This window comes from Vitis vinifera, chromosome 19, assembly GCF_030704535.1.
Source record: "Vitis vinifera cultivar Pinot Noir 40024 chromosome 19, ASM3070453v1".
Lineage (NCBI taxonomy): Eukaryota > Viridiplantae > Streptophyta > Magnoliopsida > Vitales > Vitaceae > Vitis > Vitis vinifera.
In genome coordinates this window covers 10,406,045-10,544,615 of record NC_081823.1, presented here as the reverse complement: position 1 = coordinate 10,544,615, position 138,571 = coordinate 10,406,045, and the positions used below count along the sequence as shown (strand labels likewise).

The following is a 138,571-nucleotide window of genomic DNA, read 5'->3' as shown; positions in this document are numbered from 1 at the left end:
TTAATGTTGTTCGTTGGGCATTTTCATTACAAGTTTAAGAGGAATTCTCCACAACATACGATGGTGATATGTAGTGTTGAAACCTGTCCTTGGAAAATTACAGCTCGCGTTATAGGTACTACATGAGTGATCCAAGTTCATACCTTTAGGAACATACATAACCACTCTGTAGAAAATGCGTCATTTGGTCAGCCTGTAGTCAAGGATAAAAATATCAGTAATGATAGATATATTGATACTTCGATTTTACGGATATATCATATATATCGATGGATATTTTGACACAAAATATCTGTAGACCAAAAAGTGATCAACAGTCACGAAAAAAAAAAACTCATATATATATCTTTAGAAGTATAATAAATATTTTAAAGTTGTTTTGTTGAAGAAATTGATATACATACATATATATATATATATATATATATATGATTTTCGATATTAAATGTAATTATTTTGCGTCGATCGATAAAAAATGTAAATTTTGTAAGTGTACACTCATTATGAAGCTAGATGAAAGATTTGATTTCATTAAATATCAATAATTTGTACATATTACATTATAATGAACCTTTAGTACCAAAATGATGATCGATGTGGTTCAATGGAATTGATAGATGAAGGAATCTCATCTTGTTGTTAGAGACAATATTGGTACAAAGTCAATGAGCCTCGATAGTATTAATTAAAAATTCGAAGATGTCATGCATAGATTTCTTGAGTCCTACCCATTGTCTCCACATGGATGGGATACTCCGGGTTTGCCCATGTGCTTATGTCAAATCCTCCTTGCATTTGATATGGAATGTGATATGAGTTGTATGACATTTTTGTAGAAGGAGAATGACTAGGCATATCGTACTCTTCATCTGTTGAACTTGAAGGTTGACCATAACTTATCACATAAGGAGGATAAATGTTAGTCTCATTTGATGAGTCATTAAATTGAGTCCCTATACTCATAGACTCAAAACTAATTGAAAATAATTGCTCATTAAATTGTGGTGTCATCGTTCGTTCTCTTCCTCTATACGACTTTACAATAGCTCCTATGCATGGACCACCTCTTCTAAAGTCATGGTCTTCATCTTGGGTGCAGCGTGTTAAATCATCTTCACAGGTGAATGGGCTCATTGGATATTGACTTTGTTGTTGTTGCCCAACATCTCCTCCCACATTATCACATCCATCATCAGTTCCATCTCTTGAACCATCGTAACCAAAAGCAGAAGTACCAATAACACTAGGTCTACTACTTTGCCCAACACTTATGGAGTCAATCGAATGATGTGAATTCAATGCTGTCTCAAATGAATCATCAGTGTCTTTGCTAAAACTCTCACTATAAACTTTTTCAGACAACGCTCGATCAACATCAACACCAAATTCTCAAGCATGAGCAGCAATTTGTGGATCAGGATTTCCGATTTCATCATCCAAGTGTAGAAGCCTAACCCATTGGAACAGTTGATTATCCTCTTCTTCACCCACCTCGACTAAAATGTCAAGAAGATCAAGGTAATCTTTCTTATCAACTCTACATTTTTTGTCTCCATATCACGCAGCTTTAGCTTCATATTGTAACAACAAAAAACTAATTGTTGCAATCGAGGGTAAGCCAGACGATTTCATTGCTTCATGTGAATAAGAATGAATGTGCTCCAATTTCTTTCACAGGTAGAAGATGATGCAGTTTGTGAAAGAACTTTGATGGTCAACTTCCTCAATGTCGGTATATGGTTTCCATACATGAACCACCATTTAGCTGCAACCAAATTCATAATTATATAAATACTTATGTTGTGAATTTACAATAATGATAATAAATTTAGTTTTTTATTAAGAAATAATACACACAAGGAACCATGGTTAACCTTGTGGCAACCCCCGCTCGGTCACCAAATCCTTTTTTCACGTCTCGAAAAAGTACAAGCTATGTATTCAATATTCAATATGTGAATATAATATTTTTGGTAAATTCTCAAATAAATTGATAAATAAAATATTTTTAGTTTACCTCATTTCCAAATTGACTAAGCGATTCAGCAGTTGAGTCTCTAATTTTGTAAAAACGTCATGGATTGCTTGGAGCAGTTCGGGATCACTACCAACTCCACGTTTGTATAGAAGCATTGGATTCAAGAAATATGTTATAATAAAATTAAATAAAGTTAGTATTTTATAGGAGAAAAATTTAGGGAGAATTATGTTTTGGGGGTAGATGGGCCCCCAAATTAACAAAAGGTCCATGTAACTCTTCAAATTGAGCCCAAGACCCAATGAAAGTATGGAAATTGAGTTGAAGGATATCATCCTTCAGTATTTTCTAAAATGCCCTTTGTTAATTTTGAGAAAAAAATTAATATTTTTGAAAAATACTTTTATTTAATTTAATATTTTTTATTTAATTTAATATTTTAAAAAATACTTTTATGTAATTTAATATTTTTTAAAAATAAATTTATTTAATTTAATATTTTTTAAAAATAAATTTATTTAATTTAATATTTTTTTAAAATAAATTTATTTAATTTAATATTTTTTTAAAATAAATTTATTTAATTTAATATTTAAAAAAAATTAATTTAATATTTTTTTAAATACTTTAATTTAATTTAATATTTTTGAAAAAAAATTTTAATTTAATATTTTTGAAAACTACTTTTATTTAATTTAGTATTTTTGAAAAAAAATTATTGAAAAAAAAATATTTAACTTAATTTTATAAAATATTTTATATGTGTTCTTAAAGGGTATATTTGTCCGTTACTATTTCATATCCTTCAACTCAATTTGAAGAGTTATATGGACCTTTTGTTAATTTGGGGGCCCATCTACCCCCAAAAGATAATTCTCCCAAAAATTTATATAACATCAAGACTAAGAACTTATGAAGATGGATAGTGGTTAATTACCTGCTGCATGAAGTGGATGTTTCAGTATTTTCTCCCAACGATATTTTATTATTTCAAACATCCATTTTCTAGCTTGTTGACGAATGAGGTTTTCTTTCAGTACTTGCATAAACTCGCACACAAAGGGCATTATGGGAACAACTTCTAAATCTACGAGATGAAGCACCACATATAGTGGCTCTTATAATGAAACTACTTTTGTCATTTTGTCCCAATACGGATGGCCAAACATTAATTTCTCCACTTCTTGACCGATATTTGTTCGACTGAGCTTCTGTTGTGCCCATTGATCACTCATAACAATTTCTTCAAATCAACTATTTTTTTAAGAAGGGTATCAAGAGCAATATAGTTGGTAGCAAACCTCGTAGCTCTAGGTCGAACAATGTCTTCATCACAAAAATTTCTCATTTCTGTAAATAACCAACCATGGTTGTAAATGAAGTTGGTTATCTTTCAGGCATTGCTTATCACTTATGCAATACTTGGTCTTTTGCCAATGTCTTCAAACATTAAGTCGATGTAATGTGCTGCACAAAGAGTCCAATATAAGTTAAACTTTTTCATCAACAGTTTGCCTGCTTTCACAAACACCGACCCATTATCTGTGACAATTTGGACCACATTTTCTTCCCTAACATCTTTGATAACACTCTTCAATAGCTTGTATATATATTTGTGGTCTTTAATATTGTTAGATGCATCGATTGACTTAAGGAACACCATGGTCCCTTTTGAATAGGCCATGAAATTAATTATACTTAATTTCATAGGCCTTGTCCATCCATCAGACATTATTGTGCACCTATATGTCATCCATTTTTCTCTTTGTTGGTTCACATAAGCTTCCATTTTAGCATATTCCATTTCCAAGTACTTGTTCTTTATTTCATATGGAGATGGAGGTTCGATTCCCGTTCCTGAAATTCATGTGAACGAAATATTTAAAACATGTCATAAAATACTACACTTACTCAAACAATCTAAAAATAGAGCAATTGATAATTGTCTACTTGTTGTGCATTGATGATCATATTCTTAAAATGGTGAGAGTTTTCTTTATGGGGCACAACACTCTCATAAATAAAGAATTTGCTTATTAAGAGTCTCATTGTTTCTTTAATGGAACCACCTGTGAATAAATCTTTGATATTTCTTTGTTTTGCTGCAAAAGACTTGTACAATGAAGGGACAATAAATGGTGATGGTTCTGAATATCAAACGTTTTGTGATTTCTGCATCGGCCTTGGTGCATCACTAGGACGTGACGACTCACCTGTTTTATGCTTGCTTCCCACAAATATTTACATGTTGTTGTTGATCCCATTCTATAGCTTTGGGGACTTGAACTGCAACTTTATAAGCATCTTGCTCATTAGGGAGCATATCTGTCAGATACATGTACACATCATTGTCATCATCATCATCATCATTATCATCATTATCCTCGTCTATGACATATCTTTGGTTGTCTCCCATTGTGCCACATAATTCAACACGAATCTCTTCGATATCTATAGTTTTCTTTGCTTTTGCTTTGGTTTTTTTATGCAAAATCTCTTGTATTTCTTCTTTTATATCAGGAGGCACTCTATGACACTTTTTGGTGTTTGAGTGCGGGTCTGTATGCAATAAATGAAACTTGAATCGAGTGATGCATTCACTCTTAATCAACAGACCACAATAGTTACAAATTGTGTCATTTTTGTTTCTTTCCACCGGTGTACAATTTTTCAAAGCTGGATCTTGTCCCGTTGCGCTACTTCCACTTGCAGTTCCACTTCCACTTGCAGTTCCACTTCCACTTCCACTTCTACTAGTCATTCTCTTCAATTTGAAGCATTAAACCATTAATTTAATTAACTTAAATGAACTAATTATGTGATTTAAAATAATTGAAATTAGGTGTATAATAGACTATAATTTAACTTAACGGATCTATGTCATTTGTAGTTGAAGAGCTAGTCGTGATTGCATTCGGATGGCTGCCAATCAATCATTTAGGGGTTAGATCAAGAATTGGAACTTCAGGAATGTATGGATCCAGATTGAACGTTGCACCAACACCATTTTTAGCGTCCAAAACATCACTAGGGTTAGGTCAATCATGGTTTACAGTGGAAGGGCTTGCTTGGAACCTTGTTCGAGATTTGATGTCATCGTGATGGAGGAAGATTAGTGACTTCATGTACAGTTGTGTAGCTTCTATTTTTTGTTGCCTCACCTCCATGTGAGCAATCAGTTGTTGCAATAAGGAAAAATTATACTACCTTACATATTTTTTTTGTAATAGAACATAACCACATTAATGGAAAGTGGAATACATTTAGTAACTTAATCTCGATCTCTCATAGGTACTTGTAGGGTGGTAAGAGCATTGTTAAGGTAGAGGGGTACTATTATTCTGAGGTGTCGGTTCTTCAATTGGTGCAACCATGAACTATAGGGTAGTACCAAAAAAATTAGTCAGCTGGTTGAATTGACAATTAGTTGATCAACAATAATGTAAATAATATGCAATGAGGACATTTATAGAGTATGGGTACCACTTATACGAGACCCAACTGTCCCAACATCGCCACTTTCATTTTCAATGGTTTCTTGATCAAATTTTCATTCCAGTGAGCACAATGAGGAGCTGCACTACCAATATGCATTGGTGGGAAGTTTGAGAAACAAACGTAGAACAACTATTAATGAAATAAAGTATTAGCGAATTGTATGGTGACATGAAAATGACAAGTAAAGTTGGTAAAAGATGTGATTTTTTTTTAATTTTTTTTAAGAACAAACTTATAGGAACAACAAGCAACCACTAATGTAAGTGCCCCCATTATGTTGATAGTCATGTACCTCGTGCATAGGTTCATCAAGGAGAAACTATCCCCAGTTAACATCTCATATTATTTCTATGAGAGGGATATGCCATAATGCATGGTGAACCTCCAAGTGCATGGTTGGGGCCAAAACTATAGCACACGTGAAAATAATAAAAAGTTGATGAAATTCTTCGGCATGCTCTGTCTCCACCATCAAACGTTCAATCTTTTGAATGGATGGAACATGAACATCATAATAACGGTGAGTGTCTAAGACCGATTTCCTTCCACCAAGGGGGATTTCAAAGACTTGTTCTACATGTGTGCAAGTGATGGGAATGTCGGCACCTCCCTCGATTTGTAGGTGGTAGTAAGCCACATTTATATTCTATATAAGCCACATACGGAGTGACATAGTCAGTTGCTTACAACCAAATGTTAGCAGCCTACCGACCCAATCTCGCGAATCATGTTACGTGTACAATAAAGGGCTAGGTATGTTGTTAATCTCAAACGTAAACAGGACATAGATGCATGACAGATAATAGATGATTAACTTATACTATACATGAAATTGGTGTATAAGTGGATGTTAGGAATGAAGAGAATTTATATCGGCGTTGAATTTGATCAAGGCAATATATGTAATCAAATTTGTATGGAGTTTAAATCACAAACACTCATGAAAACCAGGTTAACAATACATCATTTCACCACATGGTACATCTTTTGACTAGAGGTGGGACTCTAGGCCATAAACACTATTACATTTACATTGTCATGCTGGTACTCTAAAATTTGGCTACGGTCTACTCAAGGCTGCTATGTAAGGATGACATAGATGCATAACGGACAGTAGAGGATTAACTTATAATATACATGAAATTGGTGTATAGGTGGATGTGAAAAGTGAAAAGAATTTATATCGACGTTGAATTTGATCAAGATAATATATGCAATCAAATTTGCATGAAGTTTAAATCACAAACACTCACGAAAACCGGCTTAACAATACATTTGTGGACCGCATTTTTCACGTGCGTCCCCACTCGATCGGTGAGACTCGCTTTTTATTATTTGTGAAAAATTAATTTTAGAAAAGTTGGAGTCGCCACCTATTTTATTTTTATTTTAAAGTGAAAATAAAACAAGAAAGAAAAACCCTAAAAAATGACTCCATAATTTTGGAAAAAGCATCTCTTTGGGAAACCTGAGTTTAGGTCCGGGGATCAGGTTACTTATTGGGAAGGTACCTCTAAAAGGTAGCACCCCTCTAAGCCCTATAAAGGTCTCTACTGACTAAGTTGAGGGAGATGTGGCAATTAATTGATTAATTGAGGATACCTAGGTAGACTAAGGTGATTACAAAAAATGGCATGCCTAACAAGAAAATCTGATTATAGGAGAGAGTCAAAGTGCATACCTGAACAACTTCTCAAGCGCCATCATAAAACATAAGAGATTAGTTTGGGAATCTATCACACAGCATGTGTCTTATCCGAGCAAATCAAGTATGTATTTAAACACCCAAGAATCACATCATGCATGGATATGGTCACTAATCACATACGTGTCCATAGAATTCTTGAAAAAAAAGATGAGAAGAAGCGTACCTGGATAGCAAGCTAAAGCGCCTTTATGGGAAACAAGGTTAGCCCAATAACAAATATGAAACAAATTCATGTATATCATCAAGATGAATAAAAAAAATAAAAAATCAATCAGATATCAAACAAACAACATGGAAGAGGGTATCAAGAATGTCGGGCCCCCACCAAAGCCCTAATTAATTTTGCATGAGTTGATTCTATGAATTCCATTATTTGGAATCATGGAGTTTATTCATGCTTATTGAAAAAATCGAGAAAACCATGAAAATTAGTTGAAAGTGATGAAAATGCATGTCGGAAAGGAAAATGGCAGCAAATGATTATTGAAATCTAAATTTTATGCCTGGAAATCCTCAATGATGGAATTTGCAGAAAAGAAGAGTTATTTAATGAAAAAAAGGTTTTGAAATCCATATTTAAGATGTATAAGATCACGCAAAGAAGAAAATGAAGCATTAGGAGGAGTAGAAGATTGCGAGCGGAAATGGATTTGGCGAATCGTGAGTGTCTGACGAGCCAAGCTGTCCGAGGAATCTGAATTGTTGGCTGCGGATGCTCTCCGGGTAAGCGCTATCAGAGGATCCGGACATGTCTGACCGGGGAAGTTGAAACGTCCTCCTCTCCCATTCAGCGTCAGGCGTCGAATGTGAAATATCTGGAGAAGGTGAAACATCGGCCGGACAGAATTCCGGATGTGAGATATTCGGAGAAGGTGAAACGTCGGCGGACAGAATTCCGGACGTGAGATATCTAGAGAAGGTGGAATGTCGGCGGACAGAATTCCGGATGTGAGATATCCGGAGAAGGTGGAATGTCGGCGGACAGAATTCCGGATGTGAGATATCCGAGAAGGTGGAACGTCGGTCGAACAGAATCCCGGATGTGAGATATCCGGAGAAGGTGGAACGTTGGCCGGACAGAATTCTTCCCATTCCAAGAGTTCCAGAAATTGCTGCCTAATGGAGACAGGGTACCCCAAAAAAAGAGACTAGAAAAAGAAAAAAAAAGAAGAAACGAACACAAAGAGAAAGAGCTCCAAAAAACAGAGTAGAGATAAGAAAAAAAAATAATAATAACCAAGCCAAGCCACATTCCATTGCTTTGTCAATGGGCTTAGAATGGTGAGAGAGGTACGAGCAGATTCTAGCAAACAAGTATAGCCATAGTTCTCATGTAATGCACAGGAAATTAAAAAAATAGAACCTTTCAACTCTAAATCAAAATTAGAGAACTCCAAAGAGACAAATCAACAACATCTATAGAATCAATCAAGTACCAATGTAGACAAACATATGACCTCTGTCATTCTACCCCCTAGCATCCAAACGAGACTCAAAATCCAACGAAAATTCATACATCAAAACGATAATCGGAATTAAGAAGGGGTCTACAGTAAACATACCTGGAAACACTTCCTTCCGGTGAGAAAATCTCCACTGGTTTTTGTATTCTCAGATTTTTTTTCCACTGGTCTTTTTTCGTGCCCCTTTCCTCTTCCCTTCTCACGTATATCTATCAGCCTTCCCCAAAAGAGACCTTCCAAATCTGTTGAAGGAAAATCCCCTCCTTCCTTCCTTTTTGTGTCTCTTTACAAAGATAATAAAAAATCTCCCTCCAAAAAAGAACTTCTCTGGTCCAAAAAAAAAAAAAATCTACTTTCCTTTATTATTTCCTTCCCTTTTGTAACTAATTCCCCCATGGAAAAAAAAATATATGTGCTATCTTTTTAAAAACAAAATCTCTTCTTTCTCAAAATTCTATTGATTTTCCTTCCAAATAGATGGCGGCCCGTTGCCTCATGCCCAAAAGCTAAGAAATATGATTTAGAAGACTTGTAATAAAGTAAAATAAAAAAAAAAGATCCCGAAATCCATACAAGCCACACAAGTCATATAGGCCATGCAATCATGCAAGTCATATAAAAAGTGGGTTTAAAAGTGCTTAAGTGGGCCTAAGTGAACTAAGCCCAATGAGATGTCTAAGTGGGCCTAAGGTGAGTGTGTAGGCTAAAAGGTGCCTTGGTGGGTCTAAGCGGGTCGAAGGGAATCTAAGTATCCTAAAGTGATCGGGATATTGTCTAAGTGGCCTAAACATGCCTAAGAACTATCCTCAAAAAAGAAAGAAAAAGCTTAAGTCTAAATCAAAACTGCCAAGGGTCACAATAAAGGGGTTAGGCGATCCCTTAACCAGAGTCTCCAAGGTGGCTCAAGAAAGGTAAGTAGTGTGAGTAGATATAGGCCACCAAGGAGCTAACTGTAAAGTATCGAACAAGTATCTAATAGGACATGTGCTAGGAGGACAAAATTGAGGGTCTACAACATTATTTCACCACATAGTACATCATTTGACCAGTGGTAAGACTCTAGGTCATAAACACTATTACATTTACATTGCCATGCTGGTACTCTAAAATTTGGCTATGGTTTACTCAAGGCTGCTATGTAAGTAGGAGATAGATGCATGATGAATAGTAGATTATTAACTTGTAATATACATGAAATTGGTGTATAGGTGGATGTCAAGAGTGAATAGAATTTATATCATAGTTGAATTTGATTAAGGCAATATGTGCAATCAAATTTGCATGGATTTTAAATCACATACACTCATGAAAACCAGGTTAACAATACATCATTTCACCACATGGTACATCATTTGACCAGAGGTAGGACTGTAAGCCATAAACACTGTTACATTTACATTTCCATGTTAGTACTCTAAAATCTGGTTATGCTCTACTCAGGGCTGCTATGTAAGTAGCACAAAGATGCATGACGGATAGTAGATGATTAACTTATAATATACATGAAATTTGTGTATAGGTGGATGTCAAGAGTGAAGAAAATTTATATCGCAGTCCAATTTGATTAAGATAATATGTGCAATCAAATTTGCATGAATTTTAAATCATAATAAGAGTGAGATTGAATGAACAATCCCAAGAATGAAGGTCACACAATAACATACAAACAGTCACCAAAACCAGGTGAACAATACACTAGGCATGGAAACTGAAAACAATGTTACATGTATAATAAAGAGTTGGATGTGCATGAGATCCCAAACATGGTTGACAACTGCAAGGTATGTCGTTTAACCAGAGTGAGACTTTAGGTCATAAACAATGTTACATTTAAATTACCATGGAGGTACTCTAAAATTTGGTAATACTCTGAAAATGCATGCTATGTAAGAAAGAGATAGATGCATTATAGACAATACATAATTAAATTATAATATACATGTATCTAGTCTACAGCTGAATGACTGGAATTATGTGCAATATGTGTAATACAAATAACATGGATTTTAAATTACAACACAATTACATCTCAGTAATACGTATAAAATAAATAAACAGTAATCAAGTATGTTCTTAACCATGTAAATGAAAAACCACTAACATAAAATGAACTAAAAAATTATTAACTTTCCCAAACAAATCCAAGAAAATAAGTTCCCAATACAAATTTTTCTCTACCCCTCATTTAAAATCTTAACCAAAAAAACCTCACTCAAACATGAACACTGTAATCCATTACAAAGTTCCCAAATGCATAGTTTTTTTTTTTTTTTTTTTTTTTTTTTTTTTTTATGTTATAAAAACCCTAAAAAATAACCAAAAAAACAAAATACATTTTAGATGGCCACTATGGTGTGCCAATTCTAAACAAACTCATGGATGTCCCATGATTGAAGCCAAAATATGTGCTCTAATGGCACATATTTGATATGATTTGTGCACCAAATGACATTAAAATCACCCAACTTGACCTAAATCAATCCTAAGGCCCTAGCCATGAGTTTAAATTGTAATTTGGAGACTTATCTCAGGTTTAGGGGAAGAAAATGGTGGAAATTGAATCACTTTAAATTTTGAAAGATCAAGAAATTGCTAAATGAGGAAATAAGTGAGTCAAGACTCATAGACCATGAGAAAAGGCAAAACGAGGATATCATGAATTTGGAATATGAGAAATGACCATTATAGAGTAAGAAAGAAGGTAAGAAAACATGGGAAATGAGGCATGAAGCAAGATTCAACTGCATGGAAATTTGGAACTCAAAATCTGGTGGCAATATGTACTTTGGCTTTGAGGGAAAATTTGGAGTACTTCCTGAAGTCCATTTTAGGCATACTTCATTTTGAACTTCGGGAATTCAGGAGTCCAACACTTTAAACGGTGTACAAATCAGAGCTGAAATGAATAAGTTATGACCATCTGAATACAATTAAGCAAAGTTAAAGGGCCATTTCAAAATGATTTCGAAATTCAACTTATGAATTCAAAATCCAATTCGAAATGACCCCAATTTTGAATTCACCCACTGCCACTTTGATGTTTCATCTCTTCTACCTTGGGAATTGCATCTAGATCACTTTATCCACCCTAAGTGGACCCCACATGACTAGAAATCACCATTTGATTATTTTTTTTAATCATTATTTTTGTAATAAGTGGCCAATGAGAGTGTGCCACATGTTAGGTAATTGATGATATTAAATAAACTCTCTTAGTTCTGGGTTTGAGAGATCTTGGAATTTTTTCTAAAGAGTTTGACATTGGAGGTGGAAGAAGACGAGAACTTTGGATTGTTTTCTTTTATTTTTTTTATTAAATATATTGTTTTTAGTTTCTTTTGATTCAAATTATGGATTGTGAATGTGACATCACCCCCATGAGAGGCTAAGAAGCCAACTTGGGCCTTGAAGCATGAAAACCTAAGGGCTATGAAACCTATAAAGACAATGGGTAAATTATTATAACAATGAGATTAATTATTGGTTGGGTGACAATTTATCAATTTTTTATTTTATTTTATCTTATCCTTGTGAGTTGGTTTAGGGAATGATATAGTAGGTTATTACCCAATACTAGTGATTTTTGGTAATTCTTTATCATTAGTTATCCTCATTTCACTATCGTTATTTGCCCCAAAACAAAGCTATAAGGAGTAGGAAGGGTTAAAAAGTCAAATCTTAAACTGGTAATCAATATCATTCATTTGATGGTTTTAGGAATCTATTTTAAAAATGAAAAATTAGGTTTCGAATGCAATTTTGAGTTGTAAAACTCAACTTGATCGCAAGCGGCTAAGGATCCTAAAACCCTAAGGTCATATTACTTAAAAGACCTTTGTTTTCTCTAATTTCTATACCCTAGGTTGGATTGTGGAAAGCCCCAAACTTGAATCAGTCGGATTTAAAATCAATATTCATTTTGTTATTAATTTAATTTCTTTCACTTTGTTTCACATTATTCACATATTGTTTTTCACTTTAGGATTTAAACAAAAGCAATTCATTTATTCTAATATTGACAATTTCCATAAGCCAGTTCTTGAGGACAATACCCAAAGTACTACAAAAGTTGTAGTGACTCTTTCTCTAGTTTTTCTTTATCAAAGTTGCTACGTAAAAATGCTAAGTATTTTGGTACAATAGAGAAGTTTAATCATCCCACCACTTAACCATGGCTATGTACAAATGACGGAAAAATGTCAAAACAATTTCTTTTTCATCCCAACTAACAACTCAAAATAACCAACAAAGCGTCCAAAACCATCGATTCAATATCGAACAAAGATACGAACAGGGAGCACAAAGACAAATGGATGATACCTTCTACAAAGATGTGGTGTACAACAACGACTTCTCGCATAAGAAACTGCACAAATTTGAAGAATGAGAGGTTTGTCACCGCTATCTCCACATCACTACTAGGTCTCCACCATTGACAACTTCTCCTTGCCTTAGGGCTCCACTAGATTCGTCCGGTTGCTTCGGGTTTCAAGGAATATTTACTTCTTTTAATTTATCATGTTTTAAAGAAACGGTGTGTTTATGTGGGTTGGGTTTTTTCAAGAAGGATGTTTAGGTTTTGTAATCTCATATCATTAGGTTTCATTCAACACTTAACTTTGTGCTTATGGAGATGGTGACATGGTTTCCACATCAGAGCAATGGTTGTTGTGAGTGGAAGCCAAACAGTCTACCGAAGGGCATTTTCGAACATTAAGGGGAGTGCACTATTACAATGCATGAAATGGGCATTATTTAGGGTCAAAGCAGACTTTACCTGAAAAATACCTTTTTGGGTTTTAATTTCTTTGATTATTCCTCAGTGTTGCATATTTACATAATTCTCATATATATATATATATATATGAAGCCAATGAAAAGGCTTAATGTAGGATTGGAGCCAATGGGGGAATCTCAAAGGTGGGTTAGGCAACTCTCCACTAATGAGAACAAAGATCGTTGGTGAGACTTGAGAGTAAGCTTTGAGTAAATGACAATAGCACATCACCATCTCCAAGTATTTTTTTAGCTCATGAACCTTGGCACCGAGGCACATGGGATGCTCATGAAACATGCTTTTTTTTTTCTTTTTCTTTTTTTCTTTTGTTGATAAATTTACGTTAATTTTTTTAAAAGTATTAATAAAAAGAGGTATTTTTAAACTATTGAGAAAAATATGACACTTTGTCTCATGTAAGCTTCAACTAATAGACATGATTTTAGAACAAATATATTATCATAAATTTATGTATTCAAGACAAAATTTCAATTATTTTCTTTTTCTTTTATTTACTTTTTTCCCTAATATAATTTTTATGTAAAGTAAGTTATTTTTATTTCTTTTTCATGTTTTTCTATTTTTAATTTTTTTCTATCTCTTCTATGTAAACTAATTATTATTATTATTATTATTATTATTATTATCTAAAGTATAAAAAGTATTATGAATGTTGCTTATTTTGAGAGAATGTGACAAACAAAATAAAAAATAAAAAGACAATTGAAAATAGGTAATATAAAAATAGTTTAAAATTTGAAAATAAATAAACTTATTTATTTACATAAAGTCATTTTCTTGATCCATTTATAATTTTAAAAAAATTTGGAGAATTTGAATAAAGATTTGAAAAAAAAAATGTAAAAAAAAATGAAAATAAATAAATTTCATCTATTTAGTGTGTCATGTTTTTTTTTTTTTAATATATATAGAAATGAGTTTTCTTGTTGATTAGGAAATATATTAGGATGTCTACACGTATTATTATGTAATTAGGGAAAAAGTAATGAGATGGAGAGGTTGTGCCATTAGAGATCGAAATTGTCAATCTATATTACGAGTTTAATTGTTATTATTGTCTTATCATCTATCGACTTAATATATTGTGGTATTGATATAAAAGAATTTCAAATTAATTACTTCCAAAAGAAAATTTAAAGTTAGTATGTCATGTTAAATTATATTTATTACTTTATTTTATTTTCAAGTTAAAAGTCACCCTTAACTTGTTTTATGTTAAGGATAGAGAGATATCATACTACTATTAATTGTGAAGGGAAAATGATCACGATGACTTCTATGAAAAAACTATCAACTATTTCGATGTTCCAACTATTTTTTTTTTTAATAATTTTAGTAGTTAACTTATTATTATTATTTACTAAAAGTCATATATTTTACTAAAGGTGTATTATCATCATCATCACCATCATCATCATCATCATTTATTTTAATGTATTTTATTGAATTCGTGTCTTGAAGATAAGAATGAAAATATCGATGTAATCACAAATATATTAGTACTTTGATTTCATGGATATATCAGAGATATATTGGGGAATATTTTCATATAAAATATTGATGATGTAAAAATTAATGAAAATTTTAAAAATATTAAGAAAAACTGTAAAAAATTATGTGATAATAATATCCTCTATGTCTATAAAAAATATAAATTTTATAAATGTATATTTATTATTAAGTTGTATTATATATTATTTTACAATAATATTATTACAACATGTTTAATTTTAAAATATATTTAATATTAAAATTATGATTCATTTTAATTTAAATGTATTTAATGATATTGAATAAATAATAATATATGTACAATTTTTTTAATATTTATATTTAATAAATATATAGATTATATAAAAAAAAAAAAAGACATCAAGAAAATTATGTTTTTATATTTTTGGCTATAAATTAAATTACATGTAAAAATAAAATAATTAGAGTTAATTTATTTAATAAAACAGTCTTTAATATTCTTTTATACATGTTTTGATGCATGGTTTATTTTATTTTATTTTATTTTATTATCAAGGAGCAACTTGCTCCAATGGTTGCTATAGAATTCACTTGAAAATCGGAAAAATCTTGATATTTTGGTGAAATATCGGTTGAAAAAATCAAGCAAATCCCCATATTTTGGTGAAGTATAGATTGAAACGTAAAAAATATTGAAAAATTGGTAAAATATGGTAAAATATTAAAAAATATCGACTGATGATATATCTTCTCAAATTTTGTATCAGGATCCATAGATATTGGATATATCAAGGATATTTCGATGAGATATCCAGATGTTTTAAACCTTACTCGAAGATATGACTTCAAAAAAGCACATTAAAGTCATATCTTCAAGTCTCGATTTCAACCAATGCACTAAAATCATGCCTGAATACTAAAATTGTATTTTCACAACACAACTTAAACAAAGAATAGTAAGATGCCTTATTGATAAAAAGTGACATAAATCTAGAAATATCATGGAAAGTTCCATTTTTAAAATAATATTTATTAATTTATTGTATTTAAAAAAAATGCTCATGAAACATGCCAAATGTTTGCTAGGCACAAGGAATTCTAATTGCATGTTTCCAAGTTGAAAGGAATTTGGTTGGAAAAGAATTTAAGAACATTTAGCCCATGTCAATAAAAAACTAATTTAACAAACCATGTCTTTTAGTCCCTTAATTAAAGGCAAAGCACAATCATTACAATAGTCAACATGATTTTGTAGTAGGCACGCTTGTGGCAATCATAAAATTAAGAGAATTAGGAGATGGAGACATCCCTATTACTACCTTCAATGAGTCAAATTGATAGCTGATGATCATTTAACATTGTATCAATGGCTTCTCATCTATTGAGCTATGAGGTGTTAGGATTTTAACTCAAATTAACTTTATATTCACCATTAACCTATCATCCAAAAACTCTAATATCATTTGGATCTCATTTTGACAAAAGTTATTAGTAGGCAGAAAAAGCAAGAAATTTTTGTTTCATTTTGTTTTCTTCAATTATATTTGAATTTTTTTCTTTCACACGATATATTAACATTCCATCCAATCAAGCCTTAAACTTTTGAGTGAATTCACTAAATTTAACTTAAAATCAATGTTTTCAAACTTGAATCAGCCATTAAATTAAAAAAAATTAATGATTTATGATTTAATAATCAGATCGGTGGTTGAATAATGGTCAAATCAATGACTTCATAAGTATGTAATTTACATATATTATATAAAGTTAAAAATAATTATAAAAAATTAAGAATATATAATTAAAATTTTTATTATTATTTTATTATTTATATTTGATATTCTCAAATTAAATGATAAAAATAAAAATAAATATATTAATATTTTAAATTTAATTAAATAAAAAATATATAATATTTAAATGTGAAGATATATATAAGATTAAAGGAAAGTCATAATATTTATATATATCTACATATATCTTATTATTTCATAATTTTGAAAATTATAATATTATTTTCACAATTATCATCGTACAATCATTATTAAAATAAATGTGGAGGTAAATATTTATGTTTATTTAATAGTTTTAAATAAAGAAAATTTGATAACATCAATATTGGATATAAACTATTTTACATCAATATATAATAAATTGTCTAATAGTTAAGAGGTCCACATATACCTTTTATAAGTTGGAGATCCTTGGCTTTAGTCCTCTTGGCCTATATAAATAAGTTGCGAGTTGCAGGTTGGTAAATCAATAGGTTATAATTTATATTGGGCCAGAGGATGGACAACCCATTCTATTTTTTGGGTCAAATTAGAGTTGATTCATTCTTAGAAAAGGGGTTGGTCCATCCAATTTGATGGTTTAACCATTGATTCGAATAGCTCAAACAAGCCAATCGGACCAAAGAGGCCACTAGTCGGCAGCTTGATTTGTTGATCCGATTTGATCCACTTTTTGAAACCTTGCTTAAAATTAGCCAAAAAAATGTCTTGTTGATAACTCAAGGTCACTTCTTGTTAGAGATGTTTAGGTAAGTACAATTGTTAGCACATGTAGCAATATGTGACAAGTTAGAATAATCACTCATGTATTCAAGAAGCTTTACAAAAGTCAATTTTAACTTGAATAAAAACCTTTTTTCTAGAGAATTATTCCCTCTTCTCCTGTCTTCTTTTCTTATATTATGATATCAAAGCTTGAATAGAGATATCCTTGTCATCGATCCTAAAGTTTTTTCTTTCTTTACGAAGTTTACTCCATTCTCATTAACAATTCTCTTTCAATCAACATTGACAATGACAATTATCTTCTTTGGTGACAATGAGTTTCAACAATTGTTCATGGTTACGAATTTCGGCATTTCATCGATGGTTTGAGTTGTGTACTTGAAAAGTTTCTTTCTCCTCAAGATGTAACATTGAGCAACATCAACAAGGCTTTTCTTGATTAGAAAAGACAAGATCAACTACCAGTCTCATGGCTTATTTCATCCATGCTTAAAAGTATGTTGACATGAATGGTTGGTTGTAAAACATCTTATCATATCTAGACCAAGCTTAAGTATTATTTTGCTTCTTAAACAAGAGCAAAGATCTCACATGTCATAACACGACTCCAAGGTGCAAAGAAGGTGATCTTTTTATCAACGAGTCTTTTGAAAAACAAGCATAGTATTGATATTCTAACATCTCTTAGACACTTTGTCTTCATTGATGATCACATAAAAGTGATCTTTAATGGATTGACTTTTGAATATGATGCTTTTGTAATTTTTGTAAGTTCAAGATTTGAGTCTTATTCTCTTAAAGACATTGAAGCCTTGTTACTAGCTCATCAGGAAGCTAGAATAGAAAACAACAACAAATCTTTAGATTTTCCAACACTTAGGTGGTGTTTGTTTTTTTGGCTTTTTGCTTAAAACCATTTAGTTTTAGAATTTAGGTTGTTTGTTTTTTTACTTTTTTATGACTTATTATAAATTTTTTATTAAATAGAAAAAGCCAAAATATGTGGCTTTTTCTAAATAGAAAAAATAACACAATGATTTTTTTTACTTTTTAATACTTAATAGAAATAAAATACTACAAAAACAAACAACCTAATATTTAATACTATTAAGTATTAAGGTTCTATTTAGAATTAAGTAAAAAAACAAACACCACCTTAGTGTTAATCTTTCAACTTAATCTAAACAAGGAAATAAAAAAGCAACCATGGTGGCTTCAACGGTCAATTTCATTGTATTAAAAATCCTGGTATCTCTGATCAAAACAAAGGGAATTTTTAATCTTTTAGCATAATCATGGTAGATTCAATAGGTTAAATGGTCTTTGTGCCTTTGATTCCAACATATTCGAGCTTGTCTTATTGCCCTCACTCATGCTACTTAGCCTTTTGAATTTACTTGAAAAGATTCATTTGTCTACACTAGCTATTACAGATTTCTCTTCTAAATCTTCTTCTTTATATGATTTGTGGCATAGCCAATTGGGTCATCTATTATAAAATCGATTCTTGCAAAATGTAAAGTTCCTAATATCAATAAAACAACTATTAATTTTTGTATAGTCTGTTGGTTCAAAATTTCATTAAATATGTCCCTTACTTTTTCATTATTTATTTTCACTCACCTTCCCTCTAACTTAAAATAAGGAAGATATTTGATAAAATTTCAAACCAATAAGTGTAAGATGTATTTAGTCAAAATCTCACGGGAGATAAATGAAATTAACCTTGCATTTCAAGAGCCTACTACAGTGACAATGGCCTTCCAACTGAAGCAGTCATGACAGATGAGCTTTTTGCAATCATAAGAAATGGCAATCAGCCTTAGTGTCACTCCTTGCTAGTAGGAAGGCCATAGGCTGCAAATGGGCGTTCAAGGTGAAGGATGATCCTCATAGGACCGTTCACAAATACAAGGCCCATTTCGTAACCAAAGGGTTTCATCAAATGGTGGGCTTTGATTTCAATGAGACTTTTAGTCTACTAGAGAAGCCCTCAAGATTTAAGAGTTGTACTCACAATGGCAGTCACGAAAGGATAAGGGATCATACAGCTGGATGTGAATAACGCATTCCTTTATGGGATTAGAGGAGGTTTTTATGGTGGAAACCGAGTTGATTGCATAAAGAATGTATGATTCAAAGCAAGCACCATGTGCTAGGCTTGAGAAACTTCATATCACCCTGATTTATCTTGGATTTGTTTTAGGCTTTTAGCTATGTCATATCAATCATTGTTTCGTTAGAATCATATCAAGTCACTCTACTTTTATTCTAGTTGACGTTGATGACAGAGTAGTCACAAACAAGAATCCTGCAATTGTGCTAGCTGCCAGTCTAAACAGTGAATTTCCTCTAAAAGCTTTAGAGGAGGTTAACTATTTCATTGGCATACAAGTGACTCAAACGAGTGAAGGACTTCACTTGTCGCAAGCCAAGTATATCGAGCCAAAAAGAAATATGCAAAGGCCAACAACACTCCTATGACAATAGAAACCATTTGCGTATTTAAGAAGCTCTGCGCAACTAAGTTTAGATGGAGTAAAACAACCCATTTCAGTGAATTCCTCCCTCTTCCTCCTTTTGTATGGTTAATTTCTGAGCTTAAGTTATATATGTAGGCAAATTAAGTTGCTATATGTATATATTCTGGATGCCCCTTGTATATATGGAGCTGTGAAATTCTTGGAAGGCAAGCACATAGAAGATGCTGATATTAAAACACATGAATTTCCCCAACGACAAGAGCAACCAACAAAAAAAAAGAAACGGAAGAAGAAGAAGGAGCTCCATTTCCCAACAACTAATCAATCATGTATACACAGTTTACAGAGCAACAGGGGGTACTGAAATCAGCCGAAGAACTTGGGGTCATAGCCGTTGCTGGAGGTGGCAAGGATGTAATAAGCCACGATGTGGCCGATGGAGCCCCAAGCCAGGACATCAACGATGTTGAAACCAACAGGGTCGTTGGATTTGAGGAGGCTTACGTACTCCTTGGCCCTTGAGTCGCCAGCCTCGAAGTGGGTCAAGCCGTTCTGCTGAGGGACTTGCTTGGCCACGTTCTCCCTCTGGAAGTTGAAGAAGACGAACCTCCCAAGGAAGAGGGATAGCCCAGTGCTCAAGCTGATCACCAGAGAGGTGTTCAGCTCGGCTCTCACCACGCCGGCGCTCCTCTTGGGGATGGGTCTGGTGGACATTCTGGGGATGGTGAGGGAGAGGTCAGTGGGCTTGCTGAGGGGTCTGAGACCTTGGAAGGATTGGTGGGGAAGGTGCTTCTGGAGGGTGGTGGCGGCGGATGAGAAGGTCGGTGCCGAGAAGAAGGCGGAGGATGCCATTGCGAGGTGTAGGTGGGAGAGAAAGAAATGATCAGATTGAATTACAGGGAGAAAGAGGGAGAGGGATGAGGATATACATAAGATATGAATAAAGATCATGAGGAGGAGGTTAGATTAAGATATTGTGAGGAGGGGAATGGCGGAAGAAAGATTTTGGGAGGTGAGTTGGCCTTATTTTATTGGTCCTCTTTTGGATCACAGATTCCTACACCAGACACTGCATCTTTAAAATTGTAAGACGGGAGTGGGTATATATAATATAGAAATAGAAGAGAAGAATTCTCACCAAGGATCCGTGGCGCAATGGTAGCGCGTCTGACTCCAGATCAGAAGGTTGCGTGTTCGATTCACGTCGGGTTCAATTCCCCCTTGCATTGGATTTTTTATTTTTATTTTTCTTCTTTCTCATTTCTTTATCGTAGTAAGTACTCAAATTCAATTCCTCAAATAAAATAAAATATAATTTATTTTTAACATGAAATTATTTTCCTAAAATGTCCCTTTTACTTGTCCTATCATCAACCATGTTTGATAATGTTTCCCTACCTTTTAGATATATTTATTATTATTATTATTTAGGATTTTTTTTCTCCATAAACAAACACCCTATAAAAAAAAGTTAAGAGATTTTCTTTCTTTAAAAACAAACACCCCATAAGAAAAGTTGAGAGACTTTTTCTCTGATAATAAGCATTTTCATAGCAAAAGTAAAGTAATTTGAAAAGTATAGACATTATAAGTGGTAAAACCTTAATGTATTGTAAATGAGTTTGCGTTTTAATGAGAATAAGATTTATAACTTTTCCTATAATCTCTTTAAGATTTTTTTTCATTAATTTCAAGGATTCAGGTTTTTTGGGACATTTTCTTTTGGTTTTTAACTTTAATTCAAGGCATAAAGATAGAGGTAACATATTGTTATTTTTAAAAGGTAGATGAGTTTAGATTACGTATTAAATATTTGTTGATGGAGAGAAGAAAAAAAAAGTTCGGGTTGTTTGTTTTTAGAGAAAATAATAATAATAACAATAACAATAACAATAACAATAATAATAATAAAAAGAGGGAAAACATTTAAATTCTAGTTGTTCATTTAAAAAATTCAGGATTTTTTTTTTATATATTTTCATATTAATAAGTCAAAACCCGCTTTTCCTAAATTTAGATTTATTTATTTTTCATTAATTGTTAATAAAAAAAATAAAACCAACAATATAAAAACACTTAAAATTTGGATAAAAAATTGATTTAAAATAAATATGCAAATTTTCAAAAACAAAACCGAAATTTTTAATGAAATCAAATTCTATAAATTTTGTAAATTCCTCATTTAAAATTGAAAATAAAATATTAAAACCTAAAATTTGGATTATAAATAAATCTATTGCAATTTTTTGAAAATTCAATATTTTTATCGAACAATAAAATCAAAATAAACTAATTATCATTCATTCTATTTAAATTTATTTAATTTAAATTCTAAAACATAATTTATGCTTATTTAAATATCCACTATAATCAACTATTCCAATTAATTTTGAAGAATAAAAGTGAGTTTGATATTATGTCCCAAATTAAAATTTTGAAAACTAATGAATTAATTTTAATAATAATTAAATATTTCTATTACAAATCCTTAAATTCAAAGATAAAAAATTTCAACAATATATTTCAATCACAAATAGTCTTAACTTCAAAAAATTTGACAATAAACATAAATTTCAATCACAAAGTCCATAAAATCTGAATATATACTACATAAAAGCAAGTATTATCTTAAAAAAATTCTAATATTTTCTTATTAACCAAATATAATTAAAAGCCCTAATTATTATCAGACTAGCAATTTCATAACTAATTATTATTTTGGAATATTTAGAAATGTATTAAGCTACCATTTTTCTCTAAATTATAATTTTTTAAACTAAAATAAAAAAATATAATATTTAATTTTCAAATTATATTATATTATATATTTTTATTTTTTTAAGAAAAATATATAAATTTATGAGTTTTTTTTTTCTTACTATCTTAAAATTTTTTCCTATTTACAATTTAAATTTTCATATAAATATATAGAAAAAAGCTTTTTTAAAATATATTATAAATAGATTTTGAATTATAAGTGTAACTCAAACTTAGAAAAATGAGATTGGATTGGACTTAGGTTGAATAACTCAGATTAGAGGTCGGGTTGGGTTGATTGTTTTTTAATTCAGATTAAGTTTGGGTTAGTCATCAACCCGACCAACCTGCCCAGATTGCAACCAAAAGAAGAAAAAATCATTCCATATTCAAAAGTTTACCATATATATATATATACAGTCAAAGCACCTGAGATCTAAAATCTGGCAGCACCCTGACAACTTCTAGTTCTGTTCCCATGAGAAATCCTTCCCACCCTTGCATACATCCACCCCTACACACACTGAGATAACCACCAATATAACCTACAACTACACATCACAGTCACATTTACACCTGGACCCTCTTCCCCCTCATCCTCCATGTTCGATTGTTGCTGCATTTCTTTGCATCCTAGAGCTCTCAACCACACTCATTCACTTGTACACTCTACATTTGAATCAAATCAGGGAATCAAGGTACGCGTAATTCCTACATCTGTTGTACTCCATTAGGCTACCATATGTACGATCCCACACTCCAATGAAAAGCGATTCTGTATCTGGGCTGAAACATATGCCTGAAACCTCACCAAAGAAATCGATTTCCTGCTTCTTCTCATATCCATTTTTCACATCATACACATGCACAAAGTCTGCAGGCTCTGCCATTGCCATGAACCGACCATCTGAGGTGTAGCGGATTGAGCGTATGGCTCCAAGGTTGCCCTTCAGAACAGCAACCGACTTGGATAGATATCGGGCATCCCAAATTCGGCAGGTTTTGTCCTGGTTCCCAGTGGCAAAAGTTACACCATCAGGGTTCCATGCCGATGCAAATGAATAATCCAAGTGCCCACACAATGGCATGACTGTCTGCAAGGATCAGAGATTCAAAATCAGCACATGCTTCCACTTTCAGCCTTCAGAGAGATGCATAAATTTGATTATAGTAGGTCATTGCCACAGAAACAGAGCAGATGAATACCTTTCCAGTTTTGGAGTCCACTAACATTCCATTCGGATTGTCCCCAACAATTATAAGAAGCTTACCATCAGGGCTCAGGGAAGTATGCTGCAAAAATAGCAGAGAAAAAACATGTAATTATAATTCAGGAAATCATCCTTTTGGAGGTTATGCAACTAACTGTGGTTGGCATTGTAGTTAAAGCGGCCCACACGTTATGGTCATCTGAGGCAAAGTACAGCCAAAGAAGGCCAAGGCAACAAAACATATTTTTACTCCTGAGCATAAACCGTTACATATTCAGAAACTATAGATGTATGCAAACAGGAATTATTGAAAATCTAGGCAAATCTTATGCATGCAATCCTCTAAGTTAAACCTTCTAGATGGCCTATCATCTTGTCATGTGGCTTCTCTTGGTATGCCCCCATCCTCACCCCCTGAAGAAAAAGAAACGGAAAAACCTCCCATCCTTCCCCATCTATAGGAAAAGCCAAAAGGAAAGAATGGTAACTCTGGCAGGGGCGGCTAGTATGGGCTAGAGAAATCTGTCAATGATCAGGCCCAGCAAGGCAACACCTAGGTGACAGTTTGACTACACTATAGAAGGGGGTGGTTCACATAGAAAATGACAAAACTTGACCAATCACAATGATTTCCAACTCATCCAAGATACATTTTTTTTTTTATATAGGTAAATTTTTTGTTCCCATTGGGACTCAAACATGGAACCTCCCATAAACCCTCCCCATCCCTTTACCACTTGAGCCAGGCCTCAAGGGCAACTCATCAAAGATACTCATGTGAACAAAAACCTAACCAGCTTGATCTAGGCTTTCCTTTTCTAGTCTATGAGCCCAATCAATTAAATTTCTCTCATATATGTTCTTTCCTTTTCTAAATCATTGGTTGCAATGCTGGTTCAGAAACAGTTAAATGGTTTTTGCTGGGGGTCTTCAGGTGTTTATGCCCTGTCTTGGCTTCTGAAAGAAGGGTTTTCCTGGTAGAGTTGGGAGCTATTATAGGCCAGCGGAATGAGACTTGGAGAGGAATTTTTTTACTACAGTACATTCTCCTCGTGAATGGAATAATGGCAGTGCCTTGTCTTCAGAAATAATAAGTTTCAAGGGCTTCATTGAGGATTGCAATCTGATTTATCTGCTGATGGCTGGTGGCAATTTCACCTGGAGTGGTGGCGAGATGGCAAACTTCTGTCTTGACTTGATTGTTTCCTTATTTCTTTAGATTGGGAAGATCATTTCTCTAATGTGACTCAAAGTATTTTACTTAGGCCAGCTTCTAACCGTTACCCTATCCTTCTCAATAGGAAAGGTATAAGTAAAGGAAATGTTCTTTAAGATTCAAGAAAATGCAGCTTAAGGAGGAAGGTTTCAGGGAATTAGTTTCTGGTGGGGGTGTAGCTAAGAGCATGGGGGGCCAGCTAGTCCCAAGCTTGCATGTAAACTGACAGCTCTTAAAGAGGATATGAAGCAATGGAACAGGGAGGTGTTTGACAATATTGCTACCTGCAAAGCTTGTGCTTTGGACTCAATAAGAAGATGGGATGTGAAAAAAAGGGTGGCTTATCTCCTCATGAGCAGGACACAAGAAATTCAGCTATTCAAAAAATGCAGCAAGCTGGCTGTGATGGAAGAATCGTCATCAAGACAAAAATCTCACAACCTTTGGCTGAAGGGGGCAAAAACAACAATTTTGTTTTTTTAATAGGGTGGAATTCAACTTCCCAGGAAGAATGAGGATTAAGGGCTCTTGATGTTCTAATGAGGCTGAGTTGAAGAGGGGACTAGTTTAAGCACCTTTTTCTGAGCTTTGGAGGAGGATTGGCATTGACAATGACATTCTCAAGTAGAAAGGGGAAGAGGCAGCAAAGGATTGGAAAGGCCTTCCAGTGAGGTGAAGTTCACAAGGCACTTGATGAATTGGGTGGGAGCAAAACTATAGGCCTAGATGGATTTTCCCTGGATTTGTGACAAAATTGTGGGAATGTGATTCTGTCAAATTTCCTAGATTTTTTGGCATGAGTTCTACCCTTACAATACCTCCAAAAGGAGTTTGAACACCATGTTTCCAATGCTCATCCCTAAGAAAGGTGGAGTTGAGAATATTAAAGATTTTAGACCCAAGAGTTTGATTGACAGTTTATACAAGCTGTAGGTGAAGATTTTGGTAAATAAACTTCAAAAAGTTATAGGCAAGGTGATTTTCAAGTTCCTGAATGCTTTTGTTAAGGTTAGACAGATTTTTACCCTCCTTGCTAATGAGGCCATTGATTTAAGAGCTAAAAGTCTAAGGTCAGGGTGTGATTTGTATGTTGGACATTAAGAAGACCTATGATCCTATTTTCAGCATTAGAGTTGATGGGTGTTGATCAGAAATGGATGAGTTGGATTAGATTCTGCATTTTCACAATTCTGTTCTTTATGCTAGTCAACAGCACACCCATAGATTTTTTCCAAAGCTCAAGAGGCTTAAGGTAAGAAGATCCTCTCTCTCCATAATTATTTATCTTGGTGATGGAAGTCTTAAGTTGTTTCCTGCAAAGTGTGACAAAAGGTCTCATTAAGGGTTTTAAGGTGGCGTTGAGGGAAGGAGTTGAAATTTCACACCTTCTGTTTGTCAATGATACTTTGCTATTTAGTGAGGCAGATAAAGAGCGACTATCTTACATTAAGTAGGTTCTTTTATGTTTTGGGGTTGTTTCCAGATTGAAACCCAATTTGGAAATAAAGTTACTTCCCATTGGAAGGGTGGAGGACTTGGAGGGGTTAGCCAATGAGTTGGGATGTAGGAGGGTAGCCTTCCCATTAAGTAATTGAGTTTGCTGCTGGAAGCCAATTTTATGTCATCAACAATAAGAATCAATTGAGGAAAGATCAAGAGAAGATTGGCTTCTTGGAAATGCCAGTACCCTCCAAGGGAGAAGGCTAACATTGTCAAAAAGCAATCTATCTAGCTTTTGATTTATTTCTTACCAACACTCGCAGAAGGCTGAAAAAAATTTCAGACAGATTTTTTGTAAGACAGTCTTCTAGAAAAGAAAATTCATCTATGCAAGCGACTGGCTGGTCGTTCTAAAAATGCTTTTGAGGGTTTGGGGCTGTTTTGTCCTCAATGAATTTTGTAGGTAGTATGGGGATTGGTTAGTGTAGGTGTGATGTAAGTCCATCTTTTGTACATTGCTTGCATATGTTGTGTGCACATTATTTCAAATGGAAGGCTTCATCGTAAAACTACCATGATGCATGCAATTTGTTTGCACTTATGAAGCATGCATCTTTTTTAGTCTTACCACTAAACTTATAGCAAAGAATTTTTAGGTCTAAATCTGAAAAGTAGCAAGTTTCTAATTAGATCTAAACAAATGAAAATTCTGATATATGCAACTTACATTCACTGGCCAAGGAAAATGAAAGTGCTTAGAAAGTTGAAAATCTTCCATATCAAAGTCTCTAACTCCACAGTCATTACTTGAGGCAATGAAGTGAACTGCACCACTGAAAATTAAAAAATGCAATGGGAGTTAGGTTCATATGCAGAATTGACAAGTTCCATTGCTAGTATAAGCAAACACCAAGTACCTGGAACTGGCATAAATCTCAATAGCATTGGTGATTGCATTATCGTCATAAGTTATCCTGGAACAGAAACTAACTCCAGGTCGATCTAGATACTGCATTCCAATAAAAGGGGTGAATGCCTCAGTCTCAGTGTAATTAATTTTCAGGACCTGATTTAATAACTACAAGGTTATGAAAAATGACAGAAGTAACTGAGAGCTTAGCTAGAAAACTCTGCAAAACTATATAATTTTGTTCTTCCATAGTTCCTTAAACTGGTGGAAACTCCAAGGAATGAAAAAAAGAAACCAAGAATGTGAATCAATTGTGGTTAACTAAGTGAACATAAAGATGACCAAGATATCAGATTATAAAATTCATAAATCAGAAGACCTCACAGGACAATTTCCCAGTCTTATGTTGAACAACTAGCTTAGACTCTTTTTGACCTATATTTCAGGTGTACATCACAACACCATGTAATTAAGGCCAACATGTTAGTGGGCATGCAACTGCTGTGCCAAAGTTTAATCATCCCCAGATCTCTCGTTTTTCTTTTAGGATCACTTCCAGTCAAAGTTGTTTAAATTACCTTGCAAATAAGTTCTCCCTGAAACCCTCCAGCAACTAGCAACTTATCTTTTACTGCAAGCGTACTAACTTGCGTCTGTGTAAATCCTTCCAACAGACTCCCAGGGTGTTTCTATATATGAAAAGTAGAAAGATTACTTTTTATAGAAAAAATAAAATGGGTCATTCCATAGAAGAACATAATTCAAACTGAAAATAAAAAAGAAATTGCACTAAAGACAAAAAAAAAAAAATTGAAGGTAGTCTGTCATACCCAAACATATGGTGAGAGACTTTTACCTCACATGGTGCCACATGCCCTGAAACATTGAGAACTTCAGACATGTTGCAAGTCAATGAAGACCAATGAATGACAGAGAAATGCGACATAAGATATACATCATGTTTTGATGTAGCCCAGACTAAGTTCCTCAACTGCCTCAACAAACAGCGTATGTCTATATCAGCTCAAAAACCAAATTATCCAAATAGTCAGATTGAAAAAAATTAACAATAAACTGCATTTAGTATCAATTCTAGTTATGATTTGGAATACTCATTCAATAACTACCCCTGCCACCAGCAACCAAACAACTTCCACCCTACCCCCCAAAATTATAAGTTATTGGCCAATTTTGTAAGTCATTTAATTGTTTTTCTCTATGATGTGATCTATGACTGGATCCGTAGAGATTAATTGGTTTCAAAGGTAACCAAAGGTAACAAGAAGTTGATTCTGAATATCCTTTTAAATAGTCTATAAATTAAACCCCTGATTTGTTCCAAACAGCCTATAAACCTTGGTGGTTTCATTAAATTAAATTTGAAAACATATGAGACAGTGAGAGTATGGTCCAAATTTGTCATATCAAGAGAAACAAACAGAAATCTATGGCAGAAGGAAAAGAATATTGCACAAAGAAAAGGTAATTGACCACTTCAAGGACTGATCCAACTATATCAATTTTAAGGATGATCAACCACGTCAATTGACTTCTTGGAAATCAACTCCAAAGTTGAAATAAGTGTAGGTTTAAAATTTGATATTGAAACATTTAAGGTTAAACATAAGATATATGCCAATATTTACAAGAGTATCCAATTATACTTGCATATGCTCAATAGTAAATTAGAGAAACAATAAGGAGCAGCACAACAGTTTCATGGGAGCAACAAAGGAAGTTTATCGGTCAATTCAAAGAGCAAAAGGAAGAAAAAATGTTTTTAAAAAAATAGAAAAAAAAAAAAGTTAGCAAACAGGTAGTATGATGCAAACTTGGAGATCAACCTGGAAATGAAGAATTGTTGATTTCACAGATCTTGCATTGTGTTTGAACTCATAAAACAATCCCCCTTTCTTGGTAACTTTGCATTCCTATTTACCATTGAAAAATGGGTGAGATTAAGGTTTTGATAATACCAGCATGGGAAAAGGGGAAATCAAAAGGAAAGATGAAGAGACTTTACCTTTGCTGAACCATCTCCAGATCGAGGAATGTTTTCATAGTTTTTGTATTGTTCTACCCTAGTTTGCCTGTACTTCTCTCTAGTGATGGTAAGCCTTTCCCAAGGAATTCCTTGTATGTCTTTTCCTCTCCTGGCTTGAGCAGAGCATGTATCTGCCGTTTTACTATTCTGCATCAAATCCAAATAATCATTCTCAGATATACGTCAGTCCAGATAAAAATAAGTTTGAAGTTTGCTCGAAAACCTGCAATGGCCACATAAAGAACTAAAGGAATCAAACAAATAAAGGCCAAGTTTTGTATTAGTCAAAATTATAAAAAACCATAAGAACTGTTGAAATTTGCATGTGCAAGTCTCATATGTTAAAGCACAAACCAGGTAGTCATATACATCAACCTCAGACTCTGGGCCGCCCATCTCTCTGTCATGGAACTCTTCATCCAAATCATCTACATCTTCCATTTTGTATTCATCTGCCATGTAATCTCCTTGGTGATGGGACATGTTCTGCCAGAGAACTGCAAGCCTTAGCAAATATTAATCCAAATATATAACTTGAATATTAACTGAAGGAATAAGATTGCCAGGCAACCCAGCCTCTGAAATGCCAGGAAGACAATTCAATTACTATTATATATACTTAGTACGGGTTTTGGTATCATTCTCAGACATAGTTGCATTGATAAAAAACCATAATTCATAATATTGACGCTGGCAAGCTTTGCAAGAGCCGCCAATATAGCCAAACCAATTTGCCTGAAACAGGTAGCTAGAGGAAATAATAATAATTTAATTCTTCAAAGTTGAAACACCAGGCATCTTTACGATATACGCATCAGAACCCATTCCTCCCATCCCTAAATCCCAGATACTAACACTAAGCTTACACCTTACAAAACCAGGACTTCTTCAAAAGCCAATTTCCATATCTATATGCCACCCTTGCAGGAGTTTAAACTGCAACATAACATGTAGCTCCAAATTTCTGAGGCAACATTGTCAACCCAAACATGCTACTGTCCTTTGGTATAAGCACAAAATGAGGCCGGGTTCAACCTCTACTCATAGAACAGCATGACATGAAAAAGGGGCTACCTAGGCATGCACCAAACCAGCCCAGGACAGTGTTGCATGTAATAATTCCATCGGTTCCCTTCATTAATTTTCCAGGAAGGAAAGATGCACAAAAATTGAACAAACCCAAGGCCTAACTTCATAGAAACACACCAAAACAAACAAAAACCTAAGACTTACAATAATAAATCAAAGAAGGGGAAGGTCATACCGGGCCACAAGAAACTGCAGCAGATAGGGATCTATACAATATTGGCGTATAAATTCAAATGGGTTAACCCAATGAAGAAGAAAATCAGCCATAAACACACAATACATAGAGATGAACATGAAATTGCAGGCACTGAACTACCTGTTTGATAAAGAGCTTCTTGGGTCTGCAATTCTTAACATCTCATACCAATTTTCATCTTAATAATATATGTAGAAATAAAATTTAAAAAAAAAATGGGGCAGAAGAAAAAGGGAGAAAAAAGGAAAAAAAAAAAAAAGGCAGGGGTTGAGCTTTTGGGAAGAAAGGTGATGTTTATCCACTGATTTTGTTAAGAAATGTGACGAATGGGGACAGCCTTTCCTTTATTATTCATGAGAAACCATCAAATTGGTTCTCCTTGGCCCAGCCGTGGGCGTTGTGCCTCAAGTTTTGTGGTATGGTATTTCAAAATCTCCATCCTATCTTGACTATCGTGATGGAACCTTCTATGCTTCTAGCCGCCTCCATTCGACTAAGATGGTTGATTGATTCAATTACACATCATCCTATCTTTACGTAATACTTTTGCGTTAAAAAATAGTTCTTAAAGCAAACATAGAAACTATCACTGTCACCACAAAAAATCATTGCACAAATAGTGGGGATTGATGAATCATGACATAAAATAAATAAATAAAATATATGGATATAATTTTTTTTTTAAATAGTATCTCCAATACCATATATTATATTATAATAATGTTTAATTTGTTGAATGAAAATGCATTATTGGAAAAAAGAAGAAGGAAAAAGTAGGTTTTGATTCTCTAATTTAAAAAAGAAAATAAAAAAAACCTCAACTTTTATAAATCATATACCCACTTAAAAATATTTTAAAATATACATACACTTTTTCATAATTCAAATATTTATTTCCTGAAATACCCTTTTACTTAATAATATTAAATAAAAATTTTTAAAATTAATTTATCATTTTAGTTTGATACAAGTGTTTTAAAAATAAATATATTACAAATTTTTTATTATATAATATAATATGCAAATTATTATGAAAATTTTTTCCATGATTCTCAAGTCATAAATAAAATCTTTTTAATCTCCTAATTAATAATAATTTTATATCGTATATTCTGTAAATTGAGTAACATGAAAAATAGATTGGAAAAATAAAAATGATGATTATAATAGACGAGATGTACATATTTTATCTCCCTTAAGGAATTTTATTAAACGTCATATATAAAGGATATAAAAAAAATGAAAGATAACTTATCTTCTCATTTATTCTATCTTATTATTATTACTGTTATACCAACTTTGAACGAGGGAATGAGCCAAAATGTTCCCAAAGTAAGATAGAGGAACTAAGAAAAAAATAGATAAAGGGCCCAAAATCTAAAATAATCCAACTTCTTCATCATGAATAAACGAACTTTTGACCCTGAGGAGGAGACTTTAGGAGATACACACAAGAACTTTAGAGAGGCCAAGGATAAACTAATCTTAGTAATTCTTCTCGTTCTTCCTATATAGACCAAACCTTAAGCCCTTTACCTAGAGGCCTTTTGTTGAACCTCACTAATTGATGAAATCCTACTAATAGGAGGCCTTCATAAACTGTACCAATGCTCCCTCCTCCCCATTCAATTGAAGTGGGTTTAGTGTTTACACAATGCTTATCTCACCACAACGGGCCCTTAATTCCATTTACAAAATCAAAATCCTTCGATACCTCTATGGAACTTGATTGAAGGAAGAGAAGGTGTATCAAGTCCGTATAGCACCCTCCAAGCTTTTCTCTTGATTTGGGTAAATACAATAACATCTATATGCCACATCTTAAGTGGGAACTTGCAGAAAGTGTTTTTTATTGAATAAAGGGGTGTAGACCCCAAAATTTGTCCTGAGTGAGTCCTTAAAAAAAGTGTTTCTCATTAAATTGAGGAGTGTGGACCTCAAAATTTGTCCTAAGTTCATTCTCACCCTAATTTATTTATTAGCTTTTTTTTTGGGGTTGAATTTGAACTATTCATTTTTAGTTTCATCCCCACCGTCTATTAGAAAAACCCTTAGGATTGGGTTTGGTTGGTTAATGAGATATGATAAGATAGGATATCTATATCATAAGATATATACATGATTTTAAAAAGGGTAAATCAGACGGTCCTCTCTTTTGGACCATTTGATAAATGACGGTCGAATCGGAAAACCAGACAATCCAATGACCCTTATATTTTTTCACTCACAAGCCCACCAAACTAGGGATGGCAACGGGACGGGTTTTTTCAAATACCCGCCCCGCCCCTAATGAGACGGAGTTTAAATTTAATAAACGGGTTTGAGACGGGTATGAGATTTTTTTTTTAAACCCAAGGCGGGTTCGGATATTGTCCTATTCCACCCCATTTACATATAAAATTAATTTTATAATTAAATTTAATTTAAATTTTAAAATTAATTTAATTTAAAATTTTATTTTACTATTTTTAATATGTAGATAATAATAATAAATTTTAATAAAATAAGTTATAAAAAATATAATAATTTTATTATTTATAAAATATATATATTTTAATGTAATTAAAAATTTTAAAAGTAATTTAAAAAAATTATAAAAAAAAAAATGCTAAATGGTGCAGCCGCCGGGAACCCCGCCCCGTTTAATTTTTTAAATGGATGGGGATGAGAATTGTTTTTAATAAACGGGATGGGGTTCGGATGGGAGCGACCCATCCTGAACCCGCCCCGTTGTCATTCCTATGCCAAACCCATTCAAGCCTTTTACCCCCCTCTTTTAAAGGGCCCAATTCAAAAGCCCAATCCGCCCACTAAAACCCTGATTTAGGCGTTTTAGCCCCTCTTTTAAAGGGCTCAATTCAAAAGCCCATTCCTTTATGCATTTGCAGGTCGTTCTTGAATCCATGTGCCTTCTCATCATTCTTATTCCAACTCGATGTGAGATTGATTTCAAGGAATCAATAAAATAAAATCCACCCATAAGACTCAAACCCAAGACATGAATCTCAAGTAAGGCCGCAGAGAACCACCAGGCTGCATGCACTTTCATGTTGAGTATGACAAATTGAAAATTTTATAATATTAAATAAAATAATATGATATTTTTTAAAAATTATAAAATTAGTTAAAACTAATCAATTTAATTTTACTTCAATTTCAATATATTTACATTTAAATATTGTATTTACTAATATTTAAAATATTGGTATATTTATACTCATACATTATTTAATTTGATAATATAAAAGATAAAACATAAATATTATTGATTTTTGATTATATATATATACATTTCTTTTGAAACCATTCCACCTTTATTTCAAACCAATGGATCAATAGTGTCAACTTATTAGCATGTTTATATAAAACATAATAAAAAACCACTCATTCCTCAATAAGAACTAAAATGAGAAATGACCCGTTCAAATGAATTTTCAAAATTTTTTACACTGATACCAACTTTTCTCATCAACTATTCACATTCAAGGCAAATGGCAGAAACTTTGAAATTTCTCCTTCAAAATTAAGGTGTAAACAATGAGAATCAAAGTTTAAAACCAAAACTAGTGTGAACGCATTTATGATATAATTATATTAAAATAAAACTTTCAATATACAACGTGAGAGAATTTATTACATTGTATTATATTATATTTAAAGTAAAACCTTTCAATTTACAATGTGAAAGCATTTATTACATATTAATACACTTTTTGAAAACTGGATATCTAAAAAATTCAGTCAATAAACTTAAGATTTTAAAACATTACTTCGTGTCAAGGTAATACCCCATTTCTGACCAAACAAAGTCTCCCTAACACACCAATTTTTCTAAAAAACAGGTTATAAGTCAAGAGTTAAGACTAAAAATTTTAGTTTTAAAACTTGATTTTATAGCAAAAACTTTTTCAATCACCCGTTTTTTTAATAAAAAAATAAAATAAAATTGACTAAAACATATATATATATATATATATATATATATATATATATATATATATATATATTATCTATGTATATTGCAGTTATTAACTAGTAAAAAGAGAACTATGATTCAAATAATTCTCATTTCCCTACTTTATTTGTTTACCCCTTTTACTCCGTAAGGGTGAAAAAAAATACATAAATAAATTAAATTACAAATAAAATGAGAACAAAAATTTAACAGAAATTTCTTACTTTTTATTGCTGAATACTGAAATTTACAAGCTGAAGATACAATGGACTATATTTCTCTTGATTGCTCTCTGATTGTTAGCTTGTTTTCTCTCTCAGTTTACAACTCATTTATAGACAAAAATTTTACAATACAACAAACTAAATTTAATTGGGGTTGTTGGCAGTTGGTAGATGGTAGACAAAAATATTTACAAAGTCTTCAAAGGTTTGGTTAACAATAAATGTAAAAATGGTAAGATTTGTTATATTTGATTTTTCTTTCTTCTTTACCATCCGTCTAGTGGCTTCTTCCTTGTCTCTTTGTTTTTTTTATCACATGCAGTATACGTGGCTTTATTGATTTTGGACTTCTACTGCTACATTAAATTCTTGTAGTTTGAGACGCATTTACTGCTTCAATGTCGTCATTGTTGAAATCAATGTTTCATTGGATTTTGCATATTATAATAACTTTTGTCATCAAGGTTTTCCCAAAATGATGTGTCATCACTGAGGTAAGATGGTTCTGGTAACTCTACACTAAATTCGGTTATAAAATCTTGTTCTTCAGGAGTAATGAAAGGTTTTGGAACAATAATGTGTTCTAAATGTTTGTTTCTTCATATAGACATGGTTTTTGTTTCTCCAACGAAATGAAACAGTTTATTTTGGGTTGGTCTAAGATTATAAATTTGAAAGGCTCTAAAACGAGTTAAAAATTCTGAAAATTCATTTAAATGGGTCATTTCCCATTCTGGTTCTTATCGAGGAATAAGTGGTTTTTTATTATGTTTTATATAAACATGGTGATAGGCTGACACTATTGATCTATTGGTTTGAAATAAAGGTGGAATGGTTTCAAAAGAAATGTCGATTTGTTTTTTGGTTTTGAAAAGATAGGTTAAAATATCTTTTAATTTTTTCGAAAAAAATTCAGGGATTTGAGATACATGGTTCATGAAAACATTTTTTAAAATTCCCTAATCCATAAACTATGGTACTAAATAAAAAACTTCTTTATTTACAATAGACATATTCACATAAGCTAAATATATAACAAAGAAAAATTTAGGGTCATGATATGTCATATACCTTGTTTTTATCTCAACATTTTTTGTTCTAAAATGCTTGTACAAAAGTTCTTGATTGTTAAACACTTTGTTATATTAGGTTTGCAGGAAAAAGGTTTTGACTAAAGAGTAGTTATCAGCTCTAATTAGGTTTTTAACAAGAAGTTTTTCATATTGTTCATATAGAAAAGATGATTTCCTTATTAAACTAAGCATTTCAAGTTGAATATTAAAACAATTGGTTTGATTGGTTGACATTGTACTGGTTTTTAAATCTTTTATCAGTCTTTTTTAATTTTCTTGGATTTTGAGATTTTGAAATTTTTGGGTTTCTAAAGCAATTAGTTGGTTTTGAAGGTTTTATAAATGTTGGGCTAAAGTTGACACGATTTTTCCATAAGCATATTCTAAATTTTGGTTTGGAAAATTTTGTGATTTTAGAGACCAAAGATTATCTACAATAACCTTATGCTCTTCAAAAAGGTTTTGAGAATATAAAGAGTTAAACCTCAAATTTGGATTTAACACTTTGTTCAGACATATGGTTTCAAATTGAAAGGTTCTAGCTTTAGTGGGATTTCTTTGAGCCATGTTCCTATAGAATAAAATCAATCATTAGAATTATCAACATTATTAATTATTTGTCTACTTAACCAATCTACTAATATATTATCTTTTCCTTTAATATGTTCAAATTTAGGTTTGAAACCAATTAAAGAGTTTTGAAACTTTATCCATCTTTTGCTGGACAATTTTGAAGAATTTTATTTTCAAAATAATTTTTTAATATTCTCACAATCGGTTCTTAAAGTAAATTATTCTTGGTTTAAAAATAATTGAAATTTTTCTAAGACTAAGATTATTGTTTCAATTTCTAAGTCTATAGAACTAAGGTTCTTTTGATAATCATTAAAAGTTCCACTACAGTATCTACAAAGTTATTCTTCTCCAATGTTAGCGACTACTAAAAGTATATCCTCCATCCTGTTTGGCTAGTATTAGTTTAAATTATTTTTTATTCACTTTCTAAGGGTAAATGTAAAGTTGAGAGATGTTTTACAAGTTCCTTTATTTTTTGTACAAGTTTAATATCTTTTTGGTTAAAATATTTATGTCTTGTGTTTTTTGTTTTACCATAAAGGGGTCCAGCTAATCCACTAAAGTTTTTAATATATGGTCTAGTATAGTTTAATAATCTTTAAAAACTTTGAAGGGTTTTTAAGTTTTTGACTTTATCTGGAAATTTATTTATTTATTTTTTACTATATGATCTTGCAGTTTTATTTGTCTATCCTCCAATTCTAATCCTAAAAATTCTATTTGGGTTTTAAATAATTTCACTTTCTTTTTACTTACTATTAATCCATGATTAATTAGTTTTTCAAAAATGAATTCTAAATGCTTTATATGTTCTTGAAAAGTATGCAAAAAAACAAGAATATCATCAATATATACAAGAAAAAAAATAATATTTACCAAAAAATATTATCCATCATTTGTTGAAATATCTAAGGAGCATTCTTTTTAATCCAAATGGCATTACATTCCATTCATATAATCCATAGGGACATGAAAATGTTGTTCATGGTTTGCTATCTTCTTCTAATCTAATTCGCCAAAATCCACTTTTACAATATACCTAAGAAAAGTATTTACATCCTTGAATAGAATTGATTAACGAATCTTTATTTGGAATTTTATAAGCATTATCATATGTATTATCATTTAATCTTTTATAATTAATAATCATCCTAGTTTTTCCTCTCTTTTTTTCTTCACTATGGTTTCTTACTAAAAAGGCTGAAAATCTATGGGAACTAAAGCTTGGTCTAATGAGATTATTATGTAATAGTTCTTCTATTTAAATTTTGAATTCCTTTATATCTATAAGGTTACATGCTATATCTGTCGTTTTTATTGTTAAATTTGGGTTTTTAATTGGTATTTTACAAGTTGTTTTATTTCTATTCCAATATTTTTGTGGGTTTTCTCTTATAATTCCTATTTTTTCTGCTTCTAATATAAGGTTTTTTTTTAAACTTATTTTCATTCCTTAATTATTCTGAATAATCATTAATTATAATATCATTTTGTGCTTCTACTTTGTTAACATGATGAAAGGTTACATTATGATTTTTATTTGATGCGTTTTTGTAAAAATAATTGTTGTGGTCTTAGGATGAAAACTAACTTGGTTATTTTGTATTGTTATATCTCCTTGTAAAGAATGTATAAAATTTAACCTAAAATGAAATGATATAAACTTATATAAGGTACAAGATAAGTTTGAGATAACACTAAGGTTATATTGTTAATTATGACTAATATATTTAAAATATACTTGGTTAATACTAGTTTTTATTGATTATATTGGTCTAATTCTACTGGTTGAACTAGTTTTTGCTGGTCTTCCTAAGGTAATAAAGTTTCAAATAAAAGGTTTTTATTGGCTCTAATATCTAACATTGCATCTACTTTTATTTCTATGATTTTTAATTTAATTATTATTGGAAAAATGATGGATTTAACTTTATTTGCAGTATTTACTTGTTCTATTTTTTGTATATATATATATATTTACAAGACTTACTAGTTCTTTTATTTCTTTAGAGTTTGAATTGTCTTCCTCTTCTTTCGAGATTTTTCATTGAATTATTATTTGTAAATCTTTCCACAGATTATAAGGTTTTATTTTACTTTCTAAAGGTTGTACAAGTTTTTCTAAATTTAAAGAAGTTTTCTTAGGTTGATTTTCCTTTTTTTCAATAATCATACAAATTTCTTCTCTTTCGGTTTCACTATACTATATACACTTAAATTTTAACTTTCAAAATCTAATTTGCTAATGAGTTCTTCTTCTTGACTATCGACCTGATACTCATTAATTAGGTTAATTTTTGCTTGGGTTTTTCTACTTCATTCATTTAATAGTTTTTTAAGTTCAGGACATTCAGGTCTTATATGGCATTCCTGATCACACAAATAGCATTTACATTGTCTTTTTCTTTTCTTAGTTCTTTTTTTTTTTTATCCAAAACTTTCTAGATTTTTTATGTCTTGTTTAATAAGGTTGTTTTTTAGAAAAGGTTTTTGACTTTCTTCTTAAAAATTTATTATAGTTCTTTGGTTTTCTGAACTTATATTCTTTACATCCTATGTTTAGATTTTCTCCTATATATAATTTTTTACAAAGTTGTTGATTTATATCTTATTTCTTTATTTGGCTTCTTTCTCATGTACTTACACATTCTTTTTCTAACTAATTTTTTTACAAATTCTATTCTAGCACTTATATAAGGAGAGTTTTTATATTCGGAGGTTGAAAATTCATTCCATAATCTAAGTTCTACATGTCCTTGTATTTTTAATATATATTGTTTAAATATTCAAGGGTTTTATCTACTTTAGCAAGAATTGCGTATTTCCTAAATTTTTATTCATATTCTTTTATATACGAAATGTTACATAATTTCAATTGTTCTAACTTATGGAGATATATTGTGGATTCCTTTATATCTTCTTGAGTTGTTCCTATAAAATATAGTTTTATTAAATTTATAAATATAGATATGGGAACATTATATATAAACCAAATATTAAATAAGATATGATATCTTCTTTTTTATCTTATCCCATAATATATTGGACTAAGCAAACATGACCCAAAAGTTTTGGATTATGTAGAGGCAATAATGACTTAAGGCTTAAAAGGTGAGTTCTAAAACTAACTGTTCCAAAATGCACATTTATATTAGGGTTTGGACTCCATCTAGACATAATATTTTATTAAAAAGAAAAGGGGAAAAAAAAAACAATCAAGGAAACTCATAGAATTTTAAAAAGATTTGATTTTTTTTTTAAATTAAAAAAAGATTTTGAAATATTTTTGTTTTTATTTTATTTTTCAATTCTCAATTTATGGCTCCTTTCCATACAGTTGAGTCATCAATGCAGACATAACCACAATGAGGGGCCACAACTACGTTGTATCATCTATGTTAGCCCAAGGGTTCTCATAATCGGGTTTTGATGATAACAAATCATAATTAAGTGACTAATTTGTTTAATGGTTAAGAATCTTAGGCATAAACTTGAAAATTCATCAAATGACCAAATGGATACAAGATCGAGACGTTTGGAAGATTTGTGATAATAGGAAATTAATGTAAGATGAATGCATGAGTGCACTTAGGATTTTCACACCTTTCATGCAACTTAGAAAACTCGGTTTATTCTTTAAAACTTCGATTTCATTAAAACCCGAATTTTTAACTAATGTACCTTAGGCAAAATGTTTTATAATTGGCTTAATAATTCACCTAAAGACTTTGCCTAAGCGTTAGAAAAGAAAGGAATTAAAAAATAGGTTTTCGGGGCCAAAAAGGCTCAATCGGTCGAGGTTATGGCCAACCGACTCAACTGGTCGACCGGTTGTGCTTGTCCAATCGAGGACTGGTTGAGGGAGGCCAAAAAGTTTCTCTCTCACCCAATCGCCTTCTCTTCCCGGTCGAGGGGATTCTCTTCCCGGTCGAGGGGATTCTCTTCCCGGTCTAGGTCTGGTCGAGGCAACGGTAACCTATCGTGCATTAAATGCTCTAACAGTTAGTGAACCGGTCGACCCCTAGCTCAACCGGACGAGGTTACCTTTTGCTGTTTTTGACTCCTGAGCTTAGAAACCTATAAATTGAGAGCTTCACTTCATTTATTGACAAGAGAACACTTGCATTCAATAGTCTACCTACCTGTTCTTGATCAAAAAGCTCTCACTTATTTCATAGTGCATTAAATCACCACTTGCATATCCTTTAGTGCACTCTTGTGTGTCATCCTAGCTTTGTCTTGTATTTGAGCTATCCTTAAGCTAGGTTGAAGGATCATTTCTTGTAAAAATCTGAGTGTTAAAACCTTCAAAAGGTTTGAATCTTGAAGAGATTGTGTAAGAGCCCATTGGAGTCGGAATTCAAGTGTAAGAAGATTGGAAGCTCGGTAGAAAATTGAAAGCTCGGTTGAAGCTTCAAGTTAGTGGAACCCTCACTCGGTTAGGAGATTGAGGAGAGTGGACGTAGGCAAGGAAGTGTCAAACCACTATAAACCCGAGTTTGAATTCTCTAACTCTATCTCTTTATTTTGCTTATATTGTGTTTGAATTTGTTGTGATTGAAAAAATTTTAAAAACTCAATTCACTCCTCCTTTTGGGTGTTTTTCTTAATTAAACATAGCTTTGTTTTCTCAATCTACAATATACCCTACTTTTTTTTCTTTTCTTTTTTTTCGTTTAGGCTTTTATGTCTAAGTTATTTATCTTTTAAAATGATAAAAATAAATAAATTAAACCCAGCAAAATCTTGATTTGAAAAGTTTATTTCAATATATAACTTTAAATTATTTTTTTAAAAAAATACAATTTAAAATGAAAATATTAAAATTATTTTATTAAATGATTTCAACATGATTTTTTTTATTTCATATGATAACAATATATGTTGTATGAAAATGCTAAAATATATGCAAAAAAAATCAATTATTACTCTCTTTCAAATATATGAAAATTATATTTTAAAAATGTTGTGATTAATATTAAATTTTAATGCAAGATTTATTAATTACTTTCAACAACGTTACTAGAATATCATATTATTTTTAATATAAAAATAAATTTAAATTACAGAAAATATTTATTTTTACCTAAAATTCAACTTATTCAATTATAAAATATAAAAATTAAATTAAATTAGAAAATTTTAAAATTAAAACGATATAACTAAAAGTCTATACTAATATGTGTATTGTATGCATAAATAAAAAAATATAAATTTAATAAGTGTATATTAATTATTAAATTATATCAAATATTATTCAACAATAATATTATGATATTTGATTATAATATGTTTAATTCTAAAATATATTTAATATTAAAATAATAATAATATATTTAATTTAATTATATTAAATAATATAAAAAATATGATAAATGTATAATTTTTTAATATTTAATTAATATATTAATGATATTAAAAACATTATGAAAAAAAAAATATCAAGATAATTTTTATATTTTTACTAATAAATTCAACCAAATATTTTCATTTAATTATAAAATAATTATAATTAATTTGTTCCTTAAAATATTATTTTAATATTTTGTTTATATGATAATGTTTAATTTATAAATTTGGTGCACAGTTTCTATCAATGGGCAACAGTTGGGGTTCGAATCCCCCAACAGCAGAAGAAAAATCGCTCTTTTTTTTTTGGCTTTGACCATGTTGACTTCCGATATATGATGGGAGTTTCGAGGCCGACATTTTAATCCTGCGTACGGTAACGATGTAAAAGTAAAAGGTCAAAATCAGACAAACATCATACGCCATTCCACCCTCCATTTACACGTTTGCCACTGGTTCTCTGATTTTGCAACGTGTACACTGTACATGGCGCCACCTCACCTTCTCCTCCATTCTCTCACTCCGCATTCTAAGCTTCCAAAAATTACTGGTTTTGCCTTGAAAACAACATCATGTACGACATATCTTCGAATTGTTCCAAAAATAAAAATTAGAAATAAGAAAACGGTTGTTTTCAACGCCGACGCGGGACTGTGCTAATCAGCTTGACTATCCATGGCTGCGCTGCTGAGAAAGGTTTGGGAATCGGTTTCGAGAAGTTCAAAGGCGACCTCTGAATCGTCTGATCGGCGCGTGGTGGTTCAGTCGTCGACGGGCGCATTCAGTCACATACCTTTCGATGTCTTCATGCATATTCTCCAGTTTCTCGAGCCCAGGGAAGTTGCGAAGTTGAGCCTTGTTTGCAAGTATTGGAAATTTCTCGTTTCCGATAATCAACTCTGGCTTTACTTGCTCCAGAAGGAACAGAACCAACCCGGTTCTTGGGATTCACTTGTTTTCGCCGAGACCCATTTGCAGATGGGCTACCCTCTTCTGTGAGTCCCCAATTTTGGTCGCTTTCTGTTTGGTGGCTCAGAAATTTTTGGAAAGGGAATGAGATGATTTAATTTGAATCGATTTCTGTTCGGTTTGATTATTTTTTTAGTGGAGAATCTAAATTCCCTGAATTTCAATTTTGTGAAAACCAAATGGAGTTTTTTTTTTTTTTTGAACTTCTTGTTTCCCTATGCTCGGTTGCTGGAGAAAATATGGCCTATTTGGTCACTGAGCCTGCAATTGGTTCTTTACTTTAAGAGAATCTGAATTTCATTAACTTCAACCCTGAAAAAAAACCGACTCCACAGTCAGAGAAAGTGTTTGGACTGGAATTCAGAAGCCCAAGTGCTCATAAGTTGTTGAATTGCAAGATGAACTGGGTTTAATAAGGATTTTTGTTTTTGTTTAATTTTAATTTTGATTTGTCCTGGTTGTGAATGCTTGTATTGGGGAAGTGCATTATGTTCAGTGAGCTTTATATATATGTTTTTAATTCTTAATACCGACTGTCTTGCAGGACATTCAATGATCAGATGCCCCAGTTATCTTTCATGCATATTTTTGGCCGACGAGCAAAAGCCCCGGGCGCTATTATTATTGATGGTGTTTTTCTGTAACCTTAGATACTCTCACTTTATCATAGCTGAGGATTGATGCATTATTATTTTATATTTTAGAGCCCATTTCTTTAGACCTCTTTTCCATGACTATGCAACTCATGGTAGATTACTAGATTGGTTACCCGGGAAATATTTTATATCAGAGGAATAGCTCTGGTATGTTTATGTGAATGCCAATTGCAAAAAGAATTCCTACCATGCCATTCAGTAGGATTTTGGTCAGTTATTGCTTTGGATTAGAAGCAGAGAATATTGAATCATAAGCAACTCTATAACACATAAATAACTGATTTTTCTGTTTTCAATCTTCTCAGTTCTTTGACAAAATTTCTTGGGTTCTATGGTTCAAAAGGTATTATTGTGAATAGTCTTGATTTTTCTGTTTTGACACTTATGAAAAGGTGGGTCTGGCTATTGCAAGTATGGATGGAGCAAATATGATACTACCACCGGGATGTCGGCAACATTTTTAGTGAGTTTCCTTCCAGTTATAACTCACAGTTTAGAAGTTCTCAGAAACAGTTTTCTGAAATTTGGGAGATCCATTGGAATTTTAGTTGTTTTTCCTGATCTTATGTACTTGTAGTTTGAAAAAATTGTGTTCTTACTCTGTCTTTGCTTGCTGCACAGGAATTTGGAAACATTGAAACGCCAATATACTCCAGGCTTAGACATTTTTTGGCAACGATTTATAGCAGGTCAGTATTTTTATTTCTTGTTTGTAATGCTGCCTCCCATGATTTGTTATTGGTTGATCTGGGCAATTTAATTATTAGTTTCATTGTTAAAAAAGATTTCATGTTGTATGATTACATATTGTACACACTCTAAGATTTCTAAGATTCACCAACGGCACTTAACAGGTAGATGAGAAACTTGCTTCTATAGCATACTGAATGTACCTGTTACAGTTATAATGTAACACTTGTCATGACCGTCAATCTATTAGCACATCTTGGTCTTGATGTTCAAAATTTTGCCCTTTTATGATATTGATCATATCTCTTTACAGAATGCACGTGAAGCCATCTGCACAACCAATTGTCTTATCTGTTCCAATCTGCCATTATGACGGTAACTGCTATTTAAGTAATTTACACCAAGGCAATATCATGTATTTTTATTCATCTGTGTTCGTGTCTTGACTTCTTTCAACTACTGTCATAACCCAGTCACAGTAGAGAGGATATGCTTGATTGGTTATTCACTTTCTCGACTTCGAATTTTAAGTGTCTCTGGACACTCTAAAATTAAGTGTGCATTCAATTATTCATTTTATGCTGAAAAAATAACAAGTGATATTTAATACTGAAGTAGCCAATAGTATTCACTTCCTAAGTAAAATATTATTTTACTCCCAGTAATGCTTTGAGATCTGGTGATATCAGACTGACTAACTGTTACACAACCAGTGATTAAAGTTTGGGGTTTGACATACAGGGTTTTTCCAATATGTTTAATTCTCATCCATCTAACTGGTTTTCTTTCTTTACTATTCTAGATAATGAATCTGCTAAAGCATCTCGAAGGCAGCTAAAGGAAACCATTCATTCAGTCTTGTTTGATATGAACGTTCCTGCTGTTTGTGCCATCAACCAGGTGGATTTTTTTCTTGATTATTTGAATAATTCCACTTCTCAAGGAGAAAAAGCAAAAGAAAACAAATGAAGGGTTTTATGGTTTGATGATTTTCAAGATCCATATTGCATTTTTGTTGTTGGTGATGAAATATGCTCCCTTTCCCATCAAGCTTAGCAATATTGTATTTTTTGCTAGTCATTCATATAGCTTGTAAGTATATTTGGTGGTTCACATTTTCTTATCATTATTCATGTACAATATATATCATAAATTTGAACTACCGATAAACTTCTTCTCGAACAAGTTGTCTTGGATCATTTAGATGAAAGAAGTTCCAAATTATAAAATTCAATATTGCCCATTTGTATGTGTTTTTTCTTTTCATATCTACTATATGCCTGCTTCATAATTAGACAAGTTGGTATTTCTTTTTTCCTTTTTTGGGAGATAGTTGGTACATAGCATTGATGTTCCCTACTCCATAATTGATCATCTTCATCCATATCAAGCTGTTGAACTATGGAAAATAAATCCATTAAGAAGTTATCTCATATGACCATATGAAGTTATCACTTTACAGGGAAGGCAAGGAAAGGAAGGAACCCAAACATAACCTAAATTAAACCAGCCAAAGCAAAATCATAGCTGTGGCCTAACCAAAAAGATTATACCCTTAGCCAAACCAAAAAGGATTCTCAACTGATGGCAAGGGGGAGGTAAGAAACCTCCTCCTATCATAAACTAAACCTAGCCCAAGCAAAGCATATCCACTACTAAACCCAAGAGCATCAGTCCATGAATCTAACCTTCAACATGCCTACTCTTAAATTAATGTGCATACTCATTTACACTGTTAATGACTTCTCTGCCCTGGCACCTTTTTCCTGGAAGGTTAGTATAGAACTAGTACAAGTATTTGGTGGCTCTTCCCATCCATCAGCTTTCTATATGACTACAACAATAATCCAAGTGTCCATTAGGATGTACTTTCTGTTTTTTGTTTTTAAAATCAGAAACTTATTATACAAAACTAGAGCATCTTGTCCAAAAAGTATAGATTTACCTTATGTCTTTAAAAGTCACTTTCAAAAATTTTAAAATTTGATATTGTAAAAATTTTTTGAACCTCAATTGTTTTAAACAATTTTTAAAGTCATTTCTTTTTCAGTGTAAGCCTCTTAGAGTTCTTGTATTTTTTATAAAAATTACTATTATTTTCTGATTTTAAAAGAAGAAAACCAGAAGCGTATCTGAATGGACACTAAATATCTTGTTTATTACTTGGAGGATTTTGCTCTCCTAGTTTACTTGGGCTTGTTTAGAACACCAGTCACCAATGACATAAAACTGTGCTTTCTAATAACAACAGGAGCTCACATTGGGGATTTTCTGGATATCAGACCTGATAAATGGAAGAGTACAATTGCTTTCTCATGTTATCTGTCTTAAGTTGGGATGTAATATTATGGGTCATTTTGCCAAGATAGGGGGTCCTTTTGTAAATTGATCTTTTGATTTATTCTAAAAGCTGATATTTACCTCCATTAGGGCATGAATATGATTCTGATGTAGGTGATTTTTATTGTTGAACCTAGTATGATCATATTCAATTGTTACATAATACACTAGAGGTTTCATAAAGTTCATCTGAACAGCATATCAAGGTTTGGGTGCTTTCACATGGATATGGTTTCATCTTTCTTTCTTTGCCCTTTTTTCTAATTTTTTTAATTCTTTCTTTAGTTGTTTGTGGGTTGGTTTGGGGTGCCCATCTTCTCTTGTTTTTGTTACATGCCAATCACCTAATGCATTCTTCTTATGATATAAGTGCAGGCAACCTTAGCTTTGTATGCAGCAAAGCAAACTTCAGGAATTGTTGTTAATATTGGTTTCCACTGCACATCTATTGTTCCAAGTAAGATATTCCGGTCTTTGTCCTATACTTATCATAATTGTAAAATTGATATGAAAAACCTTGTTGCAGCATGCTGGAATAGTGGGCCTCAAGCTCCAACAAATTTGTTTTGAGTCTGTCAATTTCTCAAATTCATACTTAATGCTTGATGGGGCCCTTCCACTGTGGTCTCCTGGTTAATACTGGGAACTGAACCTCAGACCTCTCCTCCTCTCTGGATAGCTCCCTTTGTCATCAATTATGTGATATTTTTTTAGGCCTCCTGATTTGTTTTTGTTGATGTCATCTAATTATTCTCTCACCCCCTGTTGCATGGGCTATGCATGTAGTATTTGCTTGGCAAATTATTCTTAATTGATTCACTATCAGTACATCACCCTTTCTTCTTCTGTGCTTTCCAATTCCTTGTAATTATGCAAAGTCCCTTGGGAATTCTTTTCTCTCACAATCTGTTTGCCTGGGCTATGCATGTAGTATTTGCTCAGCCAATTATTCTTGACTGATTCACTATCAGTACATCACCCTTTTGTCTTTGTGTGCTCTCCATATGCTTGTAATCATACGAAGTCACTTGGGAATATATCTCAATATGTTTCCTGTTTTGTATTAAAGTTTTACATGGAAAAGTGATGCGCAAGGTGGGTGTGGAAGTTGTGGGAATGGGAGGATTGAAACTCACTGGATTTCTCAGGGAGCGGATGCAGCAGCAAAATATGAACTTTGAGTCACTTTACACTGTTCGCTCACTGAAAGAGGTATTCATACCGTCCCTTTGAGTGTATATTGTTACTGTTCTTTCTTTTGCTTCTCTTTGATAGGAAACTCATGTAGTGGCATAAGATGTGATTTTACATCCTGCAAATATAGGGAGCCAATTTTCGATTATTTTCACAATAGGCATGCTTCTTCAAAGTTAGAAGAAAAATTATGAGTGCCTAAGAAACATAAGATTCAATATAGTGGGTGTTATGTTCAGCTTATATGGGCATGCTACATTGTATTAGCTTTAAGAGTCTTATTTTTTCTTTTTGTCGACGGTGTATCTTGAAGTGCTTTAGGATGTTGGATCTATGTTGGAAGTTGGGATTGACCCCTAACAAACAAGCTATAACAGTCTATGAACTAGCTCAATGTGAACCTTCTTGCACCTTATCTTTTGTCTGATCTAATTTCCACAAGCACAAGTATTAGGTCCCAATATCCAACAAATAAAATATCACTTGTAGGTTTGCATGTGGAGTGAATTCAGTGGATCTTCGAACCATCTTCAGAAGAATAAGAATCTTGCTGAGAATGCAGGTTGGTTTTCCTCATCGCAGCAAGGAAATTATGTTCCTCTTGTAGTCATATCAAAGCATAAAGGGGAAAAGAATAAATAACAGAGTAAGTGAGCTTATCACAATATGCAGGCATGGAAAAGTTAAAACCATACAACATATCGCCAAACTCACAAAGAAAGAAGTGAGTTAGACAAAAAGAGAAGCAACTTGGACAAAAAAAGAAGTGACTTGGAGACATGGGGCTAAAGAGGGCCAAAAAAGGATATTTCGTGCATAATCTCAAATGTAATCAATTCTGGATTTTTTATCGAAAAGAATCAATACTGATTAGTTATCTATAAATTTGGATTTTCTCATGTCATTAAGGGAACACAAATCGTATGCTTCATTAGCATACCTTCTATAATTTGACCATATGGTCTTTTTTAAGATTTAGGCATGAAGACCTTCTTGTACAGGCACTGACTTATAATATTTATTCGGAGTTCTATCTCTTTTTTGCTAGGCAATTGAGTAGATATATTAAAAGCGCCTAAAAGCAGGCGCACCAACTGGAGTTCTATATCTGTTACTCAATCAGGCATGAAACCTGGATTCACTGGCACAAACTCTCACAATCCTTGATCAAATATCATAAAGGACATTGAATCAGATGGCTTTTTTGGGAGGGAAAAACAGTTCAGAGAATTTTCCTTTCTTCTCTGTTGTTTTCAGTTGTATAATAAGCCAAGCTGATTAATTGTTATATTCCTTCCCTTCCCTTCCTGAGACTTCAAATTTGTCTTTTGTAATGCCTTTCCAAGCTAGGCTTTTGTCAAGGCATATTTTTTACAAGTTGTCTGAAATTTTCCTTGCTGAATGGATTTACAGAATCTGTGTTATGTTGCTGCTGACTATGAAGCTGAGCTATCCAAAGATACACGGGCATCATTTCAAGTTGCATCAGAAGGTTGGTTTACTCTTTCGAGGGAGCGCTTTCAAACAGGAGAGATACTATTCCAGCCAAGAATGGCAGGAGTGTAAGTCCTTGTCCCTGCAGTCTTTCTCTATTTAAGATGTGGTGCTGTATTGGCTTAAAAATAATGTTTTTGGATATTGTATGAAACCTAAGAAAAATTGCTGCTGCAGAAGCTGTCTCTTGAGTATTCTAAAGCAAGTTTGGCTCCCAAAATGAGCTAGGCAGACATCTAACTCTGTTTGATCCTAAGCCTGGGAGTGGGGATCACAGTAAATAAATCTGTGTTGAACAATGCTTCCAAGACACTGATTGGAAAATGAACAATCTATTATTAACAATAGACAAGTGCTATAAACTAGTTACCTGGAAAAAGTTCTTTAATGCAAAAGGTTATTGGAATTTGAAAGCCAAAATATGGTTGGTTTTTTCCTTTAATAAAAAATTCTGGATGTGGATGCTGATTTATTTTCAAATGCAACTTATTGGCATGTGAAAGGTGCCAAAATTTCTTCAATATTTTAAAAATAATGCTAGTAATTCATATTTCAGTATGGTCAGATCAAAGGTGGACAGGGAAATCTTTGGAAGAAAAAAACAAATAAAAAGAAGGAAAAAAAAAAAGAAAAAAAAATATACTATGAACTGACATTTAGAATCAAGTGATTTCAAGCATTTAATCTTAGTGTAGGTTCATGTGATTCATATGATGATGGTCTGACTCCTTCTGTGAGCTGTGTGCTTGCCTTGCTAATTTTTCTTTATGGTCCACCAAGCAGGACTGTTAGTATGTTATTCTATTGGATTAAGATTTATGAGTTCCCTGAGTGATGGATTGAAATTCTGTTCTCCCTGTGATACAGCACAATGATGGGTTTGCACCAGGCAGTAGCACATTGCATGGACCATTGCCAATCTGCTGCAATAACAGCTGATGAATCTTGGTTCAAGACTGTAGTCTTAGCAGGAGGAAGTGCATGTTTACCAGGACTAGCAGGTAGAAGTCAATTTTTTCAGATGAAAATTTTCCATTTTTGTGTTATAGGCATAGATGAAAAGCAACATGTTGATTTTGTTTTCCAGAATTACATAATTAATAAACTAAAATGCGATGTATTTGACTGTTAAGTATATGCTCCTGAATACAATTTTGCAATGATGTGTTAAGTATATGCTCCTGAATATAATTTTGCAATGATGTGTTTCAGAAAGGTTAGAAAAGGAACTGCATGGACTTGTTTGCCCATCTGTAGCCAATGGCATTAGAGTCCTCCCTCCTCCTTATGGTGAAAAATCTGCATGGTTTGGGGCAAAGATTATCAGCAATGTGAGCTTACTGCACTACATTAATGAACATGTTTCGACATTATTTCATGTTTAATCATCAACAAAATTTGAAAATATTGTTTCAAGAAACACTCCTCATTGGCCTCTCTTAGTTTGAACTTTTTGGGTCAAGTTATGGTGGTAACTTCGTGTTCATTTGGATGCATTTTCTATTTTTTGTTTTTAAAATTAGAAACTTCTATATAAAATTAGAACATTTTATACAAAAAGTATTGATTGCATTATATCTTTAAAAATAACTTTTAGAAATTTTAAAATTTTTGGTAGTTAAAATTTTTTAATACCTCAATTTTTTAAAACAGATTTTAAAATCCTTGCTTTTGTAATATAAGTCTTTTAAGAGTTCTTGCATTATTAATAAAAGTTATTACTGTTTTCTAATTTTAAAAACAGAAAATAAGAAGTATATCCAAACATTTACTTTACTTCTAAGATCTTTAAAAAGAAGAGATGAATTTCAATATCTTTGCTGAACCTCAAAGTTGATTCTTAAGCATATGATCTGATACTGCAATGGCGGACTCAGTCCTTATTGATTATGGTCCTAAGTTTTAGGCTGCTGGATGAACAATAGATGGTAGTTTTTTTATTTTCAATGCATTTTCATCTCTTGGTGATTATAAGTTTACTTTTGCATTACAATATAGTTGAGCACCTTCCCTGGGAGTTGGTGTATGACAAAGAAGCAGTTCCGACCCAAGGTGAGACGCAACCTCATGGTGACAATATTTAACTAGTCGTCATAGTCTAATTCTGTCTTTATGGGAGCAGCAAAGGTTTCATGTGGAGGCAAAACCATAGTTTGATTTTGTGCAAGTTGTTTGCTATCTATTTATTCTTGATCATTCAAGTGCAATCATCCTTGAATAAAATTCTCTTGCAGCATTTCCTGTAATTTCATTTATTATCAGCACCATAAGCATACATGCTGTTAGCTGGCTAGAAATTGATTGTATTATGATAAGCACAAGTTCTGTACCTTGCTGAGACTTAATCATATATAGATATAGAGTTAATTGTTAATTTTCTCGGTTTCAATTTTGTTCTCTTTAACTTTAAAGCATGCTTCTCTTACTTTTTCTTGACCAGATCCTTGTCCATGTAACATCAGACCTGTTCTCAACTCAAGATGGATGTGTTGTTCTTTGGATATTGCCTACGTCTGTTTCTCCAATACCCTTTGTGTTTTGTTTTCCCCAACATGTCGCCTTAATACCTCTAATCTGACTTCATCAGTGGTAAATTTAATTGATTCCCTCCCACATTCTATACATCTCTCTAGCCTTATGATGATCAGCATCCCCTACCACAAATTCATGAACCACACCATTTATTTCAATGAAGCTTGACCCACGAGTCGTCTCCAATTCATTTTCCTTGATGAATCTTGTTACGTTATCTGCCTCTTCTTTTTCTCCTGCACTAGAAAACATTTGCCCTGCAAGCTTATACCGGTCGCCACGCAATGGCTCTAGCTGCATTAGCTGCCTGAATGCACGTCTGCCTCTCCTCAAGTCCTTATGGATTCTGCAAGCACTAAGTAATGCACCCCATATGACTGCTGTGGGCTCTTCTGGCATGGATATGATGAGCTCCTCTGCCTCTGCCAGCTGACCGGCACGGCCAAGGAGGTCCACCATGCATCCGTAATGCTCAACCGATGGTCTAATCCCAAAATCAGTTACCATTTGATTGAAATAATGATGTCCCAATTCAAGGTATCCAGCATGGGAGCAAGCAGATAAAATGGCCACAAAAATGACCTCATTGGGACGAGTTCCACCTGCGACCATCTCATCAAACAGTTGGAAACATTTTCTGGCTTGCCCATGCATGGCAAAACCAGACATCATCACACCCCATGTAACCACGTCTCTTTGCTGCATTTCTCTGAAGAGTTTGTAGCTACAATGGATGCTGCCACACTTGGCATACATGTCAACAAGACCTGTACCCAGAGTGATGCTGATCTTAGCCCCAATTCTACGAATATATGCATGTATCCATCTTCCCTGATCCAATGCGCCTAAACAGGCAGTTGCAGAGAGTGAGCTCACAAGTGCTGATTCATTTGGTTGAACTCCAGAATTCGAAACCATCATCATTTCTCGAAACATAACCAATGCCTCTTCATGCATACCGTTCTTTGTGTACCCTGTGATCATCCCACTCCAAGTTGCAGCATCTTTCGCCCCCATCTTATCAAACATTGCTCTAGCTTTTTCTACATGACCTTGACTCATGTACCCTGAAATCATTGAGTTAATTGCAAGCACATTCTCTTGAGAGCATTCTGCGAGAACGCCTTCTGCACAAGCCAGACTATCGGACTTCGCATACATATGTATTAATGAGGTATGAATGTGAGTATCCGGAGCTACCCCAGCCTTAATTACCTGGCAATGCACTTGTTTACCCTCAAAGATGGCTTTCAAATGAGAACAGACTTTGAGGACAAAGGTGTAAGTGTAGTTGTCTGGGGTTAGGCCGCCTAACAACAACTTATTATACAGCAGGAGGGAATCATAGGGGCAGTTACCCAACGTTAGGCCTCTGATCATGGCATTGTAAGCAAAAACATCAGGGGAAGGGATCCTGTTGAATACCAGCAAGGCATAGTAGATTTGGGACATTGAAACGTAGGAGTCCAGGAGCCTCCCGGCATTAGGAGGGCGGGCAAGGAGACCTGAGACGATGAATTGGGCATGTATTTGTCTGACTTCTTGGAAGTTGTGGCACATCTGAAGCAAGATGACAGTGGCCGGCATACGAGCAGGTGTTCTCTTTAACAAGAGCTGTGAGTTGAGGGGGGATGATGAAGGGCTGAAAGAAGCAGCCATGAAACAAGCTTCACATTTGGCTGATTGATCTAGTGTTTCATCTTTCCCTCACAGCCACACAAACAAAATCCAACCAGAACATGGTATATAAGATGATGGTTGGCCCATACCTTCTTCCAAAAAAAACAAGGGTTTGACTTGGGAAAAAACATACTTGTTTGATAATCGAATCAAATCATATAACTTATTTAATCAAGTGTAACATTATATAGAGGTTTAACTACTCAACTCGTTCATCACTTTAGGTTATGTTTGGTTTTCAAAAAATATTAGATAAAAAAAAAAAAAAAGTTAAAGAAAAAGAATTTTTTATGTTTGGTTTTACCATGGAAAATGCAAAAATAAGTCAAATGTAATTAAAATTATTAAGAAATCTGTATATTTTTAAATTATTTAACCTTTATATTGAAGAGTTAAATAAGTAAAAAAAAAAAATGGAAGTAGCATATAAACATAATTTATTAACTTTAAATCTATTTTTAATTTTCTTTTATCTTTTCTTTTCTTCTATTTTTCCTCTCTATTTTCTTTCCTTCACTACATTTTTCTTCAAACTTTTTGAGAACATAGCCTAAGGGTTATATTTGTTCTATTTAGATTTCACTACTCACCCTAATTTTTTTAATAGCGTTAAAATGATTTATTTATCATCCAATCCTTTTGTAACATTTTTAACATGAATTTAATACTTTTATATATGCAAATTTTTAATAATAGATATCATATGCTTAAAAATTAAAACAAATAGACTAATTAAAATGAAATTTTATATTTAAAAAATTATAAATATTAAAAAAATTTTACAATTAAAATATCAAATAAAAATATGATTTAAAGATATTTCTTATTTTATATTTTTTAAAATAGAAAACGATAATAACTTTTATACAAGTAACTTTTATGTAAATTGCAATGACTTTTTGGAACTTACATTAGAGAAAAAAATGACTTTTAGAAATGTTTAAAAAAATTAAGGTATTAAAAGTTTTAATTATATCAAATTATAAATATGATGGAAATAAGGTTTCAGATTACCTTCTAAAATATCCAAAATCTAGACTGATTGTTTCACTGATAAATTCACTGTCCCAAGTTGTGAATGAACTACAAAATTTTGAGAATCAGTCTATTTTCACAATACAAATGTCTTAACCTTCTTTTTCACAAAAAAAAAAAAAAAAAAAGATAGAATTCAAGAGAGAAAACTTTCTCATAGAAGCGTGTTCTTTCATTTTTTTTCTGATAGACAGAGAGTATATATATGTATATATTTAACTTTTAGAAATTATCCTTCCATTTATCATTTTGTTGGTTGAGTTAGTCCACTTAGACATCCAAACCTAACTCCAATAAAATATTTTTAAAATATTTTTTAAAGATATAATATTAATATATATTTTTTATATAAGAGTTTTAGTTTATATACAACTTACCACTATTTTCTATTTTTAAAAATAAAAGCTAGGAAATGTATCCAAATAAGCAATAAAATATTCATTTGTATTTTACTATCTTATAAATAATATCATAATAACAACTTAGATAATTAAATTAATCAATATCTCAAAAATTAAAACAAATAAAAAGTATTTTAAATATGATAAATTGAAAATCTTGAAGAGGTCAAGTAGATTATACTCTTGTTAAACACATGAATAAATTTTGTTTAGTGGATGATTCATGTCAATCCATATAAGACATGTTTAGAATCATGTTTAATGAGATAAGTGTCAATCCATACAAAATCCAATTCAACCCATTTATTAAATAAGTTACAAGTGGTGTCTTATCAACTGTGATAAATGGATTGTCTTTGTGCTGAGTCATTCAAATATAATTATTAAATGGATTGTGTTTAGATTAAATATATATTTTTTATTTTTTTTTTATTTTACTTCAAAAGGGTGTCTATAGGAAGTCATTGTTAGTTTCAAGTTATCTAATCATCAAATCAAAGGTGAGAGTAAGAGATAAAACTAGATGTACCATTATGGGCTTAATATTAGGACTAAACATGTCATGATAGTTGAGACCAGGGCATGGTGAAAACCCATCAAGATTATATTTAATTATAAAAAGTCATTCGCAACTAATTAATAGTGTTTTTTAATAGGAGATAAGACATAAGATCCCATTTCCTACTTCGAAGAAGTACATTTAACTTGTCACTTATGACTTGGTGCTAGTGAGGACACTTAATGACTTAGGTGACATGAGAATGTTTAAGAAAAGCGTATAAGAGGATGTTTTATTATTGTAAAGTGAAATTGTTTAGGTTTGATATATTGTTCCTGGAGTCAGTGACCCCGAAATGGGTTGTGTGGTATCGGTTGAGTATTGGTCTTTTAGAAGTATTGGGTAGAGACAATTGATAATGGATAGTAATTAGGTAATAACATGGGAATGTATGTTAGTACCTCTTGTAACACATGTTCAACTCAAATAACCTAATCAGTTCCGCCCCTCCCCCCAACCTCGATTTGTTGTATTGTAACTCCAAATCAAGATCGAGAAACTCTGATAACACATGTTTAACTTCAAATAATCCTTTAAAACAAGTTTCAAAGAATTAAGGTAAGAGTTTTATTAAAAACATAAAATCATCTTATTTTAAGAAACGGTAGTCTATTTAAGTTCAATAAGAGATGAATTTTTTAAATCTTTAAGTGCATACAAAATTTTATGACTCAATATAAACATAAAATCACATTCTCATATGATTTCTTTCAAAGCTAAACTACCTCCGATCACCCATATCATGCAGGGCAACAATGATTCTTTTATATGTCAAATCAATATCACATATATCACACTTTAGTATATCAAGATCATGGGACGAGGAACCAAGGACCGTAAGCTCATTAGCAATCATTTTGATGGAGATGGGAAACTTAGCAACGGATTTAATGTTGCAGATGATTAAGGATGGTTGTTCCTTCAAATAAATCACATCACGAGAGTGTGATTTCTTAGCATACATTTTGGCCTATGCTCCATGCCTCTTGATTGGACTTTGTTGAGGAAATCATTCTGATATAGAAACAAGAATAGCATGGAGGATGAGTTGATTTTGTCAAATCTAGAGTGTAAGCGGGTTCATAGGAAAAACACCATATGTGACAACAAATGATGAAGGAACCATCAAGATAGCCAAGAGGATTGAGCCCAGAAAATGGTGAGTTGAACTAGGCTCGCCAAGACAAATAGTTCGGTAACAACATTTAAGCTACGTATGGTACATGGGAATCAAAATGGAAATGAAAATTTTGTTTTTATTCCTATTTCTTCTTGAATATGAATGAATTTTGTTATTCCAATTCTTATATTTTGATGTATCTTGAAATGTAAGGTTGGAATAATTATTTGTTATATCATAATAATGGAAAAAGAAATAAATTGACAATAATATATGTACACATAGTTTAAAATATTTTTTTCTATTTTCATTAATAAAACTACTCTTAGATTACATATAGTTTAAAATAATTTATTATTTTCATTTAAAAAACATCCTTTGATATTTATTTATAAATAATAAAAACTTATTTGGCCATGTGATTTAAAAATAATGTTATGATTTTAGAAACTTTTTTCTTTATAAAAACTTTATCACATTGTTTGGTTGTTATTCTTTAAAAATCATTTTTTAAAGACAAAGTAAAATAAAGAATAATTTTTAGAGAATAAGTGGAAATTGTTTTGATTGATTTTTAAAATCAAAAGGAAAATATAGAAAAATAAGAAAAAATATAAAAATAGAACATGATATCATTCTTCTTTCATTTGCTCTTCATCACCTAATACTAATACAAAAAATCTTTAAATATGATCTTCCTTTGAATTATATGTATTTTTATGAATTTTTTTAACTTTTTAAGATTTTTTTTTATAAATCAAATAAATTTTAGATCAAGCAACATTTACCACAAAAATATTTATTATTTTTTCAAAATAATTTGAAACTCAAAAGTAAATTCAATTAGCATTAAAAAGTCATGGAACTCAAAATCAGTCAAATTAATATTAAAAATCATAGACCCAAATTCATTTAGGATGATTGTGTGTCTGTGTGTGTGTGTGTGTGTTTTTTTTGTTTTTTTTGTTTTTTTTTTTTTTTTTGCATAATCATGATTTTGTGAATTTTTTCCATGAGTAAATAAAATTTAAATTAAACAAAATCTAATGCATTGAATTCATCAAAGAGTCTAACAATTTTTATAATTACTTTTAAACTCAAATAATGACCCAATAAATACTACAAATTAATGGACAAAAATTGATTTAAAATAACTATCATTTTTCTTTTGCATACAACCATATTTTTTTTTTTTTTACTATAGAAATGAATTTCAAACCAAGCGAGACTTTTTGTTAAATTTATTAATAAATTTAATAATTTTTAAATTCAATTATACTTTTATGAGGATGTTAGTATCCAAATTTTTACAATATTTATAAAAAATATAATTTATGATTTTATTATAATATTAGCACTCATATTTTATTAAAAAATATTTATTTTTAAATTTTTTTATAATTAAAAAATTACTTAAATTTAATAAGACTTGAATTACATTTAGTTTATATTATATAAATTGAAATTTACAATGTTTTTAAAATATCAAAATAAAAAAATTATTTTAAAAACAACTTATCAAAACAAGTTTTTGGTTTTTTATTTTTGAAAAGTGTTTGATGAGGAAGTAGTAGCTTAAGTGGGCAATGGCAACTAGCTCATGGGAGCTTTGAGTGCTCTAGTACCATAAGAAGGTTGAAATATTATTATAGAATATTATGTTTATTTCATTGAACAAGTGTGCATTTATACATACAAAGTTGCAACTTGAAATATGGGAATTTAAAAATATAAATAGAACATTTAGACTTTATCAAGATACATTTTAAAATTTTTTAATATGAAAAATATAAATTAATCACAAAAGAAAGAAGTGTATCCAAATAGAAACTCAAAAATACAATTTTAAAAAGATTTAAATTAAGTGGGTGTTTGGTAAATCAATTTAATAATTTAGAGTGACTTAACAACTTAATTTAAGTCATTAAATAAATAAAGTATGTTTGGTAAAATAACTTAATGGTATAACTTAAAATAAAAAACAATTTTAAGTAATAAATAAAAACAATTAAATTATTTTTAAGTTTATATTTCTATTCCTATTGGTCCTAATTACTTTTAGGATCTTTTTTGTTACTCAATAACATCCATTGTTACTTGACTTTTTTTTTACCGTAATTATAATTTGTGAGGATAAATATGTCAATTTGACAATTTAGAATAAATTTTAAATTAATTCTATCAAATAATCTTAATATTTAAAGTAAGAATTAAGTAATAAGTTTTAAGTCAATAACTTAAGTGTAATTTAACTTAAAGTTAATTTAAGTTATTAAGTAATAAATATTAAGTTTTATCAAACATCCTTCTAAATTATATTATAAGATTAGGATGCATTTGGAGTTTCTTAATTTGAAGTTTGGCCAAGGATTAAAAGGCTATAGTTGCTGTTATCTATTTGGAATGGTTTTCACTAACAATCACTAACACCTCCTTTTATGTTGATGGTTCTTATTATCTTATTTCAATCATTTGTATATAATTCATTTCCGGGCCCTTTAGGTTTTAGTTCCTTGTTTGGATCTAAGAAAGTATTAAAGAAAAAAGAAATTTAAAAAAATTATTTTCTTCTATTTTGACTTTACCAGAAACAATACAATATATATATAATTAAAATTAATTAAACATTTATGTATTTTTAAATTATTTAATCTTATATAAATGAGTTAAAATAAACAAAAATAAATTAAAGTAATTTATCAACTTTAAATCTATTTTTTTTTTCTTCTTTTTCTCTTTATTTTCTTTCAATTTTTTTATTTTTTTTATTTATCACCAAACATAACCTACGATAAAACATCATTGGTAAGCGACTTGTAATCCTTTAACGATGGAGTTTTATTTGTCAGAAAATATTAGGACATGTTTGGCCATATTTTCTAAAACTTGTTTTTAAAAATTATTTTTTATTCTTTAATTTAAAAACAGTTTTTAAAAACAAGTTTCATAAAACATGGTCAAACGAGCCCATATTTTCCTTTTCTTTTTAAAAACATGTGAAAACAACTCTTACTTATTCTTTAAAAATTGTTTTCTAATTTACTTTGTTTTTAAAAATTGTTTCTAAAAAACAACGGTCAAATAGTGTTAGAAAATTTTTTAAAAACAGTTTTCTATTTTGAAAAGTATAAAATTGTTTTTAAATGACATGACCAAATAAACTCTTAAATTTTGCATTATATTAGAGGAGAATTTTTGTAATATCTCGATTTGTTCAATACCTCTATTTGTTAAATAATCTTTGTCATTTAATTGTCTTTCATCATCGATTGGCTATGTTTGAAAGAAGAATCTACTAACAAAAATATCATATGACTTTATTTTAAGATTTTCTTAATTTTAGATTATTTGAAGAATTTATATGCATATTAACATTAAGAACAAAATTCCTAAAACTCACAGGTTGACTTTTAATGGAAACCACTTAATTTCAAAAATCATCATAGAAGAACGTTACCTCAACCCAAATCATTAATGCAAAATTTTAATATAGCATTGGATGCTATAAAATTTGTCTAAAAAATGGAAACCACTTAATTTCGTTTTAAGTCACTTATTTTAAAAAAAGTTATAAAAAAGAAGTGATTAGTTTAAAAAGGTTATAAAAGTAAAGATTTAAAATATATATATATATATATACACAAAAAATATAAGCTAAACACAAAGAATGAAAATATGTTAACAAAGAATGTAGGCTAATATTAAGATACAAAAAAAAAAAATGATCCAAATACAAAGAATGTGACCTAGGTCGTAACATATCCAAAAAGATGACCTAAATATATATATATATATATATAAAAAAAAAACCCATCTAGGTACGAAAATATGAATAATGTAACATAGGTGTGTAGAATATGAATTATGTTAAAAAAAAAAAAAAGGTGTCCTAAGTACAAATTATGTGACCTAGGTACCAAGGTATAAAAAAAATGAGCTCGATACAAAAAATATGACTTAATTATTAAGATATTAAAAAAAAAGGTAATTTAAGTACTAAGGTCCGAATAATATGACCTAGATTTAGATACTAAGGTATAAAAAAATAACTTTGATATAAAAAATATGAATAAGATAAAAAAAATGTTATCAAAGAATAAAAATAAAAATATGACTTAGATACTTAAATATGAAAATAATAATCTGGGTATGAAAAATATGAGCAAAATATGAAAAATGTTATCAAGGTATTAGAGAATAAAAAATATGCTCTAAATATGAAGAATGTAATTGGGATACAAAAAAATATAATTAAGATATAAAATATGAAAAATATAATTTAAATACAAAAAATATACATATATAACTAATATACAAAGAATATGACCAAAGTATTAAAGTATCAAAAAATACGATCAAGATACTACCAGACAAAAAATATAATCAATTTAAGTATGAAAAATGTGACTTAGGTATTAAAAAATATATGATCAAGATATAAAATACAAAAAAAAAAAAAAGTGATAATAGTACTAAAATATGAAATTTGTGATCTAATATGAAACCAAAATATAAAAATATAATCAAATATAAAAAATGTATAAAATAAATGAATAATTTATTATTATTCAACTTTTTTTTCTTTCATCCTTTAAATATGCACATTTGGTACAAAGACGACTACATTTGGGTACTAAAGTTCACCATATTAGGGGAAGTTACAAAGACGACTCTTAACTTATCCTACATGTCCATAAGATAAGTAGAGACCCTATGCCTTGAACTGTTTTGTAGCGAGAACTACATTACTAAGGTTAAGGGGGGACACGTTTCAAAGATGACTCTTATCCTTCCTACCTACATTTATGATTTATCCACAAGATTCACAAATCACATCATGATCCCCTCCTCTTGACTTGAGTTAAGAAACACCAATTCCTTTAATCCTTTCTCAAGACTTTGTATATGCAATCATATTTTAAGGATTTGAAGAATATCTCTAATGTGAATTTTCTATGTTCTTATCATTATTCTTCATTCTTCAAGAGAATTATTGCACCCTCGTTATAAGAAGCTTCTCTATTGTATTGTATGAAATCCCCGCTTAAATTATTTTTCTTTCATTTTTGTTTCTTTATTTTCTTTTCCTAACATTCTCCGAGAAACTAACATAGAGATAAGATTTTTAAAAATTATCCTACTTATCATCAATGGAAAAGTCACTTTGATGCCGCTAGATTAAGGAGCACACCTTTGACGGAGACATCATCTTCATCCAAATATCACAAGCATCCAATGGATTGAAGCTTATAAGGTTTATCTTGTATAAAATAATTAGTAAGCATTTTATCCAAATAAAAGTTGCTAAAAATATTTTAAAATCAATTATTTGTAGAAATTTTGAATACAACAAACCCTCTTTTCATTCATCCTAACTTAAAGTTATACCGAAGGTGCAAAACATGTATTTTCAAGTTTCATGACTTTGCACATGAGTCTTATTTATTTATATGTTTATATTCTAATTTAAAGGAGTCGTACCCCAATCTTATTTATTTATATGTTTATATTTTGATTCGAAAGAACTTCTCTGATGATTAAGATCAAATTTCCATCTTAGCATTTTTTCATTCTTTAGTGATCAATCCTATTCATTCTTTTAGTTTAAATTTAGGTTCATTATAATATGTTGGAGTTGAGTTTGAATGCCCAAGTGGGTCAACCCGACTCGATCCAACAAAATGGGAAATGGAAAAACAATTTTTAAGAGTTAAAATTACTTTGAAACTGTCACTATATAATCATTAAAAAAAAAAAAAAACTTTCTCCCGTTCTCTATCTCAAAAAGAACTTACTTATATATGAAAGTTCTCTTTCTTGAATTTCATTTATTTTTCTGCATGAAAAACGAAAGTAATCCGAACACTTATTTCCATTACTATCAAAATACATTTTCTCAACATGAATTGAATGGTATAAAATATATATCTTCAAGTGTCATGTCTTTGTAAGATATTTGGTTCATTTGTCCCATGTTTAATTATGTATATTAAACATGGATATGTAAATTTTCGTATGTATTACCAATATGCTATTTTCCAAATTTCCCTCACATTTTGATTGAATTGAGATTAGAGTCCCCTGGATGAGTGGGCTAACCTAAAAAGTCAAAATCTACTATTTATGCATTGACTAATTAGCAGAAGAAATCATATCGGATGAGAGATAAGCTCAGACAGCCTGATCTAAAAACAAGAAACATAACGTACGAGCACAACCGGGAAGACAAAAGTAGACCCTACAACTGCCCAGTACCCACCCCACCTCAGGGAGGTTTAAATCTCCTCTCGTCCATCCCCTCCGTTGACCTATTTGATTCGAGCGGCAAATCCATCCAAGGGCCCTACATTTGATAAAATATCATTTTGGTAGAATATCTGCCTCACGTGACACGTCACTCACAAAAATACACACCAAACTGGAAGCCATAAAAATTTGTACAGTATATTTGGCTTGTGGTTTTTTTCAAATTTGACATGACTTTTTGGTTTTTATGGGTAGATCATGAAGTCGCTAGCGTTATCGCTAATAGAAGATGACAGAGATTTGATTCCTGGACAAAATGGTTATGGCTCTCCATTGGGCGGGTGATGGCGGACGATGCGGACGATGGCGGATGGGGAGGAAGCCACTATTTTTTATCATGCAAAAACACGTGGAATTTTGGGGGCACAGTAATTACCACAAGCCTCAACATCTCATGCCCCACTCATTGCGATCCCTTTCTTTCTACAATATTAGGTGTCTTTCACGAAAAAGAAAAAATCTATTCTACTCTCATACCCTTGTGAGATTCTTCAAATAACTAAAGAACCTTTCGGGGCAAACTAGAGACCAATGACTTGAATATAGAAGTATTGAATTTATATTTTGAAAACACGAGTTTAACTATACTAAGTACTTGTTTGGTAACTGTTGTATTTAAAAATAATTTTTTAAAATTGTTTTTGAAAATAGGTTTTTGATTTTTGTAGAATAAATATCTGTTTGGAAATCTAAAATGTTTTTAACTTATTTTTAAATATGTTTTAAAAATAATTTTTATATATAGCGTTTTATTTTTAATTATTTCTTAAAATAGCTCGAAAAATAAGTAAAAATAATATAAAAGAACTAAAAAATGTTATCTGAAAACATTCATTTTTTTGTTCTTAAGAAAAAAAAAAAACAATTTTTGGTTGTTATTGATATTTTTTTGTTTTTTATTCTAGAGAACATAAAACCACTTTAAAAAACAATCCTCAAACAAACCTTAGATTCTTATTTTCAAAAGACAAATTCAATGTAAAAGTAATAAATTTTTTTTTTTTAAAATAAGTTCAATTAAAAAAAAATTGAATTCGTCTTTTCAAAAAATGAGTTTATTATTTCATATGGAATTCATCTTTCTTAAAACATGGTTTTTCATCAACATTTCTTGCTTTCAATGCTATTGGCTATTGAGGAAATCTAATGTCAACTTGACCACAATAAGAGAGAAAAGTGAGGTTAGCTTACTCTTACAATATTTCATAAAATTTCAAATTAATAAGGATTAAGTATTTAGCAAAAACCTTAGTAAGGTGAATAAAATTAATCCTTGAATTATTATTATTTTTTTAAAAAAATATTGTAGTATTTCAAAAGATATCTTAAAAAAGAAATTTAATGTAAAAATAATAAATTTATATAAAAATAGTTGAATATAAAAAGTAAATTGATTTTTTTAATATAAGATTTATCCTTCCAAAAGGCATTTTAGTGTCACCATGATGAATTATTCTTTTTAAAAGAATTATTATTAATTGTGATCATTTTAGAGATATTTTAAAGAAAATATTTTTTTTTCAAACCATAGCATTTATGCAAAAGCCTAGTCATAAGGAGAAGGGTACTGTGAAGTTTTTTTTTTTTTTTTTTTGAAAAATAAGCCTGATTATTTTGTGATTTTTAATTAAATATTATTTTTTTCTTCCTTTTAGAACTTTCTTTTATAAGGTTAATATGGAATTTGGAAAAAAAAAAACTCACTTATATTTTTCTTTATTTTAGTGTTTGTGTTTAAACAAATAAAAATTATTAACTAAAAGTTTGAATTTTAATAAGTTGTCATTTTAACATTTGGAATTAAGAATTACAAAGCATGAGAATTGTATATAAATAAAGCTTTTATTTTGATCCTTATATTTAAAGCATTAAAAACTAAAAACTATTTCTAATTCGTAGAACAACCAATTTTTCATCTAATATTCACTTCTTCGACTGAATTACGGAAAAGAGAGTCAAAATCGAAACGTTCCACCAAATCAAGTTTTGATATCATTTTAAACAATCAATTTTTATAAAACTTTAAGCTTGTTGGATTTAAACTCAATCAATATATATATAATTAAAAACTAAACATTATTTTTAACTTGTTCAATAACAAATTTTTCCTAGTTTCCTATAATTTACTACTTTTCTTGAATTATAAAAAGGGATCAGAACTGCAACCTCCCACCAAATCAAGTTCTAATATCATTTTAAATAATTAATTTTCATAAAAGTTTAAACATAACCATCAATTAAACCCGAAGATGTAATAGCATATCTGAAATTAAACCTTCCCTCTTAATTTCATTAAAAATCTCAATCAACGCATATTTTTTTTTTTTTAGGAAAAAAGGTAATAAGATTAAATGATAAGGAATTCGTAGGTTGATTTCCAGGTAATTTTTCTTCCCACCTTTTGTACCTAATTTTGGAGATTCTAGATATGATATGAGGTGTCGCTTTAAGAATGAATGCTCCAAAAGAGTGTTCAGTGCCCAATCAGCTTCTTCCAACCAATGGGAAATCATATGGGACCCTGTGACACCAACCCAAAATCAATCAAATTCCGAGCATGTGTAGCCGGTTACGTAGAATATACGCGCCACAAATATCTTCTCCGAGTACATACAATTCAGCAGTGGCGTGTCCACTCTAATCTCCTATCAAATAATTTAATTCACCGCGCTCCTCAATCTTCACGTGCATGATCTTCCATTCACTGCATCTCCTCTCCTTCTTTTCCCCCTTCTCCTTGCCTTTTGTCTCGCTTCATATTTGAAAAATGCTAGGTATTAATGTCTAATTGGTTCGCACCCGATTTCCATCTAATTAAAGCATAATAAATGTGACATAAATATGAATAAATAATATTTTAATAAATTTATTTTTCTACGTGGCATAAGGTTGGGATACGCTGTCTGTTTCTAAAATTGCACCAAAATAAAAACAGCCAATCCCTTGGAATAGTTTATATTGATTTGAAGGAAAGATTTTACCCAAAGGGTAAGAAATTGACGTGTACGGGAAACACTGTGTGGCCAAATTGTACCCAATGTTTCCCGTCCTGGGCACGGTGAATAAACTGGGGCCCACATCCAATTCGGTGCCAACGTGTAACCACATCATGTTGCTTGCCTTTCACCTCACCACTAATAGGAGAGCGCGAGTCCATATCAGAAAAGGGCTCCACAGTAATTTCACCTAGAGTTTGGGGGCATTCCCGTAAACGCACCCACACATTTAGATTCTCTCTCCTATGCACGGCTACTATATAATACTACATAGGCCCGTATCAGACTTCCATTCATGTAATAAACCGAATATCTCTCTACAATTCTGCAAATCTTCGATTCGACTCCGCCAGGTACATTCAACGTTCTGCATTTCTTCGTCTCCCTTCAATCTTCCTCGCATTTCTTTATTCCTTATCTGCCTCAACTGAAACTGAAATCTCATTTTTATTTATTTATTTTGTTTTTTTTTTTTGAAAATTTGATGTCTATTTTCCTTTGCATAACCTTCGTTCGATCTGAGCATCTGATACGTTTTGTTTTGATCAGATGTTTATTTGTGGAAAATTTGTGTTTAATTTGATTGATTGTGGATAGGTGTGATGAAGGCGACATTTTTTTTTTGGGAATATTTCGCATTGTGAATGTTTGTGTGGACGTGTAAATGCTAAAATGATGGCACAATTGCTTTGGATTTCGCATAGTGGTATTGAGCAAATATTTAATCTTGTGAGGCTGGGTTTGATGTTGTTTGGAAGACGGAGTTGTTGTGAGTACAGAGTTGGAAACTGCACGCCGTATGGCGCATTTGGCATGTGGCGTGATTGGGGCTTGGCTTGTATATGCTACTTATTGGCATCGGATCATCTATTTCAGAAAAATTGGCTTTACAAGGGAATTTGCCATGATATTATGGAAGCTAAATTAATCATGCTATAACCAATTATAATGAGGACGAGCTTAGGAGCAAAGACGTATACTTTTTTCTCATCCCTCATATAAACTAACTTAATTAATCTGTGAAAAATTAACACCAGCTCCCATTTTTTGAACTCACTTAATTCCAGAGTAAGTGTGATCAATTGGTTCGTCCCGATCAATTTAATCAATCTTATTGCATCAGACTTGAAACTGGTAACATTTGATCACAGTGCATGGTGTAATGATTATGAACCATTAATGAGAGTAAAAAAAATATTGCTCCTTTTTAAAGGATTGCTTCCAAAATAATTCATTCTTCTGACAACTTAAAAAACTTAGTACTCAGCAATAATTTTTGAGTTTGGTACCCATTCACTGTCAGTGGAAATCTCATTTTACTTCAACAATTTGGGAAAAGGAAAAAAAAAATTGGACTTTGTTCTCAGGATTAATGTTGCCTGCCATCTGTTTGTTAAATTTATGCTTTCCTATTTGTGTATTAATTTTGCATATAAACTGCTAGAACTGTATTTCTCTGGGAAGTGGCACACCATTTGTGTGTAAGATTGTTCATGTTTGCTCCCTATGACCAGGTTGGCCCTTAGTCTTTATTTTTTTTTTTCAGGTCTCCACCAATGGGTTCTAAATCAGTTGTGGATTTAATAGAGGCTTCATCAGGAGTTCATTATTCTGGATTTCACCTAGACGGTTTGGAACCGCGAAATACAGAGGTGGAGCAACCATCAACCTCAGCCGCTGAAAGTGTACATAAACAACCCTTTGTCATTGGTAAGTGCTGACACAAAATTTTATTTACCTTTTTTCTTCTTCTTGTTGTTTCATTTTTTTTTTCTTTGTTGTGGTGATGACAATAAAAGGGAATAGGATTTATTTCATTCCCTGTTTAATGCATCCAAACTTGGCTGCAGAAAAATGTTACGATAATTTGAAATGGATTTTAAAATGTAATTTTAGTTCAAGAATTTAAAATATAATTTGCAATAATATGTTGCAGCTGAGTTTAAGGCATCTAAACTTAGCTGCAGAAATATGTTGCAATTATTTGAAATGGATTTTAAAATGTAAATTTAATTCATTCTTGACATATTAGTCCTTTTGCTCCTAGTAAGATGCATGATGATTACATTTAGTGATGTGAGAATGTATGACTGGTGTCTAGAAGAGGTTTTTTTTTTTGGTTAAAATAACAATTATTAATTAGAGTATTTTGGAAATAAAGGTTTGGCTTCCTTTCTAATTTATGATTTGGCCTGAATGGAGTCTGACTATTTATCTAGGGAAGCTTTACCTGTCAAGGAACATAACAAGGTTGAAAAGATAGGACTCATCATGGTGCTTCATTAAGCTTACTGTACTTGATGACTTTTGAGTCTAGGGGCATGTCAATGGCTTGTTATGGGGCATTTTATTTTATTTTATTTTTTTTGATCAGTGTTGTTGTGGGGTATTTTATCACCAGCGTCATTGGTCTTTTTGTGGTTGGCTGTTTGAACCATTCCACCATTCCACTTGAATAATGTTCATATGCTTCATTAGTTTATGAACTTTCAATTCTTTTACCACAAATTCCATTGATTCCTTTTTTATAGTTCCTGTCCTCCGAAATTCTTCTGCCTGTTATCATGACAGTCCTTGCTGGTGCTTGCATAACCACTCTGAAATATTCTGAAGATGTGATTCACATATGAAGTGCAAGCAGTTACTGTGATATGTTGTAATGATGTATTGCAAAAAGTATGATGTCACTATGCTCATATTACAATGGGATATCTTGTGAACAATGAAATCATTCTTTGAACTTCATATGGTGACATGCCACTTATACCTGAATTGAAGTGGTTTTATAACCCTTCTGGGAACAAACATGATTCAAAACCAAACCAGAAGACAATCATGTGTGTTGAAAACGAACTTTTATCCAGGAGACAGAATATAAGGAAGGCACTCCCAACTTGATGGTTGAATATTTGTGTTTTATATGTATATATATATATATATATATATATGACGAATCCAATATCTATTTAAAAAAAGAGTGAGAAGAATGAATCTAACATACTTTTGTCAAGGTTGATTTGTATATTCTGCCCTATAAGCAGTCACCCATACAAGCACAAAACTTAAAAAAGAGGGTGGTTGTTTGTAGGAAACTTCAGAGCAAAGTACAAAGACAGCTTGCCGAAAGTGTTACTTCAGGGGGTTGGCCATTCATGTTCATGACTAGTGGCCTATGATAGTCATGTCCCATGGTGCAATGGGCTTTCATGGTTTTTGAGTTTTGACAAGGAAATGTGATTTATACCCACTAAATTTAGTATCAACTTGCATATACTTTGTCAACTAGTGTAATTTCTTATTGGAGTTGAAAAGGTTCAAATTATTAGCAACAAATGCTGATGGGAACTTCAAAAGGATGAGGAAATTCAAAGGGATTTCCTTTAGGGAGGGGGTTCATCGGAGAAAAAGTTGCATTTAGTGAAATAGTCAACCATTTGCAAAAAATGACAGAGCGAGGGCTTAGCATTTGATGTCTTCCTTCTCTTAATAGGGCTGCTGTGGGATGGAGTTGGAGATATGCCTTTGAAGGAGAAGCTTTCTAGAACCAGGTTATTTGGGAAAAATATGGAGAGGATGGGGGCTGGAGGTATTGCATAGTAAGAGGCGGGTATGGAGTTGGGCTTTGGAAAGCTATTAGGAAAGGGTGGGACTTTTTAACAGCAAAGCTTCTTTTGAGTTGTGTGATGGGAGGAGGTTGAAGGTTTGGAAAGATTGATGGTGCAGGGAGAAGCCCTTAAGTGTGTCTTTTCCCACTATGCATGCCTTAGCTTTTGACAAAGAGGCTTGGGTAATTGATGTATAGGTAGAGCCAAGAGAGAGGGGACATTGGAATCCATGTTTTTTGCAAGACACTTGAACGATTAGGAGTTGGAAATTTGTGGTGTCTTTTTTCTAAAGGTTGCAAGGGAAATTTGTGGAAAGGGTTGAAAAGGATAGGGTGGTGTGGTTAGGTTCAAGGAATGGTGCATTCTTGGTCAAATCTCTTTATTCTTTGCCAATGCCATGGTGCTCATTCCCTTTCTCAAAAGGTATTATATGGAATTTGTGGGTTTTGACTAATGTGAGCTTTTTTGCTTGGGAAGCTTGTTAGGGAAGGCTTTGAATTTAGATAAACTCCAGAGGAGAAGATGGGCTTTGGAAAACAGATGTTATCTTTGAAAAAGCAAGGTGGATGCCATTGATCACATGCTTCTTCATTGCCTTGAAGCTAGGGGCTTATATTTTCTTTATTCGGTGTCTATTAGGTCCTTCTTTATTTGGTTAAGGAGACCTTCTTAAGTTGACATGACTCCTTTGTGGGTGGAAAACACAGAAGGTCTAGAAAGCCACTCTGTTGTGTATTTTTTGGAATTTGTGGAAGGAAAGAATCCAAAGAACCTTTGAGAATGTGGAGCAATCGGTTCAATCTTTGAAGAACTCTTTTATTAAAAATTTATCAATATGGGTTAGGATGTACATGGTAGGAGGATCAATGCTTTATTTGATTTTGTTGATTGGGTGGAATCTAGATGAGGGAGGGAGCATATTTTGTAGCTTGCCTTTCTTGATCATACGTTTTGCTTTCCTTTGTATACATCCTGTGTATTATGGTGCATAACTCTTTTTAAATAAATATATTTTCTTTGCTTACTTTTAAACAAGAAAAAAAAAATGTTGATGGAAACTTAATGGCAGTGTTTGTGATGTATGAGGTATTGATATCCTTGTTTGTTTCTAGTGCAATCAATATTGCTATGTTTTTTCCTTGTGTTGTTAGATGCTTGTTGTTTGGCACTCTTTTTATCATTTTTTTAACTCATAGTTTAAAACACGTGTATGTGATTCTATCAAACATTATATGGGCTAGGTGTTGCTGGGGGTGCAGCTTCTGGGAAAACTACAGTTTGTGACATGATTATTGAGCAGCTGCATGATCAGCGTGTTGTACTAGTAAACCAGGTAATTCGTGATTCAAAATGTCATTCTCTGAGGAAGTGAAGAAAGTTCATTTTTGTAAATTTCAATGTGCTTTTGATTTGAAAATTTGAACCACTTAGGGAAGGAAGAAAAATCTGAATCTATAGTGCTTAAAGTAAATATATGTTTTTAAAATGGTTTGACTTTAGAGACGTTTTCGCTAAATCATTTGAATCTTTTGTGGGAAATGTTTTGGGGTGAATATTTGATAATTTCATAATACTGGCACTATATTATAAGTACTCATTATTACAGTTTGCTCTACACAATACACACATAAATATACACACTTGCAAATAATTTACAATTGAGGCATACTATCTTTGATTTCATGATGAAGTGAATTGCTTCCTTTTGCAAGTAAATATCATACAATGGATGATTTGGCAGGATTCCTTTTATAACAATTTGACTGAAGAGGAACTTGCACGAGTTCATGAATACAACTTTGACCATCCTGGTGAGGACATTTCTGTAACTTAAACCAGAGAATATCAGGGAATGAAAAAAACAATGATCTGTGCAAAATTTCCTATGATTGTGTTCAATTACTGAAATAATTATTTTATTTGTCTTTCATTTCTGTTTAATCCTTAAAAATTTATCATTTCTGCCATTTTTGCTGTAAGAAAATGCATTATCTGAAACTGGTTCATCCAAAGTGCTGGAACTTCTTGTCATTAGGATGCCCCTTGGTATTTTGAATGTAGGATTGATGGGAAACCGGCCACTAGTTACAAAGCTTGCCACTTGAATCATCTCTGTAGTTGCTTCTACATTGCACTTGAATACAGTTTTTCCTTATTATTAGGATTTGAAATTTGATTAGGAGTTGCTGTCTTAAGCTTCTTTGTGTGACACTTCTTGTTTTCCATTTGCATCAACATGCAGTTGGTTAGGACCATCCAGCTCACCCCTTTCTTGACCCTGCTTTGCTATGTATATATAGTTCATGGTTTATCGTCATGTTTCTATGTTTTCTTTTTCTTATTTTTTAATTTTTAATTTTCTTTCATTAGGACTGGGTTACTTTGATATATGATACTGTGAAAACAAAAGATGGTTTCTATTTCATTGAGGATCATTTCAATAAGTTATATTTGGGTTATGGACGTCATCCAATTTTCCTCAAAAGTCTTTGATTACTTAGCATTTTTCTGCTGCCTGCAGTTAAACTGCACAGGGAAGTTTATTGTTTTGTCATACAGATTTGTTGAACATGAATCCAAATAATTTGGATAGAAGGCTTCATTGTTTCTGTTTTGGTTGGTTATGTAGTTTATAAGTGTATTCCAAAAGATATACCTGTTCATTTTAAAAGTGAATTCCTTAGTTAATGTAACTTAATTGTGTTCTTACTTTTGATATCTGGTTCAACCTATTGGATTTCATTTTCATACTAGTTTGATTGTTCCTTTCAATAAATGATCAGATGCATTTGACACTGAGCAACTATTATGCGCCATGGAGAAGTTGAAGCATGGGCAAGCAGTAGATATTCCAAAATATGACTTCAAGAGTTACAAAAACAATGTGTTTCCAGCGAGAAGGGTAAAATCTTTCTTACACATGGGTCTGGAAAATGCATCTTTCAATATATCAAATGTCATTGTTTTCTATGCAAACTTGTTGCTGAATATCCAGAGACTGTAAAGATGTATATACATGGCTTTGTTTTCAACCTTTTATTTTTCAAAAATTCCTGGAAATAAGTATTTTTGATATAATATTTTCTAAAAGGGCATGGTATTCTAAATTAGTACATCAATCATCACTATGTTAACATGTTTCATTTTGCTCCTTCTCAAAGTGCTTGTTAATTTGTTAGCAGACTATCAAATTGAATAATTGAACTGCCCATTTGGGCTAAGGGTGTCAAGCAGAGCAGCTGCTTGTAGTGTAGCAGTCGAATGTGGCACACTTGTCTATCCTTCTTCTCCATTATTTTTGTGATAGGCAATATATGTGTATATGACTTGTGTACTTTGGTGCACTTTTTGTTAGGCACTGTTATTATATTTTTTGTTTATTCTTCAATATTATATATATAGATAGATAAATAGATAGATGGATGGATGGATGGATATATGTGTTTGTGTATATGTGTGTATTTGAATTCAGTATATTCAACATATATATTCTGATGTTCATCTACTTGTTTCTTACTTATTCCTAAGAATGATGCAGAGTGAAATGATGGATGAAGTAATAACATCAACAATAGATTCCAAAACAGAATTGCTGAACACAATTTGTTTTGCAAAAGCTTTTAATAAACGATAGGTCTTTTAGTTTGCCTCCAAATTATTTCTAGACACATGGCCATGGGTCAAGTTGGCAGGTGTTCAACACATGAATTTTCAATTGGTAGAATTGTACTACACATTATGGATCTCTTGTTGTATTGTGGTTTTTGGCGTATTATTTACCTTTAGCATGAACCAAATGAATGTCTTCTCATAATAGTTTAGAGATCACTAGCTTCTAGAACAAAAAAAAAAGTTTAGACATCACTACCATAGGCCTCCAATTAGAAAATAAAATAAAATCACTGACATAGAACCTGGTTAATGTCCTTCCATGGTGCTGTCTTCTGGCCCTTTTGTCTCCTGCAAGGGTGGTCCTGAATCCTGTGAGATTATATTTCAGGTACTTGATTTCTGTTCCCGGGTTACATGCATTGAGAACCCTCATTGCTATGAAATATTTGGCAGGTCAACCCTTCAGATGTGATAATTTTGGAAGGCATACTCATTTTTCATGATCTTCGTGTCCGGGAATTGATGAACATGAAGATATTTGTTGATACAGGTTCTTTCTTTCTGCCTTTACTGCAGAATGTCAATTCTTGTACTTGGTCTTGTCTTATTTATTAATAGCTTTTGTCCAGGCATGAACTGTGCTTTTAGTCTATACTATGAATATCTTATTAAATTTAGAGAAGTCAAGTAGTACTGTAGTTATATTGATTAATGGTAACTTTAAATTAATAACTGTTTTAATCATTTTATACATTTCTATTAGTTGTAAGAACTTTTTCAGTGGACATGTTATGTATCATTAGTTGCCAAGGTATTTTGGCTATATGGAGCTTATAACACGGTTATTGTTTCAGTGTGTTTTTAATATTTTGGTTTCTTAAAATGAGGTGATCTTACAGTAAGGCACTTCATTCCTGTTTGTGATTCAAGAAAACTTACTAAACAAGGAAATTGAGATGTTTCTTATCTTCAAATTGTATCTCGTCTCATGTAACCTGTAGAAAATTTCTGGTCTTCTAATATTTTGGCTATATGGAGCTTATAACACGGGTATTGTTTCAGTGTGTTTTTAATATTTTGGTTTCTTAAAATGAGGTGATCTTACAGTAAGGCACTTCATTCCTGTTTGTGATTCAAGAAAACTTACTAAACAAGGAAATTGAGATGTTTCTTATCTTCAAATTGTATCTCGTCTCATGTAACCTGTAGAAAATTTCTGGTCTTCTAATATAATTGCCATTTTAGTACTCAGTGAATCTTGTTGGCCAAGTTTTTAGTTCTTACCGTCTGCATAAATTTTTTCAAGCTTTTTTTTCTTACATTTAAATGTAAATGAAGAGAAATTCTAACTCTAGCAATCTCTTGAATGTTATATATCACTACTGTACATTTATTCAAGGGCTTATCAGATATATCAAGGAAAACACAATTCGGAAGGCCATAACTGTCAGATGGAACATCAAAAAATATATTCCTGTCATTTATGCATTTCAGTTCTTTTGTTGATGGTGAATGCTGTTCAACCATTGTATTGTCAGAAATTAAATTTAACTGAGGAATGAATGCAAATGAAATTTACATTGTGCCCATGCGAACTTTGACAATAAAATGATCTACAGATTGCAATTTGAGAGATATTCATGCAGAATTCTAATTTAAAGGTCCAGTGACTGGAAATCCCTTTAGTTTTTGCCAGGAAATCTACTTGTGAAGTACAATAGGGTTTTATTCCCAGAATTTGATTGATTCTATTTACCTTTCATTTATATGAACTTATGAAATTGAACTTACTAACTGAATCATTTTTAGTTGGCCAAATTGTTTTCGTCTTCTTCTTCTTTTCTGATTAGATGAGTATATTCACACCTGAATTCTTCAACCCAGCTGAGCTCATGACCATTGCGGCTTCTTGCCCCAAATTCTTCTTCTTCTTTTTGTACCAATTCTTCTTCTTGTTGCCCAAATTCTTCTTGTTCTTGTCTGTATTCTTCTTCTTCTTGCCTGGATTCTTCGTTTTCTTCTGTCTGATTAGATGAGCATATTTATGCCCAAATTCTTTGACTCACCAGAGCCCGTGACCATTCTTCTTGTCCAAATTCTTCTTTTCTGTTTAGATGAATATATTCATGCCCAAATTCTTCAACACATAGAGCCCATGACCATTTCTGATGTTGGTCCTCTTGTTCTTCAATGTGTTTTTCTTGCCAACAATTAAAATCATTGGTTCTGATGTTCTCTTAGAAGTATGAATTGTACAGTGGATTCATGTTGTTTGTGTTTCTTTTGGATTGTATTACTGAGTTGGGCTGTTATTCTATGGTCTTCACTTGCAAAATTTTCAGTGCAGATGCTGATGTACGGCTGGCAAGGAGAATTAGGCGTGATACAGTTGAGAAGGGTAGAGATATTGGTATGGTACTTGATCAGGTTAGTAACTTTAAATTTTCATTTCTTCAATATGAAAGAGATCTCCTAGGGTTCTTTTGCACTTTAATTTCAAAATCAAGTGATGGGTCACTTGTTTGATATTATCAGTGGTTTGAATATTAGCATGGCAAGCTACAAATGACCATAAGTAGGTCTGGCATGTTATACTAATAGGGCAAACCTTGCATCGGGGTGATTATCTTAGTTTTCTATCATTATAAGTATGGGTAATATTGATGCTCCTTGAAGTACCCTGCACAATGAAGAAAATGCTCATGATTTTGGATGAACAGAATGAGTTCTTTGTCAATGTTCACTGTATTAGACAGATATCTCAGCCTCCTGTGGCTGATGACTTTTTCCTTGTTTGGGGCAAGGTGGGTGAAAGCTATGGGGGATGTGAAGGATATGGAGCACTTCTCTCTTATGTGCAATGTGGTGAAAAAATTGAGAGAAACAAAGCAAAAGGGTCTTGGAGGGGTTGGCTATGTGATGATCAAAGAGGTTGTCCTTTGATTCTATAGGAGGGAATGATATACATTGTGAACTTAAATTCTAACAGTTTAAGCTATTAGGAAAATTGGTTGCCTAATATGGTACTAGAGTCTTATTTAGCGGGGGATCATGTGTTTCAGTCCCACCACATGTTTATTTTTCCAATTTATTAAGACTATATGTAAGGCTAAAAGAGGTTGTCTTTGCTTGTGGATATGGAACTGCATATTGTACGTGAAGAGGGTATGTGGAGGGATTAGGGTAGGGAACCACATGTTAGGGAGGATGTTAGAGAGCCATAATATACATTGTGGATCCAAATTCTAACAATTTGAACTTCTAAGAAAATTGATTATCCAAATATTTAATAGATTCACTGTATTGTGAATAAAGGATTTGACATTAGGAAGCAATTATCTTTGAAGAAATTATCTCTTCTAGATTTCAATAATATGATGGGATCTAGAGTTGGACGAGAATGTTGTATATGTGAACAATAGGGCTTGTCAATGGGAAGAAATCATCTAATCTAGATTTTGTAGATATAATGGAATCGTAGTGTTAGAAGTATGTTCATATCGCTAGTTTTTCTAGCTTCCCTTATCTTTGGAGAATCTGAAGTCCCATATTTAGTTGTTCATTGAAGACTTCATCAAAATTTGTGCACCACAGGAGAAATTGACCTGGAGAAGTAGGTTTTTTTAATTTTTTTTTCTATTTGTATAGGCAAATAAGCAATATATTCATTAAATGAAACAACACCTAACAAAAGGTGCACTAAAGTATACATGGGGTATACAAGGGCACCAAAAGACTTCACGTAGTTGTGGTAAATGCCTAAAAAAAAATCTACCACCCACTATCTAGAGCTTAACCAATTAACAAAGTCTAGTATGGACAAAAGATAATCTCTTATATACACCATCACCCATTCCAAAAAATTATACATAAATGATTGTTTGATTACTTGATTTGCTTTTTTAGTCTTTTTGAATGTTTTATCGTTTCTCCTTCCATATGATCCATAATAGGCATAATGGAGTAATTCTCCAAGCTTTCTTTCTCGTTCTTCCAAAAAAGGATTTGTGCCAGCTCAAGAGTGCTTTCCTTACTAAGGATTGCATGACTCACTTTATTCTAAACATAGTGTAAATCAACTGCCATAAGATGACTACTTTCGAACAATGAAGGAGAATGTGGTCAACCATTTTTTAGGCATAATGGAGCATCTCTCCAAGCTTTCTTTCTCGTTCTTCCAACAAAGGATCTATGCCTGCTCAAGAGTGCTTTCCTTACTAAGGATTGCATGACTTACTTTATTCTAAACATAGTGTAAATCAATTGCCACAAGATGATTGCTTTCAAACAATGAAGGAGAATGTGGTCAACAATTTTTCTTCTCCTTTGCATATGTAACATCTATTTGGCAGTTTCTGCTACCTTTTTTTGAGCTAATCTAGTATCAAAATCCTTTCCCACGTAGCTTCCTAAGAAAAAAAGAGTAACTCTCAATGGGATCCAAGGATTCCATACAAGACAGGGAGGGAAGTCCTTTGTTTTTCTATTGGACATAGAAGAATAAAGAGATTTAACTTTAAAAATACCACTCTTTGAGTTCAATTAGATCATTTTATCCTCTACATCCCTACCAATTATCTGCACTTGCAATTTCCTAAGAGGAGCTTCCACCCCATCTATCTCCTAGTCATGGAATTGTCTTGAAAAACAAGGGTTCCTTACATCGCCATCACTTTCCTACTCTCACACCTCAACTAACATGCATCCTTAGTAGTGGCTATGGAATACAATGTAGGAAAAAGCCTCTCCAATGGGTAAGTCATCACACCACTTATCCTTCCAAAATTTCACCCTCCTCTCATTTCCCACGCCAATGTTGATTCTGTTGTTAAAAATCTCCCATATACCCACTCCATATCTTTACCTAATTGCTCTTAAGCACAAATTTCCCTCTTCCTCTTCGTATTTCTTTGTGATCACCTTCTTCCAAAAGGAGTCTCTTCAATGTTAGTTACCCAGAAGAGCTTTGTTGAGCATGGACAAAGTTCTAATGCCCAAACCACCCTTCCTCTGACCCACATAGACTGTCAACCAACTAATTAGGTAAGGGTTTTCCTCTATAACATCTCCCATGAAAGGATATTCCTTTGGATCTTTTCCAACCTTAGGCTCACCTGCCTCGAGATGACAAAAAGATACATGAATTATATAGGTACGCTAGAAAAGGTGTTTTTTATTAGAGTTAACCTTCCCCTTTTTGAAAAGTACGATCTCTTCGAAATGGCAAGTTGTTTCTAAAATCTTTCCTCCACTGAATCCTAAACTTGAGTAGATTTGAGGGGCTTCCAATGGAAGTCCCGGATAAGTGGTAAAGAGAGTTCCCACCTTATAACCCAGAACACCCTCATTAAGTCCTCCACATCAGTGAGTCCCCCAACTGGGATCAACTAACCTTTATGCAAATTGATTTTTAACTCTGAGATTGCTTCAAACCATATGAAAATCCAGCTCAAATGCTCTATATGCTCCTTACTAGCATTGCAAAGGATGAGGGTGTCATCAATAAATAATAAGTGAGATACCTCTTATTCCTCCTCTTCTACTACCCACAAAAAAGCACACTAGAAAGCCCTCTTCTTTAGCCCTACTCAGAACACGGGAGAGAGTCGCCATGGACATCATGAAAAGGAGTAGCGAGCCGTAGAAATGCACTAGTGAATCCACTTTATCCATTTGAGGTTGAAACACATTTTTTCTAAGAGCGCCAATAGAAAACCCTAATTGATGTGATCACAAGCCTTCTTAATATCAAACTTGCTTATGGCTGCACTCTTAGAGCACTTCAGTCTTGTGTCAATTGTTTCGATTGCTATTAGAATTGCTTACAAGATTTGTCTACCCACCATAAAAGCATTGTGAGATGGGGAAACTACTTTACCTCCCACATTCTTTAATCTATTGGCTAGAACCTTTGCAAGAAGCTTGTATAACCCACCAAAATGATAGGTTTGAAGTCCTCCAAATCTTTGGCACCCTTTTTTTGGGGACTAGCACCATAACCACATCATTAGAGATGTAGGTTATGATGCTACTAACTTATGAATTTATTTGTGTGATTTTTCAAAGAACCCAAAAAGTAGAGATGAAGTGCCTATGCCAATAATGATTACAGACTTATCTACTTATTAGTGGCAAGATGGGCTTTGGTTAAACTTATCCGTTGAGGAAGTATCTCAATCACAGGATTGTGTTTGTGTTAATTTTTCATTGTACATGCTCATATGTGGGAATCTAACCGAGTTGGACAGGACATTCCTGGATACATGTTGACAAATATCCAAATTTGTCAAGAATGTAAATACCTTTTTCATATGATATGGATGGTCCACATGGTTCATTCTACTGAGCATAGTGCATGCTTTTAGATTTTTCAGTCAGACAGGCTGAAAAATTTACAATGCCATTTTGTTTAATTATTCATTAACACGTCATTTATTTTTTTTTCTCTGGTAGTGTTACTGAGGATTTTAACTTAGAGGTTAATGCAATCAGATTGCTTTTCAGTTTTTATGCATGTTGTATACTTCCTTTAATGTTAATAATCCTTTTATTTAATCTTAGTGCAGTACTCAAAATTTGTGAAGCCAGCTTTTGATGACTTTATACTTCCAACAAAGAAGTATGCAGATATCATTATTCCCCGTGGAGGAGACAATCATGTAGCCATTGATTTGATTGTGCAACATATTCGTACAAAACTTGGACAACATGATCTTTGTAAAATATATCCTAATCTTTATGTCATTCAATCAACTTTTCAGGTATATCAGCTCTTCCTATTTGCTATTATTATTTACTGTGGGTGTGTGTGCCTGTGTGTGTGCGTGTGTTTTTAAATTCCAAATTTCATGTCATTGTAAATGTAAGGTCACATGATCTTGTGGATTCGATATTCAGTTTTATTTGCCTATTGAAGTTCCAAATTTCATATGATTGAAGCTTTATTTGATTTGATCCAGATACGGGGTATGCATACACTTATACGTGATGCTCAAACAACAAAGCATGATTTTGTCTTTTATGCTGACCGGTTGATTCGTTTGGTGGGTATTATTTCCTAGAGCCACTTGGTTCATTTGATAACTTCTTGACTTGGTAGTGGGTTTCTTTTATTTGGTTGATTCATTTATCTAGTCCCTTGTATCTTTACAGGTTGTTGAACATGGCCTAGGTCATCTTCCATTCACAGAAAAGCAGGTGATCACTCCAACTGGTAAGCTGATATTACTCAATGACCACCTGATTGTACAACTCTTGCTGTTTGTGTTGGCATTTTCATTGGTAGTGCCAAGTTAGATGGGCCATTTGCTCTCAAGAATCTTATGAAAAATACATGAAAGATGTCTATTAAGTAATGCAACTGTTTTTATATTTTCCCAAAAGATATCATATTTCACCAACACAAATGTGAAATTCTAAAATTCCATGTTTGTGGATGTGCATTCAGGGAACTAATCTTTATTTTCCGAAATATTCAATAAAAGCAGTGGTGTTCTAATTGAACTTATGCAATTTAAGTTTTGTGAGTTCATTTCTGAGCAATCCTTCTTGATTGTGGATAATTGGAAACTTGATGCAATTCAAAATCTTCTGACATTTCAACTCAAAGACTTGAGAATGTCGTGATGTCATATTCCAAAATAAAAATCTAAGCAGCGTGTTTAGGGATGTATCTTCCTCCTCACCATGGATGAAATATGGTAATCTTGGTTCAATGAATTATTTTCTCCTGCAATTTCAGTTGTAATTGATGATTCACGTTCCTGTGGAACTACTCTTATTTGTTACATCATGTCTTGCTTTTAAGACATCTCTTTTGGTGTTAATACAGAGTCTGTATATTCTGGCGTGGATTTCTGCAAGAGATTATGCGGTGTCTCTGTTATCAGAAGGTACTGACTTGATTCAAAAGTTTCAAGCACCAAATTAAGAGGGTGTTTGGTAAATCAACTTAAGGATTTAAAGTGACTTAATAACTTAGTTTAAGTTATTAAATAGATTAAACATGTTTGTTAAAACAACTTAATATCACAACTTAAAGTTAAAAATGACTTCAAGTATTAAATCAAAATAGTTAATTTATTCTTACTTAAATCTAAAACTATGTTGACAAAAAAGATTTGAGATTGATATAAATTAAGTCATTTAATCATTTTTCAAGTCATTAAGTTGACTTACCAAACACCCTAGATATTCATGTGAATGATATTCAGTTATGTGTTTGCTCCACCAATCTGTAATTTTTTTCTTTTCATGTGTGGATGGTAATTTGTTTTCTTTTCATGTGTGTAATAATGAAATATGTGGAAGCTAATTATTTAACTAATTGTCTGAAAAAAGGCTAAGAACACCATAATTCATTATTACACTAATGTATTATTTTCATTGTGTGTAAATTTATGGTTTCAAGTTGCAATACTATAGAATTCAAAAGTATAATTGGAACAGTAAGGGCTAAAGCCACAGAAGATTTATAAAGGTGGTTAAAATGTATCTGAATTGCGTGATGTAGAAGGGAGGTGGAGCTGGGAAAACATGTCAAATAGAAGAAATGTTGTGGCAGACAATTCATGGTATCACTAAAGGAAAAAAGAAATGTTGATTTTGCATTTAGGACAGCTTGACAATTAAGTAGATTTGGGGTCTTGGGCCCCTCCAGTTCTGTTCATAAGTGGGGTGGAAAAGATCAAGCCTTACCAATTTACTGGGATTTTACAGATGTCAACAAAGTTAAAATATTATTAATTTTGAAAGTATTTTCAGGAAGCGTTTTCTTTTTGTCTTGTGTGTGTGTGTGTGTTTTCTCCTTTTTGGGATACTTTGCTTGTTTTCTTCTTGTTGAAAAAGGAAAAAGAAGTGCAAAAAGCATATTCCTGGTTATGGACCCATTTTCTCTTTGTCTTTTGCATTTTGGTTTGAACCATCTTCTCTTACTGATGCCAGTGGTGAGAGTATGGAGAATGCTTTGCGAGCATGTTGCAAAGGTATCAAAATTGGGAAGATTCTTATCCATAGGGAAGGGGATAACGGTCAGCAGGTTGGACAGATCTCTCTCTCTCTGTATCCTTGTCTCCCATGCACAGACACACTACACACATGCATGCACAGATATCTATCTACTAACATTTTGACTGTTTTTTTATGTTTCAATGACTGGACAGCTAATCTATGAAAAACTTCCAAAAGATATCTCAGACAGGCATGTGTTACTCTTGGATCCTGTCCTAGGCACAGGTTTGTGTGTTCTCATGATGTAAAAATATTATTTTTGTCAACACAGTAAGGGTTTTAATTTTTTTCTTTTATATGAACATACTTACAGAAGAATATGTTGGAAGTCGTTCATGATGAAGTTGGACGGCCTTTATTGCCACTTTGGGCTAACCATTTGCTAACATGTCCCAGTAACTCTTACACCTTGCCTAAGAGTTGCTACTTTGACTTTTGTCAAGAAATAAGTTATGTGCAACCCATATTTTATCTAGGCCAATTGTGATTCATCCCCTCCCATGCATGTCTCCAGGGAGACATGCTAAACTTGGTCAAAATATGACACTTGAAGGGCTCTGTACATACAACCCCATCCTACCTGAATCCGGAACACCCTGTTTTCTTTCATTTATTTCTCTTATTTATTTATTTATATTTTTAAAGAAAAGCATTATGCAATTGCAAATTTTTATCGATTCCTGATACTGCAAAAAACTAAGTTTAAGATTTGACTGTTCTGAACCTTTTCTAATTGTCTAACCATTTCTTCAGGGAATTCAGCTGTTCAAGCTATTTCTTTACTGATACAGAAGGGTGTACCAGAGTCCAACATCATATTTCTGAATCTCATATCTGTAAGCCCATGTAGCCCTTGTTGCTATTCGTTTTTGTATCACACTTGAACTCATTATAAAAAGTTTGACTTTTGGCTGCTCTCCTTCCCATGGTCCACTGGAGCTTTGATATTCATATAGCTGTAATCTGTCTAAATCTTACCAGGCACCTCAGGGAGTGCATGTGGTCTGCAAAAGCTTCCCGAGGATAAAGATTGTAACATCTGAGATTGATGTTGGTCTGAATGAAGATTTCCGTGTCATACCTGGCATGGGTGAGTTTGGAGACCGATATTTTGGTACAGATGACGACGACCAGCAACTGGTGGCCCCTCCACTATAGTTCAACCAGAGGCGCTTGTTTTTTTTCAAATGGCAATCATTTTGAAACTATCATCAGCAGAGTTAGGAAAATCAGAGAATCATCTGTACTTTTTTTTTTGCTAATAATGAGTTGGACAGTGGGTAATTCCAAAATAGTTTTGACTACAGCAGACCTAATTACTATATTTTATTTTATTTTTAATTTTGCAAACTATGAGGTGCACATGGAGTTGTTTGATTGCAAGTTTCAACTTGTCCTGGGAATTATATAGTTGAGAAGGGCTCAGAGAGCAATTATTAGATTCTGGGAGTAATGTGTGATTGCATAACCATGTCCTGGCCTTGTATTTGTGTGGCATAGAGGGCAGCTTATGAGCATCACTTATTTCCATGATATATGCTGTTATGAACACCAATACTGAGAGTTGATGCCATATTAAACAACCTGAATGGTTTTTGTTTTTCCTAGTCCGGATACCCCCTTTTATTTATTTATTTATTTATGCTACTTATTGTAATTTCTCATGGAAATTGTGTCTGCTCAAATGATGAGATGGTACAATCATCCCAATAAACTCCAAGTAGCTGGATAACCATGCAAGTACAGGTGGTGAAGTAGTAAAGAATAAAGATGGATTGTTAGAAAAGGTTCTGGTTGAGAAGGAAAGCCAACTAGCCAAGTAGGTTCCAAAAAAAGGCCTTTTGGATGTAGCTCCTCAAGCTTCCAAAAGAGAAGTTGGGGATTAGGGGGGTGAGCCTTTCCACACAATTTCTTCACGGAGTAGGATAAAATCCCATGTCAGCGGCGCCACTTGGCTTGGACAGCGATCACTCGTTCCTCTATCCTAGGATGATAACCATTGTTGGGCTAATCTTTGGACACGTGTTGATCAATGGCAGGAATTGGATCTTTGGATATTCCCCAGCAAACTGATCTATATAGCTATGTGGGTGTGCAAGTTTGTTTTTCGTTTCCCTCTCACTATCTAACGTTATCATCATAAGCTGAAACCATGTCGGCCTTTGTAGGAAAGTATGCAGGTACTCTCTTCCTCCCTGGCTTGCCTCCCTTGTTCTCGTTGAGGATGAATAACCAGCCTTCTTCTCTAGCTAGTCTCTTTTTCACTGTATCGCATCACTTGTATATTTGGCATCCCCTAATCTATAAATATGATTTCTTAAATTGCCATTTATTCTACACCTGCTCACATGCAAACTTCAGCTTAAAACTTCCTTTATTCATGTTATTTGATTTTAGTCTCCAGCAGCATGACTCCTATATTACCAGTCGCTTTCTGGGGAACTTGTTCATAAAAATGTAACTGGTTGGCCTAAAAAAGGTAAAATGGCAAATGAATTGAAGCAGCATATATTCTTGCTTCTCCTCTGTGTTGCCTGCACTAAAAAAATCAATAAAATTTTGAGGGCTTCATGGGTATGCCTATTAGCCATTGCCCCATTTTGCATGGTCTCATCCTGACCAGAGCCACTAGTTTGGGAGCCATGGACCATACTACCAGTATCTCACTCGGAAGATAAGGTGAAGTTGGTCTCAAGAAAATGAAAGCCCCCAGGATGTAATTATATAAGTTTAAACCTGTCATCATACCCTTTAAACATAGCTCAGGAAAATATAAAGCTTGACTAAAATAAAAGTATGAAACCATCCCAAGAGCTTCACCATATTATATCACTGCATTTTCTTTCTTTTGTTTTATCCAGATGAACTGATCAAGAACGCCAAGTACATTGCCACCCCTGGAAAGGGCATTTTGGCAGCAGATGAGAGCACTGGCACCATTGGCAAGCGTCTTTCTAGCATTAAGGTTGACAACAATGAACCCAACCGCCAAGCCCTTCGCGAGCTCCTCTTCACCTCTCCCAATGCCTTGTCCTACCTATCTGGTGTCATCCTCTTTGAGGAGACCCTGTACCAAAATACACGTGATGGCAAACCTTTTGTGGAAGTCCTCCAGGAAAACAATGTCATCCCGGGCATCAAAGTTGATAAGGGTACCGTCGAGTTAGCCGGCACAAACGGTGAGACCACAACTCAAGGCTTCGACTCTCTTGGAGCTCGTTGCCAGCAGTACTACAAGGCAGGAGCTCGTTTTGCCAAGTGGCGTTCCGTCCTCAAGATTGGCCCCACCGAACCATCTGAGTTGTCAATCCAGCAAAACGCGCAGGGCCTGGCTCGTTACGCAATCATCTGTCAGGAGAATGGGCTTGTGCCGATTGTTGAGCCGGAGATCTTAACCGATGGGGATCATGACATCAAGAAATGTGCAGCTGTCACTGAAACAGTGCTTGCAGCAGTTTACAAGGCGCTGAATGATCACCATGTTCTTCTGGAGGGAACTCTCCTAAAGCCTAACATGGTCACACCAGGCTCTGCTGGACCAAAGGTATCGCATATATATACATATAATCCCACCAAATTCTTAAAATCCAAAGCGTGTGTGTTAATTTGTGGCAGCGTTAACTGGTTAACAGGTATCATCTGAGGTGATTGCTGAGTACACAGTGGCGGCATTGCGCAGAACCGTGCCGCCTGCAGTGCCGGGGATTGTGTTCTTGTCAGGTGGGCAGAGCGAGGAAGAGGCGACACTCAACTTAAATGCTATGAATAAGTTGGAGGTGTTGAAGCCGTGGACGCTTTCATTCTCCTTTGGGCGAGCTTTGCAGCAAAGCACACTCAAGACATGGGGCGGAAAGACGGAGAATGTGGGGAAAGCGCAGGGTGCATTCTTGGGAAGGTGCAAGGCCAATTCGGAGGCCACTCTTGGAAAGTATGAAGGTGGAACCGGTGGTGGGTTGGCTTCTGAGAGCTTGTATGTGAAGGGGTACAAGTACTAATCAACATGTGGGGAATGGGAATTAATTATGAAATGTATGGTGTAAACTCACTAATTCTCTCTTTACCATTCATGCTTATAATTTTCAGTACATATTCAAGAGATGTTTAATTGTTATACATTTGCATCACGTACATGATGATGATATTAATTTGGGAGAATTGGGCTTCAGACCCATTTGACTTTGATAATTAATAAAAAGTCCTTCAAACACTCATAATTGATTACAAAGATATGAGATAGGAATAGACAAAAATATCATTTTGACTTACACCCATCATTTTTGTCTTTATACCACCACTCTTTATATGTCATTTCCATAAAATTCTTCATTATTTAATTTTTTTAATTATTTGTTTAAACTCTTTTAAAAATAATTCAAAAATCGGCATTATTTTTTAAACAAAAATTATATTAACGATTCAAAAACTATTTTGAAAAATACTTATATTCACTATTTTCTTTTCTTTTCTACTAAAAAAGTATTTTAAATTTTACTTTTTTACTATTATAAAATAAAAAAATTAATTTTTTTTAATCTTCTTCCTTCTTTATTTTAATAATTGTTTGAACATAGACTTTTGGTAATTAATAAGTTATATGAAATGTTGCAAATTTGTTTATTAAGGAATTTTCTTAATAATTTGACTTAATTGAAAATTTATTGAAAAAAAAAAGGATGGATGAAGAGTTTTTATTTTAAATATCAAATTAAAATTTTTTCGTATTTAGAAATGGATTATATTAATACATAGTATAATAGAGATTGGATTTTTTTTTTTTCATGTAAAAGGGTTGAATGGTATATTTACCAATTTTAAATGAAAACAGTAGTTAAAAATTGTATAGATTATGTTTGAGTTTGATTTTAAAATATATATATATTTTTTTACTTCTTTTATTTTTAAAAATAATTTTTATTTTCTATATTGTCTCTTTTTTAAAATATGTTTAATTAAAAAAATAAATTTATTTTTAAAAATGAAAATTGAATACCTTGTTTAATACTATTTTTTTTGTATGAAAATAATAAAAACAATTAAATTTTATTTATTGATTATTCTTTTTTATTTTTTCTATTAGTTATTTTAATAATAAAATAAAAAAATATAATATGTTCACAATTAAATAAATGAATCGGTCAATTGTATTTTTTTTTTTTACAAAAATATAATATGTTCACAAAAATAATTGGATTTCAGTTTTTCGCTCTTTTTCTTAATCAAACTATTGAAATCATATTTAATTTGTATCATTGTACAAAGGTATTCACCAATTGTACAAGGAAAATGCACTGAATGTGCAAGAGGTGTAAAAGATTACCATTTGTAAAAGATTTTAATCGATTCTAAACCACTCATTTATCTTCCTTGTCACCCATGAATTGCATACCCATATCATACACTTTATTTAACGCTCACATAGAAATTCCGATTCTTTCCCTAGTAATGATGTTTGAGGAAAAAAATTTAACCCTAATTCATCCACCATTTTCTTAGCTAAATCATTAGAAATATGGTTAACATGTACGTGGACACATTACTTAGGAGAGATATATTGCATCATTGTACAATGGTATTACACTAACTGTACAAGAGAAATCCACTAAGTGTACAAAGGTGTACAAGGCTACCATTTGTGAAAGATTTTAATCAATTCTGAACCACTTCTTCATTTTCCTTGTCACCCACGGATTACATACCCATGTCATGCACTTTATTTAACTCCCACATGAAAATTCTGATACTTTCCCTAGTAATAATGTTTGGGGAAACAACTTAGCCCTAATTCATCCACCATTTTCTCAGCCAAACCATTAGAAATATGGTTAACATACCTACGTGGACACATAACTTAAGAGGGATATATTGTATCGTTGTCCTATGATGTTACACTAATTGTACAAGAGAAATGTACCAAGTTTACAAGGGTGTACAAGGTTACCATTTGTGAAAGATTTTAATCAATTTTGAATCACTTCTTTATTTTTCTTGTCACTTACGAATTATATATGAAATTTGCATTACTGTACAAGGGTCTTATACTCACTATACAAAACAAATGTACTAACTGTATAAGACAAAAATACTAACTGTACAAGGGGTGTACAAGGCTACCTTCTATGCAAGATTTCAATCAATTTTGAACCATTTTTTTTTTCTTGTCACCTAAGGATTAGAAACTTTTCCCCCACACATTTCTTCATCTAAAAATTGTTACAATTTGAATTTTTAAATTTCATCATCCAAAATTTGTAATTGCATATTTCGTTTGAGTAGTTTTAACAATTTTTTTTAGTACATTTACAACCCATATAAAGGAAAATTAGCCACAATATTTAGGTACTACCTTTTTTTGTGAAATCATGTATGAGGAAAAAAAAGAAGAAGAGAAAATTATGATACATTTGCTTGACTTAATGACATCGTGTTTTAATAATTTAAACCATGTCAAGTCCACATCTATTCTATATTTAAAAGGGTATTTTAATATTTTTCAAATTATTAAATTATAATACATTTTCAATTAAAAATTAATTATCACCATTAGTTAAAAGATGACCATGTTACAAAAGAATATATATTAAGACAATATCTATGTATTATCCATAAAATAGAGAAAATATTCAAATAATTGTCTATAACCTTAAAGATATTTATATAAAAAATGACTTATATATATATATATATATATTAGATAAAAAAGAATAATACCATTTTTAAGGTGTTTAAAAAATATTTATTATATATTTTGTAAGTTTGAAAAAAAAAAATATTTTTTGAGTTGTTTAAAAAATATTTACTTAAAAAAATGTAGTAATAATCATTTTTAACCATTGATTTCTAATATTTTTTTGAGAGAAAAATAATTGATGGAAATAGTGACACTTCCTTTACTAGGAATTAATTTACATGGTCCTACCAATTAATATGTGAGAGAAAGGTAAAGTGAATAAAGAGAGAGAGAATGAGAGAGAAGTGGGAAGCCCATTGTTTTTTTTCATTTTTGATAGGAAATTTTGAAAAGTAATGTCCTTCAACTTAATTTTCACTCTTCCATTAGGTCTTGGACTTAAATATAAAATATGTAAGGATCTTGGGCTAATTTTTAAGCCCAATTGGGTGTAAAACATAATTCTCCCTATTAATTTCCCACTATGATCAATATTCACTGGATGTATTAGGAGTAAATCCTATGCATAATAGCACATACAAGAAATACACAATAGACATAGCACATAAGATTGGCAAATTTTTATTGTAATAAAAAATATATAAGGTGATCTGAAACCTTTCTATTTTTTATTTTGAAAAAAATGGATTGTTGTAATAATTTCTTATATAATACAAAAATTAAGATAGACTAATACATATGTATTTACTAAAAATACCCTTTTAAAAATTCTTCTAAGGCATGACATAAGTAAAAGATTTATCGCCTTCTCCCTCCTCGATTTACAGTTGTCATATCAGAATGAGATTATATATGTCTCCCAAATTATCATATTAGAATGATATTATGATTCATATTGCTCCGAAAACACTTCAATTTTATGGAAAAATCATGTAAAGGTGCATCATCCTAAAAAATAATAGATTTTTTAAGGACTTTTACTTTCAACTTTCAAAAAACATGTTTTGTGAGAAAAAATAATTCTACAAACATTTAATACAATTAAAATTTCATGATTGCCCTTCAACTGTTTTCTCATGCGCCAAGCTAATCTATCTATATTTTTTTTTTAAACTTTGATATGACAAATCAAGAGGGCTTTATTATGTTTTTCAAATTTTTTTAAGGTTGACACATGCGAACCAACTAGCCACATTATTTTATTTTATTTATTTTTTCTCTTTCTCCATTTTATCTAGAAAGCCATATCACCTTTGAGCTTTTTTCTTTTTAATATGCTACTACACACTCTTAAGAAACCTTTTTTTTTTTTTTTTTTTTTCACTTTTTCATCTTTTTCATATTTATTGATTTTAATTATTTATACACTTTAAACATAATAATAATAATAATAATAATAATAATAATAATAATAATAATTATTATTATTATTATTATGAGAAAAATTTAATAGAAAAATAAATACATAATAAACAATTTTAGAGGTTTATCTTTGTTATATTATTTTATTGTTTACATTATTATTATTATTTTTATATGAAAATTAGAATCAATTATTATAGTTTTAACTTTTTGCTTATGATATTAACATCAGTGTAGTTTTAACTTTTTATTTGATTAAAATGTTTCTTTTTATTTGATTAAAATTTTTATTTTTATTTATATAAAATAAAAATATGACCATGGATTTAACATTTTTATTTGTTAAAATTTTGAATTTTTATTTAATATTTATCATCCATTACGTGCTCCATGTCTTATGTAGTGGTGAAATAACGTGAAATGCATGAGAGTTTTTATACAATGACATCGATTGACACAATTATTGAAAAAGAGGATACCACTACCATATGAAAAAAAAAAAAAAGCACCACTTGTGGGTGTGCTATTTTCTTCTAGTTCACTTGAGGGGGTGTTATTTTTTCCTTACATACTTGAGGTATGCTATTTTTTTTGGTGATGCACTCAAAATATGTGCAATTTCAGAATGCAAAATTTTTAATTCCCAATTAAATTAAGAGAAAATTAATATAAAATATTAAATAAAATTTCTATTTATTTTTATATAAACAAAAAATTCAAAAATTTAATTAAGGAAAAGGTTAGAACCACAAACTACTTTTTATTTTATATAAATAAAAAATTAAACATTTTAATCAAACAAAAAGTTAAAATTACAATCAAGTTAGAATTATATGCAAAAAGTTAAAATCATGATCATTAATTTTGATTTTCATATGAAAATTTAAAATTTTAAAAAAATATAAACAATAAAATAATATGACAAAGATATTTTTATTTAATTTATACATGATAAGATTTATTTTATTTAGCATGAATATATAATATCTTATGTTCTAAGCCTCTAAATTTATATTATTCATCATGTATTTATTTTTTTACTAATTTTTCTCATTAATTATTAATATCTATTATTATTATTATTATTATTATTATTCGTTTAAAGAGTCCATAAATAATTAAAATTGATAAATATGAAAAAATGGAATTAAAAAGATTTTTTGAGACAATATGTCGCTAGCATATTAAAAAAATGTTGAACATGGCATGACTTTTTATGTAAAATGGAGAAAAAGGAAAAAAAAAAAGGAAGTAAAAACAATGGGGCAAATTGATTCACCACATGTCAAACTTGAAAAAATTTGGAAAGTATAATGGAGCTCTTGCCTTGTCATGTCTAGGTTTAACAAAAAAGAAAGAAAAGAAAAAAGAAATGGATGGGTTAGCTTTCCACAAAAGAGATGAGTTGGAGGGCAATCTTGGAATTTTAGTCATATTAACCATTGAAGTGCATGTTTGCAAATTTTTTTTTTCCATAAAACATGATTGAAAATAAAAGTTTTTAAAAATCTATTTTTTTTTTAGGGTAGTGTATCTTAAATGTGATTTTTCCTAACCGTAACTATATTTTTCATATATATATATATATATATGGAAAAACGAGGCAACAAGAAAAAAATAAGACCACACACAGATTTACTTGGAAAACCCTAGACGGGAAAAACCATGGCCAGAGGAGAAGAATAATCCACTATGTCAAAAATTGGTACAAAATGGGAGTATATCAAGTGACTACGATATAAACCCCTTAAAACCTATACACCATCCCATATATATGAGAGAAAAAATAAATACAGCAGGAAAGAAATTCGTAATTTTTTCTTCAACATATATATCGCACCGTGAAGATTTCGGGTTGGACCAAAAAAGGAAATCGGGTCACCAAGCTCTAACAATCTCCATCTTGACACGAATTCCAATGTAAGGAATGGAAAAAAAACCCAAATCTTCAAAAAAAAAAAACACTATTCACCTCTTCCACAAACCCCAAAGGGTAATTCAAGAACGAATACTAACCAAGTTCAAGCAATGCTCAAACTTGGCTATAGGAAGTATCTTTGTCATCATATCAGTAGGATTATCATGGGTGCTAACCTTGGCCACAACAATATCACCACGAGCAATGATATCACACACAAAATGATACCGCACATCAAAGTGCTTTGTCCTCTCATGAAACATTTGATCTTTTGTGAGGAAAATAGCACTCTAACTATCACAAAAACTATGGTAATCTGCAAGTTGTCACTAAGTTCACCAAATAGTCCTTTTAACCAAATAACTTCCTTACTGAGTAATAGACAAAGCAACTGTAGTCTTCAAAGTAGATTTCCAACTGAGAGCACAACCACCAATATTAAAAACATACCTTGTAAGAGATCTCCTTTTATCAAAATCACTGATAAAATCAAAATCGACATACCCAACAACTCCATCTCTAGTTCTCCCAAAATGTAAACAAACATCAGTAGAACCACGCAAGTATATGAAAATCCATTGAATTATTTTCCAATGTTTTTTACCAGGATTTGCCATGTATCTATTGACCGCATATGATAAATCTGGGCATGAGCAAACCACATGAGAGACCCTACTGCACTAGAATATGGAACTCTTGACATATAATCATCGTCATCATCTAATTGTGGAGATAAAGCAGATGAAAGTTCGAAACGAGTCGTTAATGGAGTACTAACAGGTTTGGCATTCTGCATATTGAACCTGTGAAAAACTTTCTCAATGTACCATTTTTGACTTAGGTATAATTTACCTGCCTTTTTGTCTCTTAGAATCTTCATTCCAAGTATTTTCTTTGTCGCTCCTAAGTCTTTCATCTCAAACTCCTTATTGAGTTAGACTTTTACCTTTCTTATTTCTCCCTTATCATTGATTGCTATTAACATATCATCAACATATAAGAGTAGACATACAAATGACCCATCATCACTCATTTTAAAATAGACACAACTATCATAATTGCTTCTTTTGAAATCATTAGTGGTCAAGAATGAGTCAAACCTCTTATAGCATTGTCTAGGTGACTGTTTCAGGCCATAGAGAGACTTTTTCAACAAACACATAGTCCTCCTTTCCTAAAACTATAAAACCCTTAGGTTGCTACATGTAGATGTCCTCTTCAAGTTCTCTATGTAAGAATGTTGTCTATACATCCAATTCTTCAAGCTCAAAATCATGAATGGTCACAATACCAAGCAAAGCTCGAATCGAACTATGCTTTACAATTGGAGAAAACACATTAATGAAGTCTATACCTAGAATCTGACTATAGCCCTTTGGAACTAATCTTGCCTTATACTTGGATTCTTTAACTCCTGGTATTCCTTTTTTCCTCTTGAACACCCATGATTCGTTCCCAATTGGTGTATCAGCTGATTTATGTCCTCTCAATGGTCCCTGACAATGATGCCATTTGATTCATCTCTAGCTGGTGTTCCTTGATTTCGGTCCTCAAATGGGAGTAATCAACAAAATTTATAACCTATTACACCATGTACTAGGATAGCCTCAGCTAGCATAGCATAGTGGCTCTAGGGTCGTTCACTGGGATGAGTTTTCACTTCACAATTGATATTAATTCAAAACTGAATTGGTGCCTTTTCATTTCAAGGTTAGCTTTAAAAGAAAACATAAAGATGTTTGAAAAATGATTGGTTTTAAGCTAACCAAAAATAATAGTAACTGAAATTACTAATAAAGAAAAGCATTTCTTGGAGTTTCAGATTACTAGGCTCAGGTTCCTCATACAAAAAAAGAGTTCCGATCATTTGTTTCTTTTCCTCGCATTGGGTATTTAACATATAGTTATTTCCCGAACTGGTGTGGTATAGATGCTTCCCCTTAATGGGTTCAAACACTAAATCCCTCTCACTAATGCATTTTGCAATGGCTTGTGCCTCTCACCTAGCATTTACCATTCAAGGTGATCATTAACCTTGGATTTTCCTTCTCAAGCTCGCAAGAGATAATTAATGGATGTCACCTTAGAATCCAAAAGCTTACCAAGTGTTGACAATTCTAGAAAATCCTACCTTAAAGTCACCTCCCAAAGGCTTGCAAGAGATAAACTAGTGTAACTCAATGTACAGAGTCCACTTCCCTTACCAAGTGTTGGCCCAGGTGATTTTAAGGAATTTTATGTTAACTAAAAAGATAAAAACCACTAACGGGTCACACTTTCTCTTCATTAAAAACTGAAACAACAAAACTTCCAATTTTGCATGTGGAAACTTACCCGGCTTTCTTCACTCCAAGAGACAAAGAGCCTAGCCACTCATCCTCTGAGGAAACATCCTCAGAGTTTGTTTGGCTAGAAATAAAAATAACGAGAAAACAAAAATATGAAGGAAAAACAGAGCAAGTGCTCTGTAAAATATATTTCTTACTATTGATCCTCCTCTCGTCGGATTACATGATATGATATATGATGTCATTCTTTACATTGGTTCAAAGATATATATAGAGAAGATATTTTCTAAGAAATATCCCAATAGTATCTTTGACTGATTACAAGGAGAAAATATCTTGAGAAAAAAATCTAACTAAGTCGGTTGCAAATATCTGAGATTGCACAGGTGGATTTCGCAAGGTGATTCACACATTGAATTGTCCATTTTCCAAGTTTGAACTTTGATTTTGCAAGTTGAATTTGTGATTTCACAACTTGGAGGTGATTCCGCAACTTGGAGATGATTTGCAACTTGATTCACAGCTTGGAGGCCATTTCGTAGCCAAGGGCCAATTTCGCGGCCATTTCGCAGCCCATTTCACAGCTGTGAAATGAGGGGGTGGAGCTGCGAAATGGCACTCGTGTGCCAAGGGGTGGTTTCGCAGCTGCAAAACACCCTGCGAAATTTTCGTAACTCATTTCGCTCAGCTTTGTGCAGTTGTCTTCAAACAGCCATAACTTCTTCGTTTCAACTCCAATTTGCACACCGTTTGAAGCGTTGGACTTCTGACTTCCCGAGCTTCGAAACTAAATATAGTATACATGAAATGAACTCCAGGAAGTACTCGAAATGTGTCCAACAGTTGCTGTCCTCTTGAATTTCATGTTAGATTTCTCTCTTTTTCCTCATTGCATTCTTGATTTGCTTTGGCAAAGGACTACGAAGCTCCAAAGTTTGGATTTATTCATGTAAATGAGCTTCCATTTGCTTTGCCATGGATTATATAAAGCTCTCCCTCATCTTAGATTACTTTGGTGATCAAAAAGCTATCAAAAACACCAAAACTTAACACAATTTGATTAGAAACGATTGTAAGGGTCCTTAGCATGCCAATTGAGTTAAAAGATAATAACTACTTGTAGACCCTCAATTTTGTCCCTTTAGCACATGTCTTTAAATTCGTTTTCGGTGCCCCATAGTAGTTCCTTGATGGCCCATGGCTACTCATACCACTTACCTTTCTCTGGGTCAACTCGGAGACTTTGGTTGAGGGATTATTTGATCCCTTATTGTGACCCTTGGCAGCCCTAACTTAGACTTAGGCTTTTCTTGTTTTTTTTAGGATAGCTTTTAGATACACTTGGCCCATTAGGCACCACCCTAGGCCCACTTAATTTCATCATAGGCCTGTTTAGGCACACTTGACCCACTTGGACATTTTCAGTGTGACTTGTATGACTTGCATGGTTACATGGCTTTTGGGCTCGGCTTTTGTTTATTGGTTTATTTATTTATTTATTTTTATTTTTATTTTATTTTATTTATTTTATTATTTTTATTTTTATTTTGTTTTGTTTTATTTTATTTTATTTTATTTTATTTTAACCGTTTCCTAATTTATTTACTTGCTTATCTGCTCACTCAATTATTTAACTTAGAAAATTTTCATGTTTTTGCAAGGAAACTTACTATTGGAGTTTAAGGAAGGCGGGACTCTCCTTGGAAGGTTTGGGAGAGGAATTTGAAATTATGAGGATTGCTTTTGAATTGGAAGATTTAAAAAAGGATAAGGAGAAAAGAAGAGAGAAAATAGGGGATTTTTTCCTTTCGGAACGGATTTAGGATTTAGGAGGTGATATATATATGTGGGAGAGCTTTTTTGATTAAGAGGAGGAGATTCTTTTTGGGCAGCACGCATTGGAGAATTTTTGAGGGAGGAAAAACACAAAGGAATTGGAGAAGAGAGCAATTGCAATCAAGGCTGTCCAGGTATGTTGCTGGTTACTCTTGAAATTATTACCCGTGTTCGATTTCTCCGTGTGTTTTTGTTTCAGAATATTTGACGTAGTGTTGTTTGGTGTGGACGCAAAGGGCCACAAATTGTTTTGTTGATATTGATTGCTTATTTGTTTGCCTCAAATCTGTTCATGATCTTCCCCACAAGCCTGAGCCCATTGAAAAATCATGAGACGTGGCTTTATCTGATTTTCTTTTTATTATTCCTGTTTATTCTCTCCCCGTTGCCTCGTTTCTCCACTATACATGTTTTGAATCATTCCTCCTGGTTCCCTGGTGGCTGTCTACAAACGTTTCATATGAGTGGAAATTTGGAGAGGATAAGGATAGAGAGGACCCTGTGTTTCATCCAACGGAAATCAATTCAGAAATTGTCCTTTATACCAACTAGAAATTGATTCTGAAATTGAAGCATCATGGTGGAATAGAGTGAGAGAATCAGAGCCAAAGATGACTCCTTCATTCTCTCTCGTGTTCTCGTAATATTGGTTTTCCAGCGCCGGAGTTTGTCAGACTGTCTTCATTGGGGTTATCTTCTTGTGAGGTTCAGTGGATTCTGGTCTATGGCGTCAAGCCTTCCCCAAAAACGTAACTCGGTCTCTAATTCCAGCAAGAATGGTACCGCTGAGTATCTGATTGAGGGAAAATAAGGCACCAATGATCACAGCGTCATTCATAAATGCGCTGAGATATAAAATGTTATCTCTAAAGGAGCAATCTTTTTCTTCTTCACCGAATATCTGTATGTTGGAATCTTCAAGGTTGCTTAATCTTTATTTTCGTTTTCCTTGGCTCTGTGGAAGGTTTCAACACAAAGAGTCAGCCTTGCTCATACAACGAAAAAGAGATTTGCTTTCTTTTAATTGGGGATTCACTTCTTTCTGTGACATGTTTGATGTTCCCCTTGTTTCTGGGATTGTGTATCGAGTTAATCTGGAATATCTTAGACGAGATGTTTTCATTATAGAAGGCTGTGAGAGAAGCATTCTGCATACAGATTAGTTTCTTCCTTGAGGATTCTGTTTTGAATTGTTTATTCCTGGATGGTGAGGCATCAGAATATAAAACTTATGGCTCTTCTCATGCATGCGATTGATAAAGAATCACTCTAGTCTGAAGATCTCTCTGTTTTGCACTTCTTCATTGGGCAGTTGGCAAAAGTATCGTCACCCAGCACTGCAGAGATGTCATATTATGAGGTCTATATGGACAGATGTTATGATCTGTTGGAAGTCAAAGCAAAGGAAATTGCAATATTGGATGACAAAGATGGGCAGATTCATCTAAAGGGCCTATATCGTGTCCCAATAAGTTCCATGTCTGAATTTTATGAGGTCTTCTCTCGTGGAATTCAGCGCAGAAAAGTTGCACACACAGGGCTTAATGATGTCTCTAGCAGAAGCCATGGAGTCCTTGTGATATCTGTTTCCACTCCTTGTGATGATGGCTCCGATGCTGTTGTTACTTGGAAGTTGAACCTCATCGATTTAGCAGGTAATGAAGACAACAGAAGAACCTGCAATGAAGGGATACGTCTCCAAGAGAGAGCTAAGATCAACCAGTCCTTATTTGTCTTATCAAATGTGATTTATGCCTTTAACAATAACAAGCCCCGAGTACCATACAGAGAAAATAAACTGACCCGGATACTGCAAGATTCCCTTGGAGGAACCAGCCGTGCATTGATGGTTGCTTGTCTGAATCCAGGAGAGTACCAAGAATCTGTTCATACGGTCAGCTTGGCTGCACGGTCGCGCCACATATCTAACTCTGTTCCATCAGCTCAAAAACAAGATACTCCAAATGTTAAAGTTGACATGGAGGCGAAATTGCGTGCCTGGCTTGAATCAAAAGGAAAGACAAAGAGTGCAGAAAGAATGAGGGCACTTGGTTCATCTCTTATGAGCAAAGCTCCTAGTTCTTTGAGCTCTTTGAAGAAGCCCTGTCCATGTCACAGCTCCACAAAAGCAAAGGCTATTACAAACCAAGGTGCTTCTAATGCTAAAGAAAGGGTTCTTTCTGTGCAGCACAGAGATTTATTCTACAATGGAGATTCAGTTGATTCTGGCACAGAGCGTTTCAACTTTGCTGCTGAGAACAATACCAACAATACAGAAGAAGAGTTCAAGGCTGGTGGGGATGGGAGTGCCTCAGAAACAAATACAATTTTACCTGATGATGCATTGGCAAATGACAAGAAGATTCTGAAGCTGTATACTTGGAAGCTTCAGTTTTTAAGGCTCTGTTTCATTTCATATACTGGGATCCATTACCTAGCATAGAAGAGTTCTTCTACTTTGAGAGGCTTAGTATCTGCTCAACAGATTGGTACAGTCCAGGTAGGTTCAGGCAGCTATGCGAGTCTAATCTCCGTGAAGATGCTGCTGTAAATATTGTAGCAACTACCTTAGCTTGTGATCAGGATAGTACCACTGTTTCCAGCTAAGAGTTGGATATCACAGATTTGTTGAAATCTTTGAAAAATAGGAGCTGAAGCTCCTTCACAATCCATTGTAGTCACAAGGCAGTGCACCTGAGGGACTAAATGCAGAACAGCATGCTCGGGGTCTCAAGTCTTTTGAGTTGAAGACAACATTTGAAGATGCAACCAGAACAAGGTCATTGATGAGTAATGAAGAATCAGAGCTTGCCATTGTCAGTAACTCTAATGTTGCTGCCGATTCTGAATCCAGTTGCAATCGTCTGTGGGCATAGCTGTGAGAGGAAGTCGATTCAGGAAAATTTCTGAAGAGAAGAGAAGACCTGCCCCATATGCGGAGAGAAGTTTCTGTTCTAAGGATCCAAAAAGATTTGCGTATGAAAGCTTATAGAGAATTGTGCTCCTCTGCTCTTTACATTCAGAGAGGTATGCGTGGCTTGGCTGCTCGTAATGAGTTTCGCTCCAGGAGGTAGACAAGATCAGCAATTGCTATCCAAAGTCAATGTCGCAAATACTTAGCTCACTTGCATTATATGAGATTAAAGAAAGCGGCAGTCACCACACAGTGTGTATGGAGAGGAAGAGTTGATCGTAAGAAACTGTGGAAGCCCTGGAATCTGAGCCTTCATATATATTCGCAACACAGCAACTGCATTGAGAGAGTCATTCCTTCTGAAAGATTCTGTGCTTCAGAGAATAGAAGAGATCTTAGAAGACCTAGAGTTGCCGGAGCACTCTTATTCCAGATTGCATTGATTGGTTGGCAAGGTCAATTACTGGGAACTCTTTGCCTATGACTGATTGAGATCAGAAAAGTTCAGTGGGAGGGTCATACTCTGATGCTGGTTTTGTGGTTATGTATGCTTGGAAAGATGTTGTGCAGGCAAGCTCAAATCCAAGTGATGATTTGAAAAGAAAATATGAGGAGCTTCAAGGTAAATTTTATGGTTTGGCTTAACAAAATGAGATGCTGGAAGCAATCTTTACAATGATGAATATGACAGCCCAAGAATGGAGATGGGGATGATGCGGAGCAAGCCAAATGTGCAGTGGAGTGATGTGGCTGGGCTTGAGAGCGCCAAGCAGGCACTATAAGAGGCTGTCATATTGCCTTTTAAGTTCCCACAGTTCTTTACTGGGAAGAGACGGCCCTGGAGGTTTTTATTTTTATTTTTTATTATATAGTCCACCTGGAACAGGAAGTCACACTTAGCCAAAGCTGTTGCAACAGAAGCAGACTCAACATTTTTCAATATGTCCTCATCTGATCTAGTTTCAAAATGGACGGGTGAAAATGAAAAGCTAGTCTCAAATCTGTTTCAAATGGCTCGTGAAAGTGCTCCTTCCATCATTTTCATTGGTGAAATTGATTCCTTATGTTGGCCAACGAGGTGAAGGCAATGAGAGCGAAGCCTCCCGATGTATTAAAACCGAGTTTCTTGTTCAGATGCAGGGTGTAGGGCACAATGATCAGAAAGTTCTTGTTCTTACAGCCACAAACACTCCCTATTCCCTGGATCAGGCCATCCGACGGCGATTTGACAAGCGAATCTACATTCCTCTTCCAGATTTGAAAGCAAGGCAGCACATGTTTAAGGAGACACTCCTCATAACTTGACTGAACGTGATTTGGAACACCTGGCTTATAGAACTGATGGATTCTCTGGTTCAGATATTTCTGTTTGTGTCAATAATGTACTATTTGAACCTGTTCTGAAAATTAAGGATGCTTCTTACTTTGTAAAAACTTCCAATAGCATCTGGGTCCCATGTGACCCTATTCAACGCGGAGCTGTTCAGGTTACTTTGCAGGAGATTGAAGTGCAAAGCCTTGCTTCAAAGGTCCTCCCTCCGCCCATCTCAAGGATTAATTTTGAAAAAGTACTAGCAAGACAGAGACCAACAGTTAATAAAGCAGATCTTGTTCTTTTTCTCTAGTAGAGAATCAAATACATCACGCCATCACATAGTTGAAATCTTTAAGGCGGAACAGAGAAGTGGCAGCTTACCTTCTTGACTTTGATCATTTTGCCAATGTGCCATCTACTACCCTTGCAAAGATTTCACACCCAATTTTCAATGTCAATGATAGAGTGAATGGAGATATGAATCAAAGTGGGAAGCTGCCATAATTGATGAAGGTCAACACCCCAATTTTTATCACACTTCGCAGAATATAAGATGTTTGTGGCTGATTTAAGGCTTCTTCTTTTCAGTGGTTAGATAAAGGAGAATACGTTGGAGTTTGTGAATCTCCTGTCATGTCTTGACTCTGGCGATAATGTAAATAGCGGCAATGTTACGAAAATTGACTACGATGACCATGATAGTAAATTAAAAGAGAGTTTGTCACAGTTTACTGCATATGATTGCAAGTCAGATTCTTCTAGATTTGTTGAGTATTGGCTTCCTATTCTATTATCTAATGTTCAACTTGAGCGATATTGTGGTATTTTACTTTCAAGCACAAGGGCTGCATCAATCACAGGAACTGGAAAGTCAACCAGCTGAAATGGATATTGTCTCAGTAATTAATATATTTCCACCGGATCTATGAGAAGAGGTTCCCTTAACATCATCTGAAAGCAACCTGGGCCTTTCACTTTCAATAATAGTTTTACAAGTCCTATAGAAAGATGTATGAATCTGAATGCAAGGAATTTTATTATTGAGTGTGTGAAGCTGTCCTCAGCGCATGCTGGCTCTCCTATGCATAGTGATTCGGGGAGTCTCAATGATTGGATATGGTCAATGACGAGAACCGGGGTAACTGGTTTGTTCCATAATGCAGTGGAGTGTTGTGAGGCGTCCGATGCAGTTATTGATAAATGTTCAGCTTTACAGAATATTGGTCGAGTTGATCTATAGTGCAAAAGAGTTATTCGAAAACACGTTTCTCTTCAACTATTGAAATGAAATGTTCAAAGGAATTCAAGCATTATCTCGTCCGCTACCCATCCATGTGTGCCACCTCATAACTTCCAACTAACGCCTAAGACATTTCAGTTGAAACTTCGAAAATTCAATCTTATCAATGCAGTATGCCACGCTGGGAGACTGGATTTTTGAGGAATATGGTCTGGCTTAAGTTATTGAAACTTGACAGCATGATGTTGTGCACTTCCATTGCTTATGACTCCTTTACCCAGCTCAGACTATGGCAGACTTGTTTGCCCTATGGTTCCGAAGATGAGTGTCCGAAAAAGCCTTTTGATATTGATGGTTTGAACTATGATTATTCAGTGAGCAGAAAAATTTTAAAAGAGCAATTATGATTACGTCTCTATCAGTGATCCATCACTACAGATTGCTCACGTTAAGAATGCCAAGAAGACAGAATTGTTGATTTCATTGATGGCATTTCTATTGGACAAGGCCCCTGTTTCACTCTTGGAGGCTGATGATGGGAATTCAAAGCAAGGTGGAAAGATGAAGCTGGGCATTTACGGGTTTATAGTCCTCTAGCTGGCTATGGAAAATTAATGGGCCACCTAGATGCTGGGATATTTGAAGAGGCTCTCCAATCCCTAGTGCTGGAGGTGAGATAGCCCATCATCAATGACACTAGACAGAACTGAGAGCCCTCTTTGAGTAAAGCAGCATCCCGGATCAGAACTATTGCCATTGCCACAGTCACATCTTAAAATGATGGAGGTGGGCTATGTGAGCATCAATCAGTGAGCTCCCGCATGCAAGCTTCAGATGACTGTTTAGGATAACCGAAGAGGTAAGAAATGAAGCTCAGGATGAGCAAGAAGACACAGAATCTAAGCTACATAAAATTCCAGAAGTGAACTGTGAGAAAATTGATAAATCAGATGGATTTCTGAGCAAAGACTTGAAACTTGAGAATGAGTGGCAGCAAGGGAATCAGGTCTGGAGCTAGACTTCAATTGCTTCACCACAAGTTCCTGCTAGCAATGCAAGTTGTGATTCTAGGAAGGCAGAGTTGGGTTGGAATGTCTTTGCTGATGAAATTATACACTCAAACCCAGTGAGTTTGGGCTCTGGAATGAATACGGTCAGTTCTTTTCCAGTCATGCCATCAATATACAGAGGTCTCTTCACACGACCACCAGCAACGCAGTCACAGCCAGACCCCCAAGTCCTACTCCAGCAAAGGCCACCTTGGTGTACACCTCTTCTTCTTCCTCTTTTTGTTTCTTGGATTGAAAATTTACAGTTTTGAATTGATTTTTCAAATCCATTTCCAACTGAACACTCCCAGCTTTGAAAAATCCATCTTAGGAGCATCTAGGTATAAAATCCCAATTTTAACATGCTATTTACTGCCATTTTCCTTCGGGCATGCACTTTCACTGTTTTATCTGATTTTTAACTATTTTCATGATTTTCTTGATTTTCAACAAGCATGAACAAACTCCATAATTCCAAGTCATGGAATTTATGGAATCAACTCATGCGAAATTAATTAGGGCTTTGGTGGGGGCCCGACATTCATAACACTCACTTCAATACTGTTTACTTGATATGTTGATTTTTGATTCTTCTTGATGAAATACTTGAATTCACTTTATATTTATTGTTGAGATGCTCTTGTTTCCCATAGAAGAGTACTAGCTTGCTATCCAGGTACGCTCTCTTCTCATCTATTTTTTAGAACTCTATGGACTTGTATGTCATTGATGACCATATCCATATTTGACGTGATTCTTGGATGTCTTGATATATGCCTGATTTGCTTGAATAAAACAAATGTTGTGTGATGTATCTCCAAACTAATCTCTTATGTTTTATGATGGCGCTTGGGAAGCCGTCCAGGTACGCATTTTTAACTCTCCTTAATTGTGATTTGATCTTGTTTGATGTGTTATGTTTTTGGAATCACCTAGCCTACTTAGGTATCCATGATCAACCATTTAATTGCCACGCTTCCCTTAACTTAGTCAGTAGAGATCTCTTTAGGGCTTAGAGGGGTGCTACCTCCTAGAGGTACCTTCCCAATAAGTAACCTGATCCCCGGACCAAGACTTGGGTTTTCAAAGACACGTTTTTCCAAAAATTATGGAGTCATTTTTTTAGGGTTTTATTTCTTGTTTTATTTTCCCTTCAAAAATAAAAATAAAATAAGTGGCGACTCCAACTTTTTTTCAAAAATCAATTTTTCACAAATAAAAAGCGAGTCTCGCCGATCGAGTGAGGACGCACGTGAAAAATGCGGGTCCACACTACTACTCAAAAGTGTTTAAAAGAGTTAATTACAAGCTATAAAATAACACTTTTTGAGCAGTAATCAACCCATTTACGACGAACAACCTTTTTACCTTTAGGTAGTCTCACTAAGTCCCATGTGTCATTCTTATGAAGTGACTCCATCTCCTTCTGCATAGCAATCATCCATTTTCCATAATCATCACAATTAACTACCTTTAAGTAAGTAGAAGGTTATGCACTTGAATCAATACCTTCAACCACATTTAAGGCATAAACAACCAAATCAGCCTCAACATACCCCTGTGGAGGTTTAATATATCTTCTAGGCTTTTTTTTTAGTAATAAAATATTGTGGTGGTGAGGGAGCAACAACACTACTCTTCATCTTTGAACTAGAGTGAGATGTAGACTCTAGTATGGATCTTGATCCAAACTCAAACTCCACCTGCGTGCTTGATTTCTGTTGCTCTTTATCACAAGAATCTCTAAAAGATGAGTCATGAAGCATAATAGTTTCATAAAAAATAACATCTCTACTAACTATGACTTTCTTGGTTTCTAGACACTATAACTCATATCCTTTAACACCAGACTTATAGACAAGGATAACACACTTTATAAATCTAGGTTCTATTTTCCATTATCAACATGAGCATAGGCTGGACATCCAAATATCTTCAAATCAGAGTAACTAGCAGGAGTACCAAACCATACCGTTTGTAGAGTTCTTTTGTCAATAGTAGTTGAGGGAGAGCGATTAATGAAGAAACAAGTTGTAAAGGCAGCTTCAGCCCAAAAAGACTTAGGTAAACCAACATTGCAAAACATACAACGTACTTTCTCCATAAAAGTCCTATTCATTCGCTATGCCACACCGTTTTGTTGTGGGGTATGATGAATTGTATGATGCCTCACAATTCCTTTTGACTTACATAGAGCATTAGAATCATCATAACAAAACTCCAAACCATTATCAGTGCGAAGATGTTTTACTTGCTTTCCTGTCTGCTTCTTAATCATAATTTTCCACTCTTTGATGCATATAGCACATCATTCTTTTACTTCAAGAAGAATATCCAAACTTCTATGGAAAAATCATCAATGATAGTCAACATATAACTAACACCTTCCTTAGAAGGCACCCTAGATAGTCCCTAGAAATTAGAATGTATATAATCGAGTGTTCCCTTTGTGTTGTGAATGCCTTTTGTGAATTTGACTCTCCTCTACTTCCCAAAAACGCAATGCTCACAGAACTTCAGTTTACTAATACTTTGACCATTAAAAAGTCTTCTTCTGCTCTATTCAATCATCTCATTCTCATTCATATGCCCAAGACAACGCATATGCCAAAGTCTAGTAACATTACCATCTGATAATGAAAGAGTAGCAACAACTGCATCACTTGTAACTGTAGATCCTTACAAGACATATAATTTGATAGACCTTTTCTGCCCTTTCATCACAACAAGAACACATTTGCTAACCTTTAGGATTCCACATTCACTAATGTACTTGTACCTTTTTGAATCAAGAGTACTCAATAAGATAAGGTTCCTCTTTAGATCTGGAATGTGTCTCACATTGCCAAGTTTCCTGACAAACCCATCAAACATTTTGATTATGACTATTCCAATACCAGTTATCTTACAAGATACTTTATTTCCCATCAACACAACACCTTTGAACGTTGTTTCATATGTTGAAAACCAGTCCCGATTAGGACACATATGAAACATGCAACCTGAATCAAGAATCTAATCCTCGTAAGGTTTGGAGTCGCCATCAGAAACAACAAGGTGTTCTCCATAACTATACTCATCTTCTACAACATTGGCATCATCAGATTTTTCTGGTTTTTTCCCTTTTGATTTGCAACAGCTCTCTTATTCTTATTTTGCAACTCATAGCATTCATATTTGATGTGCCTTTTTTTCTTACAATACTTGCATGTTTTGTCTTTGTTACTAGATTTCGATTTGTCTCTCGCATCACCATCATAATTTCTTTCCTATGTTCTCACTCAAATAACAAAGCCTTTTGCTTGAGCCTCAGATCCAACCATAAGTTGTTTCATCTTCTCGTTAGAAAATAAAACATCAAAAACTTCTTCCAGGGTAAGGGTGTCACAACTATACAAAATAATATTTCTGAAAGTCGCATATGAAGAGGGCAACGAACACAATAAAATCAACCCTAAATCGTCTTCATCGTACTTAACCTCCATGGTCTCTAGATTAGAAACAATTTCCTTAAAGACAGTTAAGTGATCTTCTAAAGACATACCTTCTATCATACGGTGAGAATACAATCACTACTTCAGATGCAACTTGCTAGTTAGACTTTTTGTCATGCACAATTACTCAAACTTTAACCATAATGCAATGTTTGTTTTCTCTTTTAGAACGTCATGTAGAATTTGATTTGATAGATGGAGATGAATTTGAGATAGGGCCTTTTGATCCTTACGTTGATTTTCCTCCCGTGTCCACAATGAGGGCATCTTATTAAACCCTAACAGTGCATCATCCAAATCCATCTGCATGAGCATAACTCGCATCTTAACCCACCATAGCGAAAATCTAGTGTTGCGATCCAAAAACAGAATATCATATTTCATCGTTGCCATTGTCGAGAAAATCAAACCTCTCTCTGATACCAGGTTATGGAAAAGAGAGAATAGGCAACAAGAAAAAAAATAAGAACACACACAGATTTACATAGAAAACCTTAGACAGGAAAAATCACTAGTAGAGGAGAATAATAATCCACTATGTCAAAAATTGGTACAAAATGGGAGAGTATCAAGAGACCATGATATAAATCCCTTAAAACCTATACACCATCCCATATATATATATATATATATATATGGGAGAGAAAAAATAAATGAAGCAGGAAAGAAATCCATAATTTTTTCTTCACCATATATATCACACCGCGAAGATTTCGTTTTAGACCAAAAAAGGAAATCGAGTCACCAAGCTCTAACAATATATATGTATATGTGTGTGTGTGTGTATATATATATATATATATATATATATCAATCAAATTAACAATTTTGTCAAATGTTTTGATTTTCTTTTTCAATCCTATGAACAAGCAAGCAAATCACAATTAATAATGGATGCACTAACACTCTTCCTACAAGTTAGTCAATATAAGTCACATCTAAATGAACAACACTCCATCACCATGATATATAAGACATTGCATCAACTCAAAATCGCATATTACATGCCTCTTGATATCAATATCAAAACTGAAATACATCACATTTTTTCAAAGCTTTAATGATTTGATTTCAACTCATGTCTCAATCAATCCAAAAAATAATGAAAACATCACAGGCTAATGAAAAACTAATCAAAGATGAGATAAAATAAAGAAACAATGACACCAATATTTTAACGTGTAAAACCTTCAAATAAATAAAAACCCATATACCTCAATTAATAAAAACATTCACTGTGAAGAAAATTAATGAAGTACAAAGATTTACTTAGCCCTAAACCTTGCATCCTCTCTTGGACCACTTGCTTAGAACTTTCAAGCTTCACTTACTCACTTTCCTTCTAGAGAATACATGAAGTCCACTCCAAGCTTTGATTTTGATTTTTTTTTTGAATTCACACAAAAAGAAAATTTGGGTTTTATCATAAATATGATGAATATTAGAGTAGAGATGAAGAACACACTAGATAAACCCATTGTGGGCCCCATATTTTGGCTTGATGTGTTCTTACTCGATGACGACTCACTTTTTTATTTATTTGGTGAAAAATATGATTTTTAGAAAAGACTTGGAGTCGCCACTTATTTTATTTTATTTTTTTAAGGGAAAACAAAATAAAAAAGAAAACCCTAAGTGTGACTCCCTATTTGGAAAAGACGGTTTGTGAAAAAACCAAAGTCGGGTTTGGGGGTCAGGTTACTTATTGGGAAGGTATAGTAAAAAGGTTGTAACACCCTTCTAAGTCTTTAAAAAATGGGTCTCTACTAAATAAGGTGAAGTAAATGTGACAATTGATATGGAAATCAATAGATACCAAAATGATCACAGATCAAAAGCAAGCTGTAGACTTTCCATTTTGTCCTCCTAGCATATGTTCTATTAGGTATTTGTTCGATACTTTACAACAAGTCCCTGATGGCCCATTACTATTTGTGTAGCCTATATTTTCTAAGCCACCTTGGGGATTTTGGTTGAGGGATTTACCTACCCCATTGTGACTCTTGGGAGCCCTATTTAGACCATAGGCCCATTTAGGCACCACCCTAGGCTCATTTAAGCACCTTAGGCCCATTTAGGCACTCTAAGCCCATTTAGGCACATTAGGCCGACTTAGGCATCCTAAGCCCATTTAGGCACCCTAGGCCCATTTAGGCACCCTAGGCCCATTTAGGCATCCTAGGCCCATTTAGGCACCATAGGCCAATTTAGGCACACTTAGCCCATTAGGCACCACCTTAGGCCCACTTAGACATCTTAGACCCACTTAGGCATCTTAGGCCCATTTGGGCACCCTAGGCCCATTAGGCACCACCCTAGACCCACTTAGGCTTCTTAGGCCCATTTAGACACCCTAGGTCCACTTAGACATCTTAGGCCCACTTAGGCATCCTAGGCCCATTAGGAACCTTAGGCTCATTTAGGCACCTTTGGCCCATTAGGCACCACCCTAGGCCCACTTAAACACCTTAGTGTCACAAGATGCTTCAAATGACCCTCTCCATGGGCTTATATAGAACCCATGAAGCTTTTGGAGACTCCTAGAGCCATCTACACTTAGCCATTTGTGGGAAGAGTGTGGAAGGTTGTAGAGATGCTTAGAGAAGTCTACACATCTCTACATTATGGTGGAAGGCATGAGAGGAGTCCAAGGCTTTCTAGAGAATTCTAGAGGTCTCTTGTACATAGGTTTGTACATAGAATTATGTAGGGTGTTCTAGAATCTTCTTGATTTGTAAGGAACCCTCCAAGGTTCTAGAGAGTTCCAATGGTGCCTATAAATAGGTGAGGGACTCATTTAGTCAAGGCACCACCCAAGAACCTAACTAACCAAGCAAGTGAGTCCCCAAAAGCACTTGCAAAGCTTCATTTGAGCAATAAAAGCTTCATTATTTAAAAGTCGCCTACTACACCTTCTAAAGCTTCCGAGTCGTGAGCATCTTAACTTAGCAAGCTAAGCATTGGGAATAAGGTTGACTTATTAAGATCAAGTGTCTTGACTTGCCTAAGTGTCGCATGAGCTTAGGAAAAGACTAAGTTCGTGACAAGTGGTATCAGAGTGCGGCTATGAAGCGAGAATAGTAAAGGAAACATGTCAGGTTCCAATGTAGAGGAGACTAGCGAGTAAACCCATGGGAGGGAGATCGAGCTTGCTATATGGGGTAAGGGTAGAAAGAATAAATCTCGTGATAACGTTGCCAACATGAAGGCAAGGTTAGCTAAGGTAGAGCTAGCCATGGATGATTGAACAAGGCATGGAGAAGGGCTTAGAGGATCTAAGGGAGCAGATCCAAGACCTTCGTGAGGGGGTGCTAGTCTCACAGGTTCAGCTAGTGTCACACGAGGAGTTTGTGTCATTCCAAGAAAAGATCTTGAGCATGCTTGCTAGCATAGAGTCAAGGATAGAGGCCTTGGCCACTCGAATGGAGTCCTGTGACCAGGTGGTTAGGCAAGAGTTGGCCATCTACAAGGCTGTTGTGTCGGCATGGGTCATGGCCACACAAGAGCCATCTAGGGTGGAGGTGTTGAAGCCACAAGGGTTTAGTGGCAAGCGAGATGCCAAGGAGTTGGACAACTTCTTATGGCATATGGAGCGATACTTCGAGGCTATCGCACTGGCTGATGAGGCGACTAAGGTAAAAACTACAACCCTCTACCTTACTGACACAACTACTCCATGGTGGCATCAGAGGTTCGCCGATATGGAGAAAGACATTTGCACCATAGAGACGTGGGAGAACTTCAAAAGGGAGATCAAGAGGCAGTTCTACCTCGAGGACGTGGCTTACCTGGCTAGGAAAAACATGAGGCGTCTTAAGCATATAGGCTCGATACACGACTATGTCAAGGAATTCTCTTCACTCATGCTTGAGATTCTTAACATGATTGAGGAGGAGTTGCTATTCAATTTCATGGATAACCTGCAAGGGTGGGCTAAGCAGGAATTAAGGCGCCAAGGCGTTCAAGACTTAGCCACTGCTATGGAAATAGTAGAGTCTTTAACTGATTACAAGAGGGGAAACTCCTCCAAGGTTGAGTCTTTGGAGGATAGCCACATCACGGGTGGAGGAGACGAGGTTTCAAGGGACCACAATGCTCCTAGAATGGGATAAGGCAAGACGCCTAGCATCCAAGAAGGAAGGGGTAAGGCGGAAAGGAAGGAGTTTACGCCTAAAATCAAATGCTTCCCGCGTGACGGTCCACATTGGGCATGGGATTGTTCAAAAAGGCAGACGCTCAGTGCCATGATCGAGGAAAGGGAACAAGAACACGAAGCACATATGGGCTTAATGCAACTGCTAGGTGCCCTCCAAGTCAACCTAAAGCCTAGTACGCCTAAGACCTCTTTACTATTAGGGGTGCAAGTAAAGGAGGCAAAAGAGGAGCGAGTTGAGGTAGCCTGCACACACATGGACAAGGTCACCAAGGGAAAGGTGAACTCGATGGGTAAGAGGAAACAACACTCCATGAATCGAAAGTGCAAGATTTTGTATCCATCTTAGGCCTCATGGGAAAATGAGGTGAAAAATATCCTGGCTGAACGGGTTACCAGGAGACAAGGGGTCCCTCCTGTGATAGAGTATCTAGTCCAATGGAAAAGACTACTTAAGTGGCAGGTAAGCTAAGAACACGCGGATTCCTTGAGAATGTTTTGGATGCACATCGAGAGGTTTCAAGAAGAGGCAACGACGAGGACGTCGACGACATAAGTGGGGGAGAGTGTCACAGGATGCTTCAAATGACCCTCCCCATGGGCTTATATAGAGCCCATGAAGCTTCTGGAGACTCCTAGAGCCATCTACACTTAGCCATTAGTGGGAAGAGTGTGGAAGGTTGTAGAGATGCCTAGAGAAGTCCACACATCTCTACACTATGGTGGAAAGCATGAGAGGAGTCCAAGGCTTTCTAGAGAATTCTAGAGGTCTCTTGTACATAGGTTTGTACATAGAATTATTTAGGGTGTTCTAGAATCTTCTTGATTTGTAAGGAACCCTCCAAGGTTCCAGAGAGTTCCAATGGTGCCTATAAATAGGTGATGGCCTCATTTGGCCAAGGCACCAGCCAAGAACCTAACCAACCAAGCAAGTGAGTCCCTAAAAGCACTTGTAAAGCTTCATTTGAGCAATAAAAGTTCCATTCTTTAAGAGTCGCCTACTACACCTTCTAAAGCTTCCGAGTTGTGAGCATCTTAGCCTAGCAAGCTAAGCATTGGGAGTAAGGTTGACTTAGTAAGATCAAGCGTCTTGACTTGTCTAAGTGCTGCATGAGCTTAAGAAAAGACTAAGTCCGTGACATTAGGCTCACTTAGGCATCCTAGGCCCATTTAGGCACCCGAGACCCATTTAGATCATTTTTTGCATGAATGCATGGTTTTCATGGTTGCATAGCTCGTATGGCTTGCATGTGCTTGATTTTGTTTTTGTTTTTTGTTTTTATCTCTCTCTATTAATAGTTTGATTTATTTATTTACTTATTTTTATAAAATTGCATGAGTTTAATAATCATATTCATTTCGTTTTTATTTATTTATTTATTAATTTATTTTGAGAGAGAGTTGCTTGAGTTGATAATTCATTTTAGTTTTGCATGTGATCTATAATTTTAATTTCGTTTAAAATTACATATTTTGGATTTTTAATTCCTAGTTACACGCTTCTTCTTTTTTTATTGTTCTAACCCTTAGTTTTCTTTTATTTGTATTTTTATTTTTCTTTTACTTTTTTATTATTTGTTTTGAATGGATTCCACGTGCTCCATATAAGGAAGGGAGTGAGGTGGTATTCAGGAAAAGAAAAAGAAAAAAGGAAATGGAGTATGCATGGGAAATGAAATGAACACCATTAGAGAAAGAAAATTGAGACAACCGGTGATTAGAATGAAAGGAATGGAGAAGAAAAGAATGGTGTAGTCTGAGAAAGAGAGAAAAGACCATAAGGGAATGAAGATTAGGATAGTTGACTGGTGATTGGAATGAGAAGGAGGGAGGGAGAAGAAAAGAAAGGTGTGGTTTGAGAAAGGGAGAAAAATACCATAGGAGAAGAAAAATTAGGATAGCCGACTGGCGATTGGAGAGAGAGGAAGAGAGAAAATGAAAACTCAACCAAAAAATGGAGGTAAATACCATTGGAAAAAAAAATTGACAGCCGGATGAAAAAAAAAAGAAAGGTTGAAAAAGCATAGTTTCAAGAAGGAAAAATGGATCAGTCCAGTGTGGATTGAGGGTGATTGGAAGGAAAAAAAGGAAACCTTGTCTGCTGCGTCTTCAATCACCGTGAGGGGGGAGGAGTTTGACGGAGTTATTGAGAAAAGATTAGGGAGAAAGAATGGGGAAGGAAGAGGGGCGTGGAGAGGGTTGGGAAAAGTTTGGTATTTTGGGTTGAGGAGAAGATGCAGTCGTACCTGGTTTTGGAGGAGGTGCAGCCACACCATTGGGAAAAAATGAGGAGCATGTGGATAGAGCTTTGAAAGTTTGGTTTTCTAGGAGAGAGGACACGATTTGCAGTAGAAAAACGAAAAGAAAAGGTGCAGTCGCACCATTCTGGAGCAAAGAGTGGGACCTGAAAAGTTTGGCTTGCTAGGAGAAGAGGATTGGCAGACCATTTTGGAGCGTGAGGATTGGCAGTCGCGCCATTGAGGGTGATGGAGATTGATTGAGAAGTGAGAGAGATCAATTGGGAAAGTAGAGAGAGTTGGCCACACTAGAAAAGCTTTAGGAAGCATTACTGCATCAGGGAGCCGCACCATCAAAGGAGGTAGAAAAGGAGGACATATTTTTTTGTACACTGTACACATACTAGTAGATTTTTGAAGGAACACTCACTATCAACAACTTCTTTTCACCGACAACCAAACAACAACGTTTTTTTTTCCTTTACCAAAGGTAAATTCTGAACACATTAGTTTGTTATTTATTTTCAATTTTAAGTTTTGATTTTTTTTAGAACTTTGATTGATTATATTTATTTTTTATTTCAAATTTTTTACATTCCTTTAGTTGTGTGATAATATTTTAGATTTAAGAATTCTTGATTAATTGTGTTAACATTTCATAATGTCTAATTCCAAGCTTTGTTTTTCTGGAGAACTTGATTGAACTTGACCAACATTTTGGATTGCATTTTGAGACCTGTCTGAATTTTATTTAGCCAAGCATTTAGGTTGATATTGGGTAAGCTTTTTAGGTTGGATTAGCTTAGAATCAAGGTTGGTTATTATTTAAAATCTGGGTTGCATCTTTGATCGGATATAAGATGATTTATCTATGAAATATGGGTTGTTGTCAAGCTGTTTTGAAATAAAAAAATGTGGACTGATATTGCTTTAAAATCAGGGCTGGTGTAGAATGAAATTTAGAGCCACCAGATTTTTAATGAGAGAGCACCAAAATATTTGAGAAAACCACCAGATTTTTTAATAAGAGTGCACCAAAATTTTTCTTTAAGTGAGATAGCCACCAGATTGTTTTATGAGAGAGCACCAAAATACTTGAGAAAGCCACCAGATTTTTAAATAAGAGTGTACCAAAATTTTTCTTTAAGTGAGATAGCCATCAGATTTTTAAATGAGAGAACACCAAAATATTTGAGAAATCCACCAGATTTTTAAATAAGAGTGCACCAAAATTTTTTCTTTAAGTGAGAGAGCCACCAGATTTTTAAATGAGAGAACACCAAAATATTTGAGAAAGCCACCAAATTTTTTTAAATGAGAGAGCATCAAAAGATATTTTAAGTGAGAATGTTGCCAGATTTCTTAAATGAGAGAGCACTAGAAGGTATTTTGAGTGAGAATGTCGCTAAATTTTTTTAATTGAAATGGCACCAGTTTTTTTTTTTCCGAATGAGAGCCACCAGATTTTTAAAAGAAAGACACAATAGAAAAATGTAATCTTTAGTTCTTTGTGTGGACCCGCATTTTTCACGTGCGTCCCCACTCGATCGGCGAGACTCGCTTTTTATTTATTTGTGAAAATTTGATTTTTTGAAAAAAAGTTGGAGTCGCCACTTATTTTATTTTTATTTTTGAAGGGAAAATAAAACAAGAAATAAAACCCTAAAAAAAATGACTCCATAATTTTTGGAAAAGCGTGTCTTTGAAAACCCAAGTCTTGGTCCGGGGATCAGGTTACTTATTGGGAAGGTACCTCTAGGAGGTAGCACCCCTCTAAGCCCTAAAGAGGTCTCTACTAATTAAGTTAAGGGGAATATGGCAATTAATCGGTTAATTATGGATACCTAAGTAGGCTAGGTGATTTCAAAAGATTTGCATGCTAAACAAGATCAAATCACAAAAACGGAGAGTTAGGGTGCGTACCTGAACCGCTCTTCAAGCGCTATCATAAAACATCAGAGTTAGTATAGAAGTATAACACACAACATGTATTTAATCATAGTGAATCAAGCATACATCTAAACACCTAAGGATTATCAAACATATGCATACTTCACAGTGACATGATTGTTTACAAAATTTAGAAAAGTAGGTGATAGGGGGGGCGTACCTGGATAGCATAGATAACTTACAATGCGCTTCCATAAGACATGAGGGATTAGATAATAATAAAATAAAGAAACCCTAGCATGCTTGTTATCTAATTAGCATAACAAAAATTATCAAAGTATATGAAAACAATAATTATCACACTCATCCTGTATACAATTCCTAAAAAAGATAGACATAATTTCAACAAGTGACAAAAATGGCAACAAAAATAATTTTTGAAAAGATTTTCTTATGTAGGGGTTTCACCAATTCCCCAATTGATATACACGAATTTAGCTCAGAATCATCCCATTATTTGGGACCACAAGCTTTGATTCGTGTTTTTGTTCAAAACCAAAATTTTTGTTGAAAACCGAGAAGGATGCAAACCGAACAAGATATGGTTGCATATTATTTTTAAATAATAAAAAAAAAAGATTTTGATCCTGAGGACTCTAAATGAGTTTTTGAAATAGATTTTTAAAATGATTTTTTTTTTAGAAAAGTATTTTATTTTAAAATAAAAGGAATTAATTTGGAAAAAATAAAATATAAGAAATAAAATACCCAACAAAACAAAAATGAAACCTCAAAGTAAAATTTTTTTTAGTAATTAACAAAAATGATAATGGTGATGGTAGAGGCCAATCTTCATGATTTTCCAATGGCCTTTGAACAAAAAGGAAACTATCAAAGCAATAAATTATTAATATTTAGATCAAATAAGCTAATGAAATATCCATCAAGAATTAGCAACAAGGATTCAAGAAGCGCATAAATTGAGAATAACAATCCATAATTAACATAAGATTAACTAAACACATAAATGCCTCTAGACTAAAAAAATAAATTAAATCAAGATTAAACTTTATCTAACGGGATTAATTAAACTAATGTATTCAAATCACAAACACATACAAGTGAAGAACAAATTAAAACTAAATTAAATTGTAATTAAAAACATGAACTTTATTTAATAAGATTAATTAAACTACTAAATTACAATTACAAACACATCCAAATTAAAAATAAATAAAAGCTAAACTAAATCGGAATTTCAAATATGAACTTTATCTAACAAGATTATTTAAACTAATGAATTAAAATCACAAATATACTTAAACTAAAAGATAGGTTAAAACTGAACTAATTTAGAATTAAAAAAAATATAAACTTTATCTAACATGATTATTTAAACTAATAAATTAAAATCACATACATATTTAAACTAACAAATAAATTAAAAATAAACTATTTTGGGATTAAAAACATGAACTTTATCTAACATAATTATTTAAACTTAAGAATTAAGATCAACTAATGCATTTAAACTAAAAACGAATTGAAATCAAACTAATTGAGATTAAAAACACAAACTTTATTTAACGTGATTATTTAAAGTAAAGAATTAAAATCAACAAAATACATTTAAACTAAAAAACGAATTAAAATCAAACTAATCGGGATTAAAAATACAAACTTTATTCGATATGATTATTTAAACTAAAGAATTAAGATCAACAAAATACATTTAAACTAAAAAACGAATTGAAATCAAATTAATTGGGATTAAAAATACAAACTTTATTTAACGTGATTATTTAAAACAAAGAATTAAGATCAACTAATGCATTTAAATTAAAAATGAATTGAAATCAAACTAATTGGGATTAAAAATACAAACTTTATTCAATACCATTATTTAAACTTAAGAATTAAAATCAACTAATGCATTTAGATTAAAAATGAATTGAAATCAAACTAATTGGGATTAAAAAATACAAACTTTATTCAATACAATTATTTAAACTTAAGAATTAAAATCAACAAAATACATTTAAACTAAAAAACAAGTTAAAATCAAACTAATTGGGATTAAAAATACAAACTTTATTCGATATGATTATTTAAACTTAAGAATTAAGATCAATAAAATGTATTTAAACTAAAAACGAATTGGAATCAAACTAATTGAGATTAAAAACATAAACTTTATTTAACGTGATTATTTAAAGTCAAGAATTAAGATCAACAAAATACATTTAAACTAAAAAACAAATTAAAATCAAACTAATTGGGATTAAAAATATAAACTTTATTCGATATGATTATTTAAACTAAAGAAATAAGCTAAATAAAAGTACTATATAGAAAACTAACCTTTGAAGTCAAAGAGAAAATCCTCTCTTGATGATTAAATGACAGCCCGATCTCCGTTCGAAGTCCCTTGTTTTTTTCCAAAATTCCGTGTGCTCTGCCCCCCAAAAAAAATCTCCCCATTCTTTTCCTTTTCTCACCTATATATATCACCCCTCAAGACCTAAATTTGTTTCCAAAAAGGAAAATTCTCCTCCTTCCTTTCTTCTTCTCTTCTTTTTTTAAATCCTCCAATCAAAAGCAATCTTCCCAATTTCAAATTCCCCTCCAAAACCTTCCAAGGAGAGTCCCGTCTTCCTTAAACTCCAATGGTAAGTTTCCTTGCAAAAACATGAAATTTTTTAAGTTAAATAATTGCATGAATAGATAAATAAGTAAATAAATTAAAAAAATGGTAAAAATAATAAATAAATAAATAAGTTAAGGAAAATAATATAAAGAGGAAGATAACCAATAAAAAGTGAATGATAATCATAAAATTAAAATTAAAAACAAAATAAATAAATAAATAAATAAAATAAAATAAAAGTCTTCGTAGGCCTAGTGTGCCTAAACGGGCCTAAGGTGAGACTAAGTGGGCCTAGGGTAGTGCCTAATGGGCCAAGTGTATCTAAAAGCTATCCTAAAAAAACAAGAAAAGCCTAAGTCTAAGTTAGGGCTGCCAAGGGTCACAATAAGGGATCAAATAATCCCTCAACCAAAATCTCCGAGGTGACTCAGAAAAAGGTAAGTGGTATGAGTAGCCATGGGCCACCAAGGAACTATTTTGAAGCACTGAAAATGAACTTAAAGACGTGTGCTAAAGGGACAAAATTGAGGGTCTACACTTTGTTATCCTTTTAATCTCACATTGATCCTTTCATATTTATCTATTTTTAGGATCCATGATTCTTCAATAGTCTTCTTCAAATATTATGTTATTAGTTTCCATTTACCTTTTGTTAGTTCGTGGCTTAAATGTCTTGAGATATTGGTTTTATTATTACCTAGTTCTCATTAATTTCCTACCACTTCATTGCTTATTTTTCTCTAGTATTAATTTGACGATTCCTTTGTTAATTTGTATTCTTAATAATTATATTTGTAGGGTGTATTAGTCTTTCGTTAGTTTTTTTTTTTTTGTCTCAGTGTTAGTTTTTATAAGTTTCACCATAGTCCGTATACTTAACGTCTTTAGAATTTTGGTTGGTTAATTCATTTGATTCCATATCATTAACTTCATATTGCACGTTTTAATTCTCTTGGTTGATTTCATTTTGTTTATGAGTTTGTTTTTTTTTTTTTAGCCATGTCTTGTCTTTATTGATAACTCTAGTTAGGCTAATTATTAAGTTTGTTAAAAATTTTAGTTTTAGATAACTATGTGCTATGTCCAAATTGATAATTAGTCAAAGATTAAGGCTTATAGTTATTATGCTAATTATATTTTAGTCATAGTTTAATTCATGCCTATTTTTGAATTGATAATTCCTGAGTTTGATTGATCATTGCAATTATTAAGTTGTTTAGAATTTTTGTGTTAGTTAAATCTATGTCTCCTCTTAGTGGTTTCTTTTAGATGGATTGACCTCATTTATTTATTTATTTATTTATTATTTTAGAATCTTAGTTTTAGTCAAATTCTTGTCACGTCTTTAAATTGATAACTTTTTTACTTTGATAGAATCCATTTAGTTTTTAGAATTTAGGTTTTACTTAAATTTTTTGCCATGTTTTCAAGTTGACAATTCTAGTTATTTTTTAATTGAACTCTTTTAAGTCTTGAACTCAAACCTTTTTATTAAGAAAAGAGCTCTTTTAAATTGGCATCTCGAATGAAGTCAAAATAACTTATTTTCTTTCAAAAAAATGAATATTCTCCATCAATGATGTGGCTCCTAGATCCCAAATGAAAAGGTGGCCAATAAGGAGATCCAAGTTGATATTCTTTTATTTTCAAAACCCTTTTAAATTAGAAATGAAAAAAAAAAAAGAAAAATCTTCATTTTGTGTCATATGTTATGGATTTATAAAATCACATGGTTCCTTTTGCTTTCCTAAAATCATTCTCAAAGGAATTTAAATCTTTTAACAATTTTTTTTAAATAATAATAAAAATCCATTCTAGGATTTTAATGCAAATATCTCACTTTCCTTTTAAAAAATATGCAACTTAGTTTTATCCAAGTTGTATTCATTTTTCTTAGTTTCCAAAACTTTATTTTCTTAGCATAGGTTTGAGCTTGTGTTCCCAAACTAATGGGAATACACAGGTCAAACTTGTGAATATTAATTGGGGACTTGATGGGACCCCAACATAAAATAATCTTTCCAAAACTCATCTTTCCTGCCACTTTAGCTACTTTCTATAATCAAAATCATCAATTTTTTTAGGAATTATATACAAGATGTATGCGATCATTGATGATTTTGTATACTTTGATAATTTTTGCTATGCCAATTAGATAACAGGCATGTTAAGATTTCTTTATTTTATTATTTATTATCTAATCCCTCATGTCTTGTGGAAGCTCATTATAAGTTATCTGTGCTATCCAGGTACGCCCTTTATCATCCACTTTTTTAAATTCTATGAATATACTTGTCATTGTGAACCGCGTCTATGTTTGATAGTGTTTAGGTGTCTTAATATTTGTTTCATTGTTCGATTATTTTTTATAAAGTGCATGTTAGGTGATATACTATTTGAACTAACTTTAATGTTTCTGTGATAGTGCTTAAGAAGCAGTTCAGGTACGTACCCTAAATCTTCTTTATGCTTGTGATTGGTTTTTCTTGTTAAGCATGATATTTTTTGAAATCACCTAACCTACTTAGGTATCTATAATCAACCAAATTAATTGTCACATTTCCCTTAACTTAATCAGTAGAGACCTTTGTAGGGCTTAGAGTGGTGCTATCTTTTAGGGGTACCTTTCCAATAGGTAACCTGATCTCCGAACCTAGACTCGGGTTTTCCAAAGACACACTTTTCCAAAAATTATGAAGTCACTTTTTTTAGGGTTTTCTTTCTTGTTTTATTTTCTCTTTTAAAATAAAATAAAATAAGTGGTGACTCCGACTTTTCCAAAATTAAATTTTTCACAAAAATAAAAAGGAGTCTCGCCAATTGAGTGGGGACGCATGTGAAAAATGCGGGTCCATAGAAGTCACGATAACGAATAAACAAAGTGAGTGTGAGAGCATACCTTGGTAGAAGTTAATGAGGTGTTATCATGAAACAAAGTTAGTGTACAATGATAAGTATTAAATATCTCACAAAACCAAACAAAATCAAATAATCTCAATCATGCAATTCCCTTAAATTATTTTCGAAAGAAATGTTATGAATGTTAGGCCCCCACCAAAGCCCAATTTATTTTTGTTATGAATTAATTCCATTATTTTGGAATTATGAAAACTTATTTATTTTGGAAATTTGAATTAAAAATTAAGTTTGGAATTTTGGAAATTTTGGAAATGGTATTTTAAAAATTAAATTTGGAATTTTGGAAATTTGGAAAATTATTTGAGAACGGTATTTTAAAAATTAAATTTGAAATTTTGGAATTTTGGAAAATTATTTGAGAATGATATTTTAGAAATTAAATTTGGAATTTTGGAAATTTTGGAAATGATATTTTAAAAATTAAGTTTGAAATTTTGGAAAATTAAATTTGAATAATTATTTGAAAATGAGATTACTTAAAAAATAAATTTTTAAAAGATGAATTTTAAAATGAGAATGCATGTGGGTTGTGTGGCTGGTATGGGCTACCTATGGAAGATATGGGCTGCACATGGGAGTTGGGGGATGCACATGGGGGGTATAGGCTGCCTATGGAAGATATGGGTTGTACATGGGTGGTATGGGCTGCCCATGGAAGACATGGGCTGCATACGGGTGGTATGGGCTATCTATGGAAGATATGGGTTGCACATTGGTGGTATGGGCTGCACATAGGTGGTATGAGTTGCCTATGGAAGACATGGGTTGCATGGGAGCTAGATGATGGCTATATGGTGGCCATTGGTGAGCCGTGGATTGCATGGGAGTTGGGAGATGGCCATATAGTGACCATGGGTGATTCGTGGACTGCATAGGAGCTAGGGATGACCATATGGTGGCCATGGGTGATCCGTGGACTGTATAGGAGCTGGAGGATGGCCATATGGTGGCCATGGGTGGTCTGTGGACTGCATGGGAGCCGGATGATGGCCATATGGTGGTCATAGGTGCTTTGTGGACTGCATGAGAGCTAGAGGATGACCATATGGTGGCCATGGGTGCGTCATGGGTTACATGGGGGTTGTGTGGAGGCCATGAGTGAGCTATGTGGTGAGGTGTGGAGTGAGGTCTAGGTTGTAGGTGAGCATGTGGTGAGGGGCGAGCTACATGGGGATTGTGTGGGGACTATGAGTGAGTTGTGTGGTGAGGTGTGGAAGCCATGGATGAGTTGTGATGGTGGCTGTGGACTGCATGGTGGTGGTATGGAGGCCATGAGTGAGTTGTGTGGTAAGGTGTGGGTTGTAGGTGAGCATGTGGTGAGGTGTGGATTGTAGGTGAGCATGTGGTGAGGTGCAGGGTGACTGTGGAGGTCGTGGGTGAGCTGTGGGGTACATGTCTTGTAGCATTCCATGCTTTAGTAGTTCAATTTCTTCCTGAGGTAATGAGCTTCCCGTCTTTAACAAGCACACAACCCATAGGCACTTCAAGGCTGTCCAATGCAAGCTTTGCCTATTGTATGACAAGCTTCATAAAGCCAAAAACACCAGACAAGTTCTCTTTTCTAGGTGAGATCATCAATAAGATTGCAAATAAGACTAAGGGTTTGCTTTTGAATAGAAGACTCAAGATTTTTAGTGCAACATCAGTAGAACCATTTATAGGAATTGAATCAATAGACACCTTCATAATAGGGAAAACCACCTTTCCAGATCTTGAACTTGGATGGTTGCTGATAGAAATCATTTCAAGACTCACATTCAACTTCTTGGGTCTGGTATTTATGGATCCATGAGATTAAAGAGAATGAGTGAAGACGAGAGTGGTATGACTCATCTCCTACAAGAGTACTGATCAAGTCCAACAGATTCTCGAAGAGAGTGCTTAAATATGAATCCCAGTTTACATCATGCTGGTCTACAACAAACCATCTTGAATGTTGTAGTTTAGGGATTGCTACCAGCCCATGAATAGCACTAGGTAGAATACCTCGTTGCCTTGAAATATCACCTTTATGTTCCTATTATGAAGTAATAACAAATGCAAAAAGAAAACCACATGCAACTGATCATCCTAAAACAACATCAGTTGCACTACCATCAACACCTTGATGAACAGTAATGTTGTAAATAATTCCAGCTCCATTTACCTCTTTGCCTAGAACATGCAGCTTACTCACAGATGACCCACCCCCTTCAGACATGAAGCAATAAGCATAACCTTAATGTGCCAAAAGAAAAACGTTCTCTAGAAAATAGAAGAAAGAGAAGAATCATGAATAAGAGAGGATCCAAAGAAAGAAAATAAACATAAAAATAAATGAATAAATAATAGAACAAGAGAAAGCCACATTTCATTATCTTGTCAAAGGGCTTGAAAACCAAGTGAAACAATCAGAGCATATCCCACAGAAATGAGAATAACAACAAGTCTTTCGGATGCTACACAACAAAGCTTGGGACAGAGTCATGTTATTCTCTAATCAACCTAACAAAGTGAGAAATGAATCAGCAAATATAAGCTCATCAATAATCCAAGAATCAACAAAAACAAACCTATGACTTATAACATCTACATATAATTCAACAAGTTATTCCTAGAAATCAATAGAGAATGAAGCAAATAAATGAAAAAACAAGAAGCTTATAGTTGCCATACCTAGAAAGGTCTCCTCAAACAATATTGTTTTGCTTCAAGTGAGTTGTATCTTCTTCCAAAAACTAGCCAAACCCAAAACGAACTACCCTCCTCTATTTTTGCTTCTTCATCTCTCCAGAAAATTCCTTCTGCCTTCTAAACGTTTTTTTTTTCTACAGACTTCCTCTTATATCTCCCATGTCTCTCTTTGCTCCATTCCAAAAAAAAAAAAAAAACTCTTCAATCTCCTCTCGTAATCTCTAACATCTCCTTCCCGATGGCCCTTCTCCACCTCTCCACCAAACTCTTTAATTTTCTAAAAAACCCCACCCCAGTCTTTTTCTCCCACTCTCTTTTTACTTTCCCACCAAAATTAAGAATAATGATGATAATAATAAAAATAATGGTAACAAAAATATACAATGACCATATATAAAAGATGAATAAGAAATGACTAAATAAATAAAAAGATAAATAGATATAAGTACGTGATGCATATTCATGCAGACCACGTAAGCCATACAAATGACTTAGGGATGCTGAAGCAAGCCTTAAAAGGACTAGGCGTACCTAAATGGGTCAGGAGTGCCTAATGGGCCAGGTGTGTCTAAGTGAGCCTAAATTAAGCTCGAAAGGTAGCCAAGAGATGACTACGAGTCAAAAGAGAAGTATGGGAAGACACTTAGTGTCACATCTGTTAAGAGGACAAAATGGAGGGTCTACACCCATTTAGGAAAAAAAAAAAATTCTCATTCAAAAATGGATTTTCAGCTCAAACCCATAGGATTTGTCTCAAGGCAAAGACATTTCCAATTTGGTAATAAACATGAAGCTCAAAGAGGGTCCTTCACTCAACTCTTATAACATTTCTCCTCATTTGGAAAGAAGGTTCAAATATTGGAGTTTTAAAACCCATCAAATGGTTGAAAATTATTTGGAAAAAAAACTAAAAAATCATAGATGTGAACAAAGTTTGATTGATAAAAAAAACACTACAAAAACGGGTATAGTAGAAACCGTTACCTTTAGTTTGAATTATTAGAAATCTATCTAATTAATTTAAATATAATGTTTTACACTCTTAAGCTTCAACTCCATTTTTCAATAAAATGATGAAAGTTTAAAATTTAATTGATCAATGTTTGCTATCATCCATCACCTAAAAAACACTTATCATCTCTTCTAACAATCTTCAATCATGAACAATTTGGATACATCAGTTTGTGTCACTAACACATATTTCAATATTAAGCATAAAAAATAATGATTAGACACATATGATGTGGTAGGTAATCTGATATGTTTTAAAAAATGGTCATAGTGGCCCTATCATTCATGGTATTATGGGTCAATTTTAAAGTGGAGGGTCCAAATGGTGTTTTTACTATTAGAAGTTTTGAAAAATTCTAAATTATCATAGTTTGGATTATTTGATATGTATGATAAAATATAATAAGTCAATGAGGATATTACTAACTAAACTTTATGCAAAAACGATTGTTAGCATACTTGTGTATTAGCAATTCTGGATCAAATTTTTCATTATGTCTCTTAACTCATATTCTTCAAATCTTCCCTTGGACACTAATCTTTTCCAAATTGTTTGTGTTCTAAGATGATTAGAGGATGTGGTAAGTGCTTTTGAGGTGTTGGATAATAGCAAACATTGATCAACCATGTTTTAAACTCTTATCATTTTATTGGAAAAAAGTGTGGTTACATAAAGAGTGTAAAACATAATATTTAAATCATTTGAATTGATTTTTGTCAATCAAACTTATTAACAATAAACACCAAACAATTCATTCGTAAGTGTGCTCAGTGCAACATGCCTAATTTGTTTATTTCCAATTTCCTAGGTAGGCAAAAAATTAGAGTTAGCATTGGGTTTTGGGTTAGTTAAAACCTAAGGACAACTTGGTCAAATTTGTCTTGATCCTTTTCCTTGCTCTAATAAAAGAAAAATTGGTTTTTCGATTGGGTTTTTGTTTTTTTGTTGATTCATGTGGTGGTGAACCTTATCATCATTGTCCAATCCGTTGAAGCTGCCGCCCAGTTTGTAATTCAGGTACTTCAAGAACATGAGAAGTTTTCTAGTTGTTGTTAGAGACATGAAACTCTTGACTTTTGAAACTTTTGTTTTGGAGAGGGTTTATTTTGTTTGCAATTCAACAATGCATCTTATAACATAATTTGTATTTGTTGCAATTTAACATTAGTTCACAATATTATCATTACCATTATTAGGAAGTATTTTATGATATCTAATTATAATTACAATGTTCATTATCTATTTATGTGGAAATCGAAATTAGGAAACGCTTTCTATTCTTATGCTCACAAATCTGGGTGATAAGAATTAAGATTGCAATGCATAGTATCTAAAGTGTTTACATTATATGAATTGAATGAAGTAGTATGGTGGTGTTAGAAAAAACAAGTTTTAAAATAAGGCTAAAGTTAAGTATCAAATGCTAGTTAGGATCTAGAAGTTTGAAATGGCACCAACATTACTTTCTAATGAAGATTCTAGTGGAAATATAGAGGAGGCTTGAAAGTTCTCCAAGCCAAAAAATTAGCATGGACTTATTGGTTGGTTCATCTTTCTTGGGTGCTTTGAGGGTAAAAAAGATTCAATAGAACTTCTTAGGAAATTCCCAAATCTTGAATCAAGGTCTACTTAAAATCTTTTACTCTTAAGGATGAAAAATCTTACTCTGTTATAGTATAACATAGGTGATAGTTAAATTTTTTTCTTCATTTGCTAGTATCAATACAACTTCTATTTCTTTTTGTTTGGAGGACTAATGCGAACAATAAAACCATTTATGAAAAAGTAGCTAGTTTGATTAAGTAAATCACCTAAGAAAGAGATGAATTGGGTATTAAAAACTTTTTTTGTCTTTTTTTTTATAAAAAAAATCAATTAAAAAAATAGGAGATAATGAGCAAGGCAACAATCAAGTAAAGGATAAAGAGAAGAAATGTGCAAACTCCTTTATAATGGTTTGACAATCCGCCTTTGTCCATTCTCATCAAACTTCTAACTGAGGATTCCGTTATTAAGGCTTCCAACCCAATCCTTCAAGCTTTACAATTAGATTCACAAGCTCCAATGAATACTTACAGTCTCTTCAAGTTCTCTATCTCTTGAAGTATTTTCTCTTAGAATGAGTGAACAAGAGAGGTTTTAATGCTTCCAATCCTAGAAACAAGTTTAGCTCATAATACAAAAGAAATTATGATGGACTTAGAAGATGCACAAATGCAATTTGAAAATGGGAAATCAATGCACTTAGATGAAGAGCTTTGAATGAGAGAAAAAATGTTTTTCCACTTATATGTAGTTGTTCTCTTATTAATAAATGTTCTAAGACCTTTCAATTTATAGGTTTCTACCTTAGGAACTCTAAAATCCATGAAAGACCCTCGATCGATCAAATGTTCACTAGCTAGTGGATATTAAATGCTTTCTAGGTGATCGTTATGGTTTCTAAGCTCAATTTAAGGTGTGACCAACCCTCAATCAGTCCTCAATTGGTCAAGGCTATGCCTTAATCGGCTACACCTCATCTATTGGAAGAGAGAAAAAATAATGAGCATTCTCAACCAATCCTCAACTGGTCAAGCCCAACCAGTTCAATTGATTTGTGATCCTTTCAGTCATTTACATTGAAAATTGCTTAAACTAACTCGATTTGTGGTCTAACACTTTTAGTATCTTATATAAACTTTGTCAAAACCTTTTAGGATGAGCTTAAAAAGAATTTGACTCAAAGTTTTGATTTAAAACAAAGATTCATCCATTTCCTTGATAAAAAATAGCTTCTTAAGTTTAAGTGAGAATGAAATACATTAAGTGTATTAAAAATATTTTAGACCTAAGTACACTAATTGATACCATCTTATAAATTGTCTTAGGTCTCTTCAAGTCTTCAAGAGTTTTAAGTGTTCACAATATTAATTTTCTTTCATAGTTACTTGAACTTTCTTTAGATTTTCTCGTTTAAACTTTAAAACTTAACTTGATTTAAGTCATTAACAAACTTAATCTTGTTTTGTAATCATCAAAATTTAATTAGGAAAATTGTTGGTGTAACACACTTGTTAGCTAAGAAACATGAAAACAAGCTCATGATTAAAGTTAAAATAGTGCTCCAATGACACATAATGATTATAATTCAATAATTCTTTTAGTGGTTAAATAAAATATTTTATTGGTAAAAAAAAATTCAAAAAATAAAACTAAACTATTGTACACTAAATACTATTCATAAAAAAAATATAAAAATATGATCTAAATGAGATTTAAGAAAAGCTTTAAATAAAAATAAAATAATTTAAAAAATATAATAAATATAAAATATAAACCCTAAAGTTTTTATCTTTACCTTTTGAAATTGGAGAAATCACGTTTATTTTAGTTTTATCTTAATAGAACGATTCAATTGACAAAAGAAAAACAAGTAAAAAAGGATGAGTATCTTAGTGCAACAAGGTGTATATATATAATTTTCACTATGTTTACAATACTAGTCAAAATTATTATTTTTTAAATTTAAAGATAGTAAAATAAGGGCATGCTTTAGGCATTATTTTTTTTAAAAAAAATTAATTAATTTCTTTATATGAAACAAAATGCATTTTAATTATTTTTAGATTGAAAACGTAAAAAAAAAAAAAAATCATATTTTTTCAAATATTTTCATTTGTTAGATCTTATTCCAATTTCCCTAACTAAAAATTATGTCTCACAATTTTAAATTTATCTTGAAAAATTAATTCAAAGAATTCAATTTTTTTAGATTTGACTATTATTTATTTTAAAAAAATATTTAATTAATTATTTTTCTATATGTCATGTTATTTTTATTTAGAAAATTTTTGCAAATTAATTAATAAGCAAAAAATAAAAAATAAAAAATTAAGGGGTATTTAGTAAAACTAAAAATTAAGTGAAAAAATTACATTGAATTTTAAATATTGTAAGGCATAAGTACCAAAGTCTTTTTTGGCCTCGTCTGAAATTACCAAATCTAACTAGACCATGTCAAACATAAAATACCCATATATATTTATATACACCTTATTGTTGGGATTTTTTTTAACTTCTACACTTAGTTTAAAAAATAATTCTTAAAAAGTGATACTTTGGAAAAAAAATTCTTAAAATATGGTAGTTACAAAATTATTGATAAATCTAAGAGTGCATTTGACAACGATTTTCAAAAGTGTTTTTAATATTCCTAATATTTGAAAAATAAAAAATTTCAAGTGTTAGAAAGATAAAAAAATATTTCCTTAAATCACTTTCAAATGCACTCTAAGTCACTTTTTGCTATATTGAAAGGTGTTTATGGAAGAGACACCTAACATATTTTTTATATCAACTATACATAAAAAAAAAAAAAAAAATTGAATTTACATTAAAGGTGTCTACACCTTCCAAAATTTTATAAAATTGAATTTATATTAAAGGTGTCTCTTCAAAAGCCACTTTTCTACAATTTTTTTTTATTAGTCATGCACGATAAAAAAACTTGAATTTATACTAATGAAATACAATTTCCATGATACCATAAAATCAAATTTATACTAAATGTGTTTATTGAAGAGACATCTTCCACAATTTTCATATCAGACACATAGCGAAAAAAACTTGAATTTACATTGAAAGCGTCTCTACAATTCCACAAAATTGAATTTATACTAAATGTGTATTTTTGAAGAAACACCTTCCACAATTTTTATATTAGTCACCTATCGAAAAAATTAAATTTATACTAAAAGTATCTCTTGAAGAAAAAATTTTCAAAGTAAATTTAATTTTGTAAAATTGTAGAATGTGTCTTTTGAAGAGATGCATTTTATATAAATTCAATTATTTCAATGGATGACTTATATGAGAATTGTTGAAGGTGTATCTTTCAAGAGACACCTTTAATATAAATTTAATTTTGTGAAATTGTAGAAAATGTCTCTTAAGGAGACATCTTTAATATAAATTCAATTTTTTTACTATGCAACTGAAATGAAAATTGTGAAAATATTTCTTTAAGAGATACTTTTAATATAAATTCAATTTTGTAGAATTATAAAATGTGTTTCTTGAAGAGACACTTTTAATATAAATTTAAATTTTTTTAACGTGTATTATTGATATAAAAATTATGAAAGGTGTTGCTTAAAATGACAATTTCAATGTAAATTCAATTTTTTTTAATATGTATTATTGAAATAAAAACGATGGAAGATTGTAGACCCCCCCCCCGAGGAGCTGAGAGAGGCTTTTCTTTTATTATTTCTTTACTGTTTTTCGGACGGCTCTCGAGTGGGCTGCTCTCAGGCGGCTGGAGGGGATGGTGGGTAGCGACCAGATGGGATGTGTGGCAGGAAGCATGGAGAGACTTGCGGAGGAAGACACAAACAGGAAAAGAGAGAGAAAGAGAAAAAATGAGAGAAGAGATCTGCAGAGGGGGGTTTTTTCGGGGGCATCGGGAGGAAAAAGGGGGGAAAAAACAGAGAGAGAGGGGTAAGAGGAGCAGAGGAAGAATCGTTCAGGTTTGGTTATTTCTCATCCTATGCTCTTCACTTTTATTTTATCTTACTTTGTTTTTGATGGTCACACTACGCTCCTTTATGATATCTGGATATTTGGTTTTGGCTATCCATTGTGTTAAACTTGCTCCTCATTTTCTGTATTGATTGACCTCTGTTTTCCCCTGTATGAGCTACCTGGCAGCTATGCTATTTGCTCACATGCTGGGATACCTTCCCACATTTCTTTTGATAAGTCTCTTTTGATTTTCATAATAGTGGAATGAGGATTTGATGGTATTACCTTTCCCTTTACGTACCCTGTTCTTCTTCATTTCATTTTCTTCTTTCTATCTCCGTCAACTCCTTGGCTACGTACTATGTCGCCACCAGCTTCATTTCTGAGTTTTGGATTGCTAAGAACAGCAATCATCAGATCAGTAGCACACATTAGTGAAGTTCAACATCAGCATTATTTGGACACTTCATGCCCACCCAATGGTGCTGGACCCAAAGCCTTCTGCCAGTCCGCTCACCCACTTCCCTCATTCTTTCCCTATAGATTTAGCATCATTTCCCACTTGAATAAATTCCTATGTCTTACCGCCAGCCCCATCCTCCATGGTTCATGGCCTGCAGCTTTCCCCCCACCGACTAAGCTGGCAGCAGACGCACCCCAAGACTGCTAGTGGATTCTTCCTCGACACAAGCATGGTTCGCCTTGACCCGCTCCGGCCAGGTGGACGGTTGTGCCGGTCGTCATTGACGGTGGCAGCGTCTTCTGGATGCTGCCGGGTTGCTGTTGCTGCTCCCCTCTCCATGGCACCCTTGCTGGGGAGCCCCTTGTTGAAGACGATGCCCAGGTGGAGCATTCAGTCTTGATGGCTTATGTTGGACTTGGGCTTGATGGAGATGAGGCCCAAGGATCTTTTAATGAATGGCCATCGGGTATGGGCTTGAGATGGAGCCCAGGCCCCCATGTATATTGCTGAAGGGCCTCATGTTTTGTTCACCCATTTAAAATTGGCCCATTTGATTGTTTTCAACTTACATAATTTACCTCCTTAAAGTATAAATTTCTCAATAAATTTTCTCAACCTCAATTTCTAAACCCTACTTACAAAACTTGCATATTTAAATAATTCTCCTAAATTCCGCTTTTTAAATTTAATCCAGATTTCTGAAATTCCGATCTTTTATATGTATTTATCTTTATCACCTTATCCATTTATTTATGTACTTAAATTTAAAATTTACATCTTTAAATAATCCGCTTTTTAAATTTAATCCAGATTTCGTTTTTCTTTTATATGTATTTATCTAATCGTTATCACCTTATCCATTTATTTATTTGTTTAAATTTAAAACTTACATTTTTTTATATAATCCTCCTAATCCAGATCTTTAAATAACGCTTCAAAATTCCGATTTCTAAATTTAAAATGCCAAATTCCGAAATTTTAATTCTCACATTAATTTATTTAATCAACGTTATTTATTCATTTGCTCATTTAAAAAAAAAAATCCAATCTTTAAAATAATCTTTCAAAATTCTAATTTCTAAATTTAAATTCCACTTTCCGAAATTTTAAATTCTCACATCAATTTATTTAAATCATCCTTATTTATTTATTTATTTAAAATTCTATCATCAAGCAATTCCTCAAAATCCCGATTTCCAAACTCAATTTCCTAACTTCCGGAATTCTAATTTCCATATGTATTTATTCAACCATTATTTTTGTTATTATTATTATTATTACTATTTATTTATTTATTTAAAATTCTATCATCAAGCAATTCCTCAAAATCCCGATTTCCAAACTCAATTTCCTAACTTCCGGAATTCTAATTTCCATATGTATTTATTCAACCATTATTTTTGTTATTATTGTTATTATTACTATTTATTTATTTATTTAAAATTCTATCCTCAAGCAATTCCTCAAAATCCCGTTTTCTGAACTCAATTTCCTAATTTCTGGAATTCCAATTTCCGTATTCATTTATTCAATCATTATTTTTGTTATTATTATTATTATTATTGTTTATTTATTTATTTAAAATTCCATCATTAAGTAATTCTTCAAAATCCCGATTTCTAAATTCAATTTCTAATTTTCGGAATTCCAATTTCCATATTTATTTGTTTAATCCTTATTATTTTCATTATTATTATTATTTCATTTGTTTATTCTAAAATTCAATTTTAAACAATTCATTAAAATTTCCGACTTTCAAATTTAATTTCTAATTCCAATATTCACATTAATCTATTTAATTATTATTATTTTGATTATTTATTTCAAAACTCCACTTTAAATCAAATTCTCTAAAACTTCTGATTTTCGAATTAAATTCCTAATCCCAAAAATTCCCATCTTCCCATTAATTTATTTAATCATTAGTATTTTATTTATTTATTTCAAAACTCCATTTTAAATCAAAATTCTTTAAAACTTCTGATTTCCGAATTAAATTCCCAATCCCAAAAATTCCCATATCCCCATTAAATTATTTGATCATTAGTATTTCATTTGTTTATTTATTTCAAAACCAAATTCTCTAAAACTTCTGATTTTCCGAATTAAATTTCTAACCCGAAAATTCCCATATTCCCATTAATTTATTTAATCATTAGTATTTTATTTATTTATTTATTTATTTCAAAACTCCATTTTAAATCAAATTCTTCAAAACTTCTGATTTTCGAATTAAATTCCTAATCTCAAAAATTCCCATATTCCCATTAATTTATTTAATCATTAGTATTTTATTTATTTATTTATTTATTTCAAAACTCCATTTTAAATCAAATTCTTCAAAACTTCTGATTTTCGAATTAAATTCCTAATCTCAAAAATTCCCATATTCCCATTAATTTATTTAATCATTAGTATTTTATTTATTTATTTATTTATTTCAAAACTCCATTTTAAATCAAATTCTTCAAAACTTCTGATTTCCGAATTAAATTCCTAATCTCGAAAATTCTCATATTCTCATTAATTTATTTAATCATTAGTATTTTATCTCCATTTTAAATCAATTCTTTAAAACTTCAGATTTACGAATTAAATTCCTAATCCTGAAAATTCCCATATTCACATTAAATTAATCACTAATAGTTTGTTTATTTATCTTAAAATTCTATCTTAAACAATTCTTTAAAATTTCTGACTTCTAAATCTAATTTCCAAATTCAAAAATTCCAGCATTCTCATTCATTTATTTAATCATTATTTTCGTCCTTATTATTATTATTCCATTTATTTATTTCAAAATTCCATTTTTTTAAACATTTTTTTGAATCCCAATTTTTTAACTTAATTTCCGATTTCTAAAATTCTAATTTCTTTCAAGTTTGACATCCTAAAATTCCAACTCTTAAATTTAATTCTCAATACTCCAATTTTCAAATGAATTTCAAAAATTCAATTTTCTCTCTAACAGTTTTAATTCTCTTCGGGTTTCAAATAATCTTCGATTCCTCTTGATTTTATATAAGCATGAATGCTATTTTCATAATTCCAGAATAATGGAATCTGTGATATTAATTCCTGCAAAAATGAATGGGCTTTGGTGGGGGCCCAACATACGTGCTTTCCTCATGATTGATTGATTGTTTGATTGATTTAATTGTCATGCGTGCTTGATTTTATTCTGCTCTATGGCATGCCCGAAATTATCCTTTAATTGTGCACTAACCTCACTTTTTGATAAGCGCATTGTGGCTCGTCACCCAGGTACGTATCTATTCCCATTCCGATATTTCCATATACATGTCTTGATTCTCCTATGTACATGATAGTTCCGGGTATTCATTGTTTTCCTCATCTTGCCATGATTGCTTCGTTTTATTAGTAGAGACCCGACTTTAGGGGCTTAGAGAGGTGCTACGGTCTTTACCGTACCTTTCCGATGAGTAACCTGACCCCCGAACCCGATCCGGTTTTCACAGACCACCTTTTCCAAAACAAGGAGTCACACTTAGGGTTTTTCTTTCTTATTTTGTTTACCCTTTAAAAATAAAACAAAAATAAGTGGCGACTCCAAGTCATTTTTTTTAATCAACAAATCAATTTTTCAAATAAAAATCGAGCTCACCATCGAGTGGGAAACGCATGAGCTGAAATGCGGGGTCCACAAAATGGCGACTCCACTGGGGATTTTTAGAGGGTCAAGCTTGAACTTAGGATGAAGCAAATGTGGCTTTTGATGAGTCGATTAGTGGATACTCACTTCTTGATTGCACATTGAGGGTTCCCGAGTTTTCACTTGGGACATTGACATGATTGATTGTATTGGTCGATTATCTTGATTGGAGATTCTGACACCGTGATTTTCTTTGTGCTTCATCGATATATTTGTTTGAGATATTTGACATGCTAATTATATTGATTGATCATTTCATATTGCTTAGCGCATTGATCCTGATTTTGCCATGATTATTCTGATCACTTCACATGCATACACTCACCACTGTATATCACTCAGTTTGACAGGTTGATTCTCTGACTTGTATATCCTCTCGGTCGTCTTTGAGCATGATGTTCATATCATTATTCATCTTGATTGTCACGACTTGTATGTATACATGAGTGATATATCCTGTACTCTGCCTGACTGCATGTCGCATGACTGTCTTTCTTCTACTTGATTGCATGTTGCTTGTTCATGTGGGCCGCATATATATCCCCTTACCTCCAACTCTCTTGGTTTCGGTCATCCCTTTCATCCCGGTTCTCACTATTGCAAGTGTGAGACCTTTTGTGTGCTTGCTCTCTGACCGAGCCAGAGATTAGGAGTAGGGTCTAGCGACGGGCTATATCGATGCACGGGAGCATTCTGGAGGAGAGCGACACTTTGATGTCAATTGGAGTCCGATCATTGAAGACCTGTATAGCCCGGAGCTAGGTTTCATGGATATTTGTGTGGCCAGTGTGTTTCATATCCTGCTTTAGCTTCTTAGGGTTTCGGATGCACCCACACCATCACTGTGCACGCTAGTAGACTATTGAGTGTTGAGAGTTTGAGAGGTTTCACCATAGGAAACCCCCTGGGATGCGAGGTAGTGCATGTGTGGAGGTGATGACCACCTTGCATGGAAGCGCCCCGTCTCTTCGGAGGCGTGCAGAGGGTTGCGTACCGCCGGAGGGTATGATCGCTTCTGCTAGGGATATTTTAAAGTCCACCCTTATCCATTTAGAGCCACCTTGACCTTGTAGGTTGAGCCGTAGATCCTTCAATTAGGATTCCCTCCTTACACGTGGGTGCATCTGAGGGCTTTCCGTGCCTCTGTAGCCGCAGTTTTGGATCCGATTTTCCCTCTGTTTAGTCTCCAGTTGAGAGTGCACTGAGATCATGACGAGTTTGAGTACGGTCGGACCGCTCATCTTCATTTGGATGCTTTGCTTGTTCCTGTTCAGATTATCTTTTCTTCTATACATTCCCCGAGCCATATCCTTATTCCGTTCTTCGTGCTTTGTAGGATCGGACCTTTGTTCCTTGTCTTGATATACCTTTGTGGATCAGAGCAGAGGAGGAGTGCTTTCAGGATTAGGATTTTTACTCTCAGTCTGGGTATAGTTTCGTGGATCAGAGTAGAGGGCAGATTAGTTCGGGTTTCAGATACACCAGATATGGATCAGCAGGTCGTCACGGTCGATCAGTTCACGGCTGCTATGGCTTCTATCCAGGAGGCTTTGGCTAGCCTCAGGCAGGAGATCAGTGGTCAGCAGGGTAGACCACCGACAGTTCAGGATGAGACGCCATATGACTCACACCCACCTCCACCACCCCCACCCGTTCCTTCAATGCACCAGGCATCACCATATGTATTACACGGGCATTCTGAGATCGCTCCACCCGCAGTCGCCCAGGCCGTTGTCGCTGATGACACGCATGCGCGCATGGACCGCATCGAGCAGTGTATGAGACAGATGAGAGTGTCAGATGGATCCGTCGTTTGGGATGATTTTGGGGGTATGCCGGTAGCCAGTTTACCGGCTAAGTTCAGGATGCCAGATATTGAGAGGTACACTGGTATTGGTTGTCCGCGCCTCCACCTCAGACTTTATAGCACCGTGATGAGGGCTCATGGACTAGACGAGCCTCAGATGATCACCCTTTTCCCCCTATCTCTGAGTGGGGCGGCTCAGCGCTGGTTTGCGTCTCTGGAGTCCTCGAGACGCCGTACATGGGATGACTTGGCCCAGGAGTTCCTACGACAGTTTTCGTTTAACACTGTTGTAGACGTATCGAGGAGAGAGCTCGAGGCTCTGAGGCAGAGGACAGAGGAGTCCGTTTCTTCTTTCATTTCCCGCTGGCGCGGGAAGATAGCTGAGATAGTGGATAGACCATCAGAGAGAGACCAGATTCAGATGGTTTTGAGGAGCCTACAGCCGAGGATCGCCAGACATGTGGTTGGGGCCCCGTTCACAGATTTTGGGTCTCTGGTTATGGCTTTGTATGATGTCGAGGACGGCATCACGAGAGGTTTATGGGCAGATTCTTCCCCTAGTGATGTTAAGGGGAAGAAACCATTCATAGGACCGAGACCGACAGAGGTTGGCGCTATCAGTTCATCCAGTCAGAGGCCTTTCAGACGCCATCAGCCGATCCCACAGTTTTCTGAGCCTCATTCTTCCTATGCATCTCATCAGTACAGGCCACGGACACCTCATCCGGTTTATGATCAGACACACATGCCGCAGACATTGGTTGTACCTTCTTATGCCACTCAGGGCATTGAGAGACCCGCGGTCTCCTACACAGCCACAGGGCAGCCATGCTACGCTGCTCAGTTCACCGCGAGACCTGCGGCGCCTTATCCCCGACCTGGAGCCCAGCAGACTTCTGCTCCGTTTGCTTTGAGGACGCAGAGGCAGTTCTCGCAGATAGGCATGCCGTTGAGCCAGGCTCTTCGGAAGCTTACGGAGGCTGGTTTATTGACTGCTCTCACCCCTCGGCCACTACCTCAGCCGATTCCAGCTCAGTTCAGGATGGATTTACACTGTGCTTATCATCAGGGGCCTGGACATGAGACCGATCGATGCACCGCTCTGAGGCACGCTATTCAGGATCTGATAGACCAGGGTTTGGTACACTTGGGCCAGCCGAGTGTGACCACAAACCCGTTGCCGACCCACACCACACATGCAGTTCCTCCACCAGCTGGTGGTATTCATTTCTTGGACTTTGATGAGACTGATGATCATGTCCATATGTTGAGTTGGGATGATCCAGACCCAGAGCCTATCATGCCAGCTGGGATTTATGAGACGAGTGGGGTGACTCTAGAGCCACAGATGCCTGCTCCATTCCGATTATTTCATGAGGCAGCGTCTGTACAGACTACCACTTCCGAGCCTTTGACATTCACACGCTATAGCGTTCAGGCGCCGTACATTCTGATCCCAGATGTTGAGGAGGTTCGAGCTCCACATGTTGATATTTCTCAGACTCCGGACATCCAGTACATCCTCCGAGGGGGTAGAGTGATGCGACAGCCACCTCCCGCGGCAGCTAGGCCAGTTGAGGGTATATCTGCTTCCCAGGAGGAGGTCAGAGCAGAGGATGACGAGATTTTGAGGCAGTTGCAGAGCACTCAGGCTCGTATTTCTATCTGGAGCCTTTTAGCGTCCTCCAGTACTCATCGGGATGCACTGACTCGAGCTCTGAGCCAGATCAGAGTTGATACCACGACCACTCCCGAGGGACTCATTCATATGATGACGGCTGGCAGAGCCACTTGTATTGTCTTTTCCGATGATGACTTGCCACCGGAGGGCTCAGACCACACTCGCCCGCTCTACATATCTGTCGGTTGTTCAGGCCGCCGAGTTCCATCTGTCCTTTTGGACAATGGCTCGGCCCTGAACGTATGTCATCTTGCCACTGCCATCGCCCTTGGATACGCTCCTTCTGATTTCGGTCCCTCTACTCAGACCGTTCGCGCATATGACAGTACTCGGAGGGAGGTCATGGGTACATTGGAGATCGAGTTACTGATCGGTCCAACCACTTTTGTCGCTATATTCCAGGTTTTAAGGATTCCTACATCCTTTAACCTGCTTTTGGGCCGACCATGGATCCACCGAGCCGGGGCCATTCCTTCTTCCCTTCATCAGAAGGTGAAGTTTATTCACGATGGTTAGATCGTCGTGGTGCAGTCTGTGGGAGACATGTTCATTGCTGCCGAGCCTGTGCTCGAGATTAGTCACACTGATGATGATCTTTTTCTGACTGGATTCACCTTCGATGAGGTGCAGACCGTAGAGATAGAGGATTTCCGCCGAGATTTTGTGGCCATGTCCTTTGACCAGCATGGGAGCACAGTGGTGCTCGATATTATGCGGAGCATGTCCTATCTACCTGGCATGGGGTTGGGCCGACGTCAGCATGGACCGAGCGAGTTCATAGCCATCCCTGATCATGACGTACCGTTCGGACTCGGGTTCATCCCCACTGAGGCCGATTATCTCTATATGGCGCGCTTGCGCAAGGAGAGAGTGAGGGCTCGGCTGACTCACACACCTTTCTACTATCCTCTTCGCCCATACACCAGGAGCTTAGCAGATTACTTTGTGAGGGCATCGGAGCCGCACGCACCATCTGACGGGATCGTCGGAGGACTTAGCACCACCCAGGAGGCCGAGCTTCAGCGCCTTGTCCAGCAGTTACGATTGAGAGATGGAGCCCCGGGTCCTTCGACTTCTGTGTTGATTGCTCCTTCTTCTCCGGATCGCACGAGCCTTATGACGCTTTGTTTCCCTGATGAGACTGATGAGCATGGGACCTTCGCCGAGGTCAGCGACATAGTGGACGGAACCGCCCCACACGACGAGTACATCGACGAGATGCTCGCCCTGAGCCTGAGCCCGATCGAGGAGAGAGTTCATCCTGGGCTCACTTCACCATTCGATCTTTTCGGGGTGTCTTTCATCGAGATTGTCGAGGAGAGCCTGATTGCCCCTGCTCTGGAGATTGCTGAGGATGCTATAGTTTTTGATGATTTGATTGATAGCCATGTTGGCATTGTTGAGGGAGCGTCCGACTCTGTGGACCCACCTCTTTCATTTGACGTTCTGTCGGGGTTCGTCTCCCGTTCTGACATCGTTTTCGATGTTCCATCTATGGATTTGAGCATTTTTGAGTATTTGCCTGTCTCTTGTGATATTGATTTATCTGCACCATCTTCACCCACATCACAGATTTTTGATATTGATGATGAGATTGCACAGCATGACTCAGATGATGACTCATCTTCTGTTTCCGATTCGGATCCCGTTGATCAGAGGGTTTCACCTGCTGTAGGAGACACAGAGATTGTTGATTTTGGCACTACAGA

At 33.5% G+C, this 138,571-nt stretch overlaps 7 protein-coding genes, 1 non-coding gene and 1 pseudogene across 14 annotated transcripts; 6 read left to right on the top strand and 3 right to left on the bottom strand.

The window, feature by feature from the left end:
• Nucleotides 1-20,205: 20,205 nt before the first annotated feature.
• Nucleotides 20,206-20,994, bottom strand: LOC100244683 (photosystem I reaction center subunit V, chloroplastic). Its single transcript, XM_002264197.5, has one exon. It carries the CDS (start codon nucleotides 20,869-20,871, stop codon nucleotides 20,287-20,289), a length of 585 nt encoding a protein of 194 aa, XP_002264233.2. The 5' UTR covers nucleotides 20,872-20,994; the 3' UTR covers nucleotides 20,206-20,286.
• Nucleotides 20,995-21,061: 67 nt separating this feature from the next.
• On the top strand, nucleotides 21,062-21,133 carry TRNAW-CCA (transfer RNA tryptophan (anticodon CCA)). Its single transcript has one exon. It is a non-coding gene; the product is annotated as a tRNA-Trp (tRNA).
• A 1,933-nt stretch (nucleotides 21,134-23,066) lies between these two features.
• Nucleotides 23,067-31,207, bottom strand: LOC100249746 (uncharacterized WD repeat-containing protein C2A9.03). 7 transcript variants are annotated; one of them, XM_059735395.1, is made up of 10 exons: nucleotides 30,904-31,206; nucleotides 29,874-29,995; nucleotides 29,478-29,645; nucleotides 29,299-29,385; nucleotides 28,311-28,445; nucleotides 28,033-28,143; nucleotides 27,462-27,553; nucleotides 27,272-27,377; nucleotides 23,884-23,970; nucleotides 23,067-23,771 (listed from the first exon to the last, which is right to left on the bottom strand). In XM_059735395.1, the coding sequence occupies exons 2-10, from the start codon at nucleotides 29,979-29,981 to the stop codon at nucleotides 23,358-23,360; spliced, it is 1,308 nt and encodes a 435-aa protein (XP_059591378.1). In that variant the 5' UTR covers nucleotides 29,982-29,995; nucleotides 30,904-31,206; the 3' UTR covers nucleotides 23,067-23,357. The 7 variants fall into 7 exon arrangements, with proteins under 7 accessions (XP_059591378.1, XP_010644680.1, XP_010644679.1 ...); XM_010646378.3 differs by having other exon boundaries at nucleotides 29,874-29,984; nucleotides 30,904-31,205; XM_010646377.3 differs by having other exon boundaries at nucleotides 29,853-29,995; nucleotides 30,904-31,204.
• Nucleotides 31,208-42,411: 11,204 nt separating this feature from the next.
• On the top strand, nucleotides 42,412-51,677 carry LOC100254870 (actin-related protein 8). The gene is made up of 12 exons (XM_002264092.4): nucleotides 42,412-42,955; nucleotides 43,474-43,559; nucleotides 43,978-44,048; nucleotides 44,207-44,274; nucleotides 44,589-44,650; nucleotides 45,078-45,175; nucleotides 46,991-47,072; nucleotides 47,685-47,827; nucleotides 49,223-49,371; nucleotides 50,171-50,304; nucleotides 50,516-50,634; nucleotides 51,302-51,677. Exons 1-12 carry the CDS (start codon nucleotides 42,636-42,638, stop codon nucleotides 51,389-51,391), a joined length of 1,422 nt encoding a protein of 473 aa, XP_002264128.1. The 5' UTR covers nucleotides 42,412-42,635; the 3' UTR covers nucleotides 51,392-51,677.
• Nucleotides 51,678-51,692: 15 nt separating this feature from the next.
• Nucleotides 51,693-53,544, bottom strand: LOC104877641 (pentatricopeptide repeat-containing protein At5g66520). Its single transcript, XM_010646376.3, has one exon. The coding sequence runs from the start codon at nucleotides 53,492-53,494 to the stop codon at nucleotides 51,899-51,901; it is 1,596 nt and encodes a 531-aa protein (XP_010644678.1). The 5' UTR covers nucleotides 53,495-53,544; the 3' UTR covers nucleotides 51,693-51,898.
• A 12,669-nt stretch (nucleotides 53,545-66,213) lies between these two features.
• On the top strand, nucleotides 66,214-83,599 carry LOC100259975 (uridine kinase-like protein 3). The gene is made up of 15 exons (XM_002263875.5): nucleotides 66,214-66,285; nucleotides 67,479-67,642; nucleotides 70,779-70,870; nucleotides 71,279-71,348; nucleotides 72,321-72,439; nucleotides 73,603-73,699; nucleotides 75,497-75,576; nucleotides 79,716-79,910; nucleotides 80,109-80,192; nucleotides 80,302-80,362; nucleotides 80,981-81,041; nucleotides 82,093-82,186; nucleotides 82,311-82,383; nucleotides 82,912-82,994; nucleotides 83,140-83,599. The coding sequence occupies exons 2-15, from the start codon at nucleotides 67,489-67,491 to the stop codon at nucleotides 83,314-83,316; spliced, it is 1,440 nt and encodes a 479-aa protein (XP_002263911.1). The 5' UTR covers nucleotides 66,214-66,285; nucleotides 67,479-67,488; the 3' UTR covers nucleotides 83,317-83,599.
• Nucleotides 83,600-84,227: 628 nt separating this feature from the next.
• Nucleotides 84,228-86,269, top strand: LOC100265177 (fructose-bisphosphate aldolase, cytoplasmic isozyme 1). The gene is made up of 3 exons (XM_002263758.5): nucleotides 84,228-84,338; nucleotides 85,020-85,702; nucleotides 85,791-86,269. The coding sequence occupies exons 1-3, from the start codon at nucleotides 84,311-84,313 to the stop codon at nucleotides 86,151-86,153; spliced, it is 1,074 nt and encodes a 357-aa protein (XP_002263794.1). The 5' UTR covers nucleotides 84,228-84,310; the 3' UTR covers nucleotides 86,154-86,269.
• Nucleotides 86,270-97,239: 10,970 nt separating this feature from the next.
• LOC104877678 (kinesin-like protein KIN-10B) lies at nucleotides 97,240-100,576 on the top strand. The gene is made up of 2 exons (XM_059735119.1): nucleotides 97,240-97,324; nucleotides 97,471-100,576. The coding sequence occupies exons 1-2, from the start codon at nucleotides 97,240-97,242 to the stop codon at nucleotides 98,631-98,633; spliced, it is 1,248 nt and encodes a 415-aa protein (XP_059591102.1). The 3' UTR covers nucleotides 98,634-100,576.
• LOC100265261 (protein SUPPRESSOR OF K(+) TRANSPORT GROWTH DEFECT 1-like) lies at nucleotides 99,803-101,155 on the top strand (annotated as a pseudogene).
• Nucleotides 101,156-138,571: the final 37,416 nt, after the last annotated feature.

Excerpts from the sequence above, each read along its gene's own strand:
- LOC100244683 (XM_002264197.5), bottom strand. The coding sequence starts at position 20,871 with ATGATCTTTATTCATATCTTATGTATATCCTCATCCCTCTCCCTCTTT.
- LOC100249746 (XM_010646377.3), bottom strand. The coding sequence starts at position 29,981 with ATGTCCCATCACCAAGGAGATTACATGGCAGATGAATACAAAATGGAA. Across the intron at positions 29,386-29,477 it reads CTGGAGATGGTTCAGCAAAG|GAATGCAAAGTTACCAAGAA; the intron begins GTAAAGTCTCTT and ends AATGGTAAATAG. Across the intron at positions 27,378-27,461 it reads GAGATTTATGCCAGTTCCAG|TGGTGCAGTTCACTTCATTG; the intron begins GTACTTGGTGTT and ends TTTAATTTTCAG.
- LOC100254870 (XM_002264092.4), top strand. The coding sequence starts at position 42,636 with ATGGCTGCGCTGCTGAGAAAGGTTTGGGAATCGGTTTCGAGAAGTTCA. Across the intron at positions 44,049-44,206 it reads GGATGTCGGCAACATTTTTA|GAATTTGGAAACATTGAAAC; the intron begins GTGAGTTTCCTT and ends CTTGCTGCACAG. Across the intron at positions 44,275-44,588 it reads TTGGCAACGATTTATAGCAG|AATGCACGTGAAGCCATCTG; the intron begins GTCAGTATTTTT and ends ATCTCTTTACAG.
- LOC104877641 (XM_010646376.3), bottom strand. The coding sequence starts at position 53,494 with ATGGCTGCTTCTTTCAGCCCTTCATCATCCCCCCTCAACTCACAGCTC.
- LOC100259975 (XM_002263875.5), top strand. The coding sequence starts at position 67,489 with ATGGGTTCTAAATCAGTTGTGGATTTAATAGAGGCTTCATCAGGAGTT. Across the intron at positions 81,042-82,092 it reads GGTGTCTCTGTTATCAGAAG|TGGTGAGAGTATGGAGAATG; the intron begins GTACTGACTTGA and ends TACTGATGCCAG. Across the intron at positions 82,995-83,139 it reads TATTTCTGAATCTCATATCT|GCACCTCAGGGAGTGCATGT; the intron begins GTAAGCCCATGT and ends AAATCTTACCAG.
- LOC100265177 (XM_002263758.5), top strand. The coding sequence starts at position 84,311 with ATGTCGGCCTTTGTAGGAAAGTATGCAG. Across the intron at positions 84,339-85,019 it reads CTTTGTAGGAAAGTATGCAG|ATGAACTGATCAAGAACGCC; the intron begins GTACTCTCTTCC and ends TGTTTTATCCAG. Across the intron at positions 85,703-85,790 it reads CAGGCTCTGCTGGACCAAAG|GTATCATCTGAGGTGATTGC; the intron begins GTATCGCATATA and ends ACTGGTTAACAG.
- LOC104877678 (XM_059735119.1), top strand. The coding sequence starts at position 97,240 with ATGTTTGATGTTCCCCTTGTTTCTGGGATTGTGTATCGAGTTAATCTG. Across the intron at positions 97,325-97,470 it reads TGTTTTCATTATAGAAGGCT|ATCTCTCTGTTTTGCACTTC; the intron begins GTGAGAGAAGCA and ends TCTAGTCTGAAG.